Below are 124633 nucleotides of genomic sequence, written 5' to 3'. Positions count from 1 at the left end.
AAAATATTAAAAATTAGTCTAAAATGTAAGTTCCTGTGGCTTTATGATGTATAGATATGAATTTTAAGCAAAGGTCATAATCTAGAACGTCAAATTTACCTCTGACCTTGACCTCAATTTCAAGGTCACAAACTGAGGATCTCAAATCAAAAGACCCTAGGTCTCTAATATGTATGGTAAATAAGTTATATCACTTTACGCATAATTTTAGATATGATAGGGGCTAAAACTCCTGTTTATTGACTACGCACCCTTTCAACCAAAATTATTAAGTAACGACATGTCGCAACTAACAATTTAGTAAAAATAATTTGTTGATATCTTATAAGGTTAATGAAAATTAGTGAAAATAAGCCAAAATCAAAAATTTAGAATATGACCTTGACCTTTGACCTTGACCTAATTTTCATTTTTTTGGACCATGGATCTCAAATCAAAAGACCCTTGGTCTCTAATATGTATGGTTAATAAGTTATATCACTTTACGCATAATTTTAGATGTGATAGGGGCTAAAACTCCTGTTTATTGACTACGCACCCTTTCAACCAAAATTATTGTGTTACGACATGTCGCAACTAACAATTTAGTAAAAATAATTTGTTGATATCTTATAAGGTTAATGAAAATTAGTGAAAATAAGCCAAAATCAAAAATTTAGAATATGACCTTGACCTTTGACCTTGACCTAATTTTCATTTTTTTGGACCATGGATCTCAAATCAAAAGACCCTTGGTCTCTAATATGTATGGTTAATAAGTTATATCACTTTACGCATAATTTTAGATGTGATAGGGGCTAAAACTCCCATTTATTGTCTACGCACCCTTTCAACCAAAATTATTGTGTTACGACATGTCGCAACTAACAATTTAGTAAAAATAATTTGTCTATATCTTATAAGGTTAATGAAAATGAGTGAAAATAAGCCAAAATCAAAATTTAGAATATGACCTTGACCTTTGACCTTGACCTAATTTTCATTTTTTTGGACCAAGGATCTCAAATCAAAAGACCCTAGGTCTCTATCACTTATGGTTTTCCAGTTTAAAATACATTTCAAAATTTCAAACTCTCATATGGAATCTCTATACGGCTTCGGTCAAAATAAAACAGAACATCCTGAGGATATAACGAACAATTTGGTAAAATAAATTTGTCATAATCTTTTACGGTTGCGAAGGAGAAGTGGCCACAAGAAAAACAGTGTTTGGGGAGATAACTCTTATATGGGAAAGTATTTAGTTAAGCAGAGTTGGTTTCAAAAAGCGTATTACCTGTTCGATATCATATTCCAAATATCAAAGCGACATCTTGCGAAACAAAAAAACAGCGAAGGAAAAAAATTAGGCGGAAGAAAAAAAAAATAATAATAATAATCAGAAGAAATCCAATAGGTCTTTCCACGGAAAAGTGGAAAGACCTAATAATCAGAAGAAATCCAATAGGTCTTTCCACGGAAAGGTGGAAAGACCTAATAACCAGCACACCTGTAAAAACCAAAACCCAAAACAGCACACCCAAATTCGAAACACTAGAACCTACACAATAAATAGCAAAACACAAACACCAATTAACTTAATACCAAAAAAAAACAGTAGAACTAGCACACTTAATAACAAAACACTGCTTTTACTCAAACTAGAAAACAATTACACTCAATCATACAACAAATAACCAGAACCAACACACTCAATAACAACAATTTACTAGAACCAGGCAACTCAAACAATTACAACAAATCACTAAAGCCAGTACACTGGATAACTACAAAACACTTGAACCACCACTCAATTAACAACAAAACACGAGAGGCAGTTAACCTAGTAACAACAAATCACTGGAAACGGCTCTCTCAATAACAACAAAACACAACCAGCACACGTAATAACAAAATACAACAATACTTAAATCAATACATTTCATAACAAAACACTAAACCAGCTTATTTATAAACAACAAAACACAAGAACCAGCTTATTTATAAACAACAAAACACTATAACAAGTGCACTAGTTAAAAAAACCACCAGAAACAGTGCACTAAATAAGAAAAAAACACTAAACCTGTTCTCTCAAAAAACCCAAATCAATTGCACCAACGCACTCAATAATAACAAAATACAAGAACATCAAAACCTTATAACTCACTTTATAACAAAGACATAGACGGATCAGCTTGTAAATATGCAAGTCTGTACTAGTTCAAATCTAACTAAGTTTTGTTTTCTTTGAAAGATACTGTTGAAACGTCAAGTTCCATTTATAAACAGAAATAACGTCATCAAATGCCAACTTGATCTGTGTTTGGTGGAAATAAGATTGTGTATAATTAAGTTTCATAATATTTGGTTGAGGCGAGTAGAGTAAGAGTGCAGAAACAGCCAATGATACATTTTGTTTTATCTAGAAATAAACTTAACTAAAGGAGGCAAACCAAAATCGTTTTTTTGGGACATAAATACGTATGGATGGATATACAGACGGACAAGGGTAAACCTAAAGACCTGTATCGACTTGTGGCTAGGGCGTTAAAATACTAGAACCAGCTCACTTGATAACAACAAAACACAACACTCAAAACAATAGTACCACAAACCTTTATGACAACAAAACACTAGAACACGCACACTCAATAACAACGAAAACCTAGAATCAGTTATCTCAATTAGAACTAAACTCTAATATCAGCACATTTCATAATAACAGAACACTACAACGAAATTAAACAATGACAACAAAACACTAGAACTAGCTCAAATAATAACCAAATAAAACTAGAAACGCCACACTAAAAAAACTCAAGAACAACACTTATTAACAACAAAACACTATAAACCAGCTCAATCAATAAAATCCAAACACTATAACCAGCTCACTCGATATCAGCTAACATTAGAACCAGTTTAATCAATTACAATAATGCACTAGATCACACTGAATCAATTACAACAATACCCTAAAACCATCTAAATCAATTACAACAAACACTAACACCAGCTTAATCAATTACAACAAACACTAGAGCCAGCAAAATCAATTTCAATACAATAGAACAAGATAAATCAATAGCAATACACTAGAACCAGCCAAATTAATTACAACAAACAATAGAACCAGTTTAATCAATAACAATACACTAGAACCAGTAATCAATTGCAACAATACACTAGAACCAGCTATATCAATTACAACAAACACTAAAACCAGCTAAGTCATTGCAATACACTAGAACCAGCTAAATCAATGACAAGAAACACTAGAACCAGCTTAAACAATTACAACAATCATTAGAACCAGCCAAAATCATTACAACAATACAATAACAGTACACTAGAACCAGCTAAATCAATTACAACAATACACTAGAACCAGCTAAATCAATTAATACAGTGGAACCAGCTGAATTAATAACAACAAACACTAGAACCAACTAAATCAATAACAACAATACACTAGAATCAGCTAAATCAACAACAACAAACACTAGAACCAGGTAAATGAATCACAACAATACACACTAGAACCAGTTAAATCAATAACAAAAATTCACTAGAACCAGCTTAATCAATTACAACAAACACTAGAACCAGCTAAATCAATTAATACACTAGAACCAGCTAAATTAATAACAACAAACACTAGAACCAACTAAATCAATTGTAATACACTAGAACCAGCTAAATCAATCACAACAATACACCAGAACCAGCTTAATCAATTACAACAAACACTAGAACCAGCTAAATCAATTAATACATTTGAACCAGCTAAATTAATAACAACAAACACTAGAACCAACTAAATCAATCGCAATACACTAGAACCAGCTAAATTAATCACAATAATACACCAAAACCAGCTAAATCAATTACAACAATACACTAGAACCAGCTAAATCAATTAATACACTGGAACCAGCTAAATCAATAACAACAAACACTAGAACCAACTAAATCAATAACAGTACACTAGAACCAGCTAAGTCAATAACAATGACCACTAGAACCAACTAAATCAATTGCAATACACTAGAACCAGCTAAATCAATTACAACAATACACTAGAACCAGCTAAATCAATCACAACAATACACTTAGAACCAGCTAAATGATTTACAACAAACACTAGAACCAACTAAATCAATTGCAATACACTAGCACCAGCTAAATCAATTACAACAATACACTAAAACCAGCTAAATCAATAACAACCACCACTAGAACCAACTAAATCAATAAAAATACACTAGAACCAGCTAAATCAATTACAAAAACCACTAGAACCAACTAAATCAATTGCAATACACTAGAACCAGCTAAATCAATTACAACAATACACTAGAACCAGCTAAATCAATCACAACAATACACTAGAACCAGCTAAATCAATTACAACAAACATTAAAACCAACTAAATCAATTGCAATACACTAGAACCAGCTAAATCAATTACAACAATATGCTAGAACCAGCTAAATCAATTTCAACAAACACTAGAACCAGCTAAATCAATTACAACAAACACTAGAACCAGCTCAATCAATTACAATACACCAGAACCAGTATATTTCTGTCCATATTTGTTTGGTATGTGTTTTTAATTACAGTTATAGGTCAGCAAAACCAAATTGGATTGACATATTACAACCAACTATAAACTGTTGACACAGATATGTGTCTTGCCTGTATGAATTTTTATAAAATAATGTGAATATTGAAATGACATTACTTCAACATGCAAAACATTCAAAGTCAGTAAACCATTCACTGAAGATTCAGGCCCAAATAACCTCCATGTGAGAAATCTAATGCTAAATTGCTAAAACAACTGCATACCAAATACCATTGACTTATTATAAGTCTTTCCCTTTTAACAAACCTAAACACAAACATTAACTTGTAAAGTATGTAAAAATTTCAGTCAATGAACCATGAAGAGGGGTTGGTTTAATCTCTGTGGAAACTACATGTATACTTGCAAATGCCAATAAATTTGAATAAGAAATATCATTGACTTAACATTAGCAGTTCATCTTCAACTGATATAATCATAAACTCATACATCTAAGCTAGGCAAAAGTTTCAAAAGCAAGACCATGACTGAGGGGGTGGGGTAAAATATTCTCCATGGAAATAATAGGTGCTAATGCTTATACAACCGAATACCAATTAACATTGGCCTTCCACTAATGGCTCCCATTGAATGGATCTGATCACAAACTATTCATGTTAACTTAGCCAAAACTTCAAAGTCAATAGACCATGACTAAGTGGACAGAGTCAAATAATCTCCACTGATTGCCAAATATAATTGACCTTACACCTGTGGTTCACCATAAACTAGACCTAATCACAAACTAATACATGTAGAATAAGCAAAAGTTTCAAAGTCAATAGCCATGACTAAGGGTGCAGGGCCAAGAAATTAACTATGGAAATGAGATGTGCCAATACCAATGCAACAGTTTACCAAAAGTAATTGACCTAACACTTGTATTTCACCATAGATTTTACCTATTTACAAACTAATACATTGTTTACACAGCTGCTTGAAACAGCATACCCATGTCTTGCTTTTTGACTCTGTCAAGGCAAGACAAAAACCATAAAATAAAATATCTACCAAAACACAATTTTTTCGACAGTCCACAAAAAATGCTGCAAACAAAAATAAATTATTCCACAGTAAGACAATTCAATATCAATCAGCCGACTATGCTTTTTCAAAAGTACTAGCAAAAGTATTATTTTTATTACATATTGTAACGTAAGCTCTGGTCACAACAGATCGTACAAATTTTTGTCCTGGAAGATCTATAAAATAGTTGTTGTGGCACTGTCATGCAAAATGTCAAAAAAATATTTCGAGTGGTCACATCAGCTACGACATGTCCACAATGGTTCCACGATGGATACACGATTGAAAAAAAATTGTAATTGTACTGTTGTGGGTTTGTCGCAAGTCGGTCGTGCGACAGTCGTACGACAATCATGAATTGTTTGGGGCTATTTTTTCAGGTTTTCATGTCATGGGATGCGCGTGTCACTGACGTGCCACTGTCGTATGACTGTATTACAACTGTTGCACAACAGTCGTTGGCCACTCGCGAGTTTGACTCTGGGACTACTAGTATATATAGAAGGCCTGATTTGTTGCAAGCTATTTGCCATTTGCTTTTAATATAGTTAAGTGTCATTATTAGTTCGGTCCATGTAAACGAGCTTTTTTAATTAGTTTATCTTATAATTGTTCAGCGAATATAAACCAGGATGCCCCCGAAAAGAAAAATAAATGGATGAAATTTTGCTATTGTTGGAGTCCAACAAGGCCATTTTCAGCAGGGCCAAACTTAATCCTTCTGGTGGAATAGCCATCCTCTTTAAACGGCAGATGGTATGTTTTCCAAACATTCATTCCCACCAAATTGTATTCTTCTCAATTCAACGAAAATATGTTGCACAAAGAACGAACCACTGTCGTACGACATACAATCAATGTTGTGAGAGCATCGTACGAAATTTGGTATTCGTGAGACAATTGTGCGACTGTAACAGTCATATGATTGTTTTTTCTTAAAATGGTTAATGTTGGTACCCATGACAATGTGTTTATCGCATGACAGTCGCACGATTGTGGTAAGGCACTCTCACGACAGCCACAAGACAGTGACACGACAAATAATCGTAGAGCAAAAAAGGTGCATGTCCAATTTTTCGTCACACAACAGTGCCATGATGCTCAAAATATCGTGCATCTGTCATACGACAATCACAGATGACCCATGATTTGACCAAATTTCTTGTCGTGGCGCTGTATAGATGTGTTGTGGGTTCATTGTGACATTGTCATTAGTTACTAGTAGTCTGCCATATTCGTTTTTCGTAAAAATAATTGTGATAAATTAGTTCTTTAGTTTTCTCTTTTTAATTACTAATGTAATCACTAGCCAGTCAACACTGAGGTTGTGCGTTCGAACCCCAGATGCACTCACTCCAATCATAATTGATTAGAATTGTCAGTTTTCCTATCCAATGTCTGCACTTTTCTCTGGGAATTCAGGCTTCCTCCACCAATAAAAACTGGCCACCACGAAATAGCCCAAGATCTGTGCTTAAATGTGACATTAAAAAATCAAAATCAAAATGAAATCTTTTTAGTTGTTTCACATTTTTCAGGTCAAGGCCTTTAAAACTTACTAACTATATGGTATAGATTTTTCTCATTATCAAAGGCCGTACAGAGACCTATAATGGCTTAATATCCACATTATTAAAACTTTGGTGGGGTTTTCTCTCTCATTGGCATTCCCAATCATATCACATCTCCTTATATTTAAATGGTTCTAATAAAGTTGAAGATACTCTGAAATAAAACTTTATTTTTTTGTAAATATTTAACAATAATGTATATAAAAGAAATCTGAACACATGCATATCAAAAGACAGTTTTTCAGTAGAAATGTTAAAGAAATTGGTTATAAATACAATGACTGCAAACCATGTCTACTTCAACAGATCGTGTTCCAAAAAAAAATTCTTATGTTAAACTAGGATACTTGGATTATATGCAGTAAAGGATAGCTGTAAAAATCAGTTTCGTTGGAAGAAATTCCTATCAGTTTTAAATTTGAAATTTTCAAGTTACAGTGGCTTGACTGTTAGTGTTGCTATCCACCAATTGCAACTCATTCAAAATTTTGACCAAATTGCAATTTGTTTTATAAAATCAAATTGTTCAACTGGTCAGAATATTGAACAAATTGTTCAGTCAAAATGTGAAAGTGCAAGGTGATAAATTATATACTTACAATCCTATAAGACTTTAACTCCACTTTAATGATGTTATTACTAAATTTGTCTATCAATCTGTATAGTTATATTATAGCCATTACCATACTAAAGGTAAAATGTTTTATTTTGAATTGCTATAAAAATGTCCAAACTAAGCTTTTATATAGTTTTGCTTTCGAAAAGGATTTTATATTTATAAGAATCATATATCATTTAAAATAATACATCATATATTCAGTAAAATACGTGTGAAATAAGAGGGTGGTAAAGGGTTATTTTCGTGCAACGTTTTCCGCCTTTTTAATTCACGTGTTTTCGTGTTTTGAAGTTTTATTTCTCGTTTTCTCGTGTTTGGCTCGACGTGCGTGCCTCGTGTTCTCCTTTATTTATTTTCCGTGTTTCGTGTCGGTGCTCTTAATTTCTCGTGCTTGTCCTGCATTTGATTTAAAGTAAGGCCGGGATTAAATTCAAAGCCCCGGTCAGTCAGGAGATTGTTTTAAATTATGTGTTCCCATGCAGAATTTTTAAAACTGCTATAAAATTAATTATAATGAATAATATTTTTCTTTCAAATCAGTTGTGACTAGCGGACGCTAAAATGTGACTGCAGGATCATCATGTCCATCATATATAGTGGCTAGATGATCTCAAAGAACGGCTGATTAATAAATTATTTTACTTTTTACATTAATATTTACTATTTTATTTCTCGTGCTTCGTTTTTTCCGATTTTTATTTTCCGTGCAACGTTTTTGCCATTTTTATTTCACGTGTTTCCGTGTTGAGGGCCCCCCTTTATCACCCTCAAATAACAATATGCTATTGATAAGTTTCCTTGGGGAGATAACCTAAAATACTATTCTTTTGAATAAAGATTTTTTGAAACCAAAAAAGATTATCTCCCCTTCCTACAAACATATTGCAATTTCACAAATATTTTACTGAATATGAAATGTTTTTATTCACATAATGTGTGATTCTTATGAATATAGAATACTTTTTGTAGTGTCGATGGTTCATGTTTAATATGTATCTGGCCGATTTAACGAAATACATTTGAGAAGACACGTTTATTCAGCATTGTTTACAATCATAATATCTGGTACCCAACGGGTACTTTTATACAGTCACATATCGTACAGAACAGCCACAGCACTATTCAGAACGTATCAATATAGAATATATGACAATACTTAATATACTACACTCTCCTCTTTCTTTAGAATGAAAATAACTATTAACTGACTAGAGAATAAAACTGACTGAATATTCTTTATCTTTGACTAGAATAACTACTTTCAAAAAATATCAAATATCAAAAATCAAAAATGAAAATTCTTACTAGAATTATTATCTTTTCAAAACTAATCAAAACTTTTTCTGTCTTTATCAAATCCTATTAATATAAAACTTTAACTGTCTATATCAAATCCTTCTATCCTACATGTAACTAAATTATGAAACAATATAGTCATTAAATTTTGATGGCATTTTTCTCTCTCTCACTGGACGTCTTGTTACATCACCAGCTTCGTCTGAAATCGGTTTGGATGTTTCAATCGGATCATCTAACATAACACAGTCATTGTCCTTTTCACTTGAAACATTTCGATCGTTATATTTCTTTACATGTGTCGTGTTTCGACGGTATTGTACACCTTCGGGTGATTGTACAACACATTGATTACCAATTTTGTCAACAAGTTTGTAAGGTGTTGAAATAAATGGAGTTGTCATTTTGTTCGTATATTGTTGTTTAACTAAAACATTGTCTCCAGTTTTCAAGTCACTTTCATGCGCGTTTCTTTTCTCGTCAATGTACATCTTGTTCTTGTGTTTCGCGTACATGTCTCTGTCTTTCACTTCTTCGTCAAGTGTCGTGACATCTTCTTCGCAATATATTTCGGGTAACTTTGTCCTTATCTTACGTTTGAATAAGAGTTCCGACGGTGAAACTCCAGTCACACTATGCGGTTTTGTCCTATACGCCATTATATACTTTCTAAGTTCTCGTTTCCAGTCCATTGCATCTGCCTGAGCGATCCTTATCCTTTTCATTAAAGATCTATTCTGACGTTCCACTTCACCGTTCGCGGCTGGATATAATGGAGTGTTTCTAATATGTTTCACATCAATATCCTCCAAGTATTGCTTAAATAGTTTTGACGTAAATTGCGGTCCATTGTCAGAACGGATAGATAGTGGTAAACCATGACGCAAAAACATGTTTTCAAGCGAATCTATCATTTTCTCACTTGAAGTGTCTTTTGTAATGTCAATCTCATAATAGCGACTGTAATAATCTATTACAACAAACACAAAATGTCCAGATGGTAGCGGCCCTAGCAAATCAATAGCTAAGTATTGCCACGGTCCTGTAGGCAACTTTGTCGGTTCCAGCGGTTCTGGATGTGAAAATTGAGATGTTATCTGACAGCCATGGCATGATTTAACATATTTCTCTACATCTTTATCCATGTTTGGCCACCAGACCTTACTTCTTAGCATCTGTTTAGTCCCTACAATTCCTAAGTGTCCTTCATGAGCTAATTGCAAGCATTTAGCTTGTAGTGTTTTGGGAATTATAATTCTTCGTCCACGCATTACTAAATATCCTATTACACTCAGTTCGTTCTTTACAGGGTAATAAGTACTCATAACAGACTTTTTCCATTTAGCTTGTTGTAGACAATTTCTAACTTCTGATAATTCTGTGTCCACTTTTGATTCCTTTTCGATCTCTTGTGTTGTTAACGCTTTAGGTGTCCCTTCTTGTGCGCAAAATCTTACAAATTCTTCAGCGACATTCCTTTCTTTAAATTCGCTTTTGTTAATTGCCACCAGCCGTGACAGCGCATCTGCAATATTTTGTTTTCCAGGTAAATATTTTATTTGATAATTATACGACATAAGCTTCAGCATCCATCGTTGGATTCTTGCATTTTGGGTTGTTTTCAAACACTTTGTGTTATATAAACTTTCTAACGCTTTGTGGTCTGTAATAATTTCAAAATCTATTCCGTATAAATACAAGTGAAACTTTTCAAAAGCCCAAACCACGGCTAATCCTTCTTTTTCTGTTGTTGAGTATTTCTTTTCTGTTTCTGACAGCGCCCTACTAGCATAACTTATAACTCGAGACATTCCTTTATTTTCTTGTACTAACACAGCACCTAGTCCCACATTGCTTGCGTCTGTAATAAGTTGAGTTTTATCTGCATCTAGTCTATAATATCCTAGAGTTTCTCCTTCACTGAGTGAATATTTTAGCTTTTCAAAACTTTCTTTTTGCTCTTTTCCCCATCGGAAGGTCTCATTCTTCTTTGTTAATTTTCTAAGTGGTTCAGATATGGTTGCAAGATTCGGTATGTACCTTGCACTATAGTTAACTAAGCCTAAAAAGCTCTTAACTTCTGATCCATTTGTCGGCTCTGTTGCGTTTAGCATATCCTTTACTCTTTCTTGTGTTGGTCCTATTCCATTTCTTGATAAGATATGACCCATAAATGTTATTTTGTCCATAGTAAATTCACATTTGTCACCATTTAGAGTTAACTTTTTCTGACGGATTCTGTCTAAAACTAGGTTAAGTCTTTCGTCATGTTCTTCTTTTGTGCGACCAAATACAACAATGTCATCTGATATGTTCTGGACACCTTCAATATCATGAAATACTTGAGATATAACTTGTTGGTATTTCTCAGGTGCGGCATTTATCCCGAACATCAAACGTTTATAACGGTAAAGTCCCCTGTGTGTGACAAAAGTCGTTATCTCACGTGAACCTTCTTCAAGTTCCAATTGATGAAATCCATATCTCAAATCCATTTTACTAAACCATTCTCCGCCATTCATTTTGTACAATATTTCGTCCACAGTTGGTATCGGATGCCGTTCGCGTACTATCGCCTTGTTTGCTGCTCTCATGTCAACACATAGCCTTATGTCGCCATTAGGTTTAGGAACAACAATAACTGGACTGACCCACGGTGTCTGGTCATTTACTCTCTCAATGATGTCTTGTGATTCTAATTCATCAAGTTTTTTATCCACTTTTTCCCTCAATGTGAACGGTATCCTATACATTCTTTGCGCAACTGGCTCAACTTCTGAATTTATGTGCAACTTTAATTTAAAATTTTCCAATTTGCCTACTCCTTTAAAGCAATCACTATATTTTTCTCTAATATCATTTATTGAATATATTCGGTTATTAATTCCTAATTTCAAAACACCTAATTGTATAGCTGTTGCTTTTCCCAGCAAAGATACACTATTTCCTTTCACAACATAAAATGCACCTTCTACACTTTCAGATTGACCTTTGACATTTATTTCACATGTGAATTTTCCTAACACCTCTAGTGGTGTTTCACTACCATAAGAATATAATTTCTTTTCTGATTTTTCAGATTTACACACAATTTTCTGAATTTTCAATTTTTCCCACAATGCACTTGAAATAATATTTACTGATGCACCGCTATCAATTACACACTTTATATTTATGCCACCAGCATTAATTTCAATTTCATCATTTTTATCACTTTGATTTTTCACAATAAATGCATATTCATCATCATCTGATTCCACATAGTTGACAATACCTTTTGCACTTTTAGTACCATATTTACCATATCTTCTTTGATTTTGTTGCCCTCCTTGTTTCGTTTTACACACGGTTCCAAAATGACCACTTTTCCCACATTTATTGCATGTTTTACCTTGTGCCGGGCAAGATGGATCTTTACCGAAGTGTCCTTCTCTCCCACATCGATAACATTTTAATCCTGATTTTGTTTTTGTTTTGTTCTGTCCATATTGTGTTGGTTTTCTTTGATTGACTCTATTAACACTTCCGTGACTACTTGATGGGTTGTTGCCATAACCAGTTGCACCCTCCATTTCGCGAGAATGCTTTTCAGCCATTTCTAAAGTTCTTGCAATAGTTCTTACATCATCTAAGGTCAAACCTGGTCCCTTTTCAAGAAGTCGAGTACGTAATCTATTAGAACGACATTTTTCTATGACCTGGTCCCTTACTTGTGCGTCCGGGTCTGGATGATCACACAATACTACTTGTTGTTTCAATCTTGTGATGTATTGATCTATTGTTTCTGTTTCATTTTGTTTGATACTTCTTAAATTATAACGTTCTACTGAAAAATTTAACTTGGCATCAAAATGTTTCTTCAATGTTTTAATCGTTTTATCAAAATCGTCGTCACCATCTTCCTCCGTTAATGTGAAGTATATATCCTGTACATCGAGTCCTGCACAGTGCAATAATAATGCTTTCTTTTGTTTCTTGTCGTCTACACCTTTTCCTGTTGCATAAAGTTCAAAACTTCTCAACCACCGAGTCCATGATTGTCCGAGTCTATCTCCACTGACATCGAAATTTCCAACTGGATTTAAATCGATTTTAGCTGCCATTTTACAAAAATCAGCTTACCACATTAAAGTTCAATGTTTCTTCTTTATCCTCGTCGCCAATTGTAGTGTCGATGGTTCATGTTTAATATGTATCTGGCCGATTTAACGAAATACATTTGAGAAGACACGTTTATTCAGCATTGTTTACAATCATAATATCTGGTACCCAACGGGTACTTTTATACAGTCACATATCGTACAGAACAGCCACAGCACTATTCAGAACGTATCAATATAGAATATATGACAATACTTAATATACTACACTTTTCGAAAGAAAAACTATATAAAAGCTTAGTTTGGACATTTTTATAGCAATTAAAAATAAAACAGTTCACCTTTTGTATGGTAATGGCTATAATATAACTATACAGATTGATAGACTGATTTAGTAATACCATCAATAAAGTGGAGTTAAGGTCTTATAGGATTGTAAGTATGTTTTATTTTATCACCTTGCACTTTCACGACTTGACTGTGGTTTTCTACAGCAGTTGGTTCAAATTTCTGACCAGTTGAACAATTTGGTTTAATAAAACAAATTGCAATTTGGTCAAAATTTTGAATGAATTGCAATTGGTGGATAGCAACACTTACAGTCAAGTCACTGTAATAGCAATTGGCTGTTAAGCAATAATGGCATATATATATATATGTAGGACTGAAACTTTATAAAACAAAACAGCCATGTGTTAAACTGGATAACCTGTGTCTACCCTTCAAACATAATTTTCCCAAACTTTTGAATCTTTCATCAACACTACAATATAACACACACTTCTGGTAAAATATCCAAATACTTGCATTTTCACAAAAAATAAAACTTTTTTTTTAACAAAATTATAAGTTCCAAGATGTACAATGATCCTTGTACGGAATTGAGTTCATGCATGTCATTAAATGTTACAAAGAATTTGAGATACATTAATAAGAAAATCTGCAATAAAATAAAGACACTCTGAAACCAAACAAAAAATTACAAAAAATGTATTGCTGACCCTTACCTCATCCCAAGATTAGGAAATGAAATAAAAAAATAATGCAATTTTTTGTCTTAACTGGCTCAAATTGCACACTTTTATTGGTTCTGGATGAGCTTAACAAAACAATATATATATTTGATATCTAAAAATTTCTAACAAGTTAACTTGCATTGCATTTATTTTCAACTAAACAAAAACAGTGTTCCAATAAGAATAGATTTAACAAAGGAATGAAGTTCAATATGAAGCATGCTATGAACAATTTACAATCCGTTTATTAATGTTTTACAAATATAAAAATCATTTTGATTATTGCACAAGTTTCATTTGATGATGATGCTCAACATAGAAATTTGATAAATATACGAAGAAGAAAAATACTACAAAATTCATATGTGTTTGGTTCTTGTTACAAAATAAACAATCCTAGGAAACTGGAATGATTGCATACCGATATCTATCAATTTAAAAGAGAATTGAAAACAAATTATAACATTTGGCATGTAGATGACCAGTCACACACAATACAAATTCAAGTTCTATCTAATATCATCTTTAATTTCTTCTCCTTCTAAGAAAAATAATAAAAAATTCATTTATTGCTATAACATACATAATGCTGGCAGTATGTAAATGTAGTGTAATTTGATCAAATGATTTCTTAAAAATACATCACAAAAATCATTTGTAGTATATTATAACCTTGCTTGCATATCATTCAACACATAGTAGTTGCTATGAATAGACTAGAATGGTTTCAAATTATATGTTCTACAGTTGTTCAATACCTTAGTAAACCAAACATCAGATATACTTGTTTAGATATTAAAATTGAGAATGGAAATGGGGAATGTGTCAAAGAAACAACAACCCAACCATAGAGCAGACAACAGCCGAAGGCCACCAACATTAATTTAGGGAAAACAACTGTACAAATTCTACAGGATGCTATACACCAATAGGCAGAAAACAAAATGGTGGCAATGTTCTTTTTCACAGAATTTAAAATGTAATACGATTTGACATTATTGATACAACTCATTTAAATTGAAGCTGAGTCAACATCTTTCTTGCTGGTGATACTTCTGGTTCTGGTTTTGTTAGCTTTTGTTTCTTTGGTGTTGTAAACAGATCTTCTCCCATATATTTCTTTTTTGGTGATTCTGAAAAACTGTCAAACTCATCAATACTTAAAGAATCTGCAGATGAATTACTTCCCTTTTTTGAACTCTTTGTCTGATAGTTTGAAAAAGAGGCTTGAAGTTCTGTATTATGACCTTGTGATTTGACTGATGTTATTTGACTGTTCTGAGCCATGGAGGCTTCTAACATGTCACAGGCAGCAGTCAAGTCACCGTTTATTTCAGAGTTTTCTGTCATGTCTAATGAATCCATCAGATCGAAACTATTGCCATTTTCAGTACTACTTGTGTCATTTTGATTATCTGGACATTTTTTGTTTTCTTGAGTTGCTTCAATGTAAGTATCATCTCCATAATCAGACCACTGACTGTCAGAAAGTGGTGACTGAGGTGCCTGATCATCAGAATCTATTATACTGTCTAAATGTGGCTTCTTTAGGAAGATTTGGAGTCCATTTCTTTGACACAAAGGTGTTGATGTAGATGGTTTTATACTACTGCTATTGAATGATGTGCTAGGACCTGCATATGCATTTTCCTTGTCTTTCAAAATGGTGAAAATGGGTTCTTTAGGACTTTCCTCCTTTGAAACCAATTCATCTAAAATTTCCTCCACCTGCAAAAGACATGTGTCCTCTAAATAGAGATAAGCAAAGTCAATGTTGCAGTTGATTATATAATTTTAAACGTGTGTTTTCATAGGAGAGGTATTATGTACTTAATTGTTATATGTTTCGTCTCTAAATAAATACTCTTGTACTAAATGATTACCAAGAGGGCTCATGTTGTACAATTTAATCTCCATAGTGTGAACATGTTATTCCAACTGGTAACAAGTGTAGTCTCAGGAGAGAAACATTTCAACTAACGGGCAATTTATTCTCAATGGTGAAATATAGATTCTACCACTGCCTCGAGTGTGATACGATATTTATCAACTCAAGACAACTAAGTTTACACATTTAAAATGCAAGCTTGCACAAGATTTGGTGGTTGAATCAGTTTCTCTTATGATTTTTATACGATATGCAGACAACATTTATCCTTCTTTTCAAATGACCTGCAAAAGGATGTATTTCTACATGAGGTCATCAGGCACGGTCACATTTTTTCATGACGTCAAAAAAGGAATTTCAGAGAAAAGCAAGGAAATCTGAACTCGTAAATAAATTTTGACCAATAAAGAATTGAGATCAAATGAACTACACATAATAAAAATAATCAACAGGTCATGAATGGGATAAATTGAGTGAGAATTAAAGAATTAAAGAAGAACTGTTATACTATATCTTTACTGAGGTGGTATTTTTATACTTTGTCTTGAATGGAGAGGTATTGTTATATTATGTACTCAATTGAGAGGTTCTGTTATACTTATTGGTAATAAGTCTTCAGTATTCAGACATCAGTACTGTTCGACTTATAGGTATAACCGGTATATGTCTGAAAAAAGGGAAAATTTATTTTCTTCATCCAACAAAGATAATTTTTTCTTAATAGTAACTAGTGTATCTTAAGAGAATACCTAGTAGGTGATATTTGACTGACTGGTAATGTATGTTAGAACAAACGGGGAAAGTAATGTAATATGTCCCGCAAGGAGCATCTATACTTACTGGTAACATGTTATGTAGCTGATGATATAAAGTTGTATTCCTTCTCTCTGGGTCTTTCTGTATAGCTTTTTGTAGATGATATTTTGTTCCTTCAATATGGACGGCTTTCTTTCCCCTTGTTACAGCAGTATACACATGCTGCCAGTTTTGATACTGATTGAACCCCAGTACATATACTAATGTCTCACATTCAGATCCCTACATAAAGAAATTCAAAGAGAGGCTAAGGCAGTGTTCTCCTTTTTCACTAAGGTAAGGTGGTGGGTTTTTTTTTTAAACACTTTTAACCAGGATTTTTTTTGTGTATTTTTTTAAACATTTCCAACAAGGTTTTTTTACTGTGGGTGGGGTGGGGTCACATTAGTATTAAATTTAATGGAATTGAGCAAAAAATAAATAGATGTAGTCAAATAAACTGTCAAATATTTTTCTTTGATTATTAGTTTCTGATAATGTTTGATAGAAAATAATAATGGCATACTTATAACTGTCACTTGGGAATCTAAAAATTATTTCACCTGCATCAATTAAAACAATCTTAATTATGTAGTATTTCAATTATTTGACATGAAAATTTATGGATTGTTATGTTTATCTGTAATAGTTATATAAATAAGAAGATGTGGTTTGATTGTCCATCAGAGTCAAATGAAGTAGATGAAAGCAACTTCTCATTTCTGTGGATTCATTAATATTCGTTGGATACTTATTTTCCTGGATTTCATGGGTACAGGGGAACTACGAATTTAAATGTTTACTGAATTGCAAATTTTCTAAAGGAATGTATGCAGACTTTGCCAAACCATGAATTTAAATATCAACTAATATGCAAGTTTTCCTCAATCCCAGAAAATTGGTTCCCACGAAAATAAATGAATCCACAGTATGATTAAGTCACCATACAGCTTCAATGATGAGCATGTTGTTCAGATATCTCATAATTAAAGGTTTGCATCAATTTGCCTTAATTTTTGTATAAAATTCTAGTGTTTCTTCATGTTAATCAATTTTAACTCACCTCCTAACTGGTGCACTCAATTAGCGTTTATCACTCTTAAGGTAAGTGGTTTATAAATGGAACCAAGTTTCCATAGTGACATAAACAATCTATGGTGCTACCTTTTTTACCTACCTGAAACGTATGAATAGTACGAGCCCAGGAATGTTTCATTTTGCACTTCTGCATGACTTCTCTGTAATTTACCCACAATTCCCTAGGACATTCACGATCTTCATCAGAAAATTTTAAAAATCTATCTGCTCTTCCTCTGTTGCTCACACTATTGACTTCCTGATAAAGAAAAAAACAATCATTTATACAGTATCAACTTCTCTATTCATATAACTGTCCTTTTCATACAAGTATGGCTATTTTGATTTTTTTATAAATCCTTAATGAGGAGGGTAACATATGATATTGTGCTGTAGAAACTTTCCTGCATAACAGTGATTTCTATTCTAACTGCTATTAATGTCAATCTTTCATATTTTGTAAACAATATGTTTCTAAATTAGGCTGTCAGTTTTCTTGTTTGAATTGTTCATGTTTTTCTTGTCAGGGTCTTTTATAGCTGATTATTCAGTATGAGTTTTTCTCATTATTGAAGTGACCTTTAATAGATTACTGCCATGTTATTTGAACAGTGGCCCATAATTATCTCATTGGCAATCATAACAAATTTCCTTATTTTTATAATAATATTTATATTGAAAAATAACAGTAATCAACAAATGACATTTCCTTGGTGTTAAGGAAAGACCCAGTGAAAATTTTTCACTTCAAACCACATAATTCCAATGGAAACTTATTTATAGAAATACATGAAATAACATGAATAATTCCTTCTGACAGTAAGGTCCATGGTAAGGGGAAATATTGTTTGGGCTGTATAAAGATATGCAGCCAAGTATGGTCAGAATGGACCTTGGTGGTGCTAATCTCCTTGTTAGTGTTGAGCATCATGCTATCAGCACATATGAATTCTGTGAAGAGTCTTCTAGTTAACAGATCAGTAGTTCAATTTCTGCCTTTTCCCAGATTCCCTTTTTCCACCCTCCATCCCAGTCAGAGTGCTGATTAAAGCTGGTATGGTTCATATTCTCTAAATTCAGAAGTTAAATTTCTCTACTATCCCAGATTCCCTTTTTCCACCCTCCTTCCCAGTCAGAGCAATGTGCTGATTCTACACTTGTATGGTTCATATTCTTAAACCCTTTCCTCCATGGAAATTTTTATTTTACATACTTCATTCGCATGGGATTTTTCAATAAAATGCTGAAAATCAGCACGTTTAACATATTAATGCATTGTGAAAACAAATATTTCATCAATGAAATTCCAAGCATACATTCTTATGAATATCCTTTTTATATTGAATACAAATTTTATAAGGTCTGATACAGATATTTCGAAGTCAGAAGCGTCAAAAGGCATCATTATGAAGGAAAGGGTTAACTTGATCTCATACTGAAAATTTTATCAAACAGATATCAATCATTCAAATGCACATACAGCTTTAATGAAGTAAATTTCTCCGTTGCAAAGTCTGATGGTGGCAGCAGTCTTCTTCTTCTTCTGTTTCTTGCTTGCTTTATTTCTTTCTGGATTCATTGTTGTATTTGTTGCGTTCATTGTTTCACATAGACTTGTTCTAAAACGTATACACAAAAGGGTGAATGATTCAGATAAGTAGAAAAAAAATAGTCTAAAATTTTTTTATTTATGAAACACACAACGCAAACTTCAAACAGAAACACAATAGTCAGACATAACTGATGCTTGTAAAAATTTTGAATATATATGTAGGACTCTAAAGTGCGATGGGGACGCTAAAATGCGTTGGTCACGCTAAAGTGCGATGGCCTAAGCTAAAGTGCCATGGTTTGATACGCAAAAGTGTGTTTTTTGGCGAAATTATGAACGTTGAACATTAAGTATCATTATGACGTTACAAGACGTTTCAGTACAAATAAAAATAGACATGCTGGTAAACGAGAATCAATGTTTGTGCAGTTGAACGAATTTTTAATTGAAAAGAGAAACAAATGATCCCAATCGAGAATTTTTTTGGTCGGTGCTAAAAGAGTGGGTATGCAGAGAAGTTATTTCTTCAAAATATCCTCAACAGTAACAGGAATGTAAACCTTCGATCTCGATATATAGGTGGGGACAAACGTGTTTTTGTTTGGACAGTTTACTAGACACAAAAAAAATCTCATAAACAGAAAAACTGACGATAGTAAGAGAAAGGTGTATACTGTAAAAAGAGCAAAAACGACAAAATACACCAAGTGTCAAAGTATTTATTTCGTCCACATTTAATTATGCCCCACCTACGATAGTAGAGGGGCATTATGTTTTCTGGTCTGTGCATCCGTCTGTCCGTCCTTCCGTCCGTTCATTCAGGTTAAAGTTTTTTGGTCAAGGTAGTTTTTGATGAAATTGAAGTCCAATCAACTTCAACTTAGTACACATGTTCCCTATGATATGATCTTTCTAATTTAATTGCCAAATTAGAGTTTTGACCCCAATTTCACGGTCTACTGAACATAGAAAATGATAATGCGAGTGGGGCATCCGTGTACTATGGACACATTCTTGTTTATAATATGTTTTAATCTCGTCTCATTTTCTCGCGTGAAATAAAATCTACTTTTTAACTTTCTAAATATGGTTCCGTCATTTCAGTGAAAGAGATGAATACTAGTCAACAAGACAGTAACATAACGACCAGATGTGTAGTATAACATACTAATATGATTGATAAAGGGAATAAAAACGACCAGTATAAAACAATTCAAACGAGACAAATAACGGATTGATCTACATGATTAATAATTTACAAATCAATAAACAAACAACACATTACAGACAAGAAGATGTGGTGTAATTGTCAACGAAACAAATATCCACCAAAGACCAAATATGTATGCACCTAATAATATTATTACCTTCAACTCGGAGCCTTGGCTAACATTGCATAGCAAGCTATATAGGACCACCAAATTACTATTGTAAAACAATGTATAAGAGAATTTGTAAACACAAAAGACGAAAAACTAATATGAACACAGCAAAAAACAACCAGATGCTCTGCAGGGCGCAGCTTTATACGACCGCAGAGGTTGAACCCTGAACAGTTGGGGCAAGTATGGACACAACATTCAAGCTAGATTCAGTTCTAAATTTGGAGTGTGATTAAATAGTTGACACTGCATAGGTTTCTGACACAGAATGAATGTGGTCTAATGAACTTAAAATATTTTTTTTGCCTTAGAGCAATTCACTATGCTGTTGAATATTAATCTTCTCAAAAAAATGTTTGAAGAAATTTTCTTTTTATTAATGAAATCTGAAATGAGAAAAATTTAACCCCCCCCCCCCTAATTTTTATTTCACTTCCCCCTTTCCCTTTTCCCAAAACTGATCTCAATTCAAATTTCTAATGGAGTTTGCAACAATAACTACTCATTTAAATACATCATAAAATATTAAAATGTAAAATAAAGTGCTTGTTATCACTGAATGGTAAAGATTGTTTTAATTTATCAGTTGGTAGTAAAAGTGAATATACATTGTATATTGTATAAAACAATGATTTAAGTTGATTCAACTACTATTCTGGACAAAGAAAGATAACTCCAATTGAAAATTTCTTGCTATTGCACAATATTGTGCAATTAGATATTTCTTGCTATTGAGCAATACTGTGCAATTGAAAATATTTGCTATTGCACAATACTGTGCAATTGAAAATTTCTTGCTAATGCACAATACTGTGCAATTGAAGATTTCTTGCTATTGCTGAATACTGTGCAATTGAAAATTTCTTGCTATTGCACAATACTTAATATAATAATTTTGGATCCTGATTTAACCAACTTGAAAACTGGGCCCATAATCAAAAATCTAAGTATATGTTTAGATTCAGCATATCAAAGAAGCCCAAGAATTCAATTTTTGTTAAAATCAAACTTAGTTTAATTTTGGACCCTTTGGACTTTAATGTAGACCAATTTGAAAACGGGATCGAAAAGTAGGAATCTACATACATAGTTAGATTGGGCATATCAAAGAACCCCAATTATTCAATTTTTGATGAAATCAAACAAAGTTCAATTTTGGACCCTTTCGGCTTTGGGACCTTTATTCCTAAACTGTAGGGACCAAAACTCCCAAAATCAAACCCAACCTTCCTTTTATGGTCATAAACCTTGTGTTTAAATTTCATAGATTTCTATTTACTTTTACTAAAGTTATTGTGCGAAAACCAAGAATAATGCTTATTTGGGCCCTTTTTTGGACCCTAATTCCTAAACTGTTGGAACCAAAACTCCCAAAATCAATCCCAACCTTCCTTTTGTGGTCATAAACTTTGTGTCAAAATTTCATAGATTTCTGTTTACTTAAAACTAAAGTTATAGTGCGAAAACAAAGAAGATGCTTATTTGGGCCCTTTTTGGCCCCTAATTCCTAAAATGTTGGGACCAAAACTCCCAAAATCAATCCCAACCTTCCTTTTGTGGTCATAAACCTTGTGTTAAAATTTCATAGATTTCTATTCACTTTTACTAAAGTTAGAGTGCGAAAACTAATAGTATTCGGACGACGACGATGACGACGCCAACGTAATACCAATATACGACAATAAAATTTTCAATTTTTGCGGTCGTATAAAAATCCTTGCCTCAATCCAATTCCCGTAACATCATCGTACTTTAGTGTGTCATATACCATCGCACTTTAGCGTCTGACACCTTCGCACTTTAGCGTATACCATCGCACTTTAGCGTGACCATCGCACTTTAGAGTACCATCGCACTTTAGAGTCCTACATATATATGATTAATAAGCAATTAAATAACATAATTTTAAGATTAAATGTGATTTTGTAAAGGATTTTTGAATTCCAACTTTGCTAACCCTCTCATTGAAAGTAAAGTTGGTGAGTGAAAGGCTAGTTTACAATTAGAAAGACTTTTACAAAATCCTATCTTATTTCAATAATTCTATTCTAAACAATAAAAGAGTTTTTGTGTGAAGGTTTCTCTTTTAAAGCTATTTAAATTTTTCTTTTCTGGGGATTTTTTTTTATCTTTGCTAGATGCAACAGGAAAGTGTTTGCAAAAAAAAAAAATCATTCTAAATTTTGACAGCTTTTTCTGTATGTAAAAATAATGAAATCTGAAGTATTGATTGTTTTCTTATTCTTGTCAACTGTTCAACAATCATAATAACAATTGCATGCAAAAAATACTTTGGTTTCTCTGTGACAAAATCTTCACACAAATATTGATATGCATGCACTGTCTTAAATAATAAAAAAAGACACAGAATGAATGTGGTCTTATGAACTTGATTTTTTTTTTGCTTTAGAGCAACACTATGCTTTTGAATATTAATCCCCTCAAACAAAAATATTTGAAGAAAAATTCTTTTTAATTTCTGAAATCTGAAATGAGTAAAATTTTACCCCCCACCCTCCCATTTTTTTTTTTACCTCACCCTTTCCCTTATTCAAAAAAAAGAAAAATATATGTAAACCATTTTAGAATCATAACAACCATTTCCCATAATGCAACAATGAAACAAAAATGTCAGACATCCTAACCAGAATGAATAATGCCATACTAACCCATCCAGTGTTTGTGACATTAGAGTTATCTCCATTGCATCTGCTGCTTGTTCTGGTTCTAGGTCTCCCTCTAAATATTTAACATCTATTTTACCATTCCCATCATCCTCGTAGACCACAACCATACCATTCTTCTTCAGACAAATCTTATCACCAATTCGGAAATCCAGTTTATTTTTGTGATTCCTGGTAGTATGATTGTTGTACTTTTTACATGCATGTTCATTAATCATCTCACAATATTTACTGTAAAATATAAAAATAAGCTTATTAATCCACACACTGTACAGTTGAATAGGATTATACGTGTTCACTTGTTTATCTTAAATAAAAATTCATTTAGTGTATGCTTCAATGAAAATGGTAAATCTAATGAATGTAGCTGACCATAGAATGATGATATTAATAAAAGTACTTTATATGTTCCCTTTTTTTATGTTCTGATATTACACTATTGTTTCAGATAAAGGTGAAGGTTGGTATTTATATAGATTAGACCGTTGGTTTTCACGTATGAAGGGTTTACACATGTTATTTTTGGAGCCCTTTATAGCTTGCTGTTTGGTGTGAGCCAAGGCTCTGTGTTGAAGACCGTACTTTGACTTATAATGGTTTATTTTTACAAATTGCGACTTAGACGAGGGAGTTGTCGCATTGGCAATCATACCACATCTTCATACCTATTGTATCTGTATTCAAAAATAAGTCTTACTTGGTAAATGTGATAAACTGAGATCTGGTGTGGTCTTGAAGAGTGGGTTCATCTTTTAACATTTTTTGTACAACTGAAAAATGAAAGAATAGATTGTAATTACAGTTGATAAGATAAACAGGTGCTTGTAGACAAAACTTACTGTGGATGCATTAATTTTTCATATGTACCAATTTTCGTGGATTGAGGAAGCTTTCAATTTTGTGGATATTTGATTTAGTAGTTTTGCTAAGGTCTACATACATAACTGGTGGAATTGTCCCAATGGTAATCATACTACATCTCCTTATTTTCAAATACTTACAAAAAAGTTGTTTCACTAAGATAACTTAACTTGAGTTAAATTTTTAATTAAAGAAAATAGTTATTTCCATAATTAATATACCTTACCTACATCATGCATATCGTTACCCTCTTTAGGAACTTCATGTAAAGCAAAGTTATGTTCTGAGGAAAATATTGGGTATCTCTTCTCAGATATGTATGTGGCATTTTTTATGATAAGGTTTGATTCAGCTCTGTGATTTGTCTTCAGTTCAATAGCAGATTTAATAGGATACGTTGACTTGAAAATGTCAGCCAGGAGATTTCCAGGTTCAATGGAAGGCAACTGTCGAACATCACCTAGGAGAACAATTTTCCGTAGTTTTGAATTTTCCATCAGCGTTGTAAGAAGGGTTGAAAAAGTAGAAACAGCCACCATACTGCATTCATCAACAACAAGTGTCTTTACATGCCTGAATTTCCACTTAGCGTCTGGATCTTTCTGTGTTACGTAAAACTTATAGCTCCATATAATCTGATGTAAAGTAAAACCATTTGTATTGGCTCGTCTGCCCAGTAAATTAGCAGCTTTGCCTGTTGGAGCAGTGTATATGATGATTGGTTCAGAACTGTCCCTAGGATCTTCTTCCTGTGGTTCTGCTGTGCCATCTTCAGGGCTACATAAAATTTCAGAATCTGGTACCCTATCTGCAGGGCTAGAGAACATCTCAGATTCAGGAAAGTCAGGACCATTGATGTTGTCTCTAGTTTTCTGAGAGTATTTATAGTCATTTAAGTCCATTTCATCTCTTCCATCTATTTGTGACATTTCTTCTTCCCATTCTTCCTTCTTATTTTCTTCATCCAAATCTTCATTTTTATCTTTTTCTTTCTCTCTGTAAAATAGTAATGATAATCAATATCAAGGACTACAAAACTTTAAAAAAAAATGCAAACATAAGAAGACTGTTTTTTGGTTTAATTTGTCATTTTAAAATGTTTGCCACAATTTAGAGCAAAAATATCACACCCTTTTATGATATTTTCAGGTAAGAACAGTGTAGAGGTAGCAGGGGCAGATCCTGCCATTCTTAAAAGTGGACTTCCCAATCTAGGATAAAGAGGGGGGTTCCAATCATATGTTTCCATTTAAATGCATTGTTCGTCCAAAAAAAAAGAGGAGGGGGAATGGGGTTTCAACCCCCAGAACCCCCTGGATCAGCCACTTGGGTGGGTCAATTGTGTAAAATGCAACGTTCAGCTTTTACTTTTCTTGTGAAGCATAGTATTTAGAGACAATATATTATTGTTAGAATCCAAATTTTATAATTGGAAAAAATACTTGACATGGACTTTCATAACAATGTACAAATGTACTAACAAATTAATAATACCAAATCCTGAAAAATTTCATAATTTCATATTCCTTAACAATGTCTACAAAACTGTCTACACAGAACAAGTTTCTTCCCAGATTTTTTAAAATATAAATTTTCGTCCATATATTTACAAGTACATCCAATTTCATCAACACATGTTCTACTTACTTTTGTAAAGACATAACTTTAGTGACAACAGTTGTTTTACCACAACCTCCTTTCCCTGATATAACAACTATTGGATACTTTAATAACATCTTAGCTGCTTCCAATTGCTCTTTGTCTCCTCGTACTCTCTCAAATTCTTCACTGAAAACAGACAGATAAATGTAATCATTTTGAATCGATTAATCAATTGACATAAAAAAGTAAATATAATTTTTTTTAGGATTGCAAATTTAAATTCAGTGTGCAAAATCACTCTTCTTGTTCTTAGGGGAAAAAATGAACATGATTTTAACAATTACTATTAACTTTCAATGCAATGTAACACGATTTAAAATATATGTAAGCTTTAAAACAAATGTAGTTTTTTAGGTCTACTGTATGCATACACAGTCAATGTTTGTAAGAAAAAAATACGCAAAAGTTTAGTCAATGCTAAAAGTTCCTGATATTGCTTTAAGTTTTGGATTTTAAATATCACTGTAAACGATGTTCCAGTTACACTCTAGATGAAGAACAGCTATAGAAATTGTTTCCACAAGTTTGTCAATACACTGTTGTCTTATAATTATGTACATCCCTCTTTTTATAATATTATATTGATAGATACTAATGAATTATGTACATGTACAGTGATCATATGTTCATTCTTTTAGCGAAATCAATTTATCTTTTAAAACAAACCTTTCCAGATCAACATCAAGTTCCCATGGTTCTTCTAACTGCTTTTTATACAGAGTATTAATTCCTTCTGTTATTTTTCGTTCATAATTATAAAGCTGTTGTAAACACACTTTCATATCATTGTCTATCTCAACTTCCTTGGTTATTTTGTGCCGTTTTAAGAATTTTAATGCTTCATCAAACACTCTACACTCATTCTCCATTTTCATTTTCAATTTAGCCAATGAAATCTGTGTATGGCCATTTTGTCTGGAGTCAGTTTTCAGAAAGTCGTAGATAATCAGTGCTTCTTTATTTACTTGGTCTAGGTCATCAAACAGACCAGCTCTTTGTATTGACATCAAAGCTGCCTCACAGCCTACCAAATCATAATCTTTGTTCAGTAACTGAAAATAAGTCAACAGAAATTTAAAAGATTTTCCATTAAGCAAGACATATCACTTTTCAACATTTTTATACACCCTGCCTTTTAAATAATTAGGGTTGAGTTTTCCTCATGAAGGTAAATCCATAAACACGCTTCAATTGCATAATTTTATAAAATCCGTTCATAAACAGTACACACATTATATCACCTGGTACCAAAGTCAAAAATAAACATTTACAGATTGATGACCCCAATAAAGATATGGACAACATAAAAAGCTTTTTACATGAGTAATTTAATTTAAAGGACATTGTAGTTGTAATGAAAAGCAGTATTTATAAAGCCTATTCATTTTTAAGAAAACAAGTTTATTGCTAAAGTAAATTTTCAATATGATATGTGCCACAACTACCAGACCTAAATGATTTATTCATTCAGGTCTGATAATTCACAAACCTTTTTAAATCCAAACACCCATGGTTTGAGGTCTAAAGCCCTGCTGAGATCTTTAACAAGACTTTCATTTTCAGGGTTCTCCATGATGGCTTTGAACTGCATGGGTAGCAACTGTGACAAATGCGATACTAACTTGGGATATTTCAAAGCCTTTGATATACATGCCCACTCTGAAAAATAATAATTTATTGAAGTACAATTTTCATACAGCACCAGCAAGCAAAAATAACGATTTGGTAAAAGAAATTATTTCTTAACAATTCAAGGTATTTGTCTAATACATGTACCAGCATATGTAACTGCTCAAAAACTGGAATGCATATACATCTGTTATTTAAAGACTTTTGTAATCTTTGGTAGTATAAACTTCCAAATAGGAGATAATTCTTTGTCTGTTTTCTTAACAAGAACATAGTTTCCTTCTTAAAAAGATAAGTAAGATGCACAGGTTGTAGTGTTGAAGATTATAGCTCAACACATATATATATAAACTATGCTTTAAAAAAAAATAGTCTAAATTTACTCTTTGTTGTTGCAACTGCTTTCAGCTATATAGTAACACTTGATTTAAAGTGTCATATTCTTATACAAATGCAAGTTCCAAATGAAATCATGGGTTATGAAAATTGGCTAATTAGGCAAAAAAAAATATGTCTGTTTAAAGGGGCACTAGCTGCCAAATTCATGATCTCCGATTTGACTCAAATTCTCATATTTTATTTATAACACTGTAAAACATTTTTCAAAACTATCAAAAATATCAAATAAACAATTTACCGGACATGGTCACAATAAGATGTTGCTTCGTTTCGTGTAAAATTTAGCCAAGACGCCATCTAATTATCTATGGAGTTGACCTTCTATGACCATATAAGCAATGTAAACATAAACATAGATATAAATAAATAAGCAACTCGTGCAATTGGATTTTAAATTTTGTATTATTGATTAAAAGTTTATGTTTATCGTCGTTTTTACATTCATAAGAATAATTTTGTGTGGATTCTTAGTTAATCAAATTATTTACCTTTGTTTCACTTTCAATGTTGACATTCTTTTCCTTTAAATACCCGTACACAGACATTGCAAGCGTTATTCTATCACTTTCTACAGGGTTAAATTGGAGTTCACATGAATATGGAATTAATGAGGTCAAATTATTCACTTGCAAGTGAATAAGTCATTATTAATGTTTATTAGCTTAATTTGACAAAATTCAACCATTTTAGCTGATAAAAGCAAATTATTATTTCACTTTTTCACTTTCATTATTGATTGAACAAAAAAAAAATCATACTTTTGATTTTTTATATATCTCGTACCAGTTCCCCTTTAAGGCTACATCATCAAAATAAATAGGGTAGGTATGTCGGTATTTCCATTTTATTATTTTTTTCCATATTTTTGGCGCCATGATTTTGAGTTGTGCTGTCTGTTTTTGCCAGGGTCTGAGTTGACCACAGGCCGATTTTACCCCTATTTTTAATGATTGGATTATTTCCCTTAGTTATTAGTTGGGGGGAAAAAATGGCAGCGAGGTTTTTATTTCATTACATGAGTTGCAAGTTTCCTTAAAACAGCTGTCATATTCATGATTGTGAACATTGGGATGTATCAGGCAATTGATTCAATTTATTGGAAACTCTTACTTCACTTTTGACACAAATTCCTAATTTTTCACTTTACGACGGAAATAAAATGGCTTAGGGTCTGCGCTCAAATTATGGTTGGGTTGGGTAACCGTAAACAGACATATTTTTTTTTTTGGCCTTATTAAAAAAAGACTATGGATTTTCTATCCATCAAAACAATTAATTAACTTAAAGAGACTGTTCTTTGATTCCCTCATTTTTAACATGTGCCTTTAGAACTGAAAATATGGTGTTGTGTACTTAAAATTCTTGCAGATTGATAAAACATTTAATATTCCTTGACTTATTGTTTTAAAACCTACCAGTTGTATTCAATGCTCTCATAACATTTTCTGATGAAATCTTATTATCTTCTGGCAAAAAGTTAGCAAACTCCTGTATTAACTCTTCAAGGTGTTCAAATTTCAATCTCCTGTTATTTCCACTATGTCTGAAATAGATTATTTAAATAATTAAGATACATCTCATTATATTATACTGGTTCTATTTGTTCTTTACCTTAATCTGTTGTTTACCAAACATTGACCTTAACCAAAACAGAATGTAAAGAAAAACCAAATGCACTACATCCTTCCTTGCATATGCAACTCCAAGTACCGTATTCAGCCATGCATGCACCCCTTTTTGTCGTCCAATATTCGTGAAAAAAAAAGTCTATTAAAAATAAAATTTGAAAAAATAGTTGAAATTGTTGATAAATAAAACTAAGCGTAGTTTTTTGATTACCCATTCTAACAAAGTATCAATGAATATGCAATTTCTTCAATCTTAAACAAAGGTAAACATATTGTATCAACACATCTTATTTGTTCAACATTCTTAAGACTTCTGTCTTTAGATTTTTTGTCTTATAGGGTTGTAGTCTCATTCACTAATATCCAACATATTACATTCATAGAAGAAACTACCTAGTGTTAGATCAAGACCTTTGGCATTGCTTATTCAAGCACAAGGGGGGAAAACTTTGACAAAAGTTCATGAAACAGAAATGTTCCCACTAATCTTTTTGTTAAATATCATTCTAACTGTCTAACATGAAAACTTACTCTAAATATTGTAAAAATTCATCAATGTAAATATATGAATCATTGCCATTTTGTCCATTTTCTTGTCCCTCTTCTGCTTTACTTAATGTTTTGGTTAGAAACATGTTGACTAATTTATCTCTGACTACTTTATCGTCCTGCCTGATTGTGTATGTCAAACTTGTGCCATCTTTAGGATATCTTGTACGCTTGTCTCCAGTTAAAAACCTTGTTCGTAGTATAGAAATTTTCCACCATGGATCTATGAAGTGAAATGGAGCTGCAACTTTGTTGCTAATGTTAGGCCTCTCAAGATCTTTCAAAATTCCTGAAAGAATAAAGATATTAAGCATTTTATTAACATCATATTTACCAAAGGACAAACGTGTATTGAAATTTAATCTGGTAACAGATTATATACTAAAATAAATTGTTATGATGCACTTACATGTTGTTTCAAGTAATCATGGAAGTTTCTGCACAAAGAGCAAAACCACCCTAATTTAACTACAGTGAGAGCCTGTGTCGCTCTCCTGTATCTACTGTTGTTTTTGGAAATCATGTAAAACGAGGTTAATATCATAATTATTAGTATTAAATACAATAGATTATTAGATACTGTTAGAATAAATAAGATAATAACCAAACTGAAAAATGTCCTTAACATTACAAATTCAGGGGCAGCAACATACAAATGGGTAGGGTTGTCTGATTCCTCTGAAAATTTCAGGGCAGATGTTTCTAAACCTGAATCCTGATGAACATTTTTACCCAGGTCAGATTTATTCTAATTGCTTTAGTTACAGAAATACATGCATAAGCCAAAAAATTGCTTTGCTGAACGTAGCCTTCGGGCCAGGTGACCTAAAAAGTAATCCATGTTCTTCTTAGAAACTTCTCAAGCCACAAGGTTATTGACAAAACAAGGTTTTTCTTTTGAAATATCAAGCATGCTGAAAAATCTTTAATATAAAAATTCTATTTAGAATTTACCCTATTGTTTTATATATATTTTTAAAACATTTACAAAACATGTACCCTTCCTGAAGATATAAAAATTATCAGTGTGATAAGAACTTAGAGGGTACAGTGTGACAAGAAGGTATAAAACAATACAAATTGTCTTTGTGAGAACACTATTTATGAAATGACATGTGACTGAAATGAAACTGAAAAATCACCATACCCTGACAACTTTTCATCTTTCTTCCTTCATAGAGTTGTTTCCCTTGTCCAATGCCATTCATCTCCTGATAATTTAAGAACTGCATTTCCTCTTCCTCCCCTTCAAAGTCGTCATCATCATCGTGTTCCGGTAATTCGTCATCTTTCATGAAATATCCACAAATCATGTGACAGAAATGGTCGGTATTTCTCTCCTTTCTGTTGTACATATCTACAGAAAAGAATAGTTTCTTGAAATACATTTGTATAAAGGAACTAAAAACATTTCTTCTTGTCATAAATCAGAGTTCTCGAAATCTTTCTTTTCCTTGTTGTCCTTGCAAGAAAACTGCTGGTCCTTACTATTGCAAAATACCAAATTTGTGGTGGTCCTCTGACCTTTGGAAATTTTAGAGGCTAAAACCCTCAGACCACCACTTTTCAAGAACTCTGATCATAAACATACATGTATACATATTCTTCTATATACTGCATAAATGTCCTGATTCAGTTCAAACCAAAAAGAAACAAAATAGATAGATAGATATATATATATTCAAAATCAAAAATTTAAATTTAACAAAATCAAAAATTAAATGAGATCAGAAATATTAAAACTTCTAAATTACCCATGCTATTATTCATGATTATAAATAGACCACAAGGTCTTTTTACTGTTGTGTCAAATATTCTTTGACTGAAAATATAACCTATTGATATATGCAATTAACATATTTTTTTACTCTTACATTTGTATTTTATACCCTTAAGCATGGTAAAACAAATATGGTAAAACAAAGTGTTATAATAATCAGGATGTAATGTAATCCTCGGTCAATAGGTGTCCTGTCAGGTGTGAAAGGTAAACATCCTCACTAATTGTAATAGAGGAAGTTTTTTTAATGAAATTGTTCATATATATATTTTCTCTGTATATATGTAATTTATAGTTAATTAGCAATAAAGTTAGTTCATTTATTCAGATTATCTAACTGTGTTAAAAAAAAATAATTTTGACATGTTAAATGAATTAATCTGTACGGGTACATTGGCGCGGATCCCGGAAGGGGGGTGGGTGAGCAACCCCTCTTTTTTTGGATGATCAATGCATTTGAATGGGAGCTTATAGGTTGGAACCACCACTTTACTCTGGGTTGGGAACCCCCCTTTCTAAAATGACTGGATCTGCCCCTGTGGTATGTTCGTTAAAGGACATGCGATACAGAAAAAAATCCAATAGTGATTTTCCCTTAAGATTTTGACAGTCAATTTTGATATGCACCAGGCTAAAAGTCACTTCTGATATTGTTTTGGAAATGTACCGTAATCTAAATTTACAATTTTTGAATTTTGGACTTTAATATTCTACATGTATCTCAAATTTTGGGTTTCTTTTTACATTTCTCATCATAACTTGCTACTTTTTTCCCGTTAACTCTTTATTCAACTTTGCAGTCAAACTGGAAAGATGCAGAACTCAGTCATAAACGACACATATTCATAATTGATGTGTAAATATTTCTATGAATTCTTTGATGTGAAGTTTTCTAGATTTGAGCTCTGAGATATTTTCCCTGCAAAATAATATGGTCAAAGACGGGCTGCAGAATGCAGATATTACCCCCAACCTAGCCTGGTAATAGAGACTCAACAATTGTGAAATATTTGACTGCCTAATCAAACTTAGACCTTTATAAAAAAATATTAAGGACTTTTTCCATCTTTTATATCACTAGGGTATATTCAAAATAAAATCTAGTGGGTTACCAAACATTAATTTCAAACAAAACATAACATAATGAATATATTTTACTTAATCTACAAAGGAAATTACATCTTAAAATATATGATAAAGACAAATATCTTAATCCATAATCTCAGACAGTAAACAAAAATCTAAGCATGGCATGCTTGCAAAAAGAGTAAAAAATGTCACAACGAACTCTAACTTCCAATTTTTAAAAATTACAATGAAATCTAAATCATAAGAATATTTTGAATATCTTGAACTTATAAATTAAAAATAAATAAGAATTTTTCTAAGGGCGACAATTATCATTAAAATATTGCAAATGGAAAAGATGACAATTTTCACTGGTGATAGTACCCGTGGTACTCGAAATAAACAAAGTAAAAAATAAAACACGTCACGATGACCTATTTTACAAGACATGTATTTCAGTTAGCAATTTTCATATTTCATTTAAGAACACAAAAAGAAAAACGAAAGACATATTTTCATCCTTCTTTTGTATTTTTTTTTAGGTATCCTTAATTTCCTGGCCTGTATGTTCCTGGTTTTAAAATTTTGTAAACTCTTACAGCTATCATTTATAAAAAGAAGTGGACTCTTTTTTTGCTAATGCAAATGATTTAAATGGGGAATGTGTCCTGCCTGCATATAATGGTATAAAGGGACATAACATAATTTGTACATGATCCAAGTTTGTGGTAATTTACATTGTGTATAATTTGAATTACATTTGGTTGCTGCAACTTAAGTTAGGGAGTAATGAATGGAAATGATTTTTTTTTCTATTTGTGAAGAAGCATAACTCTAGAAAATTTAATGTGATGTGACCAAAATTTAAACTTGATCTGTATCTTCTGTCTTGTGGTAATAACTTTTAGATATTTTATGATCAATTGTATTCAATCATTATCTATCGTAACAATCAAGGGTTTTCAATATTTTTTAGTTGATTAAGAAAATATTAGACAATTAATCATGTTCAATCATATCTGGAGGTTGTAAGATCTACATTGTATGCTTACAAAAATTTTTTGAAGTTAATAATGAGCTGGTTAAGTTGAATGCGGGTTATCAATTGAATTATAGAGAAGGGTCGTAATAAGAGTTTTTAGGACGAACAACGGTAAAAATTCTTACCAAATGACAAGAACATTTAATTTTGGTGCATGACTATAAATTGTACATTTTCTTTACAGATGATTTTGACGTATCACATGTTAATGTAAAATTATTTTCAATTTGAAGTTTTCAGTTGCACAAAATGCACAGTCACACCTCAGTGTTCTCCCCAGGATTTTTTTTAAGGCGCAAAATTCAAGGGCGTGTAACTCTTTTTTTAGAGTGAACTTTTGTGATCTGAAGCAATCAGTCATCAATCATGACATGCAATATGAATTATAATGCTTTGTGTTATGTGTTTGATAATGCAGAGTATTTAATAATGAATTACAAGAATATATATATATATATATGAAATTAAACACAAAAGTTATTTATAAGTCAAAATATAAATATTCATCTCTGTACTCTCTGCTCCTTCTAGGGATAATGTTTCAAGATAGTGTTATTTTGTTGGACAGTCTGTTACTCAATTTTGTCTTTATCCTCTTTAGGGTTGAAAACCCCCTCTCACAATAACTTTTGCGTATACCCCCTGTAACATTTGTAAGCCATGAAAACTCAGTCAGCCACTTGTCATTGAAACCAGAAACATGGTGCTTGCTGTTATCACTTGCTAAAACTTTAGCTAGGTTGGGATTAGGAGAAGCAATGACATCTGCTTATACTGAGAGTGTAGAGGAAGGTGTATTCTCCTTTTCATTAGGCTGAAAAAAAACTTCTATTTCCATCATAATTGCAGAGAACATGTTCATTCAGAATGTATACAATCGAATATGGTTAAGATATTTGATCATATTTGGTAAACAACTTTTTAAAACAAAACAGCTGACCAGTTTCCATAATTTTACATTACGCTTCCGTGTGTTTTATTGTTAAAACCTACATTTATCTCTGGCAGGTAGATATAAACGAAACTTTGCAAGTTTGTTAAAGTTAAGACCATTGAAATTATCAACTAGTGACATTACATAGAAGCTGCAGCAATTCCGTACCCGTGTGTGTTGATTTTCACATATTTGCCGACGCACGGAATTTTACGATCGATGTTCAATGATCATTTTATTTCTAAAAACACGACAGTTTGAGACAATTTACCTTGCAAGTAACATTTTTTCACTTTCTATTAAAATAAATCACTTCTCTTTATCTTTAATCAAAGTTTATTTTATTTTTTTCAACAAATACTCTCATTCATAATTTTCATCGTAAATATCTTTAGCAATGTGTATTCAAATTTATCACGTGTATTCATCACGTTCATTGGTCGTGTTAAAATAGATTCTTCTTCTCGACCAATGAAAAACAATCGTTATTTAAATGGTCAAGTGATCACACACACAATGCGTAAATACAATGTATTTGCGATCTATTTCTTCAATTTCTGCACTGAAGTTTTTTTTTTTTTAATTTTCTTCTAAAAATATCTATCTTCTTGATGATCATTTACCCTATTACATGATAACATAGTCCAATAAGGCTGAGATAAGCGTGGCTCAGGTAAAACTAATTATCAGTTATTGCGTAACACTGCCCGACCTCTCAGCGATGATCAGCAACTTGACAATTTTAACCAACATTTATAATGATAATGTGAAAATTTACACGCTGTGGGATGAAGTATTAAGGGACAGCGGACAATTAAGACGCTGCGGGATCTTCGAAAATATTATGAAGGCGCTGCGGCACCGCAGCGTCATATCGACCTGGGGAGAACACTGCACCTGAAGGTAATTGGCAATATGACCTTCATAAAGAACTTTTACCACAATAACTACTTCTGGAGGAAAAAGACTTTACATGCACATGGTGGGGATTTTACCAGGTGCGGAACAGAGTTAGCAAAAATGCTTGGTCCTATTGGTCCTATCTGTCAAAATGAGGCTAGGACCAGTATTTTGAAGGCTAGTGCCGGTACCAATGACTGATGTAAAAATGGCCGTTGCAGTGCCTACATGTTTACATCAGTCATCCGATTTACCTGAGCTGCTAATTTCCAGTACTGGTTTCCTATTATAAACAAACTGAAACCAAAGTGCTGATCTACACGTGGCCTGCTAAATTTGTTCATGTAGCCATCATGGCCATACGAGTAATCAATCGGAGATTGAACCCTTCGATGGAGATAATAAATACTGAGAAGTGATTCAGACAGATGATGAAATGGATAGTGAAGATGACTTAAAATAAGAACAATCAGAAGAACATTACTGGTCCTTGGCTTTATTGTTAATTTGTCCGTGGCAGTGAAAAATAAAACTAATAATAATAAAATTGTTTTTCGTGAAATATGTTATTATTTGTATTTCAGGATAAAATTTAGTCCAAATAATTATGACGTCTTGAAAGGCTATTATAATTTTTTTCTTTGACGCCTTACATCGACGTCATAATGCTGAAGCCGCCATTTTCGGTTGGACTTTGAGAGCATATTTTGCTCTCAACTTTGAGACCCAATTTAGCCATCAAATTTTTATTGAAGGCTAAAACAAAATGCATATATAAAAATTCTTACCTTTTATGTGTTTGTTTGTGCAAAATATTTCCAATTAATCCCTACATAAATAATAATATAAGGAACAATTCCATCCGAGGCGGGAACATGTCGACTGCAATTTTTAAAACGTTTGTCTGATTTCCTTTAAGGAGATTATAAAATAATTTTTACACCAAACTCGGTAAAACCCGAATTTCCGGAACCATTGTTTGAGAGGAAAATATGCTCTCAAAGTCCAACCGAAAATGGCGGCTTCAGCATTATGACGTCGATGTAAGGCGTCAAAGAAAAAAATTATAATAGCCTTTCAAGACGTCATAATTATTTGGACTAGATAAAATTGAGAGATTTTTTAGGACTGGCTAAAATTTTGAAGGACTGACAAATAATCGTGCTTTGTCAGTCATGATCGACGGGTCAAAAAACATTTTTGCGAACTCTGACGAAAGCTACTTAATAATTCCAGTGGTGGATTTAGAACTTTTTGTAAGGGGGCCCTCTGAGTGACCGAAGGGGGGCACACTCCAGTAATGCATCAGTGATTCCCTAAATAAACAACCAAATATTCCACAAAAAGGGGGGGCCTGAGTCCGCCTATGAATTCATTGTATATGGGTAGTGCTTCAGAGTTAATTTTCTAAAGTTGGTTAGAATTTTAACACTGAGCATCTTCTCCACACATGATTCATGAAAAATTATATGGTTCCTCTACTTTAGTCATTAAAATATTTATCGTCCACATACTGGCTAAACTAATGTTACTGTAAAGGCAAGATGATAATTCTCAAATGGTTACTGGTTTTCTCAATGTCGAAGTACTATGAGAAGTGTCATTTTCTCCATAATTTTTGCTCTGACATCAGTCGGGTTTCTTACTTTCAATTTTCACCGGAAGTTTACAACTGCTGCACTGTTTTTGAATATTAATTGAAAAAATGTATATGAAATAATTCAAAACTAAAAAAATAAAACTGCTCTGAAATAATGAAGTTATTTATTTGAATAAAAATTAAGTAAATTTGTTACATTATGATCCATAGAAACGGAAGAACCGTAAGTGCGATCCTGTAATGTTTACATCTGGCAACGTGCTTGTTTGGATCTGTTTTTGTCCAGAAAATTCTATGCAGTTTTGACAATCGATTGGTAAGTTTGAATACATTTTATTGATAAAGATCGAAATGAACCACTCATATTAGTCACCATGATTAAAAAAGTGCCTATGAAACACCAATTATTTATATGATTATCATTTTTTTGGTCATTGTGTTTTACTTTAATGACTAATGTAAAATGGAATAAAACCAACAGCATTATTTATCCTTTACATTTTAATATTTGATTATATTCGTCTCTTGCAGTCATGTGTTTTTTGTGCTATTAGATTTAAGAATATACCTTATGGCTGTTTAAAAATCTGTGCCGATTATACATTGTATGATTGAACTGGAGAATATTAGCTGTGGAACCGTAGCTCTATGGTCCTTATGTTATTTTTTTACTATTTTCGGACTACAAATAGTCTTAAAATAATGCTGTTCTTGAACTTTTGACATAAAGCAACATTCACTTTTCCATTGTGGCGTCATAGTATATGAGGAGGGTTTAATACATTTTTGTAGGTAGCTAGGGTTCTGATACCGAAATCCCGGGCTTAAAAACACAAAATCCTGATGTCCCTAATTTAGATAAATCTCCATCCAGAAATAAAAAAAAAAAATTGTAAGGGTTCCGCGGAACCCAGTGTCTCACCTACTTTTTCTGTTAATCGCAGGCTCAACAAAAATGAGGAAAAAAATCAATAAAATCATTCCTCTTGATACTATCTTTTGATTGTAAGAAGCTTCTGTCCAAGTTTGGTAAAAATCCAGGATAATTTTTGAATCTTATAAATGTTTTAAAAACTGCAAACTGTTTGTAATGTTAACTGGAAGAAAAAATAAGTCCATTTATAAGTAAAATACAGATACACAGGTACAAATTTTAACAAAATTTCATTTTAGATACTATTTTAGATACTAGCTTCTGCCCATGTTTGGTACAAATCCAAAATAGTATAAGAAAGTTAAAAACATTACCACAGAGTAAATGTTTTTGTTTCCTGGCAGGAAATCTAAGTCCATTTAAAAGTAAAATACAGAATAATGGAATTTTATTTTTACAAAATTTACTTCTGGATACTATCTTATAATCATAAACAAGCTTCTGTACAAGTTTGGTACAAATCCAGGATGGTTTAAGAAAGTTATTAAAATTTTAAAAACTTTAACCACAGAGTGAATGTAATGTTTCCCGGCAGAAAAACTAAGTCCACTTATAAGTAAAATATGGAAAAAATGGAATTTTATTTTTACAAAATTTACTTCTGGATACTGTCTTATAATCACAAACAAGCTTCTGTACAAGTTTGGTAGAAATACAGTATAGTTTAAGAAAGTTATAAAAATTTCAAAAACTTTAACCACAGAGTGAATATTTGTGGACGACGCCGACGATGACGGAATGTAGGATCGCTATGTCTTGCTTTTTCGACTAAAGTCAAAGGCTCGACAAAAAGAATTCCCAGATCCCAGATCTCCTCATATATTTTCTATTGTGATGTCTGGTAATGGTGGACAAATAGCTATAAGGTATTAAAAAAGAAGATGTGGAATGAATGCCAATAATACAACTCTTTACAAGAGACCAAATGTCACAGAAAATGACAGCGAAAATGACAGCCCTAGGTCACTGTATGGCCTTCAAATATGAGCAGAGCCCATACCGCTCAGTTAGCTTTAAAAGGCCTAGAAATAACAAATGTTAAACAATTCAACCCAGAAAACTAAGAGCCTAATTTATGTACAAAATAGTTGATAATAATTGATAAGTTAACTATTACTGTGGCTTCATTAATATTTGTGGAATACCAATTTTTGTGGATTTCGTTGTTACAGATGATACACAAAGATGAAATGAAGTCTTTTGCAAACCCATGAGATCAAATATCCATGAAAATGCAAGTTTTTCTCAATCCACGAAAATTGGTACCCATGAAAATAAATGAATCCACATTATCTTTGAAAAAATTCATTTATTATAGAATATACATCCATATACATCCTTGACTGAAGAAACAACATAGAGAATGGTAAAGTTACACATTAAGAAAGGTGATGAGAGCCAGTTTCTCTATGAAACAACAGTGGAGATGCCTGTAGATGATTTGGTAAAGGATGTCTCAGCTATTTACAATGGCAGACTTAAAGTCCAGAGACTCTGTGCAGGTACAAGTATATAATTTAATTTTGGATGTACAATGTAACAAGTCTTCTGGTTAGTTGACAGTGGCTGACAGTGTTTTGACTATCAGCTCGTAGACATAATTTTGTCATGTGACTGTGACTTCATGTATGTTTTTTGGTGATGTATTCCAACTTAATACAAAATTTTGAATTAAATTATTAGGAATGATTAATATTTTTCTGTCTTTTCGAAATAACATCAAAAATGTGGTGCACACTTTAAAATTTTGAACCACTACACAGGTTATTCAGTATGCACCACATTTTTTATGTTATTATTTCATAGACAGAAAAAATAGTTCAGTCATGCCTTAAAATATATGTTAAATAGACACCACAATCCAGTTTGACCTTTTTTTGTTTGAAGTTTTCACATGCTAGTTATGTCCTTCATTTTTTAGTATTTAGATTGTTTTTTGTTTTTTTTTAAAAGAATATATTATATAGGAGATGACGTATGACTGCCAATAAGACACTATCCACCAAAGTTCAAATAAAATGAATGTAAGCAATTTTGAACATGTTCAACTTGCAATTAACAAATTTGATCTTGAATAACAGGTTTACACACAGATTTAGGCATAATATAGTATGAACCTCAGCCTTACGGCTCAAATCTTTTTTTTTCACAGATGGCTTCGTATAAGGCATACACAATTATGATAATACTTGTTTATATTACAGAAATGGAAGAACTTGCCAAACATGGAGTTACATTACCTCCAAACATGCAAGGTTTAACAGAGGAACAACTTGTGGATTTAAAACTTAAGGATGACTGGGGAGAGAAGTGTATACCAAGTGGAGGTTGGATAGAATTTAAAGACCCGCTGACAATTAGGAATGGAAAAGGTAGTGTATAGATATAAGCAGATTTGGTATGAGTGCCAATGAGACAACTATCTCATCCTAGTGACAATTTGTAAAAGAAAAACTATTATATGTCAAAGTACGATCTTCAACGCAGAGCCTTGGCTTACACAGAATAGCTAGCTATGAAGGGCCCAAAAAATACATGTTTAAAACTATACAAACGGGAAACCCAATGGTTTAATCTATATAAAAAATGAGAAAAGTGAAATATTTATGAACCACATTAACAAACGATAACTACTGAACACCAGATATCAAATATATTTATATGGTCAAAATATTATTACATGTACATTTGTGTAAGTAACTAGCTAAAAACAAATTATAACTCTGTGAAATTTGGTAACCAGCTGCATGTGAGCATTCCGTTCTATTGGATGCATTCTTCGATTCTGATTTAATGTACAAGTTTTCTTACACAATTTGGCCATTTATGAAATTTTTGTCACATTTTTCTGAGGCTTTATGAAATTTGAAATTAATCAACGTGATCATGGTTTACGTGTGATGTATTTTCATGTCCATTGCTCATCAACTTCCTGTTTACCAAATATTATAACAGGGATTTTATTTGTGAGCAATAACATGTTTTAGTCAAGATATTGCTAAAAAAGAACAGTATCTTTTCGAAAATTAGAGCAATGACCTCATGTTCATGTATTCATGACTGTTATAAAAACCAAGAAATATCAACATTTTCCTGTATTTATAGAATCAAACAAAACAGATTTAAACTTCACAAATGAGGAAAAGAAATTTGCATGAAGAAAGCAGCAGTACATGTACATGTATGTCCATATTTACACAACATGTCCATTATGGCATAAATTGCATGGTGATGATAATTGAGAATTGTTCTTGATCAGTAATTTCTAATTTTATAACTTGTAAAGTATCTAGATCTTTATTAGAATATGGTTTTAAATATTTCAGCACCACAAAAGAACATGGCAGATTTGATAAACAAGACAATAAAAGAAGCCAAAGACATGATATCAAAGGTAATACACAAAGATAATTAAAATGAAGATAAAAAAAATCTAATTTGTATGTTGTGTATTTGCTGAAGCTTTACAGTTGGTCGGCTAGCAAATTTTTGTTATTTAAACTGACTTATGGACATTTGAAGAAATCACAGAAGATACCAATACCTTGTTGGTTGGATTTGATGATTTAAAATGTGAAAAAAACCAATTTTCATCAATCATGTACAGATGTGGTAAATGAGATAATTCTGATCTTAATGAAAAAGGTTCAATAGAGTTAAACGGTCTCTGACAGACAGTTTTGCCCAGAAAGTGAAAAAAGGAAAAATATAAGAGGTTTCTCATGAATTCTTTTTATAAAAGTATACTAATCCTATGTTATTACCAGTACTCAGTAAATAAAAAAAATAGATGACTAATTCTGAGATTTCCGGGGCCTCAGTGGCCAAATGGTCTAAGTAGTTCTAGTACTGTAATCACTAGCCAGTTAACACTGAAGTTGAGAGTTGAAACTTGAGAGTTTTCAAAACATTTTCTTTTTAGAAAACTTTTATTGCACAGTTCATTGTAATCAAAAGCTTAATACATTGTACTAATACAAAGTAATATTAACCTATTTCTGTACTTTTTATATTTTAGAAAAAGGTACAATCAAATGATTTAGTTACTCAAGCTACAGTGAAGGAAGCTCTAGACATACTACGTGGTGCTGTAATGATTGTATATCCAATGGGATTACCACCTCACGACAAAATCAAACAGGAGATAGAAAATGAAGAGGATTTATCTGGAACACAGGTAAAACATTGGAGAATTTACAGCAGAAAGCATTGAGTGTGTATGTAAAGGTAGAATCTTTGGTTAGCTTACTTGCTAGCTGAATGGTGAAGTCATTTGGTTAGGTAAACTATCCTCCTTTAAGAGTAGACTTGTCCTACAGACAGATAGATTGGCTATATGTTGGACTAGTCTACTCTTTAAGAAGGGTAGTTTGCCTAACTTAATAATGACTTCAGGGTTCAGCTAGCAAGCAAGCTAACAGAAGATATTACATTAACCTACACACTCGATCCATTCTGCTGTAATGTAAAAATTGTTGAGATTCAAAACTTGAAAACAATAAGTCCAACCTTTATTTCCTTTATTTCCTTTTGTAAAATTAAAATGCAGTATCTGCTGTCATAGTACTGTAATCACTAGCCAGTCAACACTGAGGTTTGTGAGTTCGATTTCCACTTGTGCATATGAACTCGACTCCAATCTTAATTGACTAGGATTTTCAGTTTTCCTATTTAAGGTCTGTAGTTTTTTCTGGGCACCCCTGCTTCCTCCACCAATAAAAACTGGCTGCCATAAAGTAGCACAAAAGCGGTGCTTAAAAGTGGCTTTTAGACATAAAAAATCAAAATCTGCTGTCATTTTAATATTTTCCAGTGAACGTAACAAAAAGTGAGTTTGCAATATTCTATCAATTTTAAATTATTGAAGTCATCAGTGACAAAAATATGATTTATCAAGTTTTGCTCTACAATAACAGGGTAACTTCACAAAAGGAATCACTCTTGCCAAAAATATATATTAAAAGTAAGTATTTAAGAGTTAATAGATATAGGAAGATGTGATATGAGTGCCAATGAGAAAACTCTCCATCCAAATAATAGTTTATAAAAGTAAACCATTATAGGTCAAGGTACGGTCTTCAACATGGAGCTTTGGCTTACACCGAGCAGTGAGCTATAAGGGGCCCCAAAAATTACTAGTGTAAAACCATTTAAACAGGAAAACAACGGTCTTATCTATATAAAAACAAAAAACAAAGTTACATATAAGTAACATTTCAATGTTTATCTGCAAACTTGAAACATAACTTAGGCCAAATAAAAATATATGTGTGGTTCCAGTTACCCAGCATGCCCTTCTTTTAAGTCTTGATATAAGCCTACCCTAAAGATTTGATTTGTCATTTTTATTAAGCACTGCTAAAGAAAGAATGTTGCTCCCATAGACTCATTGTAAAAATAAAACATATAATAAAAAAGAAATCCCTACATACCTACACTAACTAATTTAGATGTAACTGGAACCACACATACTATTTTATTTGGCCTAATGAGAAGAGAAAATGAGACCCACAAGATAAAATTACAAGAGAACACCCTAAGTTATAGGAATGAAGTGAATCTTTTTCATTCTTACTCAATTATTAATTGAACTATTTTAAGTATTCACAATTTTTCAAAGAACCATTTTCTGTTTATAAACCAATATTTCTTATTTCTTCTTTACATTTACATATATATGTTAAATTTAAAAGAAATTAATTGGTAAAATTGAGATTGTTACTTACAAATGTGTTGTGTTTCTTAAAGGCATCTTTAGACGTAATTGAAGAGGAAAATGTATCTATTTGGTTCTCAGGAAAAGAAATGTTAAGAGGCAAGAAACTGAAAGATTTTGCTGGAAAGAATGAAAAGACAAAAATTATAGCAAAAATTCAAAAGGTAAGAAGACCTGTGAAAGCATAATAACAGTCTGGAGGCTCCCACAGGGTATCCCCCTCAGGTTGCAAGGTTGCTTTTAAATCGTCGAGAGGTCGTTTTTAAGGGAAATGTACAGGCGGCAGGTCGTTTTTCCAAACACAGAGGACGGAAGTCGGTCTGAGGTCGTTTTTTACAATTTTTTCAGGTCGCAGGTCGTTTTTAGAAGGCCCTCAGGTTGGAAATCGCCTCTAAAAAGCCCAGAGGTTGCAGGTCGTTTTTGACCCTGTGGGAGCCTCAGTCTGATTTTCTTATTAACCTGAACATTGAGCTATCTAGTACTCAGATGTGAGAAAACTCCTTATCCTTGTCTATTGTTGCAAAGGGGTTATCTGAATAAAATTCTACAATCAAGTATGGTAATTGATATGTCCACCAAAGTTAAAAGGTAAAGCAATTTCAATTTAAACTGAAACAATGAATATGGTATTTTTCACTTGATAGTTTAAACATATTTATTTATAGTGGATTTGGAAAAAAGTAATGGCAACTTATATTAATCCCTTTCCCCTTTACGTGTGCGAGTGCTGCCTTGTAGCAGCATTAGACTGCTCTTTTTTGGAAATCTACAAGGGTGTCTTTTACACGCAAGAGATATTGCTCTCTCTTAAAACAGGTCAGCCATTTATCGTTCCTTTCCGACAGTCTATTGTCATTACTCAAGACCATACTCTCAAATGGTGTCAAGGGAGAGCTGATAATTCGGCTCCTAAAATTTTCTCCCCAGAACAGCGATGGAACAAGGAACCTTTATGTTAGTATTCCGATGTGCTAACCATAACACCATGTCCCTCTTTCACTTGATACATACTCTATTATATAATGATACAAGTGTAATCTTTAGGTATGTCATAGTTTGATTGTTTGACCTTTTATCCTTGATTTTTTTAATCTCTATCTTTAAAAAAAAAAAATTGTAATTCTATTAACAACCGTACATTGATAATTGCTTTTAAAATTGTGTGAATTGTTTGTTTTTGCAATGCCATGTTGTTTTCAAATTGTAGACAAGACATGTCATAGAATACCTCTGTCTCTTGTCTGTCAGACGCATGACCACTTATTAGGAAAAAACATATTATAATAATTTTAAGATGGTACCAAACACCTTGACTAAAATTTATTTGGCTTGTTTAATTTTCATAAAGTTTTGACAAAATATTCACTTTGACCCTTTGAAAAAATATAAAAATTTCAAATAACTTGAACCACATACATTCCTGGAAAAAATTACTTTGATATATACACTTATTTTGATTATTGAGAAGCTTTATATTTCCTTAACAATAGACCGTTATAAAGGTTCAGCTGATTTATACAGAGTTATCTCCCTGTAGTGTTATGTACCACTTTAACAAACATTAAGATCAGATTTGACCAGAACTGAAGATGACATTTTTGTGAATAAAAGATTTGCGACTATTTCTTTAATTGTGTGATACTGACTTTTATAGAGAGGACAAGGAGCTCCTGGCAGGGAACCAGTTGTTAGTGAAGCTGAACAGAAACAGATGATGGCATATTACTATAAGAAACAGGAAGAAATGAAGGTTTGTATGTTACTGAATCTTAGAAGTCCAGTGACATATTGGTTTATGGTACTAGAATATGTTTATTATTTAAAATTTGGACCTAAAGATTTATTACTCCCCTTTTATTTATAAACATGATTTTCTTTTATGAATGTCTATTACGATTGGGAACAATTGTGTTGGATTGAGGCAAAACTTTTGTGAATATTTGATTTCTTTGTTTTTCCAAAGATTGAATACAAGCCTATAGAAAGTTTGAACTCCATGGAACATTAATATTTGTGATTTACCAAAAACTCTGTATTCCATGAATTTGGTATCCAATGCAAGATTATTTTTCAATATTATATATACCGGTATATATATATAGGTGTAATACCACCATTGATTTTTCCCTATTAGTCTTTGTTAAATTTACACTTTTCAAAAAAAATTGCAGAAGTTATCTTTGTTTCAAATAAAGAAATACTTGGCATGAGTAAAGTTTTATCCTGTCCAGTACTATAGAAAATATTTCACATTACATTTCATTGCATACAAGAAAATAACCATCACTGGAAGTTAACCAATCAAATTTCTCCCCTTATCTAACCTGTGTACAAGGTTTAAGAACCATGTAACCTCAAGTTTACAAAATATTCTATAGAAAAGGGTAACCCCAAATAAAAATAATAATAGTGATTTGAAATACATACCCAAGACATATGCTTATGAAACAGAAATGTTTTACTGCAATAAAATGTAGGATTAATTACTTACAACTGGCAAATTCAAGGGAATATATTTTTCAACCGATTTTTGTATACAACGGGATGTGACGTACCATCATTAGGTGGTATTACACCTAAATATAGATACTAGAAGATGCCTTGGCTCACAACGAAAAAGCAAGCTAAAAAGGGTCCCAAAAATGACTAGTGTTAAACCATTGAATATAATACATGTATTTCAATAAAACTATTGCAAACATTTATTAATTTACAATTTACAATTTACACTGTTCAAGATATTTTTTTCATTTTACATCAAACTTAATGGTTTTTACTTAACATTACAGAAACTTGATGCAGAAAGTGAGGAGGCCTACTTAGATTCTGATTGGGCTGACAATGCAGCACTAAAGAGAAACTTCCATGGACTCAATAACATCAAATGGGGACCTAAATAGTGCTGTGAAGTTTGTAACAACCATCCATATGTGTTCAAATTAACTAAGGAAGATGTATCTGTACTACATATACTTCTGCATAAAATTTCTCATATGTACTGGCTCTGATTTAATATAATGAACATTAGTGAAATTACCAAACTGATGGTTTCAACAAACTATTTTGTAAATTGGAAAATTGTAGCAAATTTTGTGATTCAGATAAAATTGCAAAATTATTCCAACGCATGAATTTTATCTTAAAGGTAGATAAGATTAAGAAAAACATCAACATTTAAGCTCATGAACCATGTTGGGCTTTGAAATTAATAAAAAAAATCTAACACCATTTGCAATGGTTACTGGGTGAAATGTTTCATATCATAAGGGATGAATAAAAATTATTGAAAAATCAATTCTCTTCAAATGTCTCATGAGTTCATTGTTTGAGTTGTGTTATATGGCTACCTAATGTTGACTTTGAAGGGAACTATATTAGCAGTATTGATGCGTAAACTGGATACAAAATGATATTTAGTTATCTCCAGATATTGCACATATACATTTTTTACTGGTTTTTGAATCCTATTTAGGTGAAATGTTGGTATGACCCTTGTTGATATTGATTATGACATACTTAGGATTCATTTATTTTCGTGGATTAAGGAAAACATGTTTGTTGATATTAAATTTCGTGATTTGGATGAAGTCTGCATACAAGCCTAGGGAACATTTGTTTTTCGTTGAACATTTAATTTTATGGTTCACATGTACCCACGAAATTCATGAAAATTGGTATCTAAAGAATAATAATGAATCCACTGTAAACATCTTTAAATTGATCTTATTTGGTGCATTTATTCACAAATGATAAAATTTTCTATGTAGGCCTTTAAGAAAGGTTCACATTGACATATTTGAAATATTAGAATTTGTTTTCAGACTCTCATTATGTTTTCATTTGTGTGTTAAATTCATCAGACTGAAAAAATACTTTTTTTCACAAATATTGTCAGCAAAACATCACGATTCATTATGTATTGAAATTCATCACCAGTTAAACATTAAATAAGTATGCTGGTATTTTTTTATTCTTTGTGTCATTTGTAAAAAATCTTTTTTCAAATCAAATTGTACTTCTTATAACTTATAACTTAAAATAGATGATTTTCACATTTATACATTTTCCATTTTGATTTGTTCAGTGATGCCATTTATTCGGATTTACTTTGACATTTAGTGAAAATGTATTTTAAAACAAATGTTATAACTTGATATTGTTCGGTATTATTTATTTATTGTATTGTGAAATTAAATTATTAATGGTGTATTTCTTACATTAATGAATGAATTAAAAATTATTTTTATGGACTTATTCTTCTTTTTGCATTTTATTCGTAAACTTGTTATTGCCTTAGTTGATGGTCAACATTATACTATTGCTGTCTTTTATGAGGTATATGTGGTTTTTGTCAAGCCTGTTGCAGAAAGCTCAACATATGGATAGTGATCAGGCTGTAGCATATACTAACCTCTTAAAGCTTTATATGTTAGAAGATAGAAGACCTGGATGCTGTATATAGATGCCATATGTTATGAAGTTTCTGTCTGTTATATTTCCATTGTCCCTGACCCCATTTTCATGGTTCAGTGACTACTTGAAAAACAAGTTCAGTTTTTTTGTAATGTTAATTTTCTTTCTTATAATGAGTAATAAGATAACTATATATATTATGTGAGTATTTATTGCTGATCAGTTTTGCGATAGACTTTTAACATTGCTGTATCTATTAAAGTTTTCAAAATAATAGGCAAAACCACTATAATTGGTCAAACTTCATCATTACAAGTAATGGAAAAAAAGGAAAAAAGGTTAATCTAGAAATATTGGCCTATTACTCAGCAACATTTTCTCTGTGTTTTTTTTTTTTTTATCATTTTCAAGATATTACGCAATAACTTGTTTGAACCTGTATGTTCTTTTCTTAGCCATTGGGTGCAAAGTTAGTGTATGGACTGAAATATAATTCACATTTACAAAGATTCCTAAACCCTTAGAATCAATCTTGTTGAATTTGGTTAAAATTTGATTAGTTTTGGATGATAAGATCATAGAAAAAGTTTATGATAGCTGATCGGCCAATACCAAGTGATGGCAAAAGAGATAAAACAACAAGAATGTGTCCTCAGTACACAAATGCCCCACTCGCACTATCATTTTCCATGTTCAGTGGACCGTGCAATTGGGGTAAAAACTCTAATTTGGCATTAAAATTAGAAAGATCATATCATAGGGAACATGTGTACAAAGTTTGAAGTCGATTGGACTTCAACTTCATCAAAAACTACCTTGACCAAAAACTTTAACCTGGAGCGGGACAGACGGACGGACGAACGGATGCACGGACGCACAGACCAGAAAACATAATGCCCCTCTACTATCGTAGGTGGGGCATAAAAATCCAACAACACCATATACAATACTAGGTCTGGATCTGTGTTTTAAACACAAATTTTATCACCTTAAAGATTGGATATTCTTATTAAAATTAACAAATCAAAATGCATGAATATGGTACTGAAGAAAATTATCAAACAGGTAAAGAAGAAGCTTTTTAACTTCAATGCCAGATAAAACTATATACCAAAACAAGGTTTTATAATTATAAGCATTATATTTATGCTCTGCACTGTTGATAATGGCTGGGCACCTGTCAAGTTCTGAAATGTTATCTAGGTCTGTATGTCACTATTTGTTGCTGACTCTGAAGCATAAGAAGGTTCATTTGCTGTATTATAAAATTAGGAAATAGGTTTACATCTTCAAGATGCAAGTTGTTTAAATGAGCCTTGGTAAATATTTTGCTCTTGTCGAGTCCAGGTTCTGGCTTTTAACTATTTTTTTTTACAACAGTAAGAAGTCATCACCTTATTTCAGTAATTCAGTTAATGAATGCTGAAAATAACACAAAATTTTGTGTGTCCAAAATGTTTTCCTTGATTAATCTTCATCAGGAACACTCAAACTTTAAACTGAAAAGGCTGTTAAAGGACCTTCACACACAAAAGATAGATATAGGAAGATGTGGTATGATGCCAATGAGACAACTCTCCATCCAAGAAACAATTTATAAAAGTAAACCATTATAAGGCCTTCAACACAGAGCCTTGGCTCGCATCGAACAGCAAACTATAAAGGACCCCAAAAATTACTAGTGTAAAACCATTCAAACAGGAAAACCAATGGTCTAATCTATATAAAAACGAGAAACAAGAAACATGTATGAACTACATAAACAGACAACAACTACTGTACATCAGATTCCTGACTTTGGACAGGTGCATACATTTGCAGCGAGATTAAATGTTTAATGGTACCAAACCTTCTCCCTTTTCTGAAACAATAGTATAACATCACATCATAGAAAAACACAATATAAAGTATCAATTGGAAGGCTTAAGTCAATCAAAAAACGCAAATTAACACGCAATGAACAAATAAATTCTATATGATATGATATGATATCTATATGATAAAAAAGTCCTGAAAAGAACAGGAAAATTCATAAAAACTCAGCTTTACATTGGAGGGGGAGGTTAGGGTTTGGAATCTTAGTAATTCCTCAATTTATCAACAAAGAATTTTCCTAAGTTACAGTAAATTCATAAATTATTGCGATCGTTTCATTTAACCCTTTCCTCCATAATGACACCTTTTGACGCCACCCACTTTACTCCATAATAACACCTTTTGACCCTTGCGTAGTCCATCAGTTGGAACTTCTCACCTATGAAAAAACTTCATTAGACTTAATAAAAGTTGTATCTGATAGAAAAAGGATATTCATGAGAATCTATGACTGGAATTTCATTGATGAAATATTTGTTTTTGGCAATGCATCAATAATTTAAACCTGCTGATTTTTTTTTTATTGAAAAAATCCTATGCAAATCAAGTAGTTTAAAAAAAAAAGTATCCATGGAGGAAAGGGTTAAGACTAAAATGCGGACTTAATTTTTGAAATAATCAGAAAAATCCTGTTTGATTCAAATAAAAAATTTCAAAATACAAATTTAATTATTGCAATTATGAGGGGGATAGGACCTTTGACTCAGGGATCAAGTGTTTTTATGCTCAGGATTTTGGGATCCTGGAATTCTTTTTTCGAATTTCAGGAATGTCGAGATTTAAATTACTTGAAATTTGGAACTTAAGGGTTCCATTTTTTTAAGCCAGGGATTTCAGGGGGTCAGTATTTTTCACAATTATAAAAACATCGAAATAATTTCTGAATTTACAGTATAAATCATGTCAGCACATAATACTGACCTGATAATTCTTTTATGAATTTACAACCCACCAACAGTAGTATCGAATGGTCTATAAGTTCGGTTTAACTTTTTTAAAGTGATAAAATAACATATTGTGCAAAGTATATCATTTTTAATAAATGCATAACAACTTTCATACATATACAACATGAAATATAAAATGGCCCTAGTTTCAAACTTATTCATGTAAATGCAAAAATACAAAACTTTAAAGCCATCAAAAAGTAACATGCATGTAAAATATTACATAAAATGTCACTTTGATGTAAAATGATATATTGAAAGTAACATGCAAGTAAAAATGTTACATTGAAAGTAACATGCCAGTAAAAATGTTACATTGAAAGTAACATGACAGTAAAAATGTTACATTGAAAGTAACATGCAAGTAAAAATGTTACATCGAAAATAGCATACATGTATAATGTAACATTTAAAGTAATTTTGATGTAAAATGTTATATTAAAAGTAACATGACAGTAAAAATGTTACATTGCAAGTAACATGTAAGTAAAATGTTACATTGAAAGTAACATGCAAGTAAAAATGTTACATTGAAAATAACATACATGTATAATATAACATTTAAAGTAATTTTGATGTAAAATGTTATATTAAAAGTAACATGACAGTAAAAATGTTACATTGAGTAGTAACATTCCTGTATAATATAACATTTTAAGTCACTTTGATGTAAAATGTTACATAAAAGCAACATGCCAGATAAAATGTTTCTTTGAGAGTAACATTCCTGTATATAAATGTAACATTTTAAGTCACTTTCATGTAAAATGTTATTTTAAGTAACATGCAAGTAAAAATGCTACATTGAGAGTAACATTCATGTATAAAATAACATTTAAAGCAGATCATATGAACTTGTTAATAGTTAACTAAAACAAAATGAAATGCATACAATAGATACATTCTTCAACATAGTAGAGACAAAAATAACAATGGACAGCACTTGTTGTCAAATTGATTCTTTTCAAATTTGGAGGTATCGTGTATGGTTGTTTTTAAAGAAAAAAAAACCAGACTAAGTGTTTATTTGATTGTATTACTATAAAACATACAGCACACCTAACAAACATCATAATTTTATCTGTAGCAGTTAAAAAAAGAGTGACAATAAAATGTAAAGAATTATAACTTCTTTGAAATAATAAGTTTGGTTATTTAAACTAACAATGCACAGTCCTTTTTTATTGACCAATTTTTTTCAGCCTCTTCGAACATCAGAGTCGTAAAAATGATAAAATAAAATTATCAAATGCTTATCTGACCTAAATTTGAACATGTTGGTTAAATTATTTCAGTGACCTATTTTTGACTTCTTACTATCCAATGTATTGAAATGGAGGTCCAAAAAAACATGTTTCTCAGGACAGCCAAGATTGGATATGTTGACAGTTGTCATTAAATTTCCATAAAATAACTCCTTTGTAATACAAGTGTATTATTAGGGTCAAAACTTGGATCTATGTTCTGTAATAAGCCGTTTCAGAATCGAATGCATTCTGGGTAATATTTTCAAAAGCATACACCAAAATGTTGTGATTGGTTTAAAACATTCTAAACAATGGAAATTCAACCAATGACGTAATGTTATTTTCATTTTGGTGTACAAACAATGAGATTACCCATAGTCCTTTAGATTCTGAAAAGGCGAATTGTGTCCATCTTTATTTCAGAATTCAGACTCCCGTCAAAGGCACATATTTTATGCTAAACCACTATAATTTCTTTTATGTGATAACTGATATTATTGAAGCATAACTGTGATTTAAGTAAGCAAGGCTGAGAAGCTATATTACATATTCAATTAGCTGAGAACATGATACCCGTGATTTTCTAACTGAACACATTGTATAAAACAGCCAATACAAGCATTGAACAAGGCATGCCATCATTTACATGGAAGACCTCATTTGCCATACTGTGAATTCATTTATTTTCGTGGATTAAGAAAAATATTCATGTTTGTGAATATCTACTAGTAATTTCATGGTGTTGAGGAAGTCTGCATACAAGCCTATAGAAAATGTGTTATTCCAGTGGCGGATCCAGAGGGGGGGGTTCCGGGGGTTGGAACCCCCCTTTTTTTTTGGTCGATCAATGCATTTGAATGGGGACATATAGTTGGAACCCCCCTTTTTAAAATGGCTGGATCCGCCCCTGTATTTGTTTAACTTTTTTAATTTCATGGTTCATCTGTACCCTTGAAATCCATGAAAATTGGTATCCCACAAATAATATTGAATCCACAGTACCATGAAAGTAATTTTATTTGTAAATCATTGCACTGTGAAATGTTTGAGGTGGGAGTAAAGTGAGAAGCTATAAAAAAAAGTTTGGTTTTGAGACTGGGTTGAATAAAAATATCTGGTTATGTGTTAACTAATGTATCTTTTCTTCTACTTTTTAAATATCAGAGTAATATTAACCATAATCTTTTTTTTTTATTCCTTGGCCTATGATAGTGGGAGTCTTTATTTTTTTTGGTTTTAGGTTAATAATTGGGTTTCAGGTAGGTTTAAGTTCTTTTAAAGTTGTTTTTTTTTTATGTCACATCTATTTTAAAACTAAATTTTTATGTGGTCACATCTATTTTAAAACTTGTTACTTTATGTTTTATTTCAAAATTTTATACTAAATAAGTTTTTTGCATGCAAAATATAAAACTTCACTGAACATGTGATAGTGTGAACTGGATGTGGTATCCAAGGAAACACATTCTTGTTATTCTAAATTGATGAAGAGTTTATCATGATTATCTGCTTAACCTTAAGTTTGAAATAAATGAATGATTAAATCAATCATACTTAGAAATGAACATTACCATTTTTTTAAAATTAAAATACTCATTAACAGAATTCTAATTCAAAATACACAAAAATATATATATTGCATCTTTGTATATATAAATATAAATAAATGGGCTGTACAATATATACATAACAAAAATGATTTAATAAAATGGGCAGGTAACTCTTCATTGACCTGACTAGTAGATAGATGAATGGGTGCCCTATGTGAAAACTAGTGTATTTACAATAAGCTATCATTACATAAAATATAAGCATTTATCTTCAGAAAGTGCTAATATGAGAGTTAAGTACATAATATATTACAACAATGATGACAACCAAATCGGCAGTAATGAAAATTTCACCCTTGTATGAATTCAAAAATTGCATCCTGTTCACAAAATGCACGACAACACTGATGATGACAGAATCAGCAATAATAAAAATTTGTACTTTTTCATTAATCCAAAAACATTGTTATCGTTCTCTCTCTATATAATTTATAAATTTAAACATTTTTCTACCCTAAACGATTGATTGTTGTTTGTTATATGTCCAGTGACAAATATTTCATGACAACTCTCCAACCTTATCATTTCTTTTTATCTAAACCTATTTATGTTTTTCAAATATTTTAACATAAAAAAAAACAATCCTCCTTTATTTTTACTAATTTATATCAATTTCAAATAATAAGTTTTCATAAATAAGTCTTTTTGCATATATAATAAAATCTTTGTAAATAGCAACCACATATTACGGATTTTCCTTTTATTTCATATTTATACACAAACAACCTTAAATTGAGACAAACTGTGCAAATATATAACTAGTTATGGTAATTACATTTACCTCCAAAAAATTAGGAACATAACTTTGACAAAACTTAAATATTAAATGAGTCAACATATCAAATAGTTTAAAATTATGTATTTTTCATGATTAAAACTGCAAGAGGAACTGCTTGTGTCAGTAACATTATTTGAAATAAGAATAGATTTAATATGTAGAATATTTCTATAAAATAGCTTTGGTAAAAACATCAAGAAGTAAAAATAGAAATAAAATTGCAAACAAAACATAAAATTTAATGTACTTAAAAATGTTCTTTCATCATTCATAACAAATAAGCTAAAAATGATCTCAATATATAAAGTTTAAAAGCAGTGAGATATGTATAAAAATGCTGCCATAACTAAATGTAAAATGGAAGAATATTTGTTCATTCACATATATAAATAACTTGCATGCATATAACAACATACACAAAATACAATTTCACATTATAAAATACAAAATGAAATGTTACATCAAAATTCTTTTTATTGTCTGTCTTACAATAGAATCATTTCGCCACCTTCTGATTTAGCTAAATATACAATATTAGGTCAACGTCAGAAGAATATCAACTTTTTTGTATGAGGCTGAGAAACTGGGGGTGGGTGAGGTTGTACCAAGCCCTTCCACTGCAAAAAAGTTTATATTTTTATGACATTGACCTTATGTTACTTTAAACTGCAACTTAAATTAGTACATTGATAGCTATTTAAATTGTAACACGAATTTCAAACTTATTTTTATCCCTTTATGAACCCCTGATTTTTGAAAAAGTGTTCCATGATGAAATGACTTTGCACAAAATATAGCTGTGTTACTATATTTAGGAAATATACACAACTAGTTGCATTATATATGCAATTTGAATTGACTGACATAATTTCCATAGTATTACATGATTTGCTATGGTAAACAATGAACTTTGTGCCACAGGTAATAAACATGTAAAGAATAATGCTATATCCTAGCAGTACAAACAAATTTGTGGACCAAATTTTAATGCATATATCAGCTTAACCAGAATAATTCAGTCCCTCCCCTTAATTCATCTCTTCTACTTGCGAGGGCCTGAATTCCTAACACTGTAAAAAAAAAATTCACTTAGCTTGGATTGTGGTGCCCTATAGGAGAGGGGACCAATATGCAATCATCTCAATTTTATTGAGATAGGTAAATCCAGCGCTAATTTGGAATGGTTGATTGAAGATTTTTCATTGTCTATGCATTCACAGTGGTGTTGGAACCCACCCCCTGTTTTTTGGACCATCAATGCATTTGAATGGGGACATAAAGTCTAAAACATGTAGTATTTTTACACACTGCACTATTCATTATCATGTGGAATTCTTTTCAGATCTACTGTAAATGCCAAAATAAAAAAAACAAACATTGAATACAGTCCTAACATAAAACTTTAGTAGTTTTAAAAGAAAATAAATTAACACATTTCACTTTAATTGATACAGCCATTGACAGTATGGTTAATTTTAGAGTATAAAACATTCCTTCAATCAGACATTTTCATTTGAGGTATAGAGTTCAATTGTATTCGTTGTCACATATATTTCATGGTATCTTTTTAACAATAGTATAAAATATTGACATTTATTGCCTAATGTTAACTTAATGGTAATACCTAGATAAATAAATAAGAACTACTTTCTATGAAAAAAATTATGCTAAAAATTAACTTTTTTAAAGGTTTAAAAATCTTGAATGAACTGTAACTCTAAGACTGCAACTGAATCTGAATTACTTTGCATACTTGCAATGAGAAATATTAAATGAACAGGAAAAAATTCCCTCCCCCTATTTTCCCTACTAAGACACAACATAACCTAAAATGTATCAATATATATATATTTTTTTAAAGGAAAGATATTGAAGACAAAAAAATGTAAATACACAACTAAATTTTTTTAAGATGCTTCTCAATACATGTAAACTTTCTTTGTTACCCTAAAATAAATGTATATTATTGCAATTTATTAAAAATATTTTCAAACACACAAAAACAAACAAAATATGAAATTTCCATCAAAGCATACACAAACTTGAATTTGAACATTTAATATTCACTTGTACAAATAAAATTTTGATCAAGCTTCAACCATCAACTATTCATACATAGTTTTGATCAAGTTTCAACCATCAATTATTCAGTCATAGTTTTGATCAAGCTACAACCATCAAATATTCAGACATAGTATTGATCAAGCTACAAACCATCAAATATTCAGACATAGCTTTCAAATCAGATCACTGCACACATTTACTATTACATTTCAACCACTACATTACAATCTGAACTGTTACACAGATAAAAAATAGAGCACCTTAATATCATGTGACTTAGCCATAATAATTGTTTATCACTCTGTCATTCTGATCAAGACTTAATAATGTCCCTCGTCGCTGAAAAGGATCTCCATGATCTACAATGGTAGAATCAAATGGGTCGTCACTGTCAAGATTCCTCATGCTACGCGGTCGATAACGTTCCCCATTTCTGAAAGTTCCACGAGGTTCAAACCTGACAACTTCGATCCTGTCTACAGAGTCAGTCCGTGACATAGTTGGAACCTCGGTATGATTTGGTGGGGGAGGTGGATTACAATGTACTGGGTCCGTAACATCTAGTTTTGATTTGCGTTGATGTTTGTTTCTGATTATCAGTTTTATCACAACCACAATTAAGAGACAAATTATCCCAACACAAACACCAATCACAAGATAAAGAATTGCTTTCTCTTCATTTTCTGAAAATAGAACAAACAAATTAATGTTTTGGTAATTTCACTAAACTGTAAAATCACTTTATTTTTTTTCACATAAAAAATGTTTTCCTTTCTTGTTAGTTTAATTAATTAAGCTATTAAGAAACAAAAACATTAAGCTATAAGAAAACAAAAATAAAGAAAACTAAGTAGATTGCTATATGGTTGATATGTGTTTTGCTCATTGATGAAAGCTTACAGAGACCTAATGTTGCTAATTTCTATATTATTTGGTCTTCTGAAGTGTTCTCTCATTGGCACAACCTCTTTTTTTCATATAATAATTTACCATTATTCTTTTCATACTTTTGCAAAATTCATTCATTGGTCTATTTTCATTTGAATATAAGTTAATATAATGTGTTAATGTTTATTCAAACTCATTAATATAAAAAAGAAGATGTGGTATGATTGGGAATGAGACAAATCAAGTATTGTCCTTTTTCAAATCTTAGAGACATGAAAATCAAACAACATAGTTACTTACTAGAGATGAAGTTAAAAGAATTGAACCAGTCTGTAACCAGTCCAATAGCACCATTGTTTCTTCCCTGACTAACTGTAGATTTGATTGTAGTATTTATACATAGCACTGTAGATATATTGGATTTCTCCACCTCCTCCTGAGTCTTGGAGGATTTGTTTGGATTTACTTGCAGCTCGCCCTTCCTCACTAGATCTTGTTGCTGTGCATCATCTGGAAGACACATTAGATTTTTGAATTTCCCCCAGTGTTCTCTTTTTATTATCTCCCCTTAATTACTTTTTAAAAATCTACTACAAATGCATGTATATTTTATTCATAGAATGTTTTATTTGGGAAATTCATATACTGTGGATTCATTCATTTTTAGCTCACCTGGCCCAAAGGGCCAAGTGAGCTTTTCTCATCACTTTGTGTCCGGCGTCCGGCGTCCGGCGTCCGTCGACCGTCGTCCACCGTCCGGCGTCGTCCGGCGTTAGCTTTTACAAAAATCTTCTCCTCTGAAACTACTGGGCCAAATCAAACCAAACTTGGCCACAATCATCATTGGGGTATCTAGTTTGAAAAATGTGTGGCGTGACCCGGTCAACCAACCAAGATGGCCGCCACGGCTAAAAATAGAACATAGGGGTAAAATGCAGTTTTTGGCTTATAACTCAAAAACCAAAGAATTTTGAGGAAATCTGATAGGGATAAAAATGTTTATCAGGTCAAGATCTATCTGCCCTGAAATTTTCAGATGAATCGGTCAATCGGTTGTTGGGTTGCTGCCCCTGAATTGGTAATTTTGAGGAAATTTTGCTGTTTTTGGTTATTATCTTGAATATTATTATAGATAGAGATAAACTGTAAACAGCAATAGTGTTCAGCAAAGTAAGATCTACAAATAAGTCAACATGACCAAAATGGTCAGTTGACCCGTTTAGGAGTTATTGCCCTTTATAGTCAATTTTTAACCATTTTTCGTAAATTAAAGTAAACTTTTACAAAAATCTTCTCATCTGAAACTACTGGGCCAAATTATTCCAAACTTGGCCACAATCATCTTTTGGGTATCTAGTTTAAAAAATGTGTGGCGTGACCTGGTCAACCAACCAAGATGGCTGCCACCGCTGAAAATAGAACATAGGGTAAAATGCAGTTTTTGGCTTATAACTCAAAAACCAAAGCATTTTGAGGAAATCTGACATGGGATAAAAATGTTTATCAGGTCAAGATCTATCTGCCCTGAAATTTTCAGATGAATTGGTCAATCGGTTGTTGGGTTGCTGCCCCTGAATTGGTAATTTTGAGGAAATTTTGCTGTTTTTGGTTATTATCTTGAATTTCATTATAGATAGAGATAAATTGTAAACAGCAATAATGTTCAGCAAAGTAAGATCTACAAATAAGTCAACATGACCAAAATGGTCAGTTGACCCCTTTAGGAGTTATTGCCCTTTATAGTCAATCTTTAACCATTTTTCATAAATCTAAGTAATCTTTTACAAAATCTCCACTGAAACTACTAGGCCACAATCATCTTTGGGGTATCTAGTTTGAAAAATGTGTCCGATGACCTGGCCATTCAACCAAGATGGCCACCACGGCTAAAAATAGAACATAGGGGTAAAATGCAGTTTTTGGCTTATAACTATGAAACCAAAGCATCTAGAGCAAATCTGACAAGAAGTTAAATTGTTAATCAAGTCAATATCTATCTGCCCTGAATTTTTCAGATGAATTGGACAACTGGTTGTTGGGTTGCTGCCCTCCAATTGGTAATTTTTAAAGAAATTTTGCCGTTTTTGGTTATCTTGAATCCTATTATAGATAGCGATAAACTGTAAACAGCAATAATGTTCAGCAAAGTAAGATCTACAAATAAGTCAACATGACCTAAATGGTCAATTGACCCCTTAAGGAGTTATTGCCCTTTATAGTCAATTTTTAACAATTTTCATTAATTTGGTAAATTTATGTAAATTTTTACCAAATATAGTTCTCTGTTACTAATGGGCAAAGTTCATTATAGATATAATTGTAAGAAGCAAAATCGTTCAGTAAAGTAAGAACTTCAAACACATCACCATCACCAAAATACAATTTTGTCATGAATCCATTTGTGTCCTTTGTTTAATATGCACATAGACCAAGGTGAGCGACACAGGCTCTTTAGAGCCTCTAGTTGTGGGTTCCAATTTTTGTGGATTGAGGAAAACTGGATGTTCGTGGAGATCTGATTTCGTGGTTTTCAAATAGTCTGCATTTAATCATACAGCAAATTTGTGATTTGTTGAACATTTAAATTTGTGGTTTCCATGTACCCACTAAATCCACAATAATTGCTATCCAACGAATAATAATGAATCCATAGTATAAAAGAAAAAATGGGATAATGGTTAAATTAAAAAATTAACATTAAATGACAAATTTGGAAGACTTTTATAATTTATTTCAGTGTTCTCTTTTTATTGTCTCCCCTTAATTGCACATTTTCAATATCATTTGTATATAAAGTTTGTGTAGTGAATGAATGAAATAATAAATGGTTTATAGTAGGATGAATGAATTGATGCTGAATGGCAGGTTATGATTCAAATGTTTTCAGTTAGAGACAAGAAATAATAGAATACTATGTTCAAAGCTATGTCATATTTTTATAAGAATATCCCAGTTAGAACAGACTTTTACAGCAAAATGCATTGAGTGTGTAAGTAAAGGTAATATCTTTGGTTAGCTTACTTAAGTATTTTTAGGAACATGTGGCTTAATCTTCGGGTGTTTTTTTGTTTAGTGGATTGTTTTTATAATTAACTTTATATTTTTGACAATGTGTCTATCCTTTTCCACGTATTAAATATTGATTCATTGGTTGAATAATTGTGGTTTGTATAATGTCTAGTGGCAAATATTTCATGAGGACACATTGGTCTCCTTTTTTTTTAATATGAAAAAATAAAAAAAACTAACCTGCTGGATACATATTATTATTATTATTTACAGGGGCCTCAGTATTTAGCACTTTTTCTATAAAGGTAACAGTTTGTGGAATGCTTGAACTTGTTTCTTTTTTATCTGGCTTTTTCTTCTTCCTTTTTTTCTTTCTATGAAAACCATTTTTTCCATGGTGTCTTAATCTGTCCTTTAAAATCTTCTTTGGCACTGAAAATTAAAAAAAAAAAACGAAATAAGCATAGCACAGTTGTACATCACTTGATGAATTATTCAGAGTGCATATCCTGAAATGTCTATCCTGCTTTACTGATCATGTCAGAAGATCAAGAGGCTTAAAATCAAAAAAGGAGATCCCTGAAAGGACTTTTATCAACTCAACCATAGATAGGTAAAAATCTCATATATGGTTTAAAGGACATAGTTCTGAAACAAAACTTTCCAATGGTTACTGTCAATTTATAGGTTTCTGTGACTTTGACCTTTTAGACCAAAAAATTGAAAGGTCCTCAATAAATGGAGCGCTATTAAACCAAGTTTGTAAAGATGATGACAGTGACTCAAGAGATTTGACAGGAAACCTAAATGTCATATCATAAGTTTTATTTTCTCTCAACTCTGCTATAAAAAAAGATGTGTGAGGCCAGAAAGATTTCAGGAATGAATACCAGTACCATGGACATGTAAAAACTGAAAAATAATCTTCTGTCACAAAATGAAATCAAAAAGTGAAAATAAATTTTTACGCATCAAATAAATAAGCCAACATTTTCCAGATACTTTCTTTTCTGTTCTAGTTCATTCAATTAAAAAAAAAACCCTGTAAAGATTTTTTTTCGACAATGGTTGGTTACACAATGTCACATCAAATCCATAAAAAATAAATTGCCTGTTATGCTATACATATAATTACACAACATAGCCTTGAAACAGCTTCCTTCTTTTTGTTCATTTTTTCATGAAATTTAGAAGATAAACAAGTGCAAAGCAATTTAAAAAAAGATGAAGATTAAAATTGTCTCTTCCTTACAAAATTTGATCCAGGGCAATTTACTTCAACAGTGTTGACGCACACACGGTGGTCTATATCTCCCATTAAAACATTTTTTCTATCAATAACCATCTTAACCTGTTATCCTGTTATACATATTGAATTAGAAATCTGATGTTTAAACATCTTTCCATTATTAATATACACTGTCATGTCATCAAAGGAAATCATTTCATTGAAAAAATAGATAGGATGATTATCACAATGGAATGGGATTCCCGTTCAAACAGTAAAATAGATTAACCCTTCAATACTCAAGGCAAAAACACACACACACAGATTCTTTCTCTACAAATGGAGGTCATGTATGGGTTTAACCACTTGAAATATTACACCTTTTAAAGATGTCAAGACATATGTACACTGTCTGATTGTATCAGTGCTGTTGATAGCCATCTTTCATTGAGCTCAACAGATCATGTGCATCACTCTGCAGGCAGTGTAACTCCATCTTGTTAAATACATGTCTGCCATAAAAGTGTCAGATGAAGTAAATAGTTGTTTACAAAATAACTGTAGGTTATATGATGTACCAAACAGATGTGGGATCAGCTTGTTATCACTTCAATGGTGTTTGACCAGTGAAAACCTCCCACATAAATTGTCAAAACACAAAGATTGCTTTTTTTTCCCTTAAAAAGTTTATGTGAAAATTTATATTTACAAAATATTTCAAACATGTATACAAACTATTTTATATCATTTTGTTGCAAATGTCCATATGGCCATTTCAGGGGCGGATCCAGCCATTTTAAAAAGGGGGGGGTTCCTAACCCAGGACAAAGGGGGGGGGGGGGGGTTGTTCCAATCACATGTTCCCATTCAAATACATTAATCGTCAAAAAAAAAGAGGGGTTCCAACCCCCGGAACCCCCCCCTCTGGATCTGCGCCTGCATTTTGTTAGCATCATTTTAATTTGAAAAATTTCATATCAGATACATATATGATTTAATCACATGAGTCAAGTAAAGTCAAGTGTTTCTCATTTCTCGTTTTTTATTTAGATTAGACCTTTCGTTGGTTTTTATGTTTGAATGGTTTGATGCTAGTCATTTTTGTGGCCCTTTATAGCTTGCTGTTTGGTGTGAGCAAAGGCTCCATGTCGAAGGCTGTACTTTGACCTATAATGGTTTACTTATATAAATTGCAACTTATGGATAGAGAGTATTGTCTAATTGGCACTCATACCACATCTTCTTATATCTATTGAAATTTTAGTGACCTATTCCAGTAATTTATCCCTACAACTGAATTAATAGTACTTGTGCTTTGCATAAAACCTTTTGCAGATCTTTATAGGTCGTATTATTGTTTTGTGTTGTTTGGATGTCTAAATCACACACACCCTATTTCTGTTTGTTTTTAAATTCATGGGTGTACCATTTTAGAAGGTTATTCCTGTTTTTCGTAATTGTGAATCACACTTTTCTGGCCTGTACTTTAATATTTGTTTTCCATTCTGAATCATACAAATAAACATTGTATTCTGATAAATTATGATGAAATGCAAATATAAAGTGCAAAATTATACTGATAATTTTTTATGTACTTTGAGTTGAAAAAAAATAATTCGTCAACAACATCTCAAACTTCTCAAGGAAAACTGAACTCCAATCAATCAACTACGATTCACATTTTCCCCATACAAATCATTTAAAGATATGTTTGCTTTGATGTTGTTGGAATTTTAATATAAAACATTTAAATCAGGTAATACGGTACAAGTATTAAATATTTCATAATCCGTCCATTGGTTTCACCTGAGGTGATTTTTATGTAAGGAAATTATCATCTTGAGGGTATTCTTTTTACATACTCTAGTATTCTGAAGATCATCAGGAAATAGTTATATAGTGGGATGCTAATTAACTCAATTTTACATATGCTCAATCAAACGTTTGGATATTAAATCTAATATATTCAACAGCATGACTTAAAATGAATGTATAAGTAAAGAATATCAACTTGTATCTTCACAATATGCAAATAGTATTAGAAGTGCAAAAGGAAACATATTACTTGTGAACTATGTCATATTTTACTATCTAGACTTTTGTGTTATATGAAATGTTTGAGTCAACACCTAATGTTATGTTTTCTGATTAAGATCATTTCTGAATAAGTTTAACATTCATATTTACATTTTAGTTAACCAGTAATTGAAGTCAATATGTGCCTTTACCTTATTTAAAAGTGTTTGATTTCAATACAAAATTACTTGAAAAGTTACATATTGGGTCACCTTTTTTTTAAGAAACCAGGAATCTGCCAAATATTCAAACCATGAATATTATCACTATTTTAATGCCTTCACTTTTTAAGCATCAAACAATCTATAAAATTGAGAATGATATTCTTTAAGTCAAAATAGTTGACTTGTTCCATTATGGATTGGTATTTTTTTAAACCAATTACAGTGATTACTGGTATATCTTGTATTACATATGTATAACATATCACAAGTATAAGATATAGATAGGTATTTTTGTACACCCTGATTATTACATACCACATGTATATTAAAGATATAGATAGGTATTTTTGTACACCCTGATTATTACATACCACATGTATATTAAAGATATAGATAGGTATTTTTGTACACCCTGATTATTACATACCACATGTATAAGATATAGATAGGTATTTTTGTACACCCTGATTATTACATACCACATGTAAAAGATATAGATAGGTATTTTTGTACACCCTGATTATTACATACCACAAGTATAAGATAAAGATAGTTTTTTTTGTACACCCTGTTTATCACATACCACATGTATAAGATATAGATAGGTATTTTTGTACTCCTGGAGGACATGGGTTACCAAACACATATTCCTCAGCCTCTATCACACAATGGTTACGGCCATGACATCTTTTCATAACTTCTTCCGTAGCAGTAGCTGATTTACAATCTGCAAATAAAAAGTTTTTTAAAGTGGTTTATTTTTACAAAATTATATATAGATAGGAAATTTTGTCCTTCAATCTTAACTTTATGTTGTGGGTTTTGCTCAATGCTGATGGCTGTACAGGCTCCTGTATTTGCTAAATTAGAGTCATTTGTATGTTAATATATATATATATAGCTTTCTCATTGGCATTTAAACCACATCTCCTTGTTTTATATTAGTAGGATAAGGAAGTAGAAAATTGACCCTAAATAACGGTTTAGGTGTATTATGTTTACAAGCACAAATTAAGTTTGGCCGTGTGCCGATATTTATAACGTAAACAGTATTAGTCAAGATCAAAAATTTATTTCCTCATAAAACTTCTACATGAGAAACAAAAAAAGTGACTTCAATAAGCTTTGATAAATGATTATTGCCACTTAACTATATATACTATATCCATTCACAGCAAGATAAGCTTCCACAAATTCATTAATTGGACATTTTGTGAATAATTTATTAATCAGAAAAGCAAACATATATATCAACACTATATCATGAATTCAAGAATATATTATTATTAAAAGCTATTTATTGCACTGAAAAAAGATAACCTTTTTTATATAAAACTGACAATAATTTGACCCTCCATGATTTAACGTGTCAACAAGATTAACCTTGCAGTGTGACATTTTAAGAAATTAGTTATGAACATACTAAGATAATATCAAAACACATATCTAAATTGTTACGAAGTGATAAAATAAAAATGTCAACAATTTAAATGATCACAATATATTTTGTTTACATACACTTACAACTCAGTATCAGCCTTCACAGTATTTAGTTATCAGGCACCGAATTAATTAGTATGGGGGCATTTTTTAAAACTATTTATGTGAATATCACAAACAGAGCATTCTTCTACTTTTTTTGCTTAGTTTGTTGAAGATAAAATATATTGACATTATTATAAAATTTATACTTGTTTTTACGACCTTCAAAAAATCTTGAGACATCATAGGCTCCAATGAGATTGATTCTATCACCTGACAATCACCATCATCACAAATTTTACACTAAATATATTGGGACAACTAAAAAAAGATTTTTTGTGAAATACAATGTAGTATCAAGTTCAAAATACTGGCAAAAAAAATGTTAAAAGTTTAAAATTTAATATGCATAAAAATCGCCAATTTTGGAAAGGACTTCCTAATATTCAATGCAAAAAATGAACCCGGTTGTTTACATAAATTTTCAATATATCTTGAATAAATGTTTTTTCTGTGGTGATTTTTCCGTGCAGTTTTTTTAGATCTTAAAAAAACATTATTGCTGTTGAATTCAGATTGAAAACAAATGTTCTGTTTTTCTGACCTGAAAAATGACTGAGCTGTTTTATTTGGAATTTTGGGTATTTTCTGTCTGAGTAAAAAAGAAAGTAAGAGTTTGTAAGATATTGGTTGAGTTAAGGCCTTGCAGTAAAAAAAATCAGGTGTACGATTATTCTACTCAGACTCAAGATTCAACCAACCAAAATACTCATGAACACTTTTTGTACACCAAGCACTGATGGTTTTATGAATAAAGGCCTTGATTTCAGATAGTCAAGAACTCTTATAAGTGGGTCTCATTGGGGTCTAAGCGTGATGGGGGATTTTGGCCAATTTTTTTTAAGCATGACACATGAAAGTCCAATAATTAAGCGTGAAAACAGGAAACAAAGTCTGGCGGTACACGGGAAATTACATGCGCTATTATGGCAACGAGAAGTGGGATACAGGTTTCTCATTAAACTATAAGCGGGATCTGGGAACAGACACCCCCCACACAATGAGACCCCCTTATAAAGCAAGGCAACATCAATTAATTTTTGACCTTAATGTAGGTTTATTTTTGTTTAAGTGGAGAAAAATATAACTTTTGTGAGATTTTGTTGACAAGAAATATGGATAATTACCTGCATAGCCAATACCATTTTTTAAACACTTTGGTGTATTTGTTGTAGCTCTACCAAATAACACTGAGTAGATTGCAATTCTTTGAGATCTTTCACAACGAATATTTATCTGTTGGTTTTCACACACTGTTATGTTCTTAAAATCACCTGAAAAGAAATGAGAAATTGAATTGGCATACATGTATTTTTCATTCAATATGTTGAAATTTTGTTCAGAGAATTGCTGATACATCTATATATATTTTATAGAGTTTTCTCTGACTAGATATAAATAAGTAATTGCAAATCAAATAATCCATATAGATTCAAATGGTTTCCAATTAAACAGGTTTGTTATTTTCAAGACAGTACTTTATACAGGGGATCAGTGTTTTCAATTTATACAGATCGGCATTCCTTTACTTGGAACCCTCCCTGTTTTTTTTTTTGGATGATCAATGCATTTGAATTGGGACATATTAGTTGAAACCCCTCCATTTATCCTGGGGAGGGACCCCCCATTTCCCCTTTTTAAAATGGCTGGATCCACCCCTGGTTATATTATTCATGGATGCTATTTTGAAAAGTGTTATGATCTCTTAATATTCTCAATGTTGAAAAGGGAAAACTTCAGACACCTATTAGGTTGTTGCCTTTGGATGTGATAATTTTTTAAAAAGTATACACGAAAACATGTCCATTAAAAAACCACCTGTGTAAAGAAAACCTGCTACAAGAATACACTTTAAACACTAATCTTCAAGAATTTTCAACATGTTACCAGTACCCCTCTTTGTAGTGGTTTGATAAGTAGCTCTTCAAATTGACAGATGTAAAATACAAACAATTTAGTGAAGCACAAAATTTGTCTAATTATGAAGAGAGAGAAAGGATTTGATTTCATTAAGAGGGTAAAACAGCTTGTAAGGAGTTATCTCCCCTGAAATGAATTCATATAACATTGTTATCATCAACAAAGAACCAGCATATAATGATCTATAATAGTCTCTTATGACTGTTGATGAATTCATCCATTACTGTTAATTACGCTGCCATTATTGAATGCAATTACTAAGAAGTATCAACTTCAAAAAGAGGAATTTCTTGCTTTTTCAATATTCGATAATCGTATAAAAAAATCAGTTTGGACCTTTCATGTCCAGTGTGAACTGATAATTTATCCTCTGTTTATGCACCATTTCCGTAACCATTAAATTTTCATCTTCACTATTAAAAATGAAATGATTCTCTGTGAAATGGCCGACAGATGGTAGAAGATTCATTAAATGATTGTATTATGCAATAAAATATTTTACAATCGTTCTACCACTAAAAGATCAAATATATTCAAATTTGATGATTCTTCTGTTAACTCTTTAAATCACTTACACCAGAATGCTGTTTGTTGTGTGTAAATCAAAGGCTTGCGTGTTATAAGCTAAGTAATAGTCAAAGAATTTCAAGATGGTGTATCACAGGCAATACACTTTGATGGTCTAACGAAAATGAAAGAGTGCTGAAAGAAGATCCATTATTTTTTATTTTTTCTCTATGTTATTTTAAACATAATTATTTATAGTGGATTGGGAAACAAGTTATTGCAACTTATATTAATCCCTTTCCATTTTGCAGGTTCGGATGCAGCCTTGTAGCGGCACTAGCATGCTACAAGACAGAACTATATGTTCTCTTACCTATATATAGATATCAAAAAGTGAAACCAATATAGTAATTTTTACATAGTAGAAATCATAAAAAATATATAGAATTTACTTAATTCAAAAACAAAAACGCAACTTCTACATCTTATTGAGTTAAGAAGTACTACAGGCTTTAAGTGTATGTTCAAATAAAGTGTTTTTAGATCATTGATTTCATCACCTCATATTCCTTATATCTACCATGTCTACATTACATGTCTAGAATCTATTGAACTGCAAGTAATCGGTAATGGACATTAACAATAATGTTTTGAATGTTCCATACTTATCTTACCATTTATTAATGACAGATGTAAGTCAGAACTCAATATGTATGATAATATCATTACTTACATAAAATTACTCTGTCAATGGTGATGTATGAAACTTAACTGAACAAATCTATCAGTTTCTACTTGGAGTCAATTTGTAAACTGTTATGAGGGTGGAAAAGGGTTATTTTCGTGGAACGAGTTTTGCCATTTTAATTTCACGTGCAGCCGTGAAAAGGGTTTGTTATTTACCGTGTTCTGTGAAATCGGTAAAAAGATCGATGTGCAAGAAATTTTTAATTGTTTGTTCATCGTGAAATGGCAATTCTTCCGTGCAGATACCCCTCTGTTATTATTGATAAGAGAGGCTAAAGATATCAAAGGGACATTCAAACTCAAAGGTCGTAAATAAACTGACAACGCCATAGATTTAAAAGAAAAAGACCAACAACAGGCTATTATTTGAACTTGGAATTATTTTTAATTATGGAATTTGCATAATTTCTTGTGCTTGAAATTTTTAATAGATTCCGTGTTTATTTGGTATTATAATGTTTTGAGCTGTTCATAACACTTTCTATACAATTCATTTTGTATAGATAGTGATGTGCGCGGCACAGTGCATTCTATTGAAAATGTACTATCTTCTTTGTAATAGAAAGTGTTGTGCACAGCACAGAACATTAAAGTATAGAATAAACATGGAAGTTATTAAAAAAAATTTCAAACCAAGAAATTATGTAAATTCCATAATTGATAATAATTCCAAATTCAAATAATAGCCTGTTCAACAGACAAACAACAGTACACAAAACACTACATAGAAAACCTAAGACTGAGCAACATGAAATTCACCAAAAAACAGGTGAAATCTGAGGTACTGCAAATGGTAAGCAGATCCTACTCCTTATGTGGCACCCCTCGTATCACTCATGTAAGTACAACCCCAGTGATAAGTATAATTTGATAGGATTCATTCAGAGAACACCCAACAGGATTGCAGTTTCCAAATTGTAGTTGGAAATATTCAAATTTCAAAACAAACCCAGACCTAACCACTAGAACTTCACATTGTTCAATCACCCATGAAAATTAGGTCCAGGTCAAATGAATCTTGCAAGACCTAAAGATATCCCCTCCATCCTCCACTTCTTTTTTAACTCCCAAGATTAAAAAGAATTAAAGTGTTTTTTTTAATGTGTTGAAATGTTACTACAGTGTTATTTATGATTGAAATCCAGGGAAAATCATTTAAAGGATCAAGGTATAATACAGATACAAAATGTAGCACATTATCAATTATCCATGAAAATAAGGTCATTGTAAGATAAACTGTCAAACTGATACACATGTACACCTTACAATTATCTTTCCTATAAATGTTGACCAATTAATCCTGAAAAAAATCCAGGTTAGATGAATGATATTGATTCAAAATGCACACCTTACAATCAGTCTAAATACCAAATGCAGCTGAACCATTTCTTAAATCATCCGAAAAATGGAACTTATCACAGAAACTTAAGGTTGATCACTGAATCATGAAACTCCAGCCAAGGACAAAGTATATGAGACAGACAGTAAGCGAAGACCACATAAGGCATCTGTATAACCATGATAGCAGATATGAATATGGCAGTTCAAGGATATGGTTTTTAGTTGAATGTGTCATGTGAGTTCCATCACCACATCACCAAAATATAGGCATTGACACTTTCAGCACGTGTTGAGCAATGCACAAAATATTAGGGAAATGAATATCTAATAAGATGGTCACCCCTCCTCAGTCGTATGGAAATCAAGATTACGTACTTACAGAACATAAATTATTTCTATACTACCCTACAGAATGACGATTTTGAAAGTGCTGGAAATACACAATTCCAGAAATGACGTATTATCAAGCTTTTCTAAATATGAAATATGGAGCTTTATACACTGATCTATTGCTGCACCTATGTATACTTACTAGGACTACACTTATATTTGACCTTTAAATACTTTGAGGTGAAAGCACATGGATCTTGGCGAAAAGTTGAGGTACTGGCTAGAACTTGGCAACTCTGTTTGTTCTGACAGGCATCAAATAAAACCTGGAAAAAGGAAACAATGTTAATAAGACATATAGCTTGATGATTTTTATAAAAAAAATATATATGGGGTATACGTCAACGAGATAGTAACCTAACAAGAAAGGTAAACCAATGAAATCTAGAGGGCAACATATTCTTTTATAAACAGCCTTAATATGTACAAACACATGGAGGGCCTTGTTGGCCAAGTGGTCTAAGTAGTTTATCTACTGTATCACTGAGATTGTGATTTCGAACCCTGCACATGGCAGATGTGTGTAACTCGGTGTGACTCCGATCTTAATTCACTAGGAATGTCACTTTTCTGGGCTCCACCAATAAAAATTGACTGCAACAATATATATATCTATATAGTACTGCAGTGCTGTTAAACAGCAATAAATCCATACAACATGTCAAGCTTTAAATTTTCTCTAAAAGGTATGAATAAATTAAAAAGATAGTATCAAAGAGCATCCATATACACCAATTCTCACATCAAAATGATAAGCAAATAAAAAAACATTGAAATATGACATTAACCTATAGTCTATATTCTTTATTTTCAATACAATCTTTTTGATGTATACCAAAGAGCCATAACTACAGGGAACAACACTATTAGAGTCTACTACCTAATTAGGACATCAAAGTCAATGTTTCACCTGGTGGTATACCTTATTGAATAATTGACATACCTAGGGGACAGGTGAGATGATTGATCTTAAGGACTGTTGTCATACTTTACACTTAACTAGGGAGACTTCATTTATAATAGTTCTACTTTATCTTTATTGATAGGGGATAATAGCTACAGCTCATTTCTCCACTGTCTAATTTTCCCACTTATCTATAAAACCCTGATAATGGTTAAATTTATTGCTACAATTCAATGATTTAATATCAATTTTTGTCACTACTTGGCATTAAGAATAGAACATGTGTAAAAAGCCCTTGATGAATGCATTTCAAATCTAACAATGAAATGTTTTCTTAGAATTTATGCATTGCCCTGAAATGGTGCAGGACCCTCATGGGTAGACAAGGTCGTTAAATACCCCCTTAGTAGCAATAGAACATTTCTTCCTATGCCATTAAAATTAACAAACCTTTCCCCTCTAAAATAACACCAAACAAAAATCAACACTACTTTTGAAGTCACCTTTTAAACATATTCAATTGTCAAAGAATTGTTACTTAGGCGACACTTTCATCTTTAACATTGATTAATTGTGTGTCTCCACCCATTTCAAAAATGTACACAGACTTGAGTCACAAATATTTGGCCAATAAAAAGACAAACAGATATTTTTTAATCACAGATAAAAGGAATATTTTATATTTTTAGGAGAAAATTATCTTTGTTTATTTATTCAATGTTCTAGTAAGAGTCAATTTAACTTGAACAAAACTTCTGGAAACTGTTGTAAAGTCTTGCACAAAAGTCAAACATTAAATTATTTAATTCGGTCGCTTTTCTATAATCACAGATGAGATACTTCAATGGCTCTAACATCCACAATCAACAAATAAAATTCCAAACCATAGGCCATCCAGGGGGCCCTGCCCCCCCCCCCTTTTTGTGGGAAAAATTTGGTTGATTATATAGGGAGTCACTGAAGCGTGGCTGGAGGTCCCACCCTTAGGTCCGTCAGCCCCACAAACATGACTACAATTTACAACCAGTGTGGCACTAACTTGATGAATCCCATATTTCTATGTTCTTAAAGCAGTGGCTACTTTGTTTTTAACCTTCTTTACCAATTGAAAGAAGTATGGATAATAAGACTGACTGGCACCTATGGATTAGTGACAGTTTTGAGGAGGGTTCCAGGGTTGGAGCCTCCCCTTTTTTTTTGAAGATCAATGCATTTGAATTGGTAGTTGGTAACCCCTTTATCCTGGGTTGGGAACCCCCCTTTCCAAAATTTCTGGATCCACCCCTGGATTATTTATATATAGCACTACTTTCAACCACTGTTAAAATTGGTCTAGCTGAATACTAGATTGCTCTGTGAATAAACTTCAAACAGACTCCAATGCAATTCCTTTTCCTTCAAAGTGTATCTTCTTTTTTTAGCATATATAAGACCTAGTGTTAAGTTGTATATAGAATTACAGATGTAAGTGACTACACTTCACCAATTAGAATGCAATATAGAATTATCAGATATAGGAAGTGCAATAAAAAGCTAATAGTAAATAAATCATGTAATAACATCTGGATACAACATTCCTTTATTAGCTACTATGCAAGTATTTCTAACCAATTCACAGCTTCTAAATATCTAAGATCAATTGCATGAAACACTTTATTGATTAGTGATGCACCTAATATTTAGATTAGTGCAACAATACCAGATGAGTGTACATATATACATGTACCTGCATTTCTGATATGTACATAAATTAGTTTTGACGATAATTTATCTATTTTTTTTTCAGTCAAATTTGTTCGCTGCATGCTCTCATTTAAAAGTATAATTGAAATATTTCATTCAAATACAGGTTTGTCAAAGTCTGATTCACTGACATAATATTTTGATTCTTTGACAATGCAACAATGTTCCAGTGAAAAACAGCATTGATAAGTTGAAACTATATACCACAGAGAAAATAATATCTCATTGATAAAATTGAGAATGGAAATGTGGAATGTGTCAAAGAGACAACAACCAGATCAGAGAGCAGAAAACAGCTGAAGGCTAACAATGCGTTTTCAACACACCGAGAAAATCCCACACCCTGAGGAGCTGGCCCCTAAACAAAAATGTGATACCCCACAGAAAGGCCAACTTCTCCTTTTATTTATAGACAATACCTGACAAATGCAAAGTGGAAAAATTCCACAGTACTGCCTGATTATCTATAAATCATTGTCATTCTTAATAGGACAATATGCAACATAATTATTTCAAGCCAGATATAGAGCTTGACATATTGTATAGACAGCAGTCTATTGTTCAAGACAGACTTATAATAATGTCAACCTCTAGCTAGATATTGTATAGACAGCAGTCTATTGTTCAAGACAGACTTATAATAATGTCAACCTCTAGCTAGATATTGTATAGACAGCCGTCTTTCGTTGAAGACAGACCTCTAGATGACTTTTAGTTGTTCTTGTTGTTGTGTTGCTGTCTTCATGACACAAACTCATTTCCCTTGATTCATATATGTTTATCAAATATGAAAGTTAATCTGCCATTAAATAAATTTCATCAATTTAACATTGAAATGCATTCCTTGCATTAAATGCATTCACCCCAGGCTAAAAAATGCAATGGTAAATCGTCTCAACACAGCCTCATGTCTATGATTAAATCAAATGTAAACAAGTACTACAAAAATAAATATCTTATTAGCATGAAAAAGGCATACACAATTTCTAAAAGAAGGCAGACACAGTTAAACTGTCAAACATGTTACGAATTGTGACCCTGACTGTTTTTCGTACTATAATATGCATTTTAATAAGGAAGAAGACTCTTTCAAGCTGTTTCATGAGATATCCTGCCGACTTAAATAAACAGAAATCATGTGACTTAGTTGTGAGAAACATTCAAACTTTGTCATGGGTATTTCAAGAAATAACAAGCAGTTTCAGTTTCATTTCTTGAAATAATAAACCAAAAAGAGATCAAATTTATCTTTTTTTTTTAAATCTTATTTTTATTTGAATAAAATACGAATAAAATACTATCATTTTGATCATCTAAACAAATGTTAAGGTTTAAAGTAAGCAAAATTCCTCCTGTTAAAGGACATGATTACCACTGATGTATACTGGTTGATTGATACATTAGCAAATATAACAAATATGCCAGTAAATATACTTATAAATGCCATACTGTACATGCTGTATGGGTCCTAATATTTGATTTGATTTTCTGTGTTTTATATGCCACTTTTAAGCACTGCTGTTGGGCTATTTTGTGGTGCCAATTTTTATTGTTGGAGGAAGCAGAAGTGCCTGATAAGATAAGAAAACTGACAATCCTTGCCAATTGATATTGGAGTTGAGTGCACCCGCACGAGCGGGGTTGGTACTCACAACATCAGTGTTGACTGACTAGTGATTACAGTAGTAACTACTTAGACCACTTGGCCCTTTCGTCCTAAAAAAAAATCCAACCGCTGTCTCAGAAAATGCATTTACTAGTTAAGTAATTGGTACTCCAGGGAAATTTAAGGTTTATAAATATCAAAGATTTTGCAAATTAGCCTAGAATCATCTTTAATATGTTGTTATTAACATGATAAATAACCTTTTTGCACTTTTCACATATTTCTCTTCCTTGTACACAATTCCTGACATTTTACATGCTTTATCAGTCAGTAGTACAAAAGAAATGGACATTCTTATGTCAGAAACAATAGAAACTGACAAATTAGTCAGACTTCTAATTATCGCCACCAGCTGATCAACTGAGCCACAGTGCATTGATCATAGGGTCAATTTCTAATTTACAATTATCATTTCATTAGTGGTAATACTTTCACTTGTCAAGAGAATTCCTAAATAGATATCCAGTAGATACTAACCGATGTATGTATCTATCACTCAATACTGCCTTTGTAATAAGTATAATCATGATAATGGAGAGGAAAAATTTTCCATGAATTGGTAAGTATTCCCAAAATAGCGATATTCAGTCATTTTTTCGGTCAAACTTCGATTTTTTTTTTATTGTTTTTGCAATTGTGGGAAGTTTGTTGTTAGACAGTGGTTCAAATAGGCTATTTTCATTTACTCAAATAAAAACTGATAACTTGCTGTGTATTTTAGGAAAACACTTCCCGATTGGAAAGTATAACAGCTCCATTATATTCTCAACATTTGGGTCCATACATGTACATTTTTTACCACTGATAACAATAACAAACATATGTACAAAACAGATTGTAGCATTCAGTTAGTATTTTTTTTCACAAATTGCTTGGTTATAAATTTGTAATTAGTTTGACCCTTTTCAGCTAGGGTATGCCTATCAAAGGGAGATAATACAAATAACAGTAATTTATCAATTAGCAGGTAAGGGGGGACAATTTCATAAAATGCCTGCAGAAAGCCAGTTAAATTTGTGCAGTGAAAATTCATCTTAATTTCAAACAGACACCTGTTTAACAGCAAAAACTAAAGTGGTAGCTATTTACTGTCGCCTGCAAAAACATGGTAAATTATTACCAAGTGTGAATTCATTAAACAGATATTAATTTCATTTTCTGGAAAGAAATTTATTCCTGAATAGACAAGAAGAGATTAGATATTATTAATCATATTTGTACAGAAATGACTTAAAATCTGAAGTTATTTTGAACATACAACAAGCAAAGTTTTCATCAAGTCAATATTTACATTATCCATAACGGTCTTACATACCTGTATTATCAAGGTAAATACAAGTGATTTAAGGACATAATCGCAGATAACATCAACCATCCTTCTCCAACCACTCAACACCAGGGTGTCACTGATTATATATAAAATTCATTTACATGTTGTTTTTCAAATTTTCTCTCTAATTATAGTAACGTTCTATAAAAAGCTATGGGATACAATCCAAAAAATCGTAGTTGACTTAACATTATCTAACAGTGTCTCATTGTGCTGTATAATGTTGTTGATGAGTAGATAATAAGTGTTTATAATCTTGCACAACTTGAAGTTATCATATAGTGACTAAATCAGCACTCTACTATAAACATTTACTATAGAAAGGTTCCTCAGTTTATTTACATTTCATTCAGGTTATTCAGATCGGTGGATTTTCCCTTTGTCATAGAATCAATGACTTGTGTGCATACACCTTATAATTTTAAATCCAAACAAACTATTACAGAATTTGTAATGTTATGCCATTTATTGACAAGGATGCCTTTTCCACAATGAAAATAATCAATTAATGAATAATTTTGTTGCCTAGGATACCAAAGGTGAACAATTGTTTAAAAGATTGAAGAATTATACATTCTGCACGTGAAAATTCATAATAGATGATGAAAGATAAAAGACAAACTCCAATAATCAAATAAATAATGTATAAAACTGATACTTTGTTTCCTCCAAAATGATCGATTCCAAATTCCAATAATATTCCTAATTTAAAATACCAACGATAGCTGCAGTCAAGTTTCACAATTCCACTTTTAATATTTAGAATTCCCAAACTGCAACATTTAATTTGCTGTCTTTCCGATGAGACACAATGGGAATTAGATTTCTCAATGAAATTTCTGTGTAGAATGTTAATATTACGGAATTTCTCCAGACCCAAGTTGAGTCATAAAATTGTCACTTTTTACTCGCTCATTCAAACTCTGATTAATCTTTCTCTAAAACATTACATTTATTGATAGTTTGCATGCACAAGAAACTGTAAATGACTTGTGTAATTTGTCTAGCTTCCTGATCAAAAGCATTACACTAAGCAAGTAGTCAATTCCATTTACAATTCTTTACCAAGAAAAAAACCTAATTGCAGTGTAATATCCGAATGGTTGATTCCTAGAATGCAGAAACTATCAATAATTCCCACAATAACAGATCTGAATTACACAACTCTGAGAATGAATAAATCCAAATATCATGAACCTGTCTTATGGCTTCAACATGATATCACCGTTGCTGTCGATAGCATTTAATTTTCATGTTAATTATTTAGTTATATATCACTGATAAGTAAATCAAATTTAAATATAAGTGATTTATACACTGCAAATTATGGTTAAATAAAATTTGCCTTTAAGCAATATATCTAATTGTCCTGTCCTATGTCTACAATAGAAACCTCCTATACAAAATGTCTAGTATTTTTATCAATATCTAAATCCTCCTTTTTAATTACTAAGTTGTTTGTCTTTTGAACAGTATGTCACATACCCTAAAGGTTTTGACGATAATTACATCAACTTCAGTCTTCTATAATGATTCTAAAAGCCTAAGACACAATCAATTCATTCAAAACACAGATTTTCTATAAATATGATATCCCCTGTTAATTATTATTCCATGTGGACACAGTCTTGATAAGGATAATCTGTAAAGTACATACACATGGACACTATGTCCTCAGCACACACAGTCTAATCAGACCAGTCTCTAATGATCTGTAAAGTACATACATTTACACATGGACACTATGTCCTAGCACACAGTCTAATGACTCTAATCACACCAGGTCTCTAATGATAATTGGTTTCTCACATTTCTTAGATTAACATTGACCCATTGGTCTGTCCAGCCCTTATCACTTCCTGTCTATTCAAAAATCAATGTAGATCCATTCATAAAAACGATCAAACCATTTAAATAACTATTTTGTGTTCTATAGTGACAAAACTATCTGCTCCAAAAACAGTACAATGTAGGCGTGATCTGTGGACTGGATATCATATGAACTAAAGTCACTAAAGAACTGTACAAGGGAGTGTAATTAATTCAGTCTATAGTGCCATAGCTCAAAATTTAGTTAAATGGCTCCATTTGTTAAAAATATTTGTATTTTTGTGGTCACTCTCAGTGGGATAGTCATGTAAACCTTGGAAATACAATACAAAAACAGCTACTATTTGTATAAACCACAAAGGTCATATTATTAAAAACACTTGCATAAATTTAAATCAATAAACCCAAACACTTACAAAAAAAATTACAAAATGTATATGAAAATAAATATCAATTAAATTTTATACTCCCATAAATTTAAGTACAATTTTTTTCTTCCTTCAACATAACATCTTCAGCCTTCAAATAATCTAAATATATGTTACATTTTAATCACTTAATACCAGTTAGCTTATAATCAGAAGTGTTGAATAAACTGTAGATTGCAGGTGTTTGGGGATTTTTAAATGATCCGTTTTAAAAGTCAATATTTAAAGCCAAAGATATGAAGAATATGATATTTTTGTTTACATATTTTTATCAATATCCTTGTTTTTGTAGGATAAATCAGTTCTTTAATCTCTTGTTTTTGAAAACAAAAGCTGCACTTAATGACATGTTCAGCTCCTCCCTATTAGTTTTGTTCAAATTAATCTTTTGCTCCCTCCTTTACCCATGTGGGTTTTCCCAGAAGTCCAAATTGTCAATCCTAATAATTCCTCCTAATCTTCTCTGTCAATTCCAATGTTAGTTTTCCAAATGATTAAGATTCTGGTCAGCATGTAGAATTTCTCACTAATTCTTTTTTCCCTCCATCAATCAGTTGTTTGACAGGAACTGATTAATTACAAGTAATCAAATCTTAGATATATGTGTGGCAAGTACAATAAAGCATGTTCCAATTATAACAAAACCATGAAGGCTGCTAATTATCAATGAAGTTTTGAGCTTCCATTGGATTTCAATATAAAACATGTGAAACTTGAATTTCCAGCATAAAAGAAAGTGTATTGAAAAAGCCACATTTTTCAGAAAGAAGCCAACAAGCTTTGCCATTCAACATTACTAAGCTAATGATCAAATTCTTTATTATTACTCTGAACCTTACAGCTCATCAGTGTTTTCAAATGATTACTTTGGAAGTTTCAGAATGGGGGGGGGGGGGGCAATAATGTTCACTGTTGCCTCAGATGGGCTAATGAAGATTAAAAAAATATCAGATTTTTTTTCTATCAATTCATTATGGGTCACATTCAGTTGACTGTGCTGACCATTAATTTTAAGGTAAAGTTATGCAATCGAATATTCTCTGATATATTCTCTGATATAATTAAACAGGTCAAAGAGTTCATCTTTTCAACCTTCAGGTGAAAACATTGTACATAACTCAATCAAACAGAAGCCAAACACATGGCTTTAGTACTTAAAACTCCTATCTAACAATGTCCCTCCCTTTGGTCCCACCCTTAGGTCCGTCAGCCCCACAAACATGACTACAATTTACAACCAGTGTGGCACTAACTTGATGAATCCCATATTTCTATGTTCTTAAAGCAGTGGCTACTTTGTTTTTAACCTTCTTTACCAATTGAAAGAAGTATGGATAATAAGACTGACTGGCACCTATGGATTAGTGACAGTTTTGAGGAGGGTTCCAGGGTTGGAGCCTCCCCTTTTTTTTTGAAGATCAATGCATTTGAATTGGTAGTTGGTAACCCCTTTATCCTGGGTTGGGAACCCCCCTTTCCAAAATTTCTGGATCCACCCCTGGATTATTTATATATAGCACTACTTTCAACCACTGTTAAAATTGGTCTAGCTGAATACTAGATTGCTCTGTGAATAAACTTCAAACAGACTCCAATGCAATTCCTTTTCCTTCAAAGTGTATCTTCTTTTTTTAGCATATATAAGACCTAGTGTTAAGTTGTATATAGAATTACAGATGTAAGTGACTACACTTCACCAATTAGAATGCAATATAGAATTATCAGATATAGGAAGTGCAATAAAAAGCTAATAGTAAATAAATCATGTAATAACATCTGGATACAACATTCCTTTATTAGCTACTATGCAAGTATTTCTAACCAATTCACAGCTTCTAAATATCTAAGATCAATTGCATGAAACACTTTATTGATTAGTGATGCACCTAATATTTAGATTAGTGCAACAATACCAGATGAGTGTACATATATACATGTACCTGCATTTCTGATATGTACATAAATTAGTTTTGACGATAATTTATCTATTTTTTTTTCAGTCAAATTTGTTCGCTGCATGCTCTCATTTAAAAGTATAATTGAAATATTTCATTCAAATACAGGTTTGTCAAAGTCTGATTCACTGACATAATATTTTGATTCTTTGACAATGCAACAATGTTCCAGTGAAAAACAGCATTGATAAGTTGAAACTATATACCACAGAGAAAATAATATCTCATTGATAAAATTGAGAATGGAAATGTGGAATGTGTCAAAGAGACAACAACCAGATCAGAGAGCAGAAAACAGCTGAAGGCTAACAATGCGTTTTCAACACACCGAGAAAATCCCACACCCTGAGGAGCTGGCCCCTAAACAAAAATGTGATACCCCACAGAAAGGCCAACTTCTCCTTTTATTTATAGACAATACCTGACAAATGCAAAGTGGAAAAATTCCACAGTACTGCCTGATTATCTATAAATCATTGTCATTCTTAATAGGACAATATGCAACATAATTATTTCAAGCCAGATATAGAGCTTGACATATTGTATAGACAGCAGTCTATTGTTCAAGACAGACTTATAATAATGTCAACCTCTAGCTAGATATTGTATAGACAGCAGTCTATTGTTCAAGACAGACTTATAATAATGTCAACCTCTAGCTAGATATTGTATAGACAGCCGTCTTTCGTTGAAGACAGACCTCTAGATGACTTTTAGTTGTTCTTGTTGTTGTGTTGCTGTCTTCATGACACAAACTCATTTCCCTTGATTCATATATGTTTATCAAATATGAAAGTTAATCTGCCATTAAATAAATTTCATCAATTTAACATTGAAATGCATTCCTTGCATTAAATGCATTCACCCCAGGCTAAAAAATGCAATGGTAAATCGTCTCAACACAGCCTCATGTCTATGATTAAATCAAATGTAAACAAGTACTACAAAAATAAATATCTTATTAGCATGAAAAAGGCATACACAATTTCTAAAAGAAGGCAGACACAGTTAAACTGTCAAACATGTTACGAATTGTGACCCTGACTGTTTTTCGTACTATAATATGCATTTTAATAAGGAAGAAGACTCTTTCAAGCTGTTTCATGAGATATCCTGCCGACTTAAATAAACAGAAATCATGTGACTTAGTTGTGAGAAACATTCAAACTTTGTCATGGGTATTTCAAGAAATAACAAGCAGTTTCAGTTTCATTTCTTGAAATAATAAACCAAAAAGAGATCAAATTTATCTTTTTTTTTTAAATCTTATTTTTATTTGAATAAAATACGAATAAAATACTATCATTTTGATCATCTAAACAAATGTTAAGGTTTAAAGTAAGCAAAATTCCTCCTGTTAAAGGACATGATTACCACTGATGTATACTGGTTGATTGATACATTAGCAAATATAACAAATATGCCAGTAAATATACTTATAAATGCCATACTGTACATGCTGTATGGGTCCTAATATTTGATTTGATTTTCTGTGTTTTATATGCCACTTTTAAGCACTGCTGTTGGGCTATTTTGTGGTGCCAATTTTTATTGTTGGAGGAAGCAGAAGTGCCTGATAAGATAAGAAAACTGACAATCCTTGCCAATTGATATTGGAGTTGAGTGCACCCGCACGAGCGGGGTTGGTACTCACAACATCAGTGTTGACTGACTAGTGATTACAGTAGTAACTACTTAGACCACTTGGCCCTTTCGTCCTAAAAAAAAATCCAACCGCTGTCTCAGAAAATGCATTTACTAGTTAAGTAATTGGTACTCCAGGGAAATTTAAGGTTTATAAATATCAAAGATTTTGCAAATTAGCCTAGAATCATCTTTAATATGTTGTTATTAACATGATAAATAACCTTTTTGCACTTTTCACATATTTCTCTTCCTTGTACACAATTCCTGACATTTTACATGCTTTATCAGTCAGTAGTACAAAAGAAATGGACATTCTTATGTCAGAAACAATAGAAACTGACAAATTAGTCAGACTTCTAATTATCGCCACCAGCTGATCAACTGAGCCACAGTGCATTGATCATAGGGTCAATTTCTAATTTACAATTATCATTTCATTAGTGGTAATACTTTCACTTGTCAAGAGAATTCCTAAATAGATATCCAGTAGATACTAACCGATGTATGTATCTATCACTCAATACTGCCTTTGTAATAAGTATAATCATGATAATGGAGAGGAAAAATTTTCCATGAATTGGTAAGTATTCCCAAAATAGCGATATTCAGTCATTTTTTCGGTCAAACTTCGATTTTTTTTTTATTGTTTTTGCAATTGTGGGAAGTTTGTTGTTAGACAGTGGTTCAAATAGGCTATTTTCATTTACTCAAATAAAAACTGATAACTTGCTGTGTATTTTAGGAAAACACTTCCCGATTGGAAAGTATAACAGCTCCATTATATTCTCAACATTTGGGTCCATACATGTACATTTTTTACCACTGATAACAATAACAAACATATGTACAAAACAGATTGTAGCATTCAGTTAGTATTTTTTTTCACAAATTGCTTGGTTATAAATTTGTAATTAGTTTGACCCTTTTCAGCTAGGGTATGCCTATCAAAGGGAGATAATACAAATAACAGTAATTTATCAATTAGCAGGTAAGGGGGGACAATTTCATAAAATGCCTGCAGAAAGCCAGTTAAATTTGTGCAGTGAAAATTCATCTTAATTTCAAACAGACACCTGTTTAACAGCAAAAACTAAAGTGGTAGCTATTTACTGTCGCCTGCAAAAACATGGTAAATTATTACCAAGTGTGAATTCATTAAACAGATATTAATTTCATTTTCTGGAAAGAAATTTATTCCTGAATAGACAAGAAGAGATTAGATATTATTAATCATATTTGTACAGAAATGACTTAAAATCTGAAGTTATTTTGAACATACAACAAGCAAAGTTTTCATCAAGTCAATATTTACATTATCCATAACGGTCTTACATACCTGTATTATCAAGGTAAATACAAGTGATTTAAGGACATAATCGCAGATAACATCAACCATCCTTCTCCAACCACTCAACACCAGGGTGTCACTGATTATATATAAAATTCATTTACATGTTGTTTTTCAAATTTTCTCTCTAATTATAGTAACGTTCTATAAAAAGCTATGGGATACAATCCAAAAAATCGTAGTTGACTTAACATTATCTAACAGTGTCTCATTGTGCTGTATAATGTTGTTGATGAGTAGATAATAAGTGTTTATAATCTTGCACAACTTGAAGTTATCATATAGTGACTAAATCAGCACTCTACTATAAACATTTACTATAGAAAGGTTCCTCAGTTTATTTACATTTCATTCAGGTTATTCAGATCGGTGGATTTTCCCTTTGTCATAGAATCAATGACTTGTGTGCATACACCTTATAATTTTAAATCCAAACAAACTATTACAGAATTTGTAATGTTATGCCATTTATTGACAAGGATGCCTTTTCCACAATGAAAATAATCAATTAATGAATAATTTTGTTGCCTAGGATACCAAAGGTGAACAATTGTTTAAAAGATTGAAGAATTATACATTCTGCACGTGAAAATTCATAATAGATGATGAAAGATAAAAGACAAACTCCAATAATCAAATAAATAATGTATAAAACTGATACTTTGTTTCCTCCAAAATGATCGATTCCAAATTCCAATAATATTCCTAATTTAAAATACCAACGATAGCTGCAGTCAAGTTTCACAATTCCACTTTTAATATTTAGAATTCCCAAACTGCAACATTTAATTTGCTGTCTTTCCGATGAGACACAATGGGAATTAGATTTCTCAATGAAATTTCTGTGTAGAATGTTAATATTACGGAATTTCTCCAGACCCAAGTTGAGTCATAAAATTGTCACTTTTTACTCGCTCATTCAAACTCTGATTAATCTTTCTCTAAAACATTACATTTATTGATAGTTTGCATGCACAAGAAACTGTAAATGACTTGTGTAATTTGTCTAGCTTCCTGATCAAAAGCATTACACTAAGCAAGTAGTCAATTCCATTTACAATTCTTTACCAAGAAAAAAACCTAATTGCAGTGTAATATCCGAATGGTTGATTCCTAGAATGCAGAAACTATCAATAATTCCCACAATAACAGATCTGAATTACACAACTCTGAGAATGAATAAATCCAAATATCATGAACCTGTCTTATGGCTTCAACATGATATCACCGTTGCTGTCGATAGCATTTAATTTTCATGTTAATTATTTAGTTATATATCACTGATAAGTAAATCAAATTTAAATATAAGTGATTTATACACTGCAAATTATGGTTAAATAAAATTTGCCTTTAAGCAATATATCTAATTGTCCTGTCCTATGTCTACAATAGAAACCTCCTATACAAAATGTCTAGTATTTTTATCAATATCTAAATCCTCCTTTTTAATTACTAAGTTGTTTGTCTTTTGAACAGTATGTCACATACCCTAAAGGTTTTGACGATAATTACATCAACTTCAGTCTTCTATAATGATTCTAAAAGCCTAAGACACAATCAATTCATTCAAAACACAGATTTTCTATAAATATGATATCCCCTGTTAATTATTATTCCATGTGGACACAGTCTTGATAAGGATAATCTGTAAAGTACATACACATGGACACTATGTCCTCAGCACACACAGTCTAATCAGACCAGTCTCTAATGATCTGTAAAGTACATACATTTACACATGGACACTATGTCCTAGCACACAGTCTAATGACTCTAATCACACCAGGTCTCTAATGATAATTGGTTTCTCACATTTCTTAGATTAACATTGACCCATTGGTCTGTCCAGCCCTTATCACTTCCTGTCTATTCAAAAATCAATGTAGATCCATTCATAAAAACGATCAAACCATTTAAATAACTATTTTGTGTTCTATAGTGACAAAACTATCTGCTCCAAAAACAGTACAATGTAGGCGTGATCTGTGGACTGGATATCATATGAACTAAAGTCACTAAAGAACTGTACAAGGGAGTGTAATTAATTCAGTCTATAGTGCCATAGCTCAAAATTTAGTTAAATGGCTCCATTTGTTAAAAATATTTGTATTTTTGTGGTCACTCTCAGTGGGATAGTCATGTAAACCTTGGAAATACAATACAAAAACAGCTACTATTTGTATAAACCACAAAGGTCATATTATTAAAAACACTTGCATAAATTTAAATCAATAAACCCAAACACTTACAAAAAAAATTACAAAATGTATATGAAAATAAATATCAATTAAATTTTATACTCCCATAAATTTAAGTACAATTTTTTTCTTCCTTCAACATAACATCTTCAGCCTTCAAATAATCTAAATATATGTTACATTTTAATCACTTAATACCAGTTAGCTTATAATCAGAAGTGTTGAATAAACTGTAGATTGCAGGTGTTTGGGGATTTTTAAATGATCCGTTTTAAAAGTCAATATTTAAAGCCAAAGATATGAAGAATATGATATTTTTGTTTACATATTTTTATCAATATCCTTGTTTTTGTAGGATAAATCAGTTCTTTAATCTCTTGTTTTTGAAAACAAAAGCTGCACTTAATGACATGTTCAGCTCCTCCCTATTAGTTTTGTTCAAATTAATCTTTTGCTCCCTCCTTTACCCATGTGGGTTTTCCCAGAAGTCCAAATTGTCAATCCTAATAATTCCTCCTAATCTTCTCTGTCAATTCCAATGTTAGTTTTCCAAATGATTAAGATTCTGGTCAGCATGTAGAATTTCTCACTAATTCTTTTTTCCCTCCATCAATCAGTTGTTTGACAGGAACTGATTAATTACAAGTAATCAAATCTTAGATATATGTGTGGCAAGTACAATAAAGCATGTTCCAATTATAACAAAACCATGAAGGCTGCTAATTATCAATGAAGTTTTGAGCTTCCATTGGATTTCAATATAAAACATGTGAAACTTGAATTTCCAGCATAAAAGAAAGTGTATTGAAAAAGCCACATTTTTCAGAAAGAAGCCAACAAGCTTTGCCATTCAACATTACTAAGCTAATGATCAAATTCTTTATTATTACTCTGAACCTTACAGCTCATCAGTGTTTTCAAATGATTACTTTGGAAGTTTCAGAATGGGGGGGGGGGGGGGGGGGCAATAATGTTCACTGTTGCCTCAGATGGGCTAATGAAGATTAAAAAAATATCAGATTTTTTTTCTATCAATTCATTATGGGTCACATTCAGTTGACTGTGCTGACCATTAATTTTAAGGTAAAGTTATGCAATCGAATATTCTCTGATATATTCTCTGATATAATTAAACAGGTCAAAGAGTTCATCTTTTCAACCTTCAGGTGAAAACATTGTACATAACTCAATCAAACAGAAGCCAAACACATGGCTTTAGTACTTAAAACTCCTATCTAACAATGTCCCTCCCTTTTGTAAACAGGATATCTTAATTTTTATAACTAAGTGACCCCAAGGACCTTATCAAGGTCACCTTGTATCTACCTTAATCAACTTATTCATAGCTTAACCAATAATCAAAATTAATGGACTTATCAAAATTGATGTATAGGTAATTTATAGGTTTATCAAACTTCCTGTCATAGTTATATCAAAACCACTGATAAATGATATTTTGGCATTATGACTTAGTGCATACAGAATAACTAACAGTTTTCACTGATTCATTCTGACTTATAAAAGATAAGCAACATTAAAATTTTAAAAGATGGATTTGCATATTTTGCTAAATAGGAACATCTCAAAAAAAAGTTTTTAAAAGTTTCTCATAGCAATGTTACAGTTCAGTACTACTGTAAATTCAGAAATTATTGTGATGTTTTTATTTTTGGCAAAAAATGCAACAGGGTTATAATCACAATAATTTAAACATGCATTTTGTTGTAATTTTTTCATATGAATTAAACAGGATTTTTCTCAATATTGCAAATATTATGAATATAAAATTGCATTTTGGTCTAAAATCAAATAATTTATGATGCAGTAGTTTTTATAGTTGCTCATAGTAAAGTTACAGTTCAGCATTATAAAATCTTGATTTGATCCTTGTTAAACGAAATCCCCTCATTCATCTAAATTTACCTCTATCATTTGTTGTCTCAATAAATGCCTTATATTATATTTTATTTATAATGCAATTTAAATGAAAGAAGACATGAAGAATAGATCATGGAGACAGCAATCAAATGACATGACAAACTTAGATACATCAAAAGGTCAACATATCCATGTCTTCAGCAATAAAGACATGTGTCTATTCAATATGTAAAGCTGTAAGTCACTACAAGTCAATATGACATGTCAGACACAACATATACTTGATATAACCATGGAAGTATTATATTGACAGGAACTCCAACAAGCGGACTTCAAACGTTTATAGTGCGATGCCGCAAAATCGTTAAGTATCTGTTAATTAACTCGACATGTCTTATGGATGCATGGGTTCCAATCAAATTTTTGGAACCTCGTGAATGATCGTAATTACGGAACATACCGAAATAACCGGATGTGTACTTAATTGTCAAGGAAATGAATTTACCGACCATGTGAATGACAAATATGTCAGTTTTTACGGGTTTTGCTGCTTAAAAACAAATAAAAAGGAAAGAAACGAAATCTATTTTCACCAAATAAAAAAACAAAAACAAAAAAACTGAAGAGAAAAAATACCCACAAGCCATAAACATTTCATTTTAAGTTGCAATCAATTTTAAAATAGTAAGATTTTTATTCATGAGAAATCCGTTAGCTAGACACACGTAACTGTTATATACATGTTAGGCTTGAAAATCATAAAATACTCATGTAAAGTAAACGGAAAAGTTTTTATCAGTAATTATTATCAGGTTTTACTGCTAACTTTGACAAATATTTTAATGAAGTGTTTAATGAAAGAATTTCCAACAAAAATTTAATCCAAAAGTTGGCCCGTGGGAGGGGGGGGGATGGGGTTAAAGAGCTTTGATCCGAAAAAAATATCATATATTTTGATTTATTATTAACTGAAAGTCCAATGGCAAATATTTCATGCAATTTAACAAGAAACAGAAACATAAATTGCTTAGCATACGGTGTAAGATGGTTCAGAACTGTTAAGCTTTTAAACTCTAAATTGGTTTCCATGATAAAAAAAAAAAAAATTAAACTGCTTATAGGGCCCATCATGGTGATCGTCGTCAGATCGAGTAATCTCGGACTAGGTTGAATGTTTAAGGTTGTTTACAACTTTGGAATTATCATGAAAGGTGTAACAATTCATCTACATGTCTCGTAACCTGATATTGCTTTGTAGAGGTCATCACATGCGTGTAATTATTAACCTCTTTTAGTCTTTAAAACATATTTGATAAATAAGTTAATAACATTTTACGATAGAGAAAACCATAAATATTTGAGTAACACTCGATAAAAGTTTACAATCTTTAACTTAAAATTTGAGTTATCTGGCACCATCTGGCACACTACAAGCGCATCACATTATTTTCTGAAAACACTCTACTTCAGAATAATGTAATTTTCATAATCCGATATTTTCCGATTTCAAAGTTCCAATGATTAAAACATACTCAACAAAACTTAAAATAAGCTTGCCCTCTTTCGGAATGCAGTTAATCTTCTTATGTAATTCTGTTAAATATGGACCAATTTTTTCGATCTTTTCAGCGTTGTTCTTCATTTATTGAACGGAAACAGGTGTTGTTATTCATGTTGCGATTCACAAATAACCACGGGAGTTTCCGTGTTTATTTACATTGGTAGGTAGATAAGACAATCGATATCAAATCACGTGATAAGACCAGCTTCAGTTAAAAGAACAGGCGAAGGCGGCATCACAGATACCCCACAAAGGAGTTATCACGTACTTGACAAACTGAGTCGGAACCTTTTATTTTCTTAAAGAAATCAGTGGGATGGGAATGTGCTAATTTTTCGTTGGAGTTCCTGTCAATATAATACTTCCATGATATAACCTTGTGGTATAATGTATAGTTACTGTGTGACCACTGGCCCATGAAAATTAGGTCAATATCATTGTGACATATATATAAGACAGAAATATAATGGCTATAACACTGATGTCTGAAAATGAAATCAAGGTCAAATGACATACATTGTGGACATTTACCAACTAAGATGTAAAGAATTCAAATATCCTAATGATATAATCACATGCTGTGGATTCATATATTTTTTTAGGTACCAATTTTATTGATCAAATCTTTTAATTTCGTGAATATTTAATTTCCTGGATTTGTGTCAGCTTATAGAAAAAATCTTTTCAATTTGGTGATAAAATGACCTAGTCCTGACTTGGTACATGGAGACTCTAGAGGAATGATTTTCCAATCATTAGGCCCCCAGTTTCAAAACATTTGATTTCACCTGAAGTAAAAGACTTAAAAACATTCAAAAGATCAGCTAACCTTGATCAAAGTAAAAAGGTACACGTGTTTGCTATTGTTAGCTATACAATTAGCCAACAATATTTCCACAGCTTGAGAAGCTAATTCTGTGTTCAATGAATTTCATCCAAAACAGGCTATTATTTGAACTTGGAATTTTTTTTAATTATGGAATTTGCATAATTTCTTATTCTTGAAATTTTTAATAAATTCCATGTTTATTCTGTGCTTTAATGTTCTGTGCTGCGCACAGCAATTTCTATTACAAATAAGATAAAACATTTTCAATAGAATATGTACTGTGCCGCGCACAACACTATCTATACAAAATACATTGTATAGAAAGTGTTATGAACCGCTCAAAACATTTTAATACCAAATAAACATGGAATTCATTAAAAATTTCAAGCACAAGAGATTATGCAAATTCCATAATTAAAAATTATTCCAAGTTCAAATAAAACCCTGTTCCAAGCAAATTGTAATGATGAATCAAAATAAAAAGCCTCTTGCAGAATGTTTATAAATTCTTTGATGTTTTTTTAAAGGTAAAAACGTGTTTCATTTTGATAAATTCACAATTAAAAAAAACAGAAATAAACCTAATATCATTTAAGTTGTAACTAAATGATATGCATATATAATTAACTGAAGTGTGGGAAAAATTTAATTCACACTTTACTTTCCGATTAAAGTTGAACTTTACATACTGACATTTAAATTTATAAAAACACTCCCACATAACCCTGTTTACAAATATTAAAATTTCAATGCTACTGGAAATAAATAATTAAAAAAAAAAATGGTTCCCAAATATTTTTTTTAAGCAATGTTTAAAATGCTGGTGTTTAAGATGATTTCCCACTAAATCAGCTACCCTATATTCTGAAGTGTAATCATTATAATCATTTCATTAAAGGTAAACAACTTTTCATGAAGCAATTTCACAGATGACCATATATTTGGTCTCCATTCCTTCTTCACAACCTATGATAGAATAAATACTTTTTACCAAAGTATTGCTTCTTATCAGTAGCATTACACATACAACTAATGATATAGGAGTTTACATTTTTTAATGGAGGAACATATTACTCATTTTAAGTTTTCTGCACATTTTAGAGAGAGTTATATCCCTTTGTCGCCATGTTGGCAGTAAATGATTTTTGTGATTTTTTATGATTTTATATGCTTTCTATACAAACGTTCACTTTTTCTGTAATATTTGATTTAGTTAAAATTTCAGAAAATAATACAGATCAATAGAAAAGAGATAAATGCATTATTCTTCAGATTTCAGATCAAGTTAAACATTCAACGATTACTGACCACAAAAGGAGAAGGTTCACGAAGGGTTAAAATTGGCCCTAATTTTTTTATGTTTTTTAAATTGGGGCAAAAAATAACAAAAGTCACATAGAAATACTTGTGATAAAACTACTAAGACAAACATATTTTTTCTGGCACTTTCCTTTACTATTTATGGAGTAATGACCCCTTAAATGAGCATAATTTGTATCAAAAGGTCAATTTTGGTACTTTTTGTCCATAATTTTAATTGTTTTTGGCATAATTAACCTTGGCCTCCATCTATGATCCAAAAAGTTTTTATATTGATGAAATCTATATCAAAATTGGAATCTTTTGGTTACAACACATTCTGGATCGTAGGTGGTGGCCAAGGTGTTTCCATAGGCAGATCCAGGGGGGGGGGGCCCTGGGGGGCCCGGGCCCCCCTTTCGTGGGAAAAATTTGGTTGATTATATAGGGAATCATTGAAGCATGACTGGAGCGGGCCCCCCCTTAGGTCAGTCAGCGGGCCCCCCCCTTAGGAAAAGTTCTGGATCCGCCACTGGTTTTAAAAGCTTTTAGGTCTGAAAAATGCACAAAATCATCATATTTTGACAAAATGTCCAAAATGGGCTTACTTTGGCGAATATCATGTAATCTTTTGAAAAGAACTGATACATTTAGCATTTATACTTTTGAAATAGACCCATTTACGAACCAAATTGAGACCTTTTTGGTGTTTTATGATAAAGTTGATATTGTGCCATTAGTGAACCTTGTCCTTTGACAAAATCTGCAACCTGACCTTTAACCTCTCTTATAATTCTTTACTTTAATGATTATTGAAGATTATCTAGTAAGGATCTATTATCTGACTTGTCTGTACCATGTTTCAATTTTCTCTGTCAAATAAGAAAATAAACAAGTTACACCTCCATAATATGATGGTGGTCAAGTGAAATACCAACACAAATAAGGGATTATCAAAACATATGTTTTTTTGATTGCTGTTCTATTTGTCTTTTTCTGTTGGCCATGGAGTTGTTTCCTTTTTTTCTTTAAAAAAAAAAATAGATTTTGAATAAAAACCTTTTTATCTTTTTGAGTAAACTGTGAAAAAACAATTTCTAATCATAAAATTTGCAAGAGAACCTGAAAAAATTCGTAAGGGTTCCACGGAACCCAGTGTCTCGCCTACTTTTGCTGTTAATCGCAGACTCAACAAAATGAGGAAAAACATAAATAAAAATTTCCCTCTCGATACTGTCTTTTGATTGAAAGAAGCTTCCAAGTTTGGTAAAAAATCCAGGATAGTTTATGAATCTAATAAATGTTTTATAAACTTTAACTGCAGACTGTATGTAATGTTAACTGGAAGAAAAACTAAGTCCATTTATAAGTAAAATATGGAAAAAGTGATTTTTTTTTTTACAAAATTTACTTCTGAATAATATCTTTTGATCAGAAACAAGCTTTTGTCTAAGTTTGGTAGAAATCCAGGATAGTTTAAAAACATTATAAAAATTTTAAAAACTTAAACCACAGAGTGAATGTTTTGTTTCTGGCAAAAAAACTAAGTCCATTTATAAGTAAAATACGGAAAAGTGGAAATTTATTTTTACAAAATTTTCTTCTTGATACTATCTTATGATCATAAGAAAGCTTCTGTCCAAGTTTGGTACAAATTAAGGATAGTTTATGAAAGTTATTAAAATTTTAAAAACTTTAACCACAGAGTGAATGTAATGTTTCCTCGCAGAAAAACTAAGTCCATTTATAAGTAAAATACAGAAAAAATGGAATTTTATTTTTACAAAATTTACTTCTGGATACTTTCTTATGATCATAAACAAGCTTCTGTCCAAGTTTGGTAGAAATTCAGTATAGTTTAAGAAAGTTATTAAAATTTCAACAACTTTAACCACAGAGTGAATATTTGTGGACGCCGCCGCCGCCGCCGACGACGCCGACGACGGAATATAGGATTGCTTAGTCTCGCTTTTTCGACTAAAGTCGAAGGATCGACAATAAAGGGCTGCGCTTTAGCGCATGATACGCCCGTTGCTCTTTTAACTTGTCTTTTATGCTTTAAATGAATTTATATGATCAACTAGAAATATATATACAAATCAAAAGGGATGTTACATTAATATATTCACCAAAGTTTCATAAAATCCCCCTTTTTAAAGTATAAAAATTCATTACTTAAGAAAACGTAAAATCTAAAATTTATAAAAATGGAAAGGGAGCTTATGTCAATAGATATAAACAATTTATTAAAGTTGCATAAAATTTTGTGAAAGTGTTAGTTATTGTCCCAAAATTGGAAAATCCCCCCTTTTTTAAGCATAAAAATTCATAACACGGAAATGTAAAATCTGAAATTTATAAAAATTGAAAGGGAGCTTACATCAATAGATATAAACAATTCACCAAAGTTTCATGGACATTGGTGAAAGCCTTTTTGAGTTATTGTCCGAAGTGTTGAAAATCCCCCTTTTTTTAATGAATAAAGCCCCATAAATCCAAAACTTAAAATCTGAAATTTATAAAAATTGAAAGGGAGCTTACATCAATAGATATAAACAATTCACCAAAGTTTCATGGACATTGGTGAAAGCCTTTTTGAGTTATTGTCCGAAGTGTTGAAAATCCCCCTTTTTTTATGAATAAAGCCCCATAAATCCAAAACTTAAAATCTGAAATTTATAAAAATTGAAAGGGAGCTTACATCAATAGATATAAACAATTCACCAAAGTTTCATGGACATTGGTGAAAGCCTTTTTGAGTTATTGTCCGAAGTGTTGAAAATCCCCCCTTTTTTTATGAATAAAGCCCCATAAATCCAAAACTTAAAATCTGAAATTAAAAAAAAACGAAAGGGAGCTTACGTCAATAGATATAAACAATTCACTTAAGTTTCATGGATATTGGTGAAAGCGTTTTTGAGTTATTGTCCGAAGTGTGGACGACGGACGGACGGACGGACAGACGGACGGACGGACGGACAGACGGACGGACGGACGGACGGACGGACGGACGGACGGACAACGGTATACCATAATACGTCCCGTCTAAAAGACGACGGGCGTATAAAAATAGGTGAAATTTCGTTGAAGGCTTTTTGTCAAAGTAATGTCAATTTTCCTATATTGTACAATCCATCACCATATGTCTAGGGATTACTTTGACCTGACCTATTTCCAGAAATGGAATTAACTTACATATGGTAGTATAGACCCCTGAAATAAGTTATTATTAACTTCATTTCTTAGTTTAGATCTTTGGTCAAAGGAAGAAAATTAAACCCTGAAGAATGCCTATTAAATATATGATTTAAATTTCTTCAATATCAAGTGTTGTTGGAGAGGTTTTAAACAAGGTATCAGTTTAATTTCAATTTATTATTTCCACAGATACTGTGTGGAATTTTATAGATATTAGAATGTTTATTTGCCCTCAGAAGTATCTCAATAAAATCTTTAATTTCCTTATATATTCACAGGTGGGAGTTGGTCCATTCTTTTGATCTTTGCTATATAAAATACAGTTTAATTGTCAAGCATGGACCTTTCTGTTCACCTTTTGCTAATTAGCATTCAAACAAAGATGTTCAAAAGCTTTTAATCTTCATATTTACATTTTCATTAAGTTTTTATCTTTTTAAGGTTGAGAATATTACCTTACAAACCTGGTGCACATAACAAGCAAGATATCATTTTGTTCTTAACATGTTATGACAACCTAATTTCACAAATCGTTGAATAATTCAAAAAAATGCAATGACCCTCGAAATTTTGAATTGAAATAAACATGACAAGAAGTTTACCTTGTGAGGCAGGTACGAAAAGCTTCATTCAAGAGAACTTAACCCCCTGATCTTATCTTTCTTCATAAATAATTTTATATGACAATTGTCAAAAATGGATTCTTTATTAAAGGATCATTGTCACCCGTCAACACAGTACTAAGGTCTGTTAATGAGATTTTAACATCTATAACGTGACATGTGACAAAATCAAACATCCTGGTTTGAATAAGACTTTTTCATCGGGACAAAATAATAAAATATAGCTATATTTATCCAGTCAATTTTAACCTATTTGTGATTTAGTAAGTATAAACTTTTATAAAATTATTATAATTTAATACCAAATTTATGACAGGTTACCCCTTCCCTATGAAAAGTTCAACAGATACAACCTTTTGTTTTTATAAGGAAATGGGTTTTAAAAGAGTCAATGCAAATAAACTTACAGGCCTAAACCCCAAAATTAATTTCACTTACAAATTTTGAATTTTGGCAAATAAATATTTTGTATTTATGCTACAGTTCAAAGCATTTTTATGTCAAATATAACTATGAATTCATTTCTGATTTTATTTGTTAGAGAAAAATGTACCCACTAAACTTTGGTCCAAATTTAATGGTAAACATGTATTAACTGTAGCCGAATCTTGATCTACTTTTATACCTCACCTCAATATCATCACTTAACCATGAAATTGAATTGAATCATTTCATATCTTAATGTGTACTGTGGTGATGATGAATTGCAATGAACATTTTCTTAACATTGATTGCTTTTAAAACTTAAACTTGACTTAGATAATCAACCAAGATTACTGAACCATGAAATTGAGGTCATTTTATCATTTAAGTAGCAAGCACATTTATTTAGAGTAATGTAAATCCTTGGTGATATTAATATCTTGATATACTCTTTAGAATGTGATATCATAGTCCTGAATTAAAATTACCTTTAACCTGAAACAATAAACTTAACAATGATTACTGGACCATGAAAACAAGGTCACTTGAACCATAAGACCAGCCTACAATGAAGGTCATTTATGATATATCATAGAGTGGGTTATTTTAGTGGATAGCCCAAAATTGTCGAAATAAATTCTTCCAATTCAAAAGTGCACATGCAAAAGTATTGATAAAAGTTTTGAATCCACAAAAATAATAACCCCAAAATATTTTGTATACTTAATCAAAGAAAAAATCGTCAAAATTTACACCGGCCAAAATAACCTGCTTTACAGTATATTATTTCTGCTACACAACTGTTGTGTTTTGATACTTACCCTTAATGAGGTAGAAGCAAGGCAATTAGTATTTTCTGGTTCCCACAGATCACTGTCTGTTGATTCTGTTGGACACAGTTGAGTACTGGGAACTTGTCGGCCATATTGAGAGAACTGAATGCTGATCATCGTGTTATAGGGACACTTTATTTTTAATGTTTCTCCGTCACAGGCATAAACATCAAATGTATTTAATGTACTTGTTAAGAGACCTGAAATTAAAATATTCACAGGTTAATCCAATGAATGATTGATTTTTCTTTGATTAATATCTACTCCTGTGACTGTTGTATACAACTACTCTTACTTTTTCATACTTAACCATGAGTTTAGAATGGATAACAAAAACTACAAAAAAAACCATTGTACAGTATGCCAGATCACAACAACCACAAATTATGGTGGTGTCAGGGGCAGATCCAGCCATTTTCAACAGGGGGGTTCTGACCCATGATAGAAGGGATGTATTCCAACCATATGCCCCCATTCAAAAGCATTGATTATAAAAAAAAGGGGGGATCCCAACCCCCTGGATCTGCCAATTGGAGTTAAATTAGTTTCATATGTGCACAAACCTTTCTTTTCCTATAACTAGTCCATATCTTTCTGGTGTAAAAAATCATGATAAAAAAAAACCTGCACAGTCAATTCATACAACGAAAACATATTTCAACAATGAGAAGGGGATCAGAAAACAAGTTATACAGTACAGGTAACTCAGATGAAGCTACAAAAAGCAATATTTTATGGAAATTAGACAGAAATATCAACCAATGCAAACATGAATCAATTCATTCTATATTTGTGAAGCTAATTCAAGGGGAGATAACCATTTTATTAAAAAAAAATCAAAGCACTTGCTTCATTCACCTTCAAGTTTTCACATGAAATTTTAATAATCATCTTGGGAAAGGTTTCATCTGTATGTTATTAAAGAAGGTACTTGAGAGAAATATTTCAACACATTCATTATAATCTGTGAAATCTAACTTGATATATGTGATATTTAATAGCAATTAATATTCAATCTATTATCTGTTACTTCTTTTGAATTGCTAAAGAATTTTGTTCTGATTGTCTCCTACATAATTGGAAGATCCCAGTACACAATTGACCTTGGATGTGCTAATCTATTTGCTCACACAAAAAAATAGTTAGGATGAAATTTGAACCTATCATTTTTAAGGAAGGCTCATCTTACAAGATGTAATCACTTTTGGGGGGTTTTAAAATTGTCACAGATATTTTCCTAAAGCAGATTTTTCTTTTTCATGTGCGCCACATTTAAAAATTGTCCGATATTTAATAGAAACAGAAGGCAGAAGATGCTATTTAGATATAATTTTCTAACCATATTTTATTTAGCTCTATTTTGTCTTAGATCAATCATAGATATGGACAACGGTTTGATTTTGGAATGACAAATGGACGGGTATGAACAACACTGTTATATTATCTACCAGTCACAGATCCAGAACTTTTCCTAAGGGGGGGGGGGGGGGGGGGGGTCCGCTGACTGATCTAAGGGGGGTCCACTCCAGTCATGCTTCAATGATTCCCTATATAATCAACCAAATTTTTCCCACGAAAGGGCGGCCCGGGCCCCCCTGGATCCGCCTATGTCTACATGGACAAAGAGACAGATGTTTTAACTACTTTATATATTGGTATTTTTTTTCCGAATAACCTACTGTGGCTTCATTTATTTTTTGTTGATACCATTTTTTTGGCAAATTGAGGAAAAATGTTATTTTTGTGGATAGCTTTCAGAATTTTTTTATTTGATGGAGCATTTAAAGATTGAAAATGTATAAAATATTTCAAATTTTGAAGAAAAAATAAAACCAATTGCAAATAAAGTATACATGTATAGTGGAATTAGAATATTACAGATAGTTTCCCCAAGTTCTTTTCTTATATGAGTCCCTTTCTTATGAATTTTCCATTTTCCCATCTTTCATCTTTCAATTATTCTTTTCATTTTGGGGTTAACAGTAAATGTCTTTCTCTCTTTTTACAAAAACATACAAATATTACAGATTCTTTTTGATATGGATATTTCTGAGGCAACAAATAATCCATTAATATTATATTATAAAAGGAACGTTTGTGATCATGACACATATGCATCTACCGGTATTCCGTATTTAAAATTATATTCTATTTTCACTTTACCGTAAACCTGATCCACTTAATTAAGAATAAATTGCTACCTTTAAGAATAGTAAACATGAAACTGATCATTTTGTGAGTAAAAAATTTGGATAATTTCCATATAATATTGCTTTACTTATATGTGTCCCCAGTATTTAAATGAGAAAGAAGGGAAACTGAATGTCACAGCTTGGTGTAAACTTATTTAATTGTGATCAATTAGAGAAAACCCATTCAAACTTCTGAATAAATTTAACTAAAGATTTATCTGTTTTCAAATTCAACTGGGTAAACATACAATTTTCCACATAATCTTTTCACAGAAAATTACAGATATTGTGGTGTCGATTGCGTGTCAAAGTCTACAAGTGACCAAAAAGACAACCTTATGTAACAGAAAATCTGTTGTACTTGTCCAATAATTAAAGGGGATGCTAAAAACATGACAGTTTTATTCAATGAAAGGAATGTTTATTTTGAATTTAACATCAGTTCCTTAGAAGAAATGCAATAGTATGAAATTTAAATAAACAACTGTAGTTTTTTGACACATCAAACCAGTTATTTTCTGTTAAAAAAAAGAACACCCAAATGAAATGCAGTCACATAGTAAACTTCAATTTAAAAGCATCTAACAACTGAAATATATTGGACTAAAAATATTATGTATTTACGCATCATAAATGCTTTGTTTGTAAATTAGTTTCAACCTTTGCAAAAAATCTTCAACTTGAACATGTTCTCCTTTTAATAATTTTTCATATCGAGAGTATCCAAAAATCTTGTTCACTGCAAGGTATTTGAAAAATATATACCATATTCATACAAATTCACTACATACTCATTTTCATTCCCAGGGAACAATATTTTCTTGGATTTTTGTTGGTATAGCAAAAAAATAATTTACAAAATAACAGAATCCTTTACACTAGTAAGCAGAATTTTTCAAAACCAATGAAATCAATTATTATACCAATAAAAATATGTGAATGTACTAAATTAATGGTTAAAGGAAACATAAGACTTTATTTTTATTTCAAATTTGTCTCTTAAATGTTATAAATTTTGAGAAAAAAAAAACATTAATCATATTAAAACTTTTGCCATCTGAATGACAAAAACACTGAATAACATTTGAATGTGACCTCTTATCAAAGGTCATAATGACACCAATAAATGTCCTCTGCTGTAATGTGATCATGATTTATGCACATACCAATATATTAACATTAGTAAACAAAGGTACCATTAAAATGGAAAAATAATTGAACTGAGTTAGCATTTCCTTGGCAACAAAAACTCAAAACTTAAAGTAGGTTGAAAAAGTCCCTGTAATTTTTGTATTTCAATATTTTTTAACAAACAAGAAGTCCTTAAGTGTACATTGACAGTGCCTACAATACACTTAATTTGTAGTTTCAACACTATATATGTTGCATTATTCTCAGCAACTGATAGAAAAAAATGATGGTGATATCAACTTAGCAGTCCTGTTGGATTTTAAGAAAGCTTTTGATGTAGTAGATCATGATATTCTCTGTAAAAAACTTGAAATTTATGGATTTGATAATACTGCTGTTTCTTTTTTTAAATCATATTTGAATGAAAGAACTCAACAAGTACAAATTGGTAATGCTCATTCTGAAAAACTTTATATCAAGTATGGTGTCCCCCAAGGCTCCATATTAGGCCCCCTTCTGTTTATATTATACATAAACGACCTTCCTATTTATATGAAAAATTGTTACTCTGATTTATATGCCGATGATTCAACTTTACATCTTTCTGGTAATTGTTATCAAACTCTACAGTCAAAGGTACAAGAAGATTTACATGGTGTAGAGGAATGGTGCAAATTGCAATGATAACAATATGTTCATCAATAAAAATAAAACAAAATATATGATTATTGGAACGAAGCAAAGAACAATGCCACATTACAATGAGAGTTGTTTAACTATTAACAATCAAGTGATACAATCTTCCACATGCGAAAATCTTTTAGGCATTAAAATTGACCCTTCCCTCAAATGGACAAACCAAATTGATGTGATCTGCTCAAAAATATCATCTAGACTATATCTACTATTAAAGATTAAAAAATTTCTAAATCTAGACTGCAGAAAATTATTCTATAATGGTTATATCTTGCCACTAATTGATTATTGTTGTATAGTGTGGAGTAGTTGTAGCAGTGAGGGTTTAAAAAGGATATTAAAATTACAAAAGAGGGCTGCTAGATTAATACTAGAAACAGACCCATTCACTCCTTCTGCACCCTTATTTAAACACTTAAACTGGATGACAGTTGAACAGAGAATAAAATATCATAAGTTTGTGATGACATTTAAGTGCATTAAAAATGATGCCCCATCATATCTTACTAACAAGTTTCATTATGTTTCAGACAGAAATCCATACACCTTGAGAAATACTGTTCAAGGAAACCTCATACTCCCTAAACCAAAAACAGAATTGTTCAAAAAATCTTTTATGTATTCTGGACCATTCTTGTGGAATAATTTGCCAATACCTTTAAGAAATATTACAAATGTTAATTCTTTCAAATACAAAATAACAGATCATTTATTGAAATCAACCTAGCTGTATCAATAATATTAAAAACTGATCATGTCATCATGTTAATTTTTTTCATCACATTTTATCAAATTGTATTGAACATTATTATCATACTTACTTTTTATACTAATGTATGTAATTTATAATAGTTTGCATTTTGTTGGATTTCTCATGACGAGGGCCTCAGGGAAGATTAGTTATATAGCTAACTGTGTAACCCTCTTAAAATAAAGTGTTGTTGTTGTTGTTATTGTTGTTGTTATTATGCTACTTTGTTCTCTGTTACTTTTAGAACAAACTGTGTGTTACATTTTTCTTATTTACTAGTAGAATAACCCTTGTATTTGATTGTACTCAGTTACTAGTAGATCAAGCTGAGTTTTCCATTGTACTGTTACTGGTAAAACCTCAGGTACTTTACAAACTGTTTTACATTGTTTTCAGATACTGGTAGAACAGACTTTGTGTTACATTGTTCTCTCAGTTACTGGTAGAACATACTTTGTGTTCCATGGTTCTCAGTTACTAGTAGAACAAACTTTGTATTATATTGTTCTCAGTGACTAGTAGAACAAACGTTGTGTTCCATGGTTCTCAGTGACTGGTAGAACAAACTTTGTGTTCCATGGTTCTCAGTGACTGGTAGAACAAACTTTGTGTTCCATGGTTCTCAGTTACTGGTAGAACAAACTTTGCGTTCCATGGTTCTCAGTTACTGGTAGAACAAACTTTGCGTCCCATGGTTCTCAGTTACTGGTAAAACAAACTTTGTGTTCCATGGTTCTCAGTTACTGGTAGAACAAACTTTGCGTTCCATGGTTCTCAGTTACTGGTAGAACAAACTTTGTGTTCCATGGTTCTCAGTTACTGGTAGAACAAACTTTGTGTCCCATGGTTCTCAGTTACTGGTAGAACAAACTTTGTGTTCCATGGTTCTCAGTTACTGGTAGAACACTTTGTGTTCCATGGTTCTCAGTTACTGGTAAATCAAACTTTGTGTCCCATGGTTCTCAGTTACTGGTAGAACAAACTTTGAGTTCCATGGTTCTCAGTGCCTGGTTGAACAAACTTTGTGTTCCATGGTTCTCAGTTACTGGTAGAACTAACTTTGTGTTCCATGGTTCTCAGTTACTGGTAGAACAAACTTTGTGTCCCATGGTTCTCAGTTACTGGTAGAACAAACTTTGTGTCCCATGGTTCTCAGTTACTGGTAGAACAAACTTTTTTTTAAAACTATAGTGTTTCAGATTTGTCTGTAAATTATGTCTTAGGAATGCAAAATGTATCATAATGCCGTGTTATTAGTTCAGTGGGATCCCTTTCAGTGTTACATACAACATCCCCATAGTATAATGTCCTCTTTAAATTCTTATTATGTACAACACAGATCTGAATTATAGTTAATTATGCGCTAAAGTATCCTGGTTACAAAACAAATTTGTATACAAGATTTTTTTGTAGAATATAATTTTTTTATTCAGTGTCCTCAATATAATCTGATACTATCTTCGGGTAAACTATGCAACTTTTTTAGTGTATTTATTTACTGTTAATTTCTCTTCTTTTTTTAAAGAATTTGATCAACTAGCTTTTGGACAATAAAACCTCTATTCATACAGACAATCAGTTAAACTATAATTCTTTCAAATAGTTGGTCACACAATTAAAGTAATAGCACGGAAATAAGACATTTATCTCCTTCAATTAGTAAACAAATTTAATGAATCATAACACATTTTATTCTTCCACCCTGTCTATTTATATCTGGAAATCAATTTAAACTTTTAAATTTATTTTAAGCATTCTAATTACTGTATGAATAAATCACATTAAAATTCCTACATAAATCTCTACACCTTACAAACATTTGACTATGTTCTGTACTTTCTAAAAGTTTGATTTAACAAGACTATTTAGAAACCATTAAACCTGGCCCTACCAACTTTCAGACTATACTACATATTTGAACCTTTCTGGAATTTAGTTTTTCTATTACCAGTTAAAATACAAATGTATGTTAATTTTAAAAATAAAAAAAAAATAATAAAAAAATACTAAAATTAAATTTGTAATTTTGTATATTTTTATTTTAAGACAAATTCTCCCAAACCAACAGCTATGCATTGCACACACAGTTTAAATAAATATATGCAATTTCTGTTCAGGTTGACAAAATATAACTAGCTATTAAAAAAGGGATTTTAATTATCGTTCAATGATAACCTTGTTGGTCAATTACTCTGAAATCATAAAAAATAAACCAACTTGGGTATCAATTTAGGTCTTCAGTTGACTAGGGTGGTCGAAGAACTACCAGGTACTGAAGGACAACACATCAAATCCATCATCAAATAATTTTTTAAGATATGTGAGAAATCAGTTAACGTTATACTAAAAATTTGGTACCAAATATGTCAACTTAAGTAGAAATCGTAATTTTCAACTTAGAGGTATAGGAGACCAATGTATAATAATAGGGGGCTTTTTTTATAGACCTGAAATATGTATGAATACAGTCAATGTCAACAGGACTTAGGGGGCTACCATTTGATTTTTATAGGGGACTAGGATGAAAAATTGTGTCCTGCATTTTTTTAAGTTGTATAATTTCTGTCCTCTGCTTTTTTATTTTTGTCTCTATTTTGTCCTGCCTTCTTTATTTTTCAGTTTATTCTGACTTTTATTTACCTAAATTGTCATCCTTCTTGTTTTTGCAAAGTGTTTTATCATGGCTTTTCTTTCAAATATTGTCCTTGCCCCCACATAAAAATCAAATGGTAGCTCCCTTAATACAGTATACAGATTGGTAACATATGTACTTAAATGTTGTCTTTATTTTATGTACTATTTAAATATTAGCATTATGGTCATGTTTTCACTAAATACATTAATTCTGACTTCACAAAGTAAAATGATTTATAAGTGAGAACGCAAAAATTTATATTTATGTCGGAACTATTAGGTTCTAAAAAATCAGTACTTATATATATAGTTCAACTATATGTTTATTGTGAGAGTAATTGACTACGATAAAAGCAGTAATTTATGTTGGAAACTATTTTTTCAATTTTTTCAAAAGCTAAAGCAAAAAAAAAATTTATTCACACTTTCACAAATGAAAACCTATCATAATCAAATCAAGTAATATATTTCTTAAAACCAATTATAATCTGTTACAGTGTGCAATTACAAAGTCAAATAGTAGCTCCTTCAAAATGATAGTATTTCCATGAGTTAACTATTCAGATCAATTTCTCATTAATATTTAAACCGAAGAAATTAATACATGATGCAGCATTATATAGTGCGATCTGTCAGTATTATATTTTGAACTTGGAAAAAAATATTTCACTTTTACCTTGCAATTTGGTGTTATTGTTTATAAAAATACTTACCTTGTGAAACACATTCTATTATTATATATAGTAAGAGGATAAGGTGTCTGTACAATGCTAGGTATAATGCTAAAATACAAATTCAAGCCCCGGTTTTGGAGGAAGTGAAGAATTTGATTTTCTCTAACATTGTTAGGATGATATTCTAGGCTCTTTATATACAGATATATATATTTCTCTAATTCTTCGTTAATTTATCCCTTTCTGCACCCATTGTTTAAAAAAAATTTAATCAACGTGTGGTTCGTTTGATCTCAGATCTTCATTGATTAAATTCCGATTATGACGTCGAGTTTTCTTGCTTTCTTCTGAATTTCCTATTGTGACGGTATGAAAAAAAATGCCTGATGACGTCACAAAGAAAGAACACATGTTTTGCAGATCATTCGAAAAAAAGGAATACGTTTGCCTGCATATTGTTTGAAAATCATTAGATAAACAGATTCTACCACCACATTTTGTGTAATACGATATTTATCCACTCTCGACAGTTTAATTTTAAATATTTAAAACGCTCAGCGAGCCTCGCTTTTTAAATTTGAAAATTTAACGGCCTCGAGTGGATAAATATCGTATGATCAAACTCGATGCAGTGGTAGAATCTATAGATGTTTACAATTTATACATGTTCAAACTATTTTTCTTTGTACGTATACTTGATTATTGTTGGTGATTTTGTTGTTGTATAAAATAATGAATCCACAGCAATATGCTTCTTGTGAACATATTTATAAATGGATATCAAAAATTTGGTTCAGCATTTTATATCATTTTCAAGCAGACGGTCTTGTAACATCTGTGACATTTTTACAATTAGATATCATAGAAGACTAAAAGCATAACAGAAGTTCAAGATAAGATTGTATTCACTTTTTATCAAGAAATGTCATCACCCTAAATCAAAGCTCTGACCATATAAGTGTTTAGTAAACAATTGAACTAGATAATAACTTATGAGCAAGTCAAGTCTGAGTGTAATGATTGCTTGATAAATATTTATATCCAAAATTAGTTCAGTCAGTAACCAGCCAAATTGAATTTAGTAAAATATTGTTTTCATATCCTATTTTTGGCAAAAATTTAGGTCTTTTATTTACTAAGAAAAGAACTAAGAAATTTGACCATGTTTGGAAATACATGAAACTAAAATCATGGGACATTTATAGCACTCATTCATGTGTTCTAGATAAAATGATGTGAAAAAGGTTTGTATTTCCCTTTGAGACAATAATTTCTTGTTCGGTAATTCATCTGTTTTCATGATGTCATGTTTAGGAACCCCACCATATATTTTGGTTTTACTCAACAGACAATAAATAGATCCAAGGGATAACAAATGAGGCCTGATCCCATTGGTTTATAACAAGTGAGGCCTGATCCCATTGGTTTATAACAAGTAAGGCCTGATCCCATTGGTTTATAACAAGTGAGGCCTGATCCCATTGGTTTATTTCATATTTGATTTGGACTAAAATAAGTAGATATTAGAGTACTAAATAATTTATAGGAGTCAAATTCAGTGTATTAGCTCTGAAAAAAGCCTCTGAATGTGTGTCGATCATATTGACAAACACATGTACGATCATATTGACAGCCACATGTACGATCATATTGACAGCCACATGTACGATATAAGTTAGTTGATTGATTTGTGGTGTTTTACACCACCTTCAACACTCTAGGAGATATATTTGTGGCCAGTTTTTATTAGTGGAGGTAGCAATCTGGGTGGTTAAAGAGAACCACCAATCTTCAGCAGGAGAACTGTCAAGATCAGAGTGAGTCACCTGCCAAATTTTAAGATAGAATAATAGTTCTTGCTCTATCTTATCCTTCATGATGACACTGCACTATTTACTTTGGGATAAGTTGTCATCTATTACATAACATTCACACTTAATTGTCAGTTTAATAACAGCATTATTTACCATAGGAATTTATTGTATCAGGTTCATATATGGGTCTGTAGACTGTAATTCTTTATCTTAGGTAATCTTTTAGCTGAAGTAACAGTTCAATTTAAAGCCTCACTTTGGCAAAACAAAACTCTTTTTATAACTGGAGAAGGCAGTCAAGGATCCTTGCATCTCCACCACCTAAACTATATAAGTTTAAGGCTGTTGATATTTAACAGGAAATCTTTTGCCTTCTTTTTTTATTTACAAATTGTACAAAAAAATCAAAAATATCTAGTTGAGTAAAGAAAAAAGACAATTTACAGAGGATGATAAGCGGTTCAAATCGAAGATTGGCTTAAGTTGCAGAGTGGTTTAAGTCAGAGTGGTTTTAATCAAAGAGTGGTTTAAGTCGCAGAGTGGTTTAAATCAGAGTGATTTAAGTCACAGAGTGGTTTAAGTCAGAATGGTTTAAGTCAAAGTGGTTTAAATCAAAGAGCGGTTTAAGTCAGGACAGTTTAAGTCAGAGTAGTTTACTTAGTCAAAAAGCTGTTTAAGACAAACAGTGATTTAAGTTAAAAAGAGCGGTTTAAGTCAAATGAGATATCTATCCAACAACAACAAAAACAACAAACAACAAAAATAAGTTTTATGGTCTCTTTGCTCTTTATATTCACTTGAACACTTTAAACTGTCTCTGAAGCCCATATTCCATTAAAAATTATAGAAAGGAAATAATGATTATGGCTTAAAAGTGTAATGTTCATGAAACTCTTTGTTTATTTATAAGTAGTTAAACTGCCTTAAGGTCTATACAGAATTAAACAAGTATTTTATAGGTGCTTTTCCATTTTCATAAACTATTTTGTCCTAAATATGCATGGAACAAAACTGGATCTTCAAGCAAAAAACAAATCAATTACAGGCCACAGATTTATGCTTGGCATTTGTCAAATATTTGACACTGAATGTAAAAGTAAGCAGCAATCAGTTACAAGTAAAACAATAACTTGGCAAAACTATTCAAAAAGTTTCGAAATCAATTGACCATGATTCAGGGGGCATGGCCAAATAATCACCATGGAAGTGAGATGTGCCAATACAATTGTGTATCTAATATCATTGATCTAATCTTATCACAAACTAATACATTTTTGACACCAACACTGAAGCAACAAGCCACAGTCTTTCTTTTTTTACTTTGTCGAGGCCACACAAAAACATACATAATTCCAAGTTTTTCATAGATCTAACTTATTAAATATTTTTTTTTACATCCAACAGTTTTCATTTATTTATCATTGAAATAATCTATTAACTAATAATAACTTTAAACATATTAATTAAATGTGTTCCACCTGGCTCAGGCAAAATGGCCATTTCACTTTTGTATAGGATTGGCAGCTGCTCCTTATTTACATTTTAGATAATCTAACAAAAGGGCAGTTGGACAAATGCTTGTATGGTCAAACATAGTTAGAAATATTTATTGAAAATCAATTATCATAATAAAGAAAATTATTTTGATAATGAATTAAATATATTTAAATTATATAGGTGCAATATTTTACAACTACATTTAAATATCATTTCAATCAGACAAGTTTTTTTGTTCTGTCATGTTGATGCCAATCTCTTTATAGTATTCTAAATGGAAATTATCTTTTTTTCAATTATCATAAAAAACAAACAATTAAATTTAATTCATTTGTCAATTTCGGAAAGTTAATGACATTACAAATGAAAATTTCTGCACAAAATAGTCCAATTTCAAAACTATGAAGAATTTTACTATTTTGGCAGTTTCAGAGGCAGCATCATAAAATACATAACTCTTGAAATCTATGTATTTTATGATGCTGCCTCTGAAACTGCCAAAAACTGCCTACTGTTTTTTTTCATGTTTTCAGTCAGTTCTATACTGCTTCAAACCTTGATCAACTGTAATCCTTTTCTCTTCTAAAATTACAAAAAAAATCATATGGGACTCAGTATTGTCTATGGTAAAGATTATTTAATGTAAAATTCATGTATAATCTTACAAGACAAATATTTTGATAATAAATTAAAAAGATCCATGTTGTAAAGTTATCAAACTCTACAAGTACTTGATAAGGTAAACATGAGTGATCAACTTAATGAGTAAAATCAACCTTAAATATTTTTGCATGATTTGATTTAGACAGCCGTGCACCCCCCCCCCCCCCCCCCCCGCCCCCCCCCCCCCCCTAAAAAAATATTACAAAAAAACGGCTGTCTAAATCAAATCATGCAAAAATATTTAAGGTTGATTTTACTCATTAAGTTGATCACTCATGTTTACCTTATCAAGTACTTGTAGAGTTTGATAACTTTACAACATGGATCTTTTTAATTTATTATCAAAATATTTGTCTTGTAAGATTATACATGAATTTTACATTAAATAATCTTTACCATAGACAATACTGAGTCCCATATGATTTTTTTTGTAATACTGCTTCAAACCTTGATCAACTGTAATCCTTTTCTCTTCTAAAATTACACCCCCCCCCCCCCCCCCCCCTAAAAAAATATAACTTATAGGAAAATTTTAAATAAAATCTTTAATCAAAATATGGTCCTTCAACTCCTTAATCTCAGGTCAGTGCCTCCCGTGATATAAAATTCTGGACTTGTACTTGATTTGGAATTTTTTACTAAGTTAGATGACCTTTCAGCGGTTTTTTCTAAATACAGTAGCTAGCCAGAATCTATATGCTGAGCTACTTGTCAAAAACTATCCTCACAGGATAGGATAAAAGAAATTGACAAAAAAATAGTATATGTATGAGAAATGTTAGAAAATTTGTTGTATGGCAAAGAATTACAATCAATTATGAGCTCTGAACCATTAAACATTATAAAGCCATTTCATTATCCATATTTACATATTTTAAAATCAAAAGAAAAATAATACATTGACTTTCTTATTGAAAATTAAAAGTTAAATCCTGAAATTTAATCGAATTCCTTGGAAACAGAGTACCCAAATTATCTTCAAAGACGTCCAAATGGTCAGATCTTAATCCTGGCATTTAACCTTGTGGCGTAAGACCTCTATAAAATGTAAACAGTGGGAATTTATGCTCTGCCATTAAATTACAACTTTAATTAAGTTCAAATTTAGAGATCAACATAATGAGTTTAAAGTTTGATCAAGCTTTGATATATTTGGTCATTATGGCTAAAGATTGCTGACCAGCAGCTAATTTTAAATACAGTGGCTACCCAAATCCTCATGCTGATCTACTTTTAAATGAATGGTAAATAAAATGATGTAATATTTAATGTTCTCCACCCGTGGGAGACTATAGGATTTATATTGTTATAAACTTAAAGGTATTATTATCTAAGAAATAACCAGTCATTTACATAAGTAAGACTACCATGTCAAAAATTTATTTCAAACAAAATTAAATCTTGAAACATGAATTCACTGGTACAACTTGATTGCGATGAAACTGTAAATTATCTTTTTTTCAATCATTTTTTCACTTAACAAATTTCTTCAATTTCCCAAACTTATCATTTCCACCAATATGAAACATGAGTTAAAAATTAATTACATTATCATATCGCTACTTGTATCCAAGATAAGTCTTTTCAGTGATTTTTTTTCTCTCTAAAATGGTTTGTATCAATCATAAATTTTACTTGATAAAATTGAGAATGGAAATGGGGAATATGTCAAAGAGACAACCACCCGCCCAAATAAAAAACAACAGCAGAGGGTCACCAACAGGTCTTCAATGTAGCGAGAAATTCCCGCACCCGGAGGCGTCCTTCAGCTGGCCCCTAAACAAATATATACTAGTCCAGTGATAATGAACGCCATACTAATTTCCAAATTGTACACAAGAAACTAAAATTAAAATAATACAAGACTAACAAAGGCCAGAGCATACAGCATTAATTCTAACACAATCCTTTTTTTAGTCTCAATCAACTCATGTGCATTACTTCTAAAAAAAAAATAGTAATATCGTTAAATGTCAAGCTTCCTCTATCATATACGTTAGTTTTATTCCAAATAAAACTGTACCTTCAAAGCAAACACATAACTTCAGCCCTTAAAGTACAACAGTAACCTGGACTTCAAGCAAAATGCCAAATACCCCTTACTCAGCCGAACACTTTGGTGACATAAGAATATTGGGTGAAAAAAAACATTTTCAAATCTCTTCTATTATGACATATATATCGATTTCTTTCCTTTTTCCTTTTTCAAAAATATTCTAATTTTGGTTCAAATATTTAAAAAATCATAAACCTGTAGTATACCGGTACAACGATTTGTAAAAATTTTAAAGCCTCCTACACTGCCTAAAGACCCTCATTTGACCACAAACCTTCTTGCGGCTAAATCAGATCATTATATAGAAGTACAGACATTAGAAACTTATAATGGTGTTCAATGTATTAGATAATCCATAGACTATTTCAGTTTGAGTGTTTCATTTTGAATTATGAAGCTAAAATATGATAAAATGAAGAAATTCAGGCATGAAAGTGTCAATATCCTCCATAAACAAGAGCAATATAAAATGTAACAAATACAGAAAATCTAACTATGATATACTCCAAAGGAATTTTTTATATCAGGCCATATAATGATACCTACTTGACCATATAATTATCACACCTTCTACATACCTGGCTTCAAAACATGTATCTATAATTGGAGGTCAAACATTTCAAAATAAATTTCACTGTAATCAAACTAAGTTAAAAGTTCACTTGAGGCCTAATAATGCTATCATTTTCACATTTTCAACAATAAAATTCCAATAAAACAGATTTATTTCACCCTGAGCTTACAAGGATTATATCTTATTTCAGGTAGAATGGCTACTTGGATAGTCATTTTGTGCCTGTCCATCATGACTGTGCCCTGCAGCTATCATCTCCATTACAGCTCAATTTCTCTGAAGTAATTGTAAGACATGTGATCTACCATGTCTACAATGGGTTAACATGATACCAAAACATTTATTTTCACAAAGTAAGACCATGTACCTCGTTATTTTCTTGTTAAGACATTGACTTAGTGACCAAAAAAATTATTCTTGTTTTTATGCTTTTTTATAGCTGATGTTCTCAGATAATTTGTGAGAATCGTGAATGGAAAGGACATTTATGTTTATTTGAAGAGTTAAACCAGTTGGAAAGTACTATCATACTACTGAATAAAAGACTACATGAACTTGTGAAAGACTACTTTCTAGATCTTTAAATTTTCCCCTTTTGCCCTTTCTTCCCGTTTTCAACATCTACTGGATTTAAAACTGCCATATAGTTATAATATACTCATGAATTAAGCATATTAGTACTAGTTAGTACTGGTATTACAAACAATAAAAGTATTTTGTGATACTGCTTAAAGCTAATTAACAAAGATAAATGGTGCACATTGTGACATTTTCTATTCATCAGTACATGTACCTAAAGGATATTAAGATTGCTTTAAACAAAGATGCTTAATCAATTAATCTGTTGAACATTCCAGGTAAAATATCAGGTGAAACTTTCCTTTGGAGTTGTATCAACACATTGTGAACAATTACTTTTTAACAGATGCTATCTTTAACTTGTCACCTTTTAACTACTTTCTTACATAATCCGGAACAGTTCTTCGACTATTTGACTTTGATCAAGTACGCTGATATATCAGGTATACATTTCAGGCAAAAAAACAACAGCCCATAAATCGTTTAATCAAACGGCAATAAAATCTGCAGGTAATAATTAGACCTTTTAAAAAGGTGTGCATATATTTTTATTAATAAAATCAAACACCTGTAAACCGTTGCAAATGTGACATCTTATAAACTGTAGGTATCTTAAAAGAATATTTAATTGACTTTTTTTTTCTCTTTCTAATGAATTTCAGGACAACAACAACAGGTGTTTTATAACAGTATATATTGTAGTTAAAAGAGAACTATAAATGTTGAATTAAGATTTGAAAGAATCAACAAAGTTTGAAAAGGATGTCTTTTCAAATGACCTTGACTTTTCTTGAAATCTTCCATATGAACTAGAAAAAAATCAAAACATAATACAGTGGCAGAGGAGGGTTCTGGGGGTTAGAACCCCCCCCCCCCTTTTTTTTTTTTATGAACAATGCATTTGAATAGGGACATATGGTTGGGAACACCCCCCCTTTTGAAATTGGCTGGATCTGCCACTGTAATAACCATTAAATATACATGCAATTTAAAAATTTTGGAACCATTTTTGTATGTTGTATAAATTCTAATATACCCCTGGCTATATAAGTTATGTATTTCAATAATAAAATACACCACTAAAATCAAGATAGAAAGAATTGAGCTTTCTTAATATCATCAAAAGAAAGTCAACCAATAGGATATTGTGTCTACTCTATTATTATTCAGCCTACTAACTGAATTATTACAAAAAAATACCATTAAAAATGGTAACAAAGAAGAAAACTAAAAAAACATCCACTTGGGGAAAGAGGCCTACTTAAAACAAATTATGGCCATATCATAAAAATTATGATTGTGCATAAAATTCCATGTTGTGACATACATGAGTGACAAGAGTACCTCCATGACACAGACAGTGATCAGTGGATTTTGTCAACAAGTCCATTTGTTCTAATCCATTATCTCATACCACACATAATAAGTTAACCTTTTGATGAATTTCTTATTTTTGAAGTACAATACAAAGTGGCCAATCCAAGGGAATGGTTCATGGGGTTGGAACTCCCCCTTTTCTTGGACAATCAATGCATTTGAATGGGGACATATAGTTGGAACTCCCTCTTTTCCTGGGTTGGGAATGGTCCCTTTTTAAAAATGGCTGGATCTACCACTGATACACCAGGGATTACCAGCAGAAAAATAGCATTTCATTTCTGAAAATATTGTTACTATTGGGAAATGTTTATAGATGCGAAAAATGAAGCCGTGTCAGGTTTGAAATAATAAAAACTTGCAATCATAATTTCAGAAGCTGGATTTTCCTTTATTAAAGTTTTGTAAATTCATTATTTAGATTTCATGTTTTAGTCAGTTTTCAGGGATCCGCAATAATAAATGAATTTATTTCTGAATTAACAGTATATAAAACAAAACACATTGTATGTTCTGTGCCAAAAATCTACACAGTATTCACAGAAATTCAAATAGCTGCTGAGTTTTCGTAGTGCAAAGATAACTAAACTTCATTTTTAATTGTTAGTAATGCATTCTATAACAGCTCATGCAGTTAAGGATGTACTTTGAAGTTTTTATTGATTTATCACATTTTACTTTCAATTATTCAAGGGCATTAACTCTCCTTTATGTCAAAGTTTTCAATTTGAATACAATCCACATTGAGATAAAATTTGAACTTAACAAGACAAAGAAAATCATTATTCTAGTGCACAGAACCAATTAAGATAATTAAAATGCAGATAACACCATAATAATGCATAATGAATTCAGAAACGACAATAGATGCCTCCATTCTAAATAAGACCATCCCCAAACCTTTTTTACTTCATTCTAAACTTGATTGGATAATATTTCAGGATCATTTTTCACAGATCACAATCAAAGTTACCCACAATGCTTTGATCTCTTCTCAAGTAAAATATTGCTTTATCAAGATAAATATTTTCCTTTACAAAAAAGAGACACTTAAGGCCTTAAATTTAAAGTAAAATGAGAATATGCTAATATCAAGTTTTTAAATCTCAACGTTAAAGAAAAAGATCTGTAAGTTAGAAAGCTATATGGATACATGGGACAAATAAATGTAACTTGTATTTGTGAATCTTTTTGAATGTTACAAAATGTTTTATACATTGTTTCATATTATAAAGCATTTAGATTTTGTAACAGTAAAGTAATATATTAAATGAGATAACTCAGACTTGTATAAAATACATGTAACTATATTTATCAAACTTTATCATCAGAAACAGATTGGTGTAAATACCACAGGATATATAACTGTGCATTTGTGATTTTTTAAAAATTTTAAATCAGCATAAAATCAGAAACTTTTAATATATTTTGTTCATGTATTATTCAATCAACAAGTTATTTTACATTTGGTACATTCTTAAACTTTTTAACTATTGTGATAAAAATCTTGGATTTTGCAATTCTCAAAACAACAAAATATATTTAGTCTTAAGTGCATTACACTATTGTAGACTGAAGGTACACCAAAAGATTTAATAGAATTTTAAAAAAAACAGGATCTTAACTTTCTATACAACAAGCCTAGTAATACAAATGTATAATGTTAATAATGAATGATATATGTGAATGTACTATACTAAAATTCCTACAATTTAGAATGATCAATTGTGGTAAATTAACTGTCTAAAATTTTGTCTTGGTTAAAAAAAATCAATGGTTTAACTTATGAATGGAATGTGCCAGCATATTAATAGAAACAGTAACAGACATTTCAAAATTAAAACGGCACCAAAATAAAAAAAAATATTGGGGATCCAATATCATTTGACTACTTTTATTTAAAGTATTTAGTCTTATGCAAGTTACTTTGGTAAATTAAGGCCACCAATGGATCAATGACATTCTATAAAGTTAAATAGTTGATACATGAACCCCTCAGAGAAAATGTCATTTGAGGGATTCTAAATTACTGGGTCCTTGTGTATCAAGGTGCTTCAAAGATCACCTTTGACACAATTTGCAAGTATGGTCTTTATAAACAATGATAGTCCGTCGGAAGGGGATGATAAATGGCTGACCCGTTTTAAAAGAGAGCCATATCTATAAATATAAAACCTTTTTGTTTCAGGATGAAGCAGTTTTTCAGGTAAGAACAGGTGTGTGGCAGGGTAATCAGTTTTGTGTCATTAATTTCACACAACACACACTCAAAAAACATTAGATACTTCATCACTTTTTATTATCCCCTTTGAATCTAATGACCATATGATAAATTGTCCTTTCTGTTTATCTTGTTAACCCAGGGATGTATTTAGTGCAGTTTGTACACAAGGACAAGAAAAGATATATTTTATTTTATTCCCCTCACAGTGTGTGATTGCCAATAATTACTTACGTTCACTTCATTTGAACTTTGGTGGATATTTGTCTCATTAGAAATCATTACATGTAAGAGTGACGTCTTTTTTGCTAAACTATAGAAATTTTTTTTTAAGGGTCCAGCTGAAGGCGTCACCTCCACCATGGAATTTTCATGCTGTGTGAAAGACACCTTAGTGGCTTTAAAGGTTGTTTTATGCTCTTTTATTGAGTTGTTGTCTCTTTGAATTGATACATCCCCCTTTCCATTCTTTACTATAGAATACATCTTCTTATTTTCTTATGTTTGCAGGGTCCTCCACCAATAAATACTGGCCCCACGAAATAGCCCAAAAGCGGTGCTTATACAAGAATATCATATCATATCACATCATATATATTTGCATGGTGGCTGTATCAATAGCATATATATTTTGTGTTCTACATTTAAAGCGAAATACTTCATGACATGTTTTTTGTGAAAATCGTATGACTCAATTACACCCACTATCATGTAAAATCCAGATTTCTGATTTTATATCAATAAAATCTTTAACTTTGACTTTTGTAAAATAATTTGACCAAAGTTTTACAATTTGTTATATACATTCTTAAACAAATCATGATTTTCAATTTCATAAAACCCTAATAAAGTAATGTTAAATTAAAGATCTAAAGGTGTCAAAATCTTAACAGATCTATATCAACAATGATAATAACTGAACATAGATATTGTCATACACATTTATATCTCACCAACAGATTTAAAATTTGCCGATTTAAGGAAAAGTCAATAAACAGGTGTCGCCATAATACTTCTGCATAACTAAGAAAAGTACTTAGAAAAATATCAATTTCAAGATCTATTTTCTCTTGACATTACACTCCACTTTAAAAACAAAAATGATCTAGACCATTTTTGCTGAGAACTTTTATACCTTGATATTCAAGATTTGTTTTCTTTCAATTTTAAGAGTTTGTAAAATATTTGTAAAACCGAAGGATTTTTAAAAGTATACAATGCATACTTTAAGTAAGAATAATCACTGTGTTATTGTAAACTTTCAGATTTATTTGTATGTACATGGACTTTCAAACCCAAAATATAATATAAATTTACAAATATTTAAAATCTTTTTTATGTTTCTGAGTTAATGTTTATGAGTGAGATTTGCTTAGATAAATTGATGTGCCCGCTGCATCTTCATACCTCATTCCAGCCATTTTAAAAAGGGAGGTTCCAACTATATTTCCCCATTCAAATACACTATGATTAATTGTAGCCAAAAAAGGTTCTTTTTGGATCAGCTGCCACTGACATCAAAGGTACGAAACCTTCTCTATTTTGAAACCATCCTTATTTATATTTTAACATCAATTTTGGCAAAAATGTGGCAAATAAATGGTAAGATCTACACCCCCACCCCTTTTTTTTCTCTTTTGTTCTTAACTATAAAACCCTTAAAGGGACATTTTACAAAAGTACAAATGTATCAGATAGTATCATATAAGATTGTTTTACTTAAAAGATCAATATGTGTCCCAGCTGAGTTGTGATAATTCTATTCTATTTGATGTTGTATGATTAATGCAAAGCCTCCCTCTGATGCTTATCTACAAACGATTGTACTATATTGTATTATACCCATTATACCTTATAAATAAAAATTGCAAGATAGTTATTTTTTCAACCAAGATTTAAAACAAGTCTGGTACCTACAAGAGTAAAAGAGTAAAATTTTCCAGTTCCTTCTATTTGAAAAAATTAAGTCTCTAAGTTGAGGGGAGGTGGAGTACATACAAATGTATGTACATAGAATAGAGTAAGTATAACGAAATGATGAAGGGCTTTCCCAACCCCTTTTACTGTTTTGAATGATCTCCCAGAGGCAATTTGAATGTCACCATCCTTAGAATCCTTCAAAGGTGGTATCTTAACATTTGGAGGATCCTGTTTGGCTAATTTTTAGCCACTGTATATAATGTAAATATGTTTAACATTAAGCTATAACTTATGCTATTTTAATTGTAATTGGACTGTGGCAAATATTTGATATCACAATTTTCATCCTCTATTTTCATGTACATAGCACCACAGTTCTGAGACATTCCACACTCCCGCACCAGAATCTTTCCTGTACTAGGAAGAAGATCTCATACTCATCCATAAAGAGGAAATATTTAATTCAGTCAGGAGTAATTTTAAGAGGTTCATTCATCTAAGCTATACACTACACTATTTTAAAAACCACATACTAAGTCAAGGGTTTATCTTTTAGAATTAAAGTATTAGGCTGGTTCCTAAATGTCTCAAAAAACTCCTAGTAAATACAACTGGTCCAGTCTGGGGGCCAATTTTAACATTAATCTGCCTGAGTATTTTTCATTCATACCTACATGTCCACTATCAAATGACCACATGTCTACATTTGTTTACAATGGTCACTTTATCTGTTTTATCCAATAAATACACAACATTCCATATGTTTTAATCTGGACTAAATACACATTAGGTGGTTACATTTGATGGTATTGTCAATAAATATTGATTTCTTGGACATTTTGATTATAACATTTCAGTTATGTATTGAGTTTTAATTATTAAGAACCATTAAGTAAGTTTGCTAATGGAGCTTTAAAACTTTTAGCTTTTTATTGTTATATATAAATATATATATGACACTTAAAAAAGAAAAAAATCTAATAGAATGTGGAAACATTTAGGAGCCTCTGGCCTTTGTTAGTCTTGTATGTTTTTTGTCTTAGTTCATTTATATATTTTGGAGTTTAGTGTGACGTCCATTTTCACTGAACTAGTACGCAATTTTATTTAGGGACCAGCTGAGGTTCACCTCCAGGTGTGGGATTTTCTGCTGCGTTGAAGAACCATTGGTGGCCTTCAGCTGTTGTCTGCTCTTTGGTCTGTTTGTTGTCTCTTTGACATGATTCCCCATTTCCATTCTAAATTTTTTTTTAAATTTAGGGATCACTTAACTTTTGTTATCAGAAGACGTTAATCAATCTGGAAACAGTATATCTAACAATATATATGTTCCTGAATCAATTAATGCATATTATTGATATGCATGTACAGATATTTCCATAGATGCACATGCACATATAAATCAAAGTATATGTACATGTGGCAATTGTCAAAAAGTGACAGCAATAAACTCATCAATATATGCCATAATTTTTTTAATTAATATTTCTTCTATGTAGCACAGATGAACTAGTGTTTGGCAAATGTGGTGTGCACATGAAAACGGGTAAAAGAGTCAATTGTGGTGTGCACACTAAAATTCAGGCATCAGAGTCAAATTTAGATCATGATGGGTCCACAGAACCAATAACTCACCTACAGCAAAAAAAAGGGGTTGCAACCCCCCAGAACCCTCCCCCTGTATCTGCCACTGACACTTTAAACATTGTAGACTATAACATAATTCAGGACTAAAAAAAGTTTTTTGTTGATTTTGTTTATCATGGGATTTTCTATTTAAAGTTTCTCTCTATCTATTATTGAATCAAAATAATAGGTAATGGCACAAGAAAATTGTTAAATTGTCCTTAATGGCAATACATCCTATAAGGAATCAAAATGAATTCAACAATTTGATTTGTTTGAAGATCTTGTCTTGTTGATCACTATTCCATTTAAAGCTTCTTTCTATCGGTTTCAATTTTAAAATTAGTAAAAATCCATCACTAAAGGGCAATAACTCCAATAAGAAGTAGGCTGACAATGCCCATCTTTCAAACATAAGGCATTATGCAAACACACCAAATTATTATAGGAATGGTTTGACTTATAGGTGGATCCAGGGGGCTGGGGTTGATTATGTAGGGAATCACTGAAGCATGAAATTGAATGGAGCAGCCTTAGGTCAGTTACCCCCCATCCCCCACCCCATTTAAAAATTCTGGATCCCCAACTGCTTATGAATCAGGATGTATGTAACTCAGCAAGGAAAGTTGTATTAAAATATCTTGTTTTTCTTGAGCTGTCTATTATTCTTTAAATGTATTTATATTAAAATCAAGGTGTTTATTACCTCCAAATTTTTTTATGTCCTTTCCTTTTCCTGACATCATCTCAAAACTATGTTTTACTTTTTGTAAAGCATCCAGAACATTAATATCTAAAAGATTTTACTTTTATTGTGTAATTTGAATTTCGTATAAAATTATTAGTTAATTATTTTGTATTAAAATAATATGACTCAAATAATTTCAAAGATTTCCGTGACTTCTAATTTCAAGGTTTTTTTTATTGCTGAATCCTGTTTTAATCTGTATACAAATAAACAAGATTTTTATTCACACCTCAACAGCATTTTACAACTAAGAGCACAATAAAAGCCAAAGAAAAAAATTCAATAAACCAAGTTTATTTTAGTACAAAGTATTAAGTTAAGAATATATCTTCGTATTAAAATGACATTAGCGTTACAAGAAAGGGCATTAATACATGCCCTTTCACATGTTAACGCCTGACATACCACAATAAATTTTCATGAATTTATTACACAAAAATTATAAAAGGTTACATAAATAGTCTGAATCAAGTTGTATACATATACATGTTGTATACATATTTTACAAATGTCAAGTCTTAAAGTCACCTGACATAATGAGATTTTCTAGGGATCAAAGGATTAAAGCACTTATAAGTACATTTAGGAAATCATTAAACAAGGTGTTTATATTTCTTAGTCTAGTCAAAAATAATAAATATAAGACAAACACTGCCTAGATTGATGACAGCAGACTCATTATACAGTACTTGTGAATTTGCTATCAAAATTCTATATTTCTTAGTCTAGTCCAAAATAATAAATATAAGACAAACACTGCCTATTTTGATAATAGGGACTCATTATACAGTACTTGTGAATTTGCAATCAAAATTCTATATTTCTTAGTCTAGTCCAAAATAATAAATTTAAGACAAACACTGCCTATTTTTATAATAGGGACTCATTAAACAGTACTTGTGAATTTGCAAAATCAAAATTCTTCAAATATCAGGATACTATGACACCTTTTATAGCCCATAATAAATTATTGGTCAAATATTTTGCAAGATTGAATTACCTATGTATAATGTGAGAAAACTGACACAAAATCCCACACCATCAATTCACCCCAACATAAACTATAAAATTCTTTCTATCTTATTGTCCAGTAAATTGCCTCAATTATAATGAAATGACTAGTAAATTAATTTTCTAATTGAAAACTTGAAACCTATTTGACAGCATGTTAAAGGGATACTTTTATAACTATATCAAAATAGAAATAAATCAATATTTTGAATATAATGGTCAATATTAATGTCCAATGGCCTTTTGTCATCAGATGAATTTAATAATTAATGATAATTTAATGTTTCTTGAAAGTCAAATTTGACAGATGTAACTTAATTAAGGGGGGATATTTATAAGTTGGTGACAAGTATGGAATTAGGCTAATAGTATTTTTTAAGATTTAAAAATAATTACACAGTGTTATCTTTAAACAGAGACATATAATACATTCATGACATTGTCTCTGCTTTAAACAATATCATACTGATGATCAAAGTTGAAATTATGCAGGTGTCTATAAAAGCCAGTATATAAAATTGAAGTCGATTTAGCTAAGTATGTAATAAATGTGTAAAATAGTTTATTTATTTTGACTAAGGACACACAGTATTAAAGTAACAAATGTGTAAAATAGTTTATTTATTCTGACAAAGTACACGGCAAAAGCATATTTGGGCAAAATCATTTCGTATACCATTTTTTTCTCAGTAGTTGATCCATGTTTATCTGGGTCCTTTGATCTTTTTACCGCAACATACTTTTATCTACTATGTGATTTCATGTGAAAAGTAGTAAAACTGTGTAACTAATTCCTTTTGATCAACTATAATCAATAATTGGTAAACAAATAAACTACATTTAATATGTAAACATTATCTTACCTGAATAAGATTCTACGTCGCTGAAGAAAATAAACAGTGTTGTAAAAAATATTTGATATAAATTCCTGTGTATTGGGGTCATGTTTACCCGGCAGTTCTCACACTGTAAAACCACTTTAACCACAGAATTTCATCTTTAGTAATATTTTTTTCCGTGTATAAATTATAGAACTTAATCCAAAACATATTGAAAATCCCTGTCATTCTGTTATTTTCGTTAAATTCATCTTTTCACATCTTACATTTATTCCAACTTGACCATGCTTTACATATTTGAGAAATTGACAAAATGACGTCACAGTAAAAACCACATGTGGTCATCCTTGTGGGCGGGTCTTCAAAATAAAGGGAAGCGAAATGTATTTGAAGCACGCAGGTAAAAGCCAAACATACCTGTTATCGTATCAGCTGTAAACTTTTGTAACTTATAACTGTTTACTATTTTACAATGATTTACATGACCTTTCAGTTTAACTTTAGAATTTGATAAAAAAAAAGATTAATTACTTTTAGGTCTATTTTTTTTATGCTAACTATGTCCCAGGTTTACTGTAATACAGTGATTAAAATGTAAACTTGAGGCTCACAGGAGCTTTAACAAATAAATTGTTATCCAGAAACAAATTAGCTCTTTAATATAGTAAAAGTTAGTAAACAGCTTGCAGGTGTTTTCCAGAGAAATAAATGCAATACAATATTTCTTTTCTTTCTTTACTACATCACAAAATGCAAATTTATTAATATAAAAATATAGTTGATATAACAGTCTTTGTGTATATTGTTTTAAGTTATATCCGAGGCTGATTAAGAGGGGACCTGCCCCACCTCCCTCTTGAGGGAAAAATTTGGTTGATTCTATAGGGAATCACTGAAGCATGACTGGAGCTGACCCCTTCTTAGCATTGGCGGATCCAGGGGGTTCTAGGGGTTGGAACCCCCCCCCCTTTTTTTTGGACGATCAATGCATTTGAATGGGGACATGTGGTTGGAACACCCCCTATATCTTGGGCTGGGAATCCCCCCTTTTTAAAATGGCTGGATCCGCCCCTGCAGTCAGTGGGCCCTCCCTTATTGAAATATATGGATCACCTACTGTATATGTAATGAAGAGTGAATGTAATGTTAACTGGCAGAAAAGTCAATTTATATGTATACAAATATGGATATAAAGGGCTGTTTGGCAACATTTACTTCTGGGTACTATCTTAGCACTGGCGGATCTAGAAATTTTCATAACTTAGTGGGGCCCGCTGACTGCCTAAAAGGGGGGGGGGGGGGCTTCAGTCACGCTTCAGTGATTCCCTATATAAGCAACCAAATTTTTTCCCAAAAAAGAAGATCTTATGATTAAAAAAAAGCTTCTGTCAAAGTTTGATAGAAATTAGGATACTCAAGAAAGTTATTAAAATTTCACAAACTTTAACCACAGAGTGAATATTTTTGGACGTTGCCTACGATGACACTGACAACGGAATGAATGAATGACATATTTGAGAAATTGACAAAATGACGTCACAGTAAAAACCACATGTGGTCATCCTTGTGGGCGGGTCTTCAAAATAAAGGGAAGCGAAATGTATTTGAAGCACGCAGGTAAAAGCCAAACATACCTGTTATCGTATCAGCTGTAAACTTTTGTAACTTATAACTGTTTACTATTTTACAATGATTTACATGACCTTTCAGTTTAACTTTAGAATTTGATAAAAAAAAAAGATTAATTACTTTTAGGTCTATTTTTTTTATGCTAACTATGTCCCAGGTTTACTGTAATACAGTGATTAAAATGTAAACTTGAGGCTCACAGGAGCTTTAACAAATAAATTGTTATCCAGAAACAAATTAGCTCTTTAATATAGTAAAAGTTAGTAAACAGCTTGCAGGTGTTTTCCAGAGAAATAAATGCAATACAATATTTCTTTTCTTTCTTTACTACATCACAAAATGCAAATTTATTAATATAAAAATATAGTTGATATAACAGTCTTTGTGTATATTGTTTTAAGTTATATCCGAGGCTGATTAAGAGGGGACCTGCCTTTTGCTTTTGCGACAAAAATTGCAGGCTCCACAAAAATTATCATCAAAGGTCAATAACGTGAAAGTATAATGAGGATAAAGAGAAGATTGGATAGGTTCAACAGCCAGTGGCAGTAATTACATGAATATCAGGACAAGAACATGTTAAATGTGATATGATTATGAACTGTGTTTTAAACTTGACTGGATGAAGTTTAACTTCCAGCAGTGAGTAATCATATATAGTTTAAGTAGACTTCAACTTGAGGCACCTTGGATATCTCCTCTGCAAACAACTAAAGACTAAGGTTTCTGGCTTTGGACAGGCATATTTACATGTTGTCTTTTTAAATATTGGTATATCTATAAGTAATGCTGTAAGCTGCCAGTAACCCCATCTTATCCTTTAGATTCTTTTATCTCTCCAAGGCTCACTGTCACTTCTCTTTTGGACTCTTTCTTAATATGTTTGCTCCACATGTTCTTAAGTTTTCCCCTTTAATTTTTCTTTCAACATCCAATTAAAGAACAACAATTTTGTATCTTTTTCATTCATAATTATCCTAGACATATCAAATTAATGCTTTTATATTTGAGAAAAACAAACATTTTAGGTAAATATAAAATTGAAAATGTGTACAAAAATGGTATCAGAAAGGTCAAGGGTAACATCAAATTATCTAAGGCCAAATAAAATAATATGTGGGTTTCCTAATTACATCTTTGAAAAAAAAGGGTAGGTTGGTAGGGATTTTGTTTTTACATTGAGTCTATGGAAGAGAAATTTTGACTTTAGCAGTGCTTATTGAAAAATGAACACAAACACTT

At 31.5% G+C, this 124633-nt stretch overlaps 3 protein-coding genes across 5 annotated transcripts; 1 reads left to right on the top strand and 2 right to left on the bottom strand.

Moving 5' to 3' along the window:
- Positions 1 to 14731: 14731 nt before the first annotated feature.
- LOC139491238 (DNA helicase B-like) lies at positions 14732 to 37752 on the bottom strand. Of its 2 annotated transcripts, XM_071278729.1 has the most exons (15): positions 37585 to 37752; positions 32101 to 32181; positions 31494 to 31703; positions 30329 to 30635; positions 29585 to 29712; positions 27631 to 27800; positions 26808 to 27193; positions 26127 to 26267; positions 24706 to 25475; positions 24316 to 24388; positions 23604 to 23849; positions 19481 to 19619; positions 18101 to 18259; positions 16969 to 17166; positions 14732 to 15968 (listed from the first exon to the last, which is right to left on the bottom strand). In XM_071278729.1, exons 2-15 carry the CDS (start codon positions 32114 to 32116, stop codon positions 15249 to 15251), a joined length of 3663 nt encoding a protein of 1220 aa, XP_071134830.1. In that variant the 5' UTR covers positions 32117 to 32181; positions 37585 to 37752; the 3' UTR covers positions 14732 to 15248. The 2 variants fall into 2 exon arrangements, with proteins under 2 accessions (XP_071134830.1, XP_071134831.1); XM_071278730.1 differs by lacking the exon at positions 32101 to 32181 and having other exon boundaries at positions 37585 to 37746.
- Positions 37753 to 37878: 126 nt separating this feature from the next.
- On the top strand, positions 37879 to 48570 carry LOC139491237 (cilia- and flagella-associated protein 298-like). The gene is made up of 8 exons (XM_071278728.1): positions 37879 to 37986; positions 39923 to 40106; positions 40809 to 40976; positions 41931 to 41998; positions 42623 to 42781; positions 44353 to 44484; positions 45975 to 46070; positions 47110 to 48570. The coding sequence occupies exons 2-8, from the start codon at positions 39968 to 39970 to the stop codon at positions 47218 to 47220; spliced, it is 873 nt and encodes a 290-aa protein (XP_071134829.1). The 5' UTR covers positions 37879 to 37986; positions 39923 to 39967; the 3' UTR covers positions 47221 to 48570.
- Positions 48571 to 57040: 8470 nt separating this feature from the next.
- On the bottom strand, positions 57041 to 122129 carry LOC139491223 (protein eva-1-like). 2 transcript variants are annotated; one of them, XM_071278699.1, is made up of 8 exons: positions 121787 to 122129; positions 96748 to 96959; positions 71209 to 71332; positions 67289 to 67435; positions 65203 to 65346; positions 61392 to 61583; positions 58443 to 58652; positions 57041 to 57937 (listed from the first exon to the last, which is right to left on the bottom strand). In XM_071278699.1, the coding sequence occupies exons 1-8, from the start codon at positions 121866 to 121868 to the stop codon at positions 57531 to 57533; spliced, it is 1518 nt and encodes a 505-aa protein (XP_071134800.1). In that variant the 5' UTR covers positions 121869 to 122129; the 3' UTR covers positions 57041 to 57530. The 2 variants fall into 2 exon arrangements, with proteins under 2 accessions (XP_071134800.1, XP_071134801.1); XM_071278700.1 differs by lacking the exons at positions 96748 to 96959; positions 121787 to 122129 and adding an exon at positions 76695 to 78788.
- Positions 122130 to 124633: the final 2504 nt, after the last annotated feature.

Source organism: Mytilus edulis, chromosome 10 (genome assembly GCF_963676685.1).
Source record: "Mytilus edulis chromosome 10, xbMytEdul2.2, whole genome shotgun sequence".
NCBI lineage: Eukaryota > Metazoa > Mollusca > Bivalvia > Mytilida > Mytilidae > Mytilus > Mytilus edulis.
This window is presented reverse-complemented; position numbering and strand designations above follow the sequence as displayed.

What these genes read in the sequence shown, in the direction of transcription:
- LOC139491237 (XM_071278728.1), top strand. Translation starts at nt 39,968, where the DNA reads ATGGTAAAGTTACACATTAAGAAAGGTGATGAGAGCCAGTTTCTCTAT. An exon ending in CCAAAGACATGATATCAAAG is followed by an intron (nt 41,999 to 42,622) that starts GTAATACACAAA and finishes TTTATATTTTAG; the next exon opens with AAAAAGGTACAATCAAATGA. An exon ending in AGAAACAGGAAGAAATGAAG is followed by an intron (nt 46,071 to 47,109) that starts GTTTGTATGTTA and finishes TTAACATTACAG; the next exon opens with AAACTTGATGCAGAAAGTGA.
- LOC139491223 (XM_071278699.1), bottom strand. Translation starts at nt 121,868, where the DNA reads ATGACCCCAATACACAGGAATTTATATCAAATATTTTTTACAACACTG. An exon ending in CGACGTAGAATCTTATTCAG is followed by an intron (nt 96,960 to 121,786) that starts GTAAGATAATGT and finishes TTTTAATTTCAG; the next exon opens with GTCTCTTAACAAGTACATTA. An exon ending in CAAATATAAGTGTAGTCCTA is followed by an intron (nt 67,436 to 71,208) that starts GTAAGTATACAT and finishes ATTTCTTTTCAG; the next exon opens with GTGATTTTAAGAACATAACA.
- LOC139491238 (XM_071278729.1), bottom strand. An exon ending in GGGTGTTTGGATTTAAAAAG is followed by an intron (nt 27,194 to 27,630) that starts GTTTGTGAATTA and finishes ACTTATTTTCAG; the next exon opens with TTACTGAACAAAGATTATGA. An exon ending in CTTGATGTTGATCTGGAAAG is followed by an intron (nt 26,268 to 26,807) that starts GTTTGTTTTAAA and finishes GTCTGTTTTCAG; the next exon opens with TGAAGAATTTGAGAGAGTAC.